General features: G+C 50.5%; 1 protein-coding gene across 3 annotated transcripts; it reads left to right on the top strand.

Moving 5' to 3' along the window:
* The first annotated feature begins 11664 nt into the window (after positions 1–11664).
* FPGT (fucose-1-phosphate guanylyltransferase) lies at positions 11665–106013 on the top strand. 3 transcript variants are annotated; one of them, XM_088470773.1, is made up of 4 exons: positions 11665–11821; positions 78609–78803; positions 87199–87291; positions 103833–106012. In XM_088470773.1, exons 1-4 carry the CDS (start codon positions 11749–11751, stop codon positions 105254–105256), a joined length of 1785 nt encoding a protein of 594 aa, XP_088326899.1. In that variant the 5' UTR covers positions 11665–11748; the 3' UTR covers positions 105257–106012. The 3 variants fall into 3 exon arrangements, with proteins under 3 accessions (XP_088326899.1, XP_088326900.1, XP_088326901.1); XM_088470774.1 differs by having other exon boundaries at positions 78636–78803; positions 103833–106011; XM_088470775.1 differs by lacking the exons at positions 11665–11821; positions 78609–78803 and adding an exon at positions 99511–99610 and having other exon boundaries at positions 87203–87291; positions 103833–106013.
* The last annotated feature ends 9198 nt before the right edge of the window (positions 106014–115211 follow it).

The following is a 115211-nucleotide window of genomic DNA, read 5'->3' as shown; positions in this document are numbered from 1 at the left end:
ATCGCAGCTGCGAATTCGCACGGAATGCAGCTGCAAAAATATGCCAATGTTTGCCAAAGCTGAGCCGCCATAAAGACGCCCTCTGTTGTCTTTCCATATCCAGGGCCGCCAAGAGCAGCACCGGGCCCAGATGACTGGGGACGTGACCTAATCGTGGGAGGTGTGGCCACGCCCCCTTAGGGGGAAAAAACTGAATTTTTTTGATTTTTAGCAGCGCCGCTTGTGCGCTGGGAGGGGGGCTCTGTGAGCACAGCCAATGGGGGCGCTATCAGCGTGACCGCTCCCCACTTAGGCATAGGAGACTGCTCCGGCTGCTGCTTTAGCAACCGCGAGCAGTCTCCCACTGCAGCCCAGCACACAGCAGCGTGTGCAGGGCTGCTGTGATTTAGAAGGGAGGGGGGACGGTGCAGGACCTGGGCCCCCGCTGGGCCCCTCCAGCAAGCCATGGCCCGGGTAATATGTACCCGATCCCCCCCTCTCAGCGCCGCTGCTCATATCCGTCCAATGTCACTTTTCTGCGCAAAAAAACTTTTCGAGAAGCATCCCATGTGTAATATTTTTGTAGCTCACAATACAGCAGGGTCCTTGCAAACTTATCATTTTGACACAGTTGGAAGAAAGAAGTAAATGTTGTTGTGTAATTTGGTATACTCAGAGAGCTGAGAATGCTGGGAAAGCCTGCTAAAGGTCTCTTCGATGATAAACATTAACATTGACAAAACAAAACGCTCGCTCCGAGGCCCTACCCATATGCTGTGAGGCCCCACAATGAGCGTCCAGCAAAAATTGAGGTTTTTAATTAATTAAAAATTAACAGTAATCAATTTCAATTAAATTTTTTTTTACTTGCCTAGGCCATGTTTTAATACGCGTACGGAAAATTTCACGATCTTGGCTTGTAAACTGTGGATTTGTATAGACAGACAGAAGGACAAATTTTCTTTTTTATATAGTAGAGATAGAGGCCCTCATTCAGACCCAGTCGCAAGCGCTGAGCGCTCACAACCGGGTCGATGTTTAGGCCCTGCGCACGTGCAGCGGCCGCACTGCGCGTGCGCAAGCCCTGGAGCGAGAGAGAAATTCTCTTGCTCCGAAGCTCACTACAAAAGGGGCGACTGTCGATGTTGATCGACAGCTCGCCCCGTTTAGTAGGCGTTGAGGGGGGTGGTTTCACAATCGGAGGTGTTCCTTAAGGCCATCGCGACCATCAACCTGGTCAGCCGCTAAAGCTGTGGGTGGTAACCCACAGCTTGGCCTAGCGACCAGGAGGCCGCACTTCAAACCCCAAGCAGCCGCCCTCATTCAGAGCGACCACTCGCATTTTGCGACCGCCTCTGAATGAGGGCCAGATTGTCTCCGTCTACTTCTTAGGTATAAGCAGATTTAGCAGGATGCAGAAGGGTCGGCCTCTGCCCCTTACTAGCTTATGCCACTGTGGGAGTCTGCCCAGGGGCTGGCTGGCAACTTTTAGCCTGGGGGCAAATGCATGCAGGTGGCCCTGGCAGAGGAGTAGCGTGTAGCCAGGGTGCCCGAAGAACGTGTGTGCTACGGTGCCCCCCCCCTCAAGTGTTCCATGGAGTAGGCGGGTCCATATGGGATTAATGTAAAGTAAAAATAAAGATTAAGGACAGCCCCGTCGTGGTGCCCATATGCAGTGCCCCCCTGTGCCCCAGGAGAGGACCCCCTTATGCAGACCTCCAGTAGTGCCCCCAGTAGTGATCCCCCCTATGCAGTGCCCCTTATACAGTGCCCCCAGTAGTGGTCCCCCCTGTGCAGTGCCCCTTGTGCCCCCAGTAGTAAGCCCCTTATATAGTGCCCCCAGTAATGGTACCCCCTATGCAGTGCGCCATATATAGTGCACCCAGTAGCAGTCCACACCCCATGCAGTGCCCCCAATAGTGGTAACCCATATGCAGTGCCCCTTAAATAGTGTCCCCAGTTGTAGTCTCCCCAATATGCAGTACCCCCAGTATTGCCCTTTTTATAGAGCCCCCAGCAGTGGTCCCTCGATGCAGTGCCCCCAGTGGTAGTCCCCTCCCCCCATGTAGTGCCCCTAGTAGTAGTGCCCTCCCCCCTATGCAGTGCCCCTAGTAGTTGTCCCCTCCCCTTGTAGTGCCCATAGTAGTAGTAGTCCCCCCTTGTAGTGCCCCAGTAGTGATCTCCCCCTTGTAGTACCCTCAGTAGTGGTCTCCCTCTTCTAGTGCCCCCAGTAGCAGTCCCTCCCTCTTGTAGTGCCCCCAGTAGTGGTTCCGCCTTTGTAGTGCCCCCAGTAGTAGTCCCTCCCTCTTGTAGTGCCCCCAGTAGTGGTTCCCCCTTTGTGGTGCCCCAGTAGTCCCCCCCTTGTAGTGCCCCCAGTAGTAGTAGTCCCCCCCTTGCAGTGCCTCCAGTAGAGGTTCCCCCTTGTGGTGCCCCCAGTAGTGGTCTCCCCCTTGTAATGCCAGGCCCCCCCCAGTAGACACACGAAGTAAAAGAAAACAAAAAAGACTTACCTGAATCCCCGCTCCCGCCATCACCGTCCGCTCCTGCATCTGTCCTTCCCGGGCCAGGCCGCTCTGCATTATGGGAGAGAAGTCATATGACGTTATGACGCCTCTCCCATTGCCGACTGCGGGAGCCGGAAGATGGAGTGGCTCCTGCAGTGGGCGCAGCAGCAGTCAGTGAGAGTCTATCAGACTCTCATTGGCTGCTGCTTACAACAAACACACAGCTGCCGGAGCCGGCGGCTGTGTGTTTGTCACTTGTGTAGCACTGACCGAACTCCATATGGTCCGCACTACACACACAGTGCAGTCTGTGTCACAGTGACACAGACTGCCCGCGGCCCGCATGACGCTGCGACCAGGGGGGCTCATGCAGAGCCGTAACTAGACTTTTTGGTGCCCTGTGCCAGAATGAGCATTGGCGCACCCCTCATTTTTCAAAGGGACATAATGCACCCAAAAAAGGGCCATGGGGAAGGGCCAGGGAAGAGATAGGAGAGGCCAGGAGATGCTGGGGATAAATAAGGACATAATATAGTGCACCAGAGAGAGGGCCATGGCCTCATGGGGAAGGGCCAGGGAAGAGATAGGGGAGGCCGGGAGCAGCTGGGGATAAATAGGGACATAATATAGTGCACCTGAGAGAGGGCCATGGCCTCATGGGGAAGGGCCAGGGAAGAGATAGGGGAGGCCAGGAGATGCTGGGGATAAATAGGGACATAATATATTGCAACTGAGAGAGGGACATGGCCTCATGGGGAAGGGCCAGGGAAGAGATAGGGGAGGCCAGGAGATGCTGGGGATAAATAGGGACATAATATAGTGCACCTGAGAGAGGACCATGGCCTCATGGGGAAGGGTCAGGGAAGAGATAGGAGAGGCCAGGAGATGCTGGGGATAAATAGGGACATAATATAGTGCGCATGAGAGATGGCCATGGCCTCATGGGGAAGGGCCAGGTAAGAGATAGGGGAGGCCAGGAGATGCTGGGGATAAATAGGGACATAATATAGTGCACCTGAGAGAGGGCCATGGCCTCATGGGGAAGGGCCAGGGAAGAGATAGGGGAGACCAGGAGATGCTGGGGATAAATAAGGACATAATATAGTGCACCTGAGAGAGGGCCATGGCCTCATGGGGAAGGGCCAGGGAAGAGATAGGGGAGGCCAGGAGATGCTGGGGATAAATAGGGACATAATATAGTGCACCTGAGAGAGGGCCATGGCCTCATGGGGAAGGGCCAGGGAAGAGATAGGGGAGGCCAGGAGATGCTGGGGATAAATAGGGACATAATATAGTGCACCTGAGAGAGGGCCATGGCCTCATGGGGAAGGGCCAGGGAAGAGCTAGGGGAGGCCAGGAGATGCTGGGGATAAATAGGGACATAATATAGTGCACCTGAGAGAGGGCCATGGCCTCATGGGGAAGGGCCAGGGAAGAGATAGGGGAGGCCAGGAGATGCTGGGGATAAATAGGGACATAATATAGTGCACCTGAGAGAGGGCCATGGCTTCATGGGGAAGGGCCAGGGAAGAGATAGGAGAAGCCAGGAGATGCTGGGGATAAATAGGGACATAATATAGTGCACCTGAGAGAGGGCCATGGCCTCATGGGGAAAGGCCAGGGAAGAGATAGGGGAGGCCAGGAGATGCTGGGGATAAATAGGGACATAATAAAGTGCAACTGAGAGAGGGCCATGGCCACATGTGGAAGTGCCAGGGAAGAGATAAGGGAGGCCAGGAGATGCTGGGGATAAATAGGGACATAATATAGTGCACCTGAGAGAGGGCCATGGCCTCATGTGGAAAGGCCAGGGAAGAGATAGGGGAGGCCAGGAGATGCTGGGGAAAAATAGGGACATAATATAGTGCACCTGAGAGAGGGCCATGGCCTCATGTGGAAGGGCCTGGGAAGAGATAGGGGAGGCCAGGAGATGCTGGGGATAAATAAGGACATAATATAGTGCACCTGAGAGAGGACCATGGCCTCATGAGGAAGGGCCAGGGAAGAGATAGGGGAGGCCAGGAGATGCTGGGGATAAATAGGGACATAATATAGTGCACCTGAGAGAGGGCCATGGCCTCATCAGGAAGGGCCAGGGAAGAGATAGGGGAGGCCAGGAGATGCTGGGGATAAATAGGGACATAATAGTGCACCTGAGAGAGGGCCATGGCCTCATGGGGAAGGGCCAGGGAAGAGATAGGAGAGGCCAGGAGATGCTGGGGATAAATAGGGACATAATATAGTGCACCTGAGGGAGGGCTATGGCCTCATGGGGAAGGGCCAGGGAAGAGATAGGGGAGGCCAGGAGATGCTGGGGATAAATAGGGACATAATATAGTGCACCTGAGAGAGGGCCATGGCCTCATGGGGAAGGGCCAGGGAAGAGATAGGGGAGACCAGGAGATGCTGGGGATAAATAAGGACATAATATGGTGCACCTGAGAGAGGGCCATTGCCTCATGGGGAAGGGCCAGGGAAGAGATAGGGGAGGCCAGGAGATGCTGGGGATAAATAGGAACATAATATAGTGCACCTGAGAGAGGACCTTGGCCTCATGGGGAAGAGCCAGGGAAGAGATAGGGGAGGCCAGGAGATGCTGGGGATAAATAGGGACATAATATAGTGCACTTGAGAGAGGGCCATGACCTCATGGGGAAGGGCCAGGGAAGAGATAGGGGAGGCCAGGAGATGCTGGGGATAAATAGGGACATCATATAGTGCACCTGAGAGAGGGCCATGGCCTCATGGGGAAGGGCCAGGGAAGAGATAGGGGAGGCCAGGAGATGCTGGGGATGAAATAAGAGGAACTACAAGCAAGAATGTTAATAAACAAAAATTTTACAGGCCCAAACAGCGCCCCCTGACTTGTGGTGCTCTGTGCGATGGCACCGGCCGCACTACCATAGCTACGGCCCTGTGCCCATGTATGACCAACATCCACGTGTTTGCATGTAGAAGGCCACCACACCCACTGTTTTGCCATCTGCAGCCGTCACCAGTAGTATTTGACCAGCCTTCCCATCTACGTCTGCACGCTACTGATGTTGACTTACGGGCTCATGACACTCCAATAGCATTCAATCTAGACCAGTGGTTCTCAAACTCAGTCCTCAGGACCCCATACAGGTCACGTTTTGCAGGTCACCCAGCTGGTGCACAGGTGTATTCATTACTCAATGACACATTTTAAAAGATCCACAGGTGGAGCTAATGATTTCACGTGTGATTCTGTGAGGAGAGATGGAAAACATGCACTGTGTGGAGTCCAGAGGACCGAGTTTGAGAACCTGTGATCTAGACTGAAACTGTTCTGTGCCCAGTTAGCGCACAACTGTGGACATTATGGGTCGTATTCAATTGCCGACAAAAAAACGAGATCGGCGAAAAGTTCTTGCTGGTGACATTATTTCGCCAGGCGAGAACTTTTCCCATATTCAATTGCAAAGACTTTCCGCCGCTGCAAAAAGTCTGCACCTTGTAACCACCCCTGCAGTCTTGGTACAGTCCCCCGAAGGTAAACTACGACAAAAAAAGTTTAAAAATTACTTTAGATCACCCCAAAAAAGTACTTTCGAATTGGGGATGAAAAAAAAACAATGTCAGGGGACAAACTTAAAAACTAGTGAAATCGACTCCAGGGGGTCCCCCAAGTATGCCCATGCAATTTTTTGGATTGCAGGTGGTTGCTGAATGTGCGTTTTTTAATGTTTTATAAAACGCAATTTAGCGATTTTTAACCATGCTTACACCCATTTCATGTACCCCAAATTTGCTGGGACTACTTATTTTTGTAAAAAAAAAATCTCCACTTCACCACTTGTGCAAAGATGCTAAATATCACCAATTGAAAGCATTTAAGCACCCCAAATACCTCCAGCAGGGCTATTTGGGGGTATCCATAGTGATCCCCCATGTCAGTGTATCTTTTGGGGGGTGTCAGACTGATTTCCCCAAATCTGACAGCACTTTTCGCCTGTTTAAGTTTCGCCGGGACGCGTTTTTGTGTCTTTTGCAATTGAGTAGGGCGAGTAGTGGTTATGGATAGCAGATACAGTGTAACCGCGCTAAATGAAAAGCAGCTCTATATGAAATAAATAACTTGATAAAAAATGATAAGAGCGCTACTGATGTAATAAAACCAATAAAATAAACCAAGCAAGGAAAAAAGGAGAGAGAAGAAAAGAAAAAAAGGAAAAAAGTTTGACAAACACCATAGATGATTTATAGCTCTTTTGAGATAATTCAATGGAGACCTACTAGGATAAGTTCCAAAAGGTGTACAAGGGATCACATACTGACTTTCCCTACCTCTATCCTGGAATGGAAGTGGCAGTAAAGTCCCGTTGGTTTTGTCCCGGTGATGATGCGATCCCTGCCGATGGTCAGTAGTGGTGACGAGTGCAATACTTTTCCGGAGCCAAAACTGGCGATGACGGCGAAAACTCCAGCATGCGAAAAGTCCGGGACTTTTTCGCCGGCAATTGCATACGGGACTATGTGTATGAGGGGCATTACTACTGTGGGCATTATGTGTATAAGACTAACTTCTGGGAGGGAGCTGAATGTCTGCTTACAGTGGGGGTGTGCTGGGCAATGATGAAGTATTGGGGCAATGTGAAGCAGGGGGCATGGCCACTATGACGCAATTCAGCGCGAATCGCATCACCGGCCCTCCCGCTGTGGGGGGTTTCTATGTTTACTCTGGGGAGGGGGGGCGGTAGAGTCTGCGACCGCCAGGAGGCTTGCCTGCCGCTCCGGGGGGGGGGGGGGGGCGGGAGCAGCACCCCGATATTTGGGAGGCTCCCGGCCAAATCGGGAGGGTAGGCAAGCTTGGCATTATGTGAAAGGTGCATTACTGTGGGCATTATGTATAAGGGGCACTAGTACTGTGTGTCATTATGTGTATAAGGGACACTACTGTGTGGCGTATAGTGAATAAGGGGCACTACTGTGTGACGTAACGTGAATAAGGGGCACTACTGTGTGACGCAACGTGAATAAGGGACACTACTATGAGGTATAATGTGAATAAGGGGCACTACTGTGTGACGCAACGAGAATAAGGGACACTACTGTGTGGTATAATGTGAATAAGGGGCACTACTGTGTGACGCAGCGTGAATAAGGGACACTACTATGTGGTATAATGTGAATAAGGGGCACTACTGTGTGGCATAACGTGAATAAGGGGCACTACTATGTGGTGTAATGTGAATCAGATACACTAAGTGCAGTGTAATGTGAATTAGATCGTGCTATTGTGTGGTACTATTGTGTGACCATGCGCCTTTATTGCGAGACCACACCCCTTCAGCCCACGCTGTCCCTTTGAAAAGTATGGGAGGGAGGGCGTACATTTATAGTTTGCAGTAGGGCGCTAAAGACCGCTAGTACCAGCCCTGACTGTATAGTTTGGAAATAGACAGATTTGTTTCAGGATAAAATGAAAGGAGCAATTAATTATGGACCTGATTCAGACCCGTTCGCTAGGATGCATTCGCTCGTAGCTGGCCGTTTTTTGCATTGTGCGCATGCGTATGTATCGCCGTGCGCGTGCCGAACCAGTGCGAGAGATCGGGAAGCGAACGCACGCTGCACATAGACAGCCCAGCAGAGTGAGTGACAGGAGAGGCCGGTTGTAGGTGGTGACAGGGGCTGGACATTATAAACGGGTGAGTGGAGGTGCGGACGCAGGCGTGCCTGAGCGTCCCAACGCCGTTTCAGAGGCGTGCATAATTAAGAGGCAGCGTCATAGTACACGTCAACTGGTTGGATTTTACACTGAAGTGCTCACAGTGTTTGCCGCAGGGCATGGTCAGCCACAAGCGCTGCGGTCGCTTCCGATGGTAACTGATGTACCGATGGTTACATACACTTCCTGGAAATGACGTGCACGAGTGGGCGTCTTAAGATAGGCTGGTGGGCGTCTGCATACACAGAACGATTGCACGCCAAGACATAGTGGGCGTGCTAATGCCTTGCCGTGCGATCGCCTTCCTTCACATATTTGCATACGCTGGGTGCGAGTGAACGCATCTAGCGAGCGGGTCTGAATGAGCTCCTATGCTCTTTCTACACATAAAATAGATAAGCTGCTGTAATTACCACTACCAGACAAACTAGGGACCTCATTCAGAGCCGGATGCTATTAGCGCTCGCTCGTTCAGAAAAAAGGGGTGGCTATTCAAATGAACTGTTTGCTCTTTGCGGTCTGTTCACGCCTCTAGGTCTGAACGAGCGAACAAAACATGTGTCGTTTTTTGGAAAACTACGCCCCCTGGCCGCTCGCATCCTACGTCAAGTCCGCTATTTATTAGATTAATCGAGAACATCGACCAGCGCTCGCTATTCTTGTGGTTGGTTTTTCCTACCACTATTTTGCGAGCAGTTCTGACTATAAAATAACCCAGTGACGTGGTCAATGACGCTGCTGTATTAATTATGCATACCCATAAAACGCCCGTTTAGACCTTTAAGCACGCCTGCATTCTGATCTCCACTCCCCGTTTTCAAGCACCTTCTCCTGTTACCACCCACATACGCCTCCTCCTGTCACTCAAAATAGCAGGCACTCGCTATTTAGCGAACAAACGATTTTCGGCCGCACTGACTGGTTCACGCATGCGTATTACGATCCGTACGCATGCACAGTTGGGCAAACATCGCTCGGAACGAACGAACGGCCACTTACGAGCGGCTCTGAATCAGGCCCTAGGTCTGCGTTAGATGTTCATGTTGTTATCAAAAATTTAACCAGTAAAACCTGAAAGTATCTTTTTTAAACTGGTTCAGCTTGTTCTTTATGGTCTGTGGGTGGAGGCCTCAAAATTCCAAAAGCAAAACAACTGCACACAGACCTGGGGATCTTTCCAATTGCAAAGTACACGGGGCCTTTAATAGTTTCGATAAATTGTAAATGATAAAATTGCATTTAAAGACTCAGGCCCTGATTCAGAGCCGGACGCTCTGACAGAGCGCTCGCTCTGAATCAGGGCCGTCATTCTTAATTTTAGAGCGGCTTCCTGGCCGCTGTTATAGCTGTAGGTGACCACCCACAGCTATAGCGAGCGGCCAGGAAGATGGTCGCGATGGTCAAGACAATCGCGACCATCGGACTTGCGACGAGACCCTTGCGGTAGGGTCTCGCCGCCGCAAGCCCTGGAGTGCTTTTAGCTCTATCAGAGCCAAAGCACTCCCACTGACATCACTAGTGATGTCAGTGGGGCCGGCCCCAGACGGTAGACGTTCCCATGGGAACGCCTCCGTCTGGGCAGCCACGCCCCGGCACGCCCACCAAAGGGGGCGTGTTGTCAATCACCATCGACAGCACGCCCCATTTGGTGCGAGACCCATAACGGCGGCTTGGCCGTCGTTATTCGGGTCTCGTGCATGCGCACGACGGAGCCGCCTCCATCTTGCGCATGCGCACTTCGGCAACATCGACCCGCTTGTGAGCGCTCAGCGCTCGCGAGCGGGTCTGAATTAGGCCCTGAGAACCTCATTCAGAGTCGGTCGTAAGCGGCCGCTCGGTCGTACGCATCCGATGTTTCCAAACCACGCATGCGTACGGTTAGTTGTGCGCATGTGTGTACGAGACCTTGCGATCCAAAATGCTGTCGATCGTTCGGCTTATGAGCAGGAAGTGGCTTCCGAGAGTTGATTGACATGAAAGGCCGTTTGTGGGTGTTGACGGGGTTGGTGGTCTAAAAACGCAGACGTTCCTCAACATTTTCAGGGTGTTTTAGGGGCGTACATAAATTTCCTGCTACACCGACATAGAAGGCCGGAAGTAGTAAAACGTCACTCTGCGAGCAGGTTAGAGGCCTGGCTGATCGTACAGCTTGAGGTTGGGTACGTGCTCTCTCAAGCACCAGAGTACAATCGATACTATCGAATGTGACTGATGTTATGTCTGATGTTTCTATTTTGTGGAACACAATGCAAGCAGCTAATAATCGTTTGTTGTTGCTAATAACACTGCTAATTGGCATGTAATTGATTCAGTTGCGTTTGCATTAGAGAATAATAAGAATAAATATATTTCATGGGGATGGCTTATTCTGTGTGTTTTTTTGTTAATTTTTTATGTCATTTGCACACAACACAAGCGGCCGCAACCATAAGAGAATTAACATACAGCGACTGACAGCGACTGACAACGATTGACTCGAACGCTAGCTGCTATCACTCGCTAGCTAGAGGAGGTGCTTTGTTCATGTATGGGCGTCACTGTGGTTGCGATCGCCCGGCCGTGCGATTGTTTTTTTTCTGATTCTCGAGCGTTAGGCGTACGACCAAGCGGCCGCTTACGACCGCCTCTAAATGAGGGCCTGATTCTGTGTCCAACACACGGGCGGACGATTTTGCATAAGACCGATAATGCAATGATCCACACCCACCTACAGTATGCCGAATATCTGTCTGTCTTCCTGCAAAAGGCTGCGCCGTCCAGTTTTCCCATCAGCAGCCAACATCATTATTATAAAGGATTTATTTTACACCCACTCCTTGCTGGTTGTTAAAGTACCGTCTGGAACAGGCATCCCAGTTCTATATGCGTGCAACTTTCGCTTTCTACAGCGCGTGTGCAGTCTGCGATGGCTTTCTACAGCGCGTTTGCGGTCTGCGATGGCTTTCTACAGCGCGTGTGCGGTCTGCGATGGCTTTCTACAGAGCGTGTGCGGTCTGCGATGGCTTTCTACAGCGCGTGTGCGGTCTGCGATGGCTTTCTACAGCGCGTGTGTGGTCTGCGATGGCTTTCTACAGCGCGTGTGCGGTCTGCGATGGCTTTCTACAGCGCGTGTGCGGTCTGCGATGGCTTTCTACAGCGCGTGAGCGGTCTGCGATGGCTTTCTACAGCGCGTGTGCGGTCTGCGATGGCTTTCTACAGCGCCTGTGCGGTCTGCATTTATATAAAATAATTTTGTTACATTTCTGAATCCTGTGTGCAGAATATATCACTATTGCCAATAACCTTGGCACTTCATATGGGGGTGTCTGTGTGCATTATACATTACAATCGCTGTTGTGCAGCCTATTACACTCTCTCCCTAATCTCATTCTAGTCTACTCTACAGTATATTGTATCAGCAAGAGGCCACGCCTCCTGCTTAGTGACGTCATCCATTCCTAGCTCTTCTACTGCCGCTCCTTTGGGCATTGCCCATAACCAATATGGCCGTTGCAGGAACATGGGAGGGGCTGTGACAGCCGCAGGGTCAGAGGTTGCATAGTCTGAGTGTCAGGCTATCAGCAAGAACTCAGGATGTGTGATCCGGGAGCTGCCAGGCTGCAGAGAGAAACCCACCGCAGGCTGGCAAAGTACAGCTCCCTCAGAGGTACATACATGTCCTCACACACCTACAGTACAGCTCCCTCAGAGGTACATACATGTCCTCACACACCTACAGTACAGCTCCCTCAGAGGTACATACATGTCCTCACACACCTACAGTACAGCTCCCTCAGAGGTACATACATGTCCTCACACACCTACAGTACAGCTCCCTCAGAGGTACATACATGTCCTCACACACCTACAGTACAGCTGCCTCAGAGGTACATACATGTCCTCACACACCTACAGTACAGCTCCCTCAGAGGTACATACATGTCCTCACACACCTACAGTACAGCTCCCTCAGAGGTACATACATGTGCACACACACCTACAGTACAGCTCCCTCAGAGGTACATACATGTGCACACACCTACAGTACAGCTCCCTCAGAGGTACATACATGTCCTCACACACCTACAGTACAGCTCCCTCAGAGGTACATACATGTGCACACACCTACAGTACAGCTCCCTCAGAGGTACATACATGTGCACACACACCTACAGTACAGCTCCCTCAGAGGTACATACATGTCCTCACACACCTACAGTACAGCTCCCTCAGAGGTACATACATGTCCTCACACACCTACAGTACAGCTCCCTCAGAGGTACATACATGTCCTCACACACCTACAGTACAGCTCCCTCAGAGGTACATACATGTCCTCACACACCTACAGTACAGCTCCCTCAGAGGTACATATATGTCCTCACACACCTACAGTACAGCTCCCTCAGAGGTACATACATGTGCACACACCTACAGTACAGCTCCCTCAGAGGTACATACATGTCCTCACACACCTACAGTACAGCTCCCTCAGAGGTACATACATGTGCACACACCTACAGTACAGCTCCCTCAGAGGTACATACATGTGCACACACACCTACAGTACAGCTCCCTCAGAGGTACATACATGTCCTCACACACCTACAGTACAGCTCCCTCAGAGGTACATACATGTCCTCACACACCTACAGTACAGCGCCCTCAGAGGTAAATACATGTGCACACATCCACAGTACAGCTCCCTCAGAGGTACATACATGTGCACACACCTACAGTACAGCTCCCTCAGAGGTACATACATGTCCTCACACACCTACAGTACAGCTCCCTCAGAGGTACATACATGTGCACACACACTTACAGTACAGCTCCCTCAGAGGTACATACATGTGCACACACCTACAGTACAGCTCCCTCAGAGGTACATACATGTCCTCACACACCTACAGTACAGCTCCCTCAGAGGTACATACATGTGCACACACACTTACAGTACAGCTCCCTCAGAGGTACATACATGTGCACACACATCTACAGTACAGCTCCCTCAGAGGTACATACATGTCCTCACACACCTACAGTACAGCTCCCTCAGAGGTACATACATGTGCACACACACCTACAGTACAGCTCCCTCAGAGGTACATACATGTGCACACACACCTACAGTACAGCTCCCTCAGAGGTACATACATGTCCTCACACACCTACAGTACAGCTCCCTCAGAGGTACATACATGTCCTCACACACCTACAGTACAGCTCCCTCAGAGGTACATACATGTCCTCACACACCTACAGTACAGCTCCCTCAGAGGTACATACATGTCCTCACACACCTACAGTACAGCTCCCTCAGAGGTACATATATGTCCTCACACACCTACAGTACAGCTCCCTCAGAGGTACATACATGTGCACACACCTACAGTACAGCTCCCTCAGAGGTACATACATGTCCTCACACACCTACAGTACAGCTCCCTCAGAGGTACATACATGTGCACACACCTACAGTACAGCTCCCTCAGAGGTACATACATGTGCACACACACCTACAGTACAGCTCCCTCAGAGGTACATACATGTCCTCACACACCTACAGTACAGCTCCCTCAGAGGTACATACATGTCCTCACACACCTACAGTACAGCGCCCTCAGAGGTAAATACATGTGCACACATCCACAGTACAGCTCCCTCAGAGGTACATACATGTGCACACACCTACAGTACAGCTCCCTCAGAGGTACATACATGTCCTCACACACCTACAGTACAGCTCCCTCAGAGGTACATACATGTGCACACACACTTACAGTACAGCTCCCTCAGAGGTACATACATGTGCACACACCTACAGTACAGCTCCCTCAGAGGTACATACATGTCCTCACACACCTACAGTACAGCTCCCTCAGAGGTACATACATGTGCACACACACTTACAGTACAGCTCCCTCAGAGGTACATACATGTGCACACACATCTACAGTACAGCTCCCTCAGAGGTACATACATGTCCTCACACACCTACAGTACAGCTCCCTCAGAGGTACATACATGTGCACACACACCTACAGTACAGCTCCCTCAGAGGTACATACATGTGCACACACACCTACAGTACAGCTCCCTCAGAGGTACATACATGTCCTCACACACCTACAGTACAGCTCCCTCAGAGGTACATACATGTCCTCACACACCTACAGTACAGCTCCCTCAGAGGTACATACATGTGCACACACACTTACAGTACAGCTCCCTCAGAGGTACATACATGTGAACACACATCTACAGTACAGCTCCCTCAGAGGTACATACATGTCCTCACACACCTACAGTACAGCTCCCTCAGAGGTACATTCATGTGCACACACACCTACAGTACAGCTCCCTCAGAGGTACATACATGTGCACACACACCTACAGTACAGCTCCCTCAGAGGTACATACATGTGCACACACCTACAGTACAGCTCCCTCAGAGGTACATACATGTCCTCACACACCTACAGTACAGCTCCCTCAGAGGTACATACATGTCCTCACACACCTACAGTACAGCTCCCTCAGAGGTACATACATGTGCACACACACCTACAGTACAGCTCCCTCAGAGGTACATACATGTGCAACACACTACACGCATACGTACAGTACAGCTCCCCCAGAGGTACATACATGTGCAACACACTACACGCATACGTACAGTACAGCTCCCTCAGAGGTACATACATGTGCAACACACTACACTCACACCTACAGTACAGCTCCCTCAGAGGTACATACATGTGCAACACACTACACTCACACCTACAGTACAGCTCCCTCAGAGGTACATACATGTCCTCACACACCTACAGTACAGCTCCCTCAGAGGTACATACATGTGCACACACACCTACAGTGCAGCTCCCTCTGAGGTACATACATGTCCTCACACACCTACAGTACAGCTCCCTCAGAGGTACATTCATGTGCACACACACCTACAGTACAGCTCCCTCAGAGGTACATACATGTGCACACACACCTACAGTACAGCTCCCTCAGAGGTACATACATGTGCACACACCTACAGTACAGCTCCCTCAGAGGTACATACATGTCCTCACACACCTACAGTACAGCTCCCTCAGAGGTACATACATGTCCTCACACACCTACAGTACAGCTCCCTCAGAGGTACATACATGTGCACACACACCTACAGTACAGCTCCCTCAGAGGTACATACATGTGCAACACACTACACGCATACGTACAGTACAGCTCCCCCAGAGGTACATACATGTGCAACACACTACACGCATACGTACAGTACAGCTCCCTCAGAGGTACATACATGTGCAACACACTACACTCACACCTACAGTACAGCTCCCTCAGAGGTACATACATGTGCAACACACTACACTCACACCTACAGTACAGCTCCCTCAGAGGTACATACATGTCCTCACACACCTACAGTACAGCTCCCTCAGAGGTACATACATGTGCACACACACCTACAGTGCAGCTCCCTCTGAGGTACATACATGTGCAACACACTACACGCATATGTACAGTACAGCTCCCTCATAGGTACATACATGTGCAACACACTACACGCATACGTACAGTACAGCTCCCTCAGAGGTACATACATGTGCACGCACAACTACAGTACAGCTCCCTCAGAGGTACATACATGTGCAACACACTACACTCACACCTACAGTACAGCTCCCTCAGAGGTACATACATGTGCAACACACTACACTCACACCTACAGTACAGCTCCCCCAGAGGTACATACATGTGCACACACACCTACAGTACAGCTCCCTCAGAGGTACATACATGTCCTCACACACCTACAGTACAGCTCCCTCAGAGGTACATACATGTGCACACACACCTACAGTACAGCTCCCTCAGAGGTACATACATGTGCACACACACCTACAGTACAGCTCCCTCAGAGGTACATACATGTGCACACACACCTACAGTACAGCTCCCTCAGAGGTACATACATGTGCACACACACCTACAGTACAGCTCCCTCAGAGGTGCATACATGTCCTCACACACCTACAGTACAGCTCCCTCTGAGGTACATACATGTCCTCACACACCTACAGTACAGCTCCCTCAGAGGTACATACATGTGCACACACCTACAGTACAGCTCCCTCAGGTACATACATGTCCTCACACACCTACAGTACAGCTCCCTCAGAGGTACATACATGTGCACACACACCTACAGTACAGCTCCCTCAGAGGTACATACATGTCCTCACACACCTACAGTACAGCTCCCTCAGAGGTACATACATGTCCTCACACACCTACAGTACAGCTCCCTCAGAGGTACATACATGTGCACACACCTACAGTACAGCTCCCTCAGAGGTACATACACGTGCACACACCTACAGTACAGCTCCCTCAGAGGTACATACATGTGCAGACACACCTACAGTACAGCTCCCTCAGAGGTACATACATGTCCTCACACACCTACAGTACAGCTCCCTCAGAGGTACATACATGTGCACACACACTTACAGTACAGCTCCCTCAGAGGTACATACATGTGCACACACCTACAGTACAGCTCCCTCAGAGGTACATACATGTCCTCACACACCTACAGTACAGCTCCCTCAGAGGTACATACATGTGCGCACACACTTACAGTACAGCTCCCTCAGAGGTACATACATGTGCACACACATCTACAGTACAGCTCCCTCAGAGGTACATACATGTCCTCACACACCTACAGTACAGCTCCCTCAGAGGTACATACATGTGCACACACACCTACAGTACAGCTCCCTCAGAGGTACATACATGTGCACACACACCTACAGTACAGCTCCCTCAGAGGTACATACATGTCCTCACACACCTACAGTACAGCTCCCTCAGAGGTACATACATGTCCTCACACACCTACAGTACAGCTCCCTCAGAGGTACATACATGTGCAACACACTACACGCATACGTACAGTACAGCTCCCCCAGAGGTACATACATGTGCAACACACTACACGCATACGTACAGTACAGCTCCCTCAGAGGTACATACATGTGCAACACACTACACTCACACCTACAGTACAGCTCCCTCAGAGGTACATACATGTGCAACACACTACACTCACACCTACAGTACAGCTCCCTCAGAGGTACATACATGTCCTCACACACCTACAGTACAGCTCCCTCAGAGGTACATACATGTGCACACACAACTACAGTGCAGCTCCCTCTGAGGTACATACATGTGCAACACACTACACGCATATGTACAGTACAGCTCCCTCATAGGTACATACATGTGCAACACACTACACGCATACGTACAGTACAGCTCCCTCAGAGGTACATACATGTGCACGCACACCTACAGTACAGCTCCCTCAGAGGTACATACATGTGCAACACACTACACTCACACCTACAGTACAGCTCCCTCAGAGGTACATACATGTGCAACACACAACACTCACACCTACAGTACAGCTCCCCCAGAGGTACATACATGTGCACACACACCTACAGTACAGCTCCCTCAGAGGTACATACATGTCCTCACACACCTACAGTACAGCTCCCTCAGAGGTACATACATGTGCACACACACCTACAGTACAGCTCCCTCAGAGGTACATACATGTGCACACACACCTACAGTACAGCTCCCTCAGAGGTACATACATGTGCACACACACCTACAGTACAGCTCCCTCAGAGGTACATACATGTGCACACACACCTACAGTACAGCTCCCTCAGAGGTGCATACATGTCCTCACACACCTACAGTACAGCTCCCTCAGAGGTGCATACATGTCCTCACACACCTACAGTACAGCTCCCTCTGAGGTACATACATGTGCACACACCTACAGTACAGCTCCCTCAGGTACATACATGTCCTCACACACCTACAGTACAGCTCCCTCAGAGGTACATACATGTGCACACACACCTACAGTACAGCTCCCTCAGAGGTACATACATGTCCTCACACACCTACAGTACAGCTCCCTCAGAGGTACATACATGTCCTCACACACCTACAGTACAGCTCCCTCAGAGGTACATACATGTGCACACACCTACAGTACAGCTCCCTCAGAGGTACATACATGTGCAGACACACCTACAGTACAGCTCCCTCAGAGGTACATACATGTCCTCACACACCTACAGTACAGCTCCCTCAGAGGTACATACATGTGCACACACACTTACAGTACAGCTCCCTCAGAGGTACATACATGTGCACACACCTACAGTACAGCTCCCTCAGAGGTACATACATGTCCTCACACACCTACAGTACAGCTCCCTCAGAGGTACATACATGTGCGCACACACTTACAGTACAGCTCCCTCAGAGGTACATACATGTGCACACACATCTACAGTACAGCTCCCTCAGAGGTACATACATGTCCTCACACACCTACAGTACAGCTCCCTCAGAGGTACATACATGTCCTCACACACCTACAGTACAGCTCCCTCAGAGGTACATACATGTCCTCACACACATCTACAGTACAGCTCCCTCAGAGGTACATACATTTCTACTTCAGGGTCCATAGGGGGTCCACAGGGTTGACCTTGGGTTGGGAACCAAATCCGGGCACCACGCAGTTAAAGCTTTTAGCTCCCAGGATGCACTGGGTCCACTCTCCCTATAACCCCACCCCCAAGCCAGAGGCACCTCAGTTTAAGTTGGTGCCCGGCCGGAGTCGGGTCACCGTTAGCGCAGGGGGAGCTGATTAGCAGCCCCTAAGCTTATTTTATTTTTTTAGGGACAAAGTTTTTTCCATGGACTTTGGACTCTTCAGAGCGGCAGCGTCGGACTGTCCATAGGACGTCTAAGCTGCCGCTCCGTCACCCCGCTGGCGCTGAGACGCCAGTACAGATCTGGGGATCTCAGCGGGACCCCAGAGTCTGTACTAGCCGGACTCTGTGGGCGCCCAGGACTGCTGCCGGATCCACGGGGAGCAGGTAAGGTCGCGGATCACCGCTTGCGGTGATCCGCGCATTTCAAATGCAGTCCTGTGCCTCCGGTCTCAGGGGACAGACCGGAGGCGCCGGCAGTGGCGGCGGGCCCCCCATACCCCGTGTGTCCACTAGACCACCAGGGACTTAACGATCGGTGCAGGGAGCCGGCGTCCCGGGGGTTAATAGCCGGCCAGGGGAGGCAGCCTTCCCTGTTACAGCGGCTCCTCCCCTCAGCTCAGCGCGCCTTTCAGTATCCATAGTCTGGCGTCGCTGAGCTGCTTCCTCCCTTGGGCCACGCTTCCTCTGAGGTCTCCAGCGGCCATTTTATCTCTGTGGTGCAGCAGAAATCTCTCAGGATGGCAGTTGGTCCAGTCCCCCTGCGTACCTCACCATCAGGTCAGTGTACACAGCGCTGTAGCCTTCCCAGACACTGAATCTGGGCAGTTGAATGCAGTGTAATAGTGCAGTATATTATATGACATGTTTATGTATATATGTATATATCTGCATTGTATGTGACTTATGCTAGTGCTGACTGTCTGTACTTTATTCTCTCACCTGTCAGTGTATATCTATCCCTTTTCTTTATCTGCCCTAATACAGCTGTACTTAGGGTGGTTCTGAGACCTCACATTTATATACTTGTTAATATTTGTGTGGTTTGTCACATACTGTTGCGTGCTGCACGTTGCCATATTTTAGATGGAACTGTGTGTTGCATACGCTGAAAATGGGTCCCTGCAGCTAATTTCTGGCATCAGTCAGGACCAGTATAGTGCTGCTTAATATTTCCGCCAAGATTGGTCAGATATGTCTGACCAGGAGATAGAGCGTTATACTGCACCCATTTTTACTATCCTGCAAGTCATGTGCTGCAGGTGTTAGTGCGGAGGATTTGACTCATAAAGGGTTCTGTATGTGGCGTCATCTGGTGCTGGCCTCTTTCACGACCCCCTTGGGCGGTTTGTTTTCTCGGGATCCTCTCAATTGCGGATCGCCGGGCGGGCCCCATTGTTGTACCTCACTTGGGGTTACTTCACCATACTGCCCTTTTCATCTCAGGGTATCTCGCAGCTTCTTGCACTCTTCCCCTGTGACACAGACTACCGCTCCCTGCAGGGGTTTTTCGCAGTATATGAATTCCCCCTGGTGCCACAATAGTCTGTCATTCCCCTTGCAGGGATTACCACAACAGCCACCCTGGGTGGATGTCGTTTTCTACGAAACGCTAATTGGCGTGGTTGACGCCCTGTGGTTACTTCCCAGTTGGCTCTGCCGTGAACTGGGTACTGTTTGGGGCTCTTTCCCTCTTACACGGGGGGAAGCCTATTTCAGGTATTATTATCCCTGCTTTAGGGCTGGTAGCAGGTCCATTCTGGTTAGAGTGAATGTTGACCTGCACCTGTATCATACACCCTCAGTATTGCGTGCCTTCGGGTTCCCTGTTGCTGACTAGCGGGTGGATCGCATAGCGGGACTCTGGCTGTTGCCAGATAGGAGGTGTTACAACAGTGTTTGGCCTCCTGTCCCAAATTCCCTGAGGGTCATCACGAGCCCCTCCTGGGGTGGATGGGCGTGTTACTCGTCTGATTACAGACGTTACTACGCCTCCCATTCCTGCGTGGTCGGATTCTTCGGATCCGTAGGTGGTAACTCTGCCTGAAATCAGTATACTTGCTTTCAGGAGTTGTTACCCATCCTACCATGGCTATAGCATGGTTGGTTAATACTATTGCATATTGGGTTGATGCATTTGTAACGTTTTTTCCCCTCCAACACGTCGGGGGTTCAAATGTATTTGGTCGCTCACGTAATATATGCTGTTGTCATAGGTGGAAATGCCTATATTGGATACCAGTCTCCTAACTTTCAGAGTTCCGGCTGCGACTGTATCCTCCGTAATACCCTATGGCTGCGCTCTGGGAATGCAGAGGTGCAGATACCATCTTTAGGGTTGATATTGTTTGGTCCTGACCTTGACAAGATTGTAGTAACATTGGCAGTATTACTAACGACAAGTTTACCGCTTTCAGCTATGCCCACTACAAGGCCTCAGACTAAGTCTGTTAAGTCTTTTTTGTCCTCTGGGTCAGCCTAAAGGTCTATTTCTTCGTAGACTGTCGGCATCTACAAGGGCCGACATATCCAGTACCGAGCAGGCCTGGACTGCCAGCCGATCCTGCTTCTGAACCTACGGATATCTCTTCAGCCTGACGGGACAGGCCTACAACTGGGAGATACCGATTTTCTCAGTTCGCCCGGTATTAGTGTCAACTTGCCACGGCTACGTGGGTAGGAGGGTACGCCCTCTTTACAAGGGCCTTACAGATCCAGAAAGCTATGCAGTTGTTGCGGTAAGCGGAGCTAATTAGGCCATCCCCACTATCTCAGTGAGGGACTGGTTGTTCTGTTTTCTTTCTGGTGCGGTGGCTGAATGGTCCTCTTTGGCCTATTCTCTGTCTCAATTCCCTGAACCAGTTCCTAAAGCTACCTGGGCTCAGGAGGAAATCCCTATGCTCCATCATACGATGTTTGGAACCTGGGGACTTTATGGTATCACTGGATATACAGGACGCGTGCCTACGGGTACTTACAGAGACCTTTCCTCAGCATGGGCTGAGGTTTGCTGTATCACAGCAACACTTACAATTTTTCGGGCTCTGCCTGTTGGGACTGTCCTCAGCCCCACAGGGGTTTACCAGCGTTTTGGATTTTCTGACAGTTCTTCTGTTCAGTATATCCCAATGCTCCTGTACCTGGACGGCCTCCTGCTCTTAGCGGGATCACCGGGGTACTTTACGGCCAGGTCAGGATGACTGTGGCTTCTTCAGGGTGCAGACGTTTAATCAACGGGGAAAAAGTCCTCCCTGCATCCCTCTCTGGGTATTCTTCATCTAGGATCCCTGCTGGATTCTCAGAATCTGAGAATTCTTCTGGCGTAAGACGGAATCTCCTCTCTTCCATTAGGAGTACATGGTTGTCTGCGCAGTCGACAGATGTCTTTACACTCTGGGATGCATGGTGGAATGGGCTCAGTTCCATTCCAGGCCTTTCCATAATTGGCTCATCTCCAGATGGAACGAGTTTTTTCTGTCGGATAACTGTTCAAACGATGATGCTCTCTCCGGAGGCAAGTCGGTCCCTGTCCGGGTGGCTATGGCCATCTCGTCCAGGGTTTTCTTTGCTATGGACAGTGTCTGGATCGAATCCTTTTCAGTGCAGTTGGACGTCTGTCGATTCCACCCTGTCAATTAACTTACTCTGGCATAACTCTTGTTTCCCGGTGAACCTGAAAAGGTTCAGTCCGACAGGGTCAGGACAGTGGCTTCCTTTTTAGCAACACTGTTCGTTGGGTGGCAATGACAGGTATGTCACATATTCGGACATAGTCCGAGGGTCTCCTCCCGACCATCTCGGCAGCGTTCATTTCAGGAGCTCTCCATTGGGAAGCGGGAGTCCTCAGCCGTCACGACGTGCATCCCGGGGACTAGTCTCTTCCCCAAGAGAGGTTTCATCTCCTGGTGAGCAGGGGGGGCCCCCCTGAGGTGACCCTCATGGCCTTCTGACTTTATCACACTATGGTGTTACAGTCCAGCTCTGGGGATTCTGAAGCAACCTTCAGCGACTCTTTGTCGGTGAAGTGGTCCTTCCACTTTGTGTACCTGTGTTCTCCGGTCTCCCTTCTTCCTCGAGGTCTTTGGAAGTGTTTTCAATCGAGACGGAGATGCTTTCCTGCTGGTGGCTCCTGATTGCCCCAGATGTCAGGGGTACTTGGATCTTCGGAGTCTCTACATCGATACTCCATCCCTGATGCTTCACTGCCCGGACCTGTTGTCTCAGGGTCCTTGGTTTTGCCTTGGACCTGGGTCGTTTGTCTTTGACTGTGTCCTTACAGTGGTCTTACGGCTTCCCTGGCTTTGTCATCGTTGGAATGATTAGAGCACATGGATCAGCTTTTGCTGGGACCTACCACAAACTGTGGCAGCCATAAATCTTATGGTATTGTACCTGTCGATACAATCCTCCGGTGTCCAGGATTTCCAGATATTCTGGCATTCCTTCCGGCTGGCTTGGGTTTCACACTTGGCCTGGTCTTCCTGACAGTGCGGATCTCTACACTGTCAGTATGGTTAAGATATGGAATTGCTCCACTCTGGTATCCAGTTCATCCTTTGGAGTGTTTTCTTGATTATGCCTCCATTTGTCCTCCCTAGGGACTCCTTGGGAGTAAGTAGTGGTTCTTCGTTACCTCCGGGGACAGTCAATGGAACCGCTGGTTGTGATAGCCATTACATGGTCTATTGCTTAGGCTCTCTTTCTCTCAGGGTGTTTATATCAACCAGGAGAGTGTCTGAATTGGGAGCGTTCTCATGTGGCTCCCTCTTCTGGAGGGCATCATGTCAGGGTGGGAGTTGCTCTCGCCCTGTGTTTCTTCTTAGTGGTTTTCAGGTTCCATATTATTCTGGAACTTATGGTACGGCCATTCTGTCCCCAGTCCTCTCGGCTGGTGTGGCCTCATTGACTGTGGTATGGCCTCTTTGGATTTATGTGATCCGTTCAGGTTCCTTACGGAAATCGGACTCCTTATTGGTGGTCTGAGATTTCTGGTTTTCACAGGAAAGGATGGCCGGCCTATAACCAAATGTTGGCTGGATGGCCTCGTAGGTCTTCCTCAGGGGCCTACCCATGGGTAGGCCTTCCTGTTGTTGATGCTTGTTTTTTCTCGGGCCATGTGACCCTCGTGTGCGGCTCGCTGTGGCGCCTCGGCTGTTTTGCCTTACTAGGTGGCCACGTGGTCTTCTGTCCACACCTTTTTAAGGTTCTAGGCATTGGTTTCCTTTGCCTCTCAGGATGCATCCTTTTTGGCGACGGATTCTCCTCTCAGCACAGGAGCGTCCCCACCCTTGGTTGAACTGCTTTGGGACATCCCCAAGGTCAACCCTGTGGACCCCCTATGGACCCTGAAGTAGAAAACAAGAGATATGGTAAGAACTTACCTTTGTTATCTCTGTTTCTACGAAGTCCATAGGGTCCACAGGGCGCCCGCCCTGACGCACCTGGCTTCATATGGGCTGTGTGGCTGGTCACCGGTTTTCCGTCTCCCATTTCGGTGAGTATGGTTATTGAGTGTTCCAGTTTTCTCTCTCTTTTTCTCTCCTCCTCCGGCCTTTGGCTACTTACAAACTGAGGTGCCTCTGGCTTGGGGGTGGGGTTATAGGGAGAGTGGACCCAGTGCATCCTGGGAGCTAAAAGCTTTAACTGCGTGGTGCCCGGATTTGGTTCCCAACCCAAGGTCAACCCTGTGGACCCTATGGACTTCGTAGAAACAGAGATAACAAAGGTAAGTTCTTACCATATCTCTTGTTGTCCTCACACACCTACAGTACAGCTCCCTCAGAGGTACATTCATGTGCACACACACCTACAGTACAGCTCCCTCAGAGGTACATACATGTGCACACACACCTACAGTACAGCTCCCTCAGAGGTACATACATGTGCACACACCTACAGTACAGCTCCCTCAGAGGTACATACATGTCCTCACACACCTACAGTACAGCTCCCTCAGAGGTACATACATGTCCTCACACACCTACAGTACAGCTCCCTCAGAGGTACATACATGTGCACACACACCTACAGTACAGCTCCCTCAGAGGTACATACATGTGCAACACACTACACGCATACGTACAGTACAGCTCCCCCAGAGGTACATACATGTGCAACACACTACACGCATACGTACAGTACAGCTCCCTCAGAGGTACATACATGTGCAACACACTACACTCACACCTACAGTACAGCTCCCTCAGAGGTACATACATGTGCAACACACTACACTCACACCTACAGTACAGCTCCCTCAGAGGTACATACATGTCCTCACACACCTACAGTGCAGCTCCCTCTGAGGTACATACATGTGCAACACACTACACGCATATGTACAGTACAGCTCCCTCATAGGTACATACATGTGCAACACACTACACGCATACGTACAGTACAGCTCCCTCAGAGGTACATACATGTGCACGCACACCTACAGTACAGCTCCCTCAGAGGTACATACATGTGCAACACACTACACTCACACCTACAGTACAGCTCCCTCAGAGGTACATACATGTGCAACACACTACACTCACACCTACAGTACAGCTCCCCCAGAGGTACATACATGTGCAACACACTACACGCATACGTACAGTACAGCTCCCCCAGAGGTACATACATGTGCACACACACCTACAGTACAGCTCCCCCAGAGGTACATACATGTGCACACACACCTACAGTACAGCTCCCTCAGAGGTACATACATGTCCTCACACACCTACAGTACAGCTCCCTCAGAGGTACATACATGTGCACACACACCTACAGTACAGCTCCCTCAGAGGTACATACATGTGCACACACACCTACAGTACAGCTCCCTCAGAGGTACATACATGTGCACACACACCTACAGTACAGCTCCCTCAGAGGTACATACATGTGCAACACAGTACACTCACACCTACAGTACAGCTCCCTCAGAGGTACATACATGTCCTCACACACCTACAGTACAGCTCCCTCAGAGGTACATACATGTGCGCACACACTTACAGTACAGCTCCCTCAGAGGTACATACATGTGCACACACATCTACAGTACAGCTCCCTCAGAGGTACATACATGTCCTCACACACCTACAGTACAGCTCCCTCAGAGGTACATACATGTGCACACACACCTACAGTACAGCTCCCTCAGAGGTACATACATGTGCACACACACCTACAGTACAGCTCCCTCAGAGGTACATACATGTCCTCACACACCTACAGTACAGCTCCCTCAGAGGTACATACATGTCCTCACACACCTACAGTACAGCTCCCTCAGAGGTACATACATGTGCAACACACTACACGCATACGTACAGTACAGCTCCCCCAGAGGTACATACATGTGCAACACACTACACGCATACGTACAGTACAGCTCCCTCAGAGGTACATACATGTGCAACACACTACACTCACACCTACAGTACAGCTCCCTCAGAGGTACATACATGTGCAACACACTACACTCACACCTACAGTACAGCTCCCTCAGAGGTACATACATGTCCTCACACACCTACAGTACAGCTCCCTCAGAGGTACATACATGTGCACACACACCTACAGTACAGCTCCCTCAGAGGTACATACATGTGCACACACACCTACAGTACAGCTCCCTCAGAGGTACATACATGTCCTCACACACCTACAATACAGCTCCCTCAGAGGTACATACATGTCCTCACACACCTACAGTACAGCTCCCTCAGAGGTACATACATGTGCAACACACTACACGCATACGTACAGTACAGCTCCCCCAGAGGTACATACATGTGCAACACACTACACGCATACGTACAGTACAGCTCCCTCAGAGGTACATACATGTGCAACACACTACACTCACACCTACAGTACAGCTCCCTCAGAGGTACATACATGTGCAACACACTACACTCACACCTACAGTACAGCTCCCTCAGAGGTACATACATGTCCTCACACACCTACAGTACAGCTCCCTCAGAGGTACATACATGTGCACACACACCTACAGTGCAGCTCCCTCTGAGGTACATACATGTGCAACACACTACACGCATATGTACAGTACAGCTCCCTCATAGGTACATACATGTGCAACACACTACACGCATACGTACAGTACAGCTCCCTCAGAGGTACATACATGTGCACGCACACCTACAGTACAGCTCCCTCAGAGGTACATACATGTGCAACACACTACACTCACACCTACAGTACAGCTCCCTCAGAGGTACATACATGTGCAACACACAACACTCACACCTACAGTACAGCTCCCCCAGAGGTACATACATGTGCACACACACCTACAGTACAGCTCCCTCAGAGGTACATACATGTCCTCACACACCTACAGTACAGCTCCCTCAGAGGTACATACATGTGCACACACACCTACAGTACAGCTCCCTCAGAGGTACATACATGTGCACACACACCTACAGTACAGCTCCCTCAGAGGTACATACATGTGCACACACACCTACAGTACAGCTCCCTCAGAGGTACATACATGTGCACACACACCTACAGTACAGCTCCCTCAGAGGTGCATACATGTCCTCACACACCTACAGTACAGCTCCCTCTGAGGTACATACATGTCCTCACACACCTACAGTACAGCTCCCTCAGAGGTACATACATGTGCACACACCTACAGTACAGCTCCCTCAGGTACATACATGTCCTCACACACCTACAGTACAGCTCCCTCAGAGGTACATACATGTGCACACACCTACAGTACAGCTCCCTCAGAGGTACATACATGTCCTCACACACCTACAGTACAGCTCCCTCAGAGGTACATACATGTCCTCACACACCTACAGTACAGCTCCCTCAGAGGTACATACATGTGCACACACCTACAGTACAGCTCCCTCAGAGGTACATACATGTGCACACACACTTACAGTACAGCTCCCTCAGAGGTACATACATGTGCAGACACACCTACAGTACAGCTCCCTCAGAGGTACATACATGTCCTCACACACCTACAGTACAGCTCCCTCAGAGGTACATATATGTTCACACACACTTACAGTACAGCTCCCTCAGAGGTACATACATGTGCACACACCTACAGTACAGCTCCCTCAGAGGTACATACATGTCCTCACACACCTACAGTACAGCTCCCTCAGAGGTACATACATGTCCTCACACACCTACAGTACAGCTCCCTCAGAGGTACATACATGTGCACACACATCTACAGTACAGCTCCCTCAGAGGTACATACATGTCCTCACACACCTACAGTACAGCTCCCTCAGAGGTACATACATGTCCTCACACACCTACAGTACAGCTCCCTCAGAGGTACATACATGTGCACACACACCTACAGTACAGCTCCCTCAGAGGTACATACATGTGCACACACACCTACAGTACAGCTCCCTCAGAGGTACATACATGTCCTCACACACCTACAGTACAGCTCCCTCAGAGGTACATACATGTCCTCACACACCTACAGTACAGCTCCCTCAGAGGTACATACATGTCCTCACACACCTACAGTACAGCTCCCTCAGAGGTACATACATGTGCACACACACCTACAGTACAGCTCCCTCAGAGGTACATACATGTGCAACACACTACACGCATACGTACAGTACAGCTCCCCCAGAGGTACATACATGTGCAACACACTACACGCATACGTACAGTACAGCTCCCTCAGAGGTACATACATGTGCAACACACTACACTCACACCTACAGTACAGCTCCCTCAGAGGTACATACATGTGCAACACACTACACTCACACCTACAGTACAGCTCCCTCAGAGGTACATACATGTCCTCACACACCTACAGTGCAGCTCCCTCTGAGGTACATACATGTGCAACACACTACACGCATATGTACAGTACAGCTCCCTCATAGGTACATACATGTGCAACACACTACACGCATACGTACAGTACAGCTCCCTCAGAGGTACATACATGTGCACGCACACCTACAGTACAGCTCCCTCAGAGGTACATACATGTGCAACACACTACACTCACACCTACAGTACAGCTCCCTCAGAGGTACATACATGTGCAACACACTACACTCACACCTACAGTACAGCTCCCCCAGAGGTACATACATGTGCACACACACCTACAGTACAGCTCCCTCAGAGGTACATACATGTCCTCACACACCTACAGTACAGCTCCCTCAGAGGTACATACATGTGCACACACACCTACAGTACAGCTCCCTCAGAGGTACATACATGTGCACACACACCTACAGTACAGCTCCCTCAGAGGTACATACATGTGCACACACACCTACAGTACAGCTCCCTCAGAGGTGCATACATGTCCTCACACACCTACAGTACAGCTCCCTCAGAGGTACATACATGTCCTCACACACCTACAGTACAGCTCCCTCAGAGGTACATACATGTCCTCACACACCTACAGTACAGCTCCCTCAGAGGTACATACATGTCCTCACACACCTACAGTACAGCTCCCTCAGAGGTACATACATGTCCTCACACACCTACAGTACAGCTCCCTCAGAGGTACATACATGTCCTCACACACCTACAGTACAGCTCCCTCAGAGGTACATACATGTCCTCACACACCTACAGTACAGCTCCCTCAGAGGTACATACATGTGCACACACACCTACAGTACAGCTCCCTCAGAGGTACATACATGTCCTCACACACCTACAGTACAGCTCCCTCAGAGGTACATACATGTGCACACACACCTACAGTACAGCTCCCTCAGAGGTACATACATGTGCACACACACCTACAGTACAGCTCCCTCAGAGGTACATACATGTGCACACACACCTACAGTACAGCTCCCTCAGAGGTACATACATGTGCAACACAGTACACTCACACCTACAGTACAGCTCCCTCAGAGGTACATACATGTGCAACACACTACACTCACACCTACAGTACAGCTCCCTCAGAGGTACATACATGTGCAACACACTACACTCACACCTACAGTACAGCTCCCCCAGAGGTACATACATGTGCACACACACCTACAGTACAGCTCCCTCAGAGGTACATACATGTCCTCACACACCTACAGTACAGCTCCCTCAGAGGTACATACATGTGCACACACACCTACAGTACAGCTCCCTCAGAGGTACATACATGTGCACACACACCTACAGTACAGCTCCCTCAGAGGTACATACATGTGCACACACACCTACAGTACAGCTCCCTCAGAGGTACATACATGTCCTCACACACCTACAGTACAGCTCCCTCAGAGGTACATACATGTCCTCACACACCTACAGTACAGCTCCCTCAGAGGTACATACATGTCCTCACACACCTACAGTACAGCTCCCTCAGAGGTACATACATGTCCTCACACACCTACAGTACAGCTCCCTCAGAGGTACATACATGTGCACACACACCTACAGTACAGCTCCCTCAGAGGTACATACATGTGCAACACACTACACGCATACGTACAGTACAGCTCCCCCAGAGGTACATACATGTGCAACACACTACACGCATACGTACAGTACAGCTCCCTCAGAGGTACATACATGTGCAACACACTACACTCACACCTACAGTACAGCTCCCTCAGAGGTACATACATGTGCAACACACTACACTCACACCTACAGTACAGCTCCCTCAGAGGTACATACATGTCCTCACACACCTACAGTGCAGCTCCCTCTGAGGTACATACATGTGCAACACACTACACGCATATGTACAGTACAGCTCCCTCATAGGTACATACATGTGCAACACACTACACGCATACGTACAGTACAGCTCCCTCAGAGGTACATACATGTGCACGCACACCTACAGTACAGCTCCCTCAGAGGTACATACATGTGCAACACACTACACTCACACCTACAGTACAGCTCCCTCAGAGGTACATACATGTGCAACACACTACACTCACACCTACAGTACAGCTCCCCCAGAGGTACATACATGTGCACACACACCTACAGTACAGCTCCCTCAGAGGTACATACATGTCCTCACACACCTACAGTACAGCTCCCTCAGAGGTACATACATGTGCACACACACCTACAGTACAGCTCCCTCAGAGGTACATACATGTGCACACACACCTACAGTACAGCTCCCTCAGAGGTACATACATGTGCACACACACCTACAGTACAGCTCCCTCAGAGGTGCATACATGTCCTCACACACCTACAGTACAGCTCCCTCAGAGGTACATACATGTCCTCACACACCTACAGTACAGCTCCCTCAGAGGTACATACATGTCCTCACACACCTACAGTACAGCTCCCTCAGAGGTACATACATGTCCTCACACACCTACAGTACAGCTCCCTCAGAGGTACATACATGTCCTCACACACCTACAGTACAGCTCCCTCAGAGGTACATACATGTCCTCACACACCTACAGTACAGCTCCCTCAGAGGTACATACATGTCCTCACACACCTACAGTACAGCTCCCTCAGAGGTACATACATGTGCACACACACCTACAGTACAGCTCCCTCAGAGGTACATACATGTCCTCACACACCTACAGTACAGCTCCCTCAGAGGTACATACATGTGCACACACACCTACAGTACAGCTCCCTCAGAGGTACATACATGTGCACACACACCTACAGTACAGCTCCCTCAGAGGTACATACATGTGCACACACACCTACAGTACAGCTCCCTCAGAGGTACATACATGTGCAACACAGTACACTCACACCTACAGTACAGCTCCCTCAGAGGTACATACATGTGCAACACACTACACTCACACCTACAGTACAGCTCCCTCAGAGGTACATACATGTGCAACACACTACACTCACACCTACAGTACAGCTCCCCCAGAGGTACATACATGTGCACACACACCTACAGTACAGCTCCCTCAGAGGTACATACATGTCCTCACACACCTACAGTACAGCTCCCTCAGAGGTACATACATGTGCACACACACCTACAGTACAGCTCCCTCAGAGGTACATACATGTGCACACACACCTACAGTACAGCTCCCTCAGAGGTACATACATGTGCACACACACCTACAGTACAGCTCCCTCAGAGGTACATACATGTCCTCACACACCTACAGTACAGCTCCCTCAGAGGTACATACATGTGCACACACACCTACAGTACAGCTCCCTCAGAGGTACATACATGTGCACACACAACTACAGTACAGCTCCCTCAGAGGTACATACATGTCCTCACACACCTACAGTACAGCTCCCTCAGAGGTACATACATGTCCTCACACACCTACAGTACAGCTCCCTCAGAGGTACATACATGTGCAACACACTACACGCATACGTACAGTACAGCTCCCCCAGAGGTACATACATGTGCAACACACTACACGCATACGTACAGTACAGCTCCCTCAGAGGTACATACATGTGCAACACACTACACTCACACCTACAGTACAGCTCCCTCAGAGGTACATACATGTGCAACACACTACACTCACACCTACAGTACAGCTCCCTCAGAGGTACATACATGTCCTCACACACCTACAGTACAGCTCCCTCAGAGGTACATACATGTGCACACACACCTACAGTACAGCTCCCTCAGAGGTACATACATGTGCACACACACCTGCAGTACAGCTCCCTCAGAGGTACATACATGTCCTCACACACCTACAGTACAGCTCCCTCAGAGGTACATACATGTCCTCACACACCTACAGTACAGCTCCCTCAGAGGTACATACATGTGCAACACACTACACGCATACGTACAGTACAGCTCCCCCAGAGGTACATACATGTGCAACACACTACACGCATACGTACAGTACAGCTCCCTCAGAGGTACATACATGTGCAACACACTACACTCACACCTACAGTACAGCTCCCTCAGAGGTACATACATGTGCAACACACTACACTCACACCTACAGTACAGCTCCCTCAGAGGTACATACATGTCCTCACACACCTACAGTACAGCTCCCTCAGAGGTACATACATGTGCACACACACCTACAGTGCAGCTCCCTCTGAGGTACATACATGTGCAACACACTACACGCATATGTACAGTACAGCTCCCTCATAGGTACATACATGTGCAACACACTACACGCATACGTACAGTACAGCTCCCTCAGAGGTACATACATGTGCACGCACACCTACAGTACAGCTCCCTCAGAGGTACATACATGTGCAACACACTACACTCACACCTACAGTACAGCTCCCTCAGAGGTACATACATGTGCAACACACTACACTCACACCTACAGTACAGCTCCCCCAGAGGTACATACATGTGCACACACACCTACAGTACAGCTCCCTCAGAGGTACATACATGTCCTCACACACCTACAGTACAGCTCCCTCAGAGGTACATACATGTCCTCACACACCTACAGTACAGCTCCCTCAGAGGTACATACATGTGCACACACACCTACAGTACAGCTCCCTCAGAGGTACATACATGTGCACACACACCTACAGTACAGCTCCCTCAGAGGTACATACATGTGCAACACAGTACACTCACACCTACAGTACAGCTCCCTCAGAGGTACATACATGTCCTCACACACCTACAGTACAGCTCCCTCAGAGGTACATACATGTGCGCACACACTTACAGTACAGCTCCCTCAGAGGTACATACATGTGCACACACATCTACAGTACAGCTCCCTCAGAGGTACATACATGTCCTCACACACCTACAGTACAGCTCCCTCAGAGGTACATACATGTGCACACACACCTACAGTACAGCTCCCTCAAAGGTACATACATGTGCACACACACCTACAGTACAGCTCCCTCAGAGGTACATACATGTCCTCACACACCTACAGTACAGCTCCCTCAGAGGTACATACATGTCCTCACACACCTACAGTACAGCTCCCTCAGAGGTACATACATGTGCAACACACTACACGCATACGTACAGTACAGCTCCCCCAGAGGTACATACATGTGCAACACACTACACGCATACGTACAGTACAGCTCCCTCAGAGGTACATACATGTGCAACACACTACACTCACACCTACAGTACAGCTCCCTCAGAGGTACATACATGTGCAACACACTACACTCACACCTACAGTACAGCTCCCTCAGAGGTACATACATGTCCTCACACACCTACAGTACAGCTCCCTCAGAGGTACATACATGTGCACACACACCTACAGTACAGCTCCCTCAGAGGTACATACATGTGCACACACACCTACAGTACAGCTCCCTCAGAGGTACATACATGTCCTCACACACCTACAGTACAGCTCCCTCAGAGGTACATACATGTCCTCACACACCTACAGTACAGCTCCCTCAGAGGTACATACATGTGCAACACACTACACGCATACGTACAGTACAGCTCCCCCAGAGGTACATACATGTGCAACACACTACACGCATACGTACAGTACAGCTCCCTCAGAGGTACATACATGTGCAACACACTACACTCACACCTACAGTACAGCTCCCTCAGAGGTACATACATGTGCAACACACTACACTCACACCTACAGTACAGCTCCCTCAGAGGTACATACATGTCCTCACACACCTACAGTACAGCTCCCTCAGAGGTACATACATGTGCACACACACCTACAGTGCAGCTCCCTCTGAGGTACATACATGTGCAACACACTACACGCATATGTACAGTACAGCTCCCTCATAGGTACATACATGTGCAACACACTACACGCATACGTACAGTACAGCTCCCTCAGAGGTACATACATGTGCACGCACACCTACAGTACAGCTCCCTCAGAGGTACATACATGTGCAACACACTACACTCACACCTACAGTACAGCTCCCTCAGAGGTACATACATGTGCAACACACTACACTCACACCTACAGTACAGCTCCCCCAGAGGTACATACATGTGCACACACACCTACAGTACAGCTCCCTCAGAGGTACATACATGTCCTCACACACCTACAGTACAGCTCCCTCAAAGGTACATACATGTGCACACACACCTACAGTACAGCTCCCTCAGAGGTACATACATGTGCACACACACCTACAGTACAGCTCCCTCAGAGGTACATACATGTGCACACACACCTACAGTACAGCTCCCTCAGAGGTACATACATGTGCAACACAGTACACTCACACCTACAGTACAGCTCCCTCAGAGGTACATACATGTCCTCACACACCTACAGTACAGCTCCCTCAGAGGTACATACATGTGCGCACACACTTACAGTACAGCTCCCTCAGAGGTACATACATGTGCACACACATCTACAGTACAGCTCCCTCAGAGGTACATACATGTCCTCACACACCTACAGTACAGCTCCCTCAGAGGTACATACATGTGCACACACACCTACAGTACAGCTCCCTCAGAGGTACATACATGTGCACACACACCTACAGTACAGCTCCCTCAGAGGTACATACATGTCCTCACACACCTACAGTACAGCTCCCTCAGAGGTACATACATGTCCTCACACACCTACAGTACAGCTCCCTCAGAGGTACATACATGTGCAACACACTACACGCATACGTACAGTACAGCTCCCCCAGAGGTACATACATGTGCAACACACTACACGCATACGTACAGTACAGCTCCCTCAGAGGTACATACATGTGCAACACACTACACTCACACCTACAGTACAGCTCCCTCAGAGGTACATACATGTGCAACACACTACACTCACACCTACAGTACAGCTCCCTCAGAGGTACATACATGTCCTCACACACCTACAGTACAGCTCCCTCAGAGGTACATACATGTGCACACACACCTACAGTACAGCTCCCTCAGAGGTACATACATGTGCACACACACCTACAGTACAGCTCCCTCAGAGGTACATACATGTCCTCACACACCTACAGTACAGCTCCCTCAGAGGTACATACATGTCCTCACACACCTACAGTACAGCTCCCTCAGAGGTACATACATGTGCAACACACTACACGCATACGTACAGTACAGCTCCCCCAGAGGTACATACATGTGCAACACACTACACGCATACGTACAGTACAGCTCCCTCAGAGGTACATACATGTGCAACACACTACACTCACACCTACAGTACAGCTCCCTCAGAGGTACATACATGTCCTCACACACCTACAGTACAGCTCCCTCAGAGGTACATACATGTGCAACACACTACACGCATATGTACAGTACAGCTCCCTCATAGGTACATACATGTGCAACACACTACACGCATACGTACAGTACAGCTCCCTCAGAGGTACATACATGTGCACGCACACCTACAGTACAGCTCCCTCAGAGGTACATACATGTGCAACACACTACACTCACACCTACAGTACAGCTCCCTCAGAGGTACATACATGTGCAACACCCAACACTCACACCTACAGTACAGCTCCCCCAGAGGTACATACATGTGCACACACACCTACAGTACAGCTCCCTCAGAGGTACATACATGTCCTCACACACCTACAGTACAGCTCCCTCAGAGGTACATACATGTGCACACACACCTACAGTACAGCTCCCTCAGAGGTACATACATGTGCACACACACCTACAGTACAGCTCCCTCAGAGGTACATACATGTGCACACACACCTACAGTACAGCTCCCTCAGAGGTACATACATGTGCACACACACCTACAGTACAGCTCCCTCAGAGGTGCATACATGTCCTCACACACCTACAGTACAGCTCCCTCTGAGGTACATACATGTCCTCACACACCTACAGTACAGCTCCCTCAGAGGTACATACATGTGCACACACCTACAGTACAGCTCCCTCAGGTACATACATGTCCTCACACACCTACAGTACAGCTCCCTCAGAGGTACATACATGTGCACACACCTACAGTACAGCTCCCTCAGAGGTACATACATGTGCACACACCTACAGTACAGCTCCCTCAGAGGTACATACATGTCCTCACACACCTACAGTACAGCTCCCTCAGAGGTACATACATGTCCTCACACACCTACAGTACAGCTCCCTCAGAGGTACATACATGTGCACACACCTACAGTACAGCTCCCTCAGAGGTACATACATGTGCACACACCTACAGTACAGCTCCCTCAGAGGTACATACATGTGCAGACACACCTACAGTACAGCTCCCTCAGAGGTACATACATGTCCTCACACACCTACAGTACAGCTCCCTCAGAGGTACATACATGTTCACACACACTTACAGTACAGCTCCCTCAGAGGTACATACATGTGCACACACCTACAGTACAGCTCCCTCAGAGGTACATACATGTCCTCACACACCTACAGTACAGCTCCCTCAGAGGTACATACATGTGCGCACACACTTACAGTACAGCTCCCTCAGAGGTACATACATGTGCACACACATCTACAGTACAGCTCCCTCAGAGGTACATACATGTCCTCACACACCTACAGTACAGCTCCCTCAGAGGTACATACATGTCCTCACACACCTACAGTACAGCTCCCTCAGAGGTACATACATGTGCACACACACCTACAGTACAGCTCCCTCAGAGGTACATACATGTGCACACACACCTACAGTACAGCTCCCTCAGAGGTACATACATGTCCTCACACACCTACAGTACAGCTCCCTCAGAGGTACATACATGTCCTCACACACCTACAGTACAGCTCCCTCAGAGGTACATACATGTCCTCACACACCTACAGTACAGCTCCCTCAGAGGTACATACATGTGCACACACACCTACAGTACAGCTCCCTCAGAGGTACATACATGTGCAACACACTACACGCATACGTACAGTACAGCTCCCCCAGAGGTACATACATGTGCAACACACTACACGCATACGTACAGTACAGCTCCCTCAGAGGTACATACATGTGCAACACACTACACTCACACCTACAGTACAGCTCCCTCAGAGGTACATACATGTGCAACACACTACACTCACACCTACAGTACAGCTCCCTCAGAGGTACATACATGTCCTCACACACCTACAGTGCAGCTCCCTCTGAGGTACATACATGTGCAACACACTACACGCATATGTACAGTACAGCTCCCTCATAGGTACATACATGTGCAACACACTACACGCATACGTACAGTACAGCTCCCTCAGAGGTACATACATGTGCACGCACACCTACAGTACAGCTCCCTCAGAGGTACATACATGTGCAACACACTACACTCACACCTACAGTACAGCTCCCTCAGAGGTACATACATGTGCAACACACTACACTCACACCTACAGTACAGCTCCCCCAGAGGTACATACATGTGCACACACACCTACAGTACAGCTCCCTCAGAGGTACATACATGTCCTCACACACCTACAGTACAGCTCCCTCAGAGATACATACATGTGCACACACACCTACAGTACAGCTCCCTCAGAGGTACATACATGTGCACACACACCTACAGTACAGCTCCCTCAGAGGTACATACATGTGCACACACACCTACAGTACAGCTCCCTCAGAGGTGCATACATGTCCTCACACACCTACAGTACAGCTCCCTCAGAGGTACATACATGTCCTCACACACCTACAGTACAGCTCCCTCAGAGGTACATACATGTCCTCACACACCTACAGTACAGCTCCCTCAGAGGTACATACATGTCCTCACACACCTACAGTACAGCTCCCTCAGAGGTACATACATGTCCTCACACACCTACAGTACAGCTCCCTCAGAGGTACATACATGTCCTCACACACCTACAGTACAGCTCCCTCAGAGGTACATACATGTCCTCACACACCTACAGTACAGCTCCCTCAGAGGTACATACATGTGCACACACACCTACAGTACAGCTCCCTCAGAGGTACATACATGTGCACACACACCTACAGTACAGCTCCCTCAGAGGTACATACATGTGCAACACACTACACGCATACTTACAGTACAGCTCCCTAAGAGGTACATACATGTGCAACACACTACACTCACACCTACAGTACAGCTCCCTCAGAGGTACATACATGTGCAACACACTACACTCACACCTACAGTACAGCTCCCTCAGAGGTACATACATGTCCTCACACACCTACAGTACAGCTCCCTCAGAGGTACATACATGTGCACACACACCTACAGTGCAGCTCCCTCTGAGGTACATACATGTGCACACACACCTACAGTGCAGCTCCCTCTGAGGTACATACATGTGCAACACACTACACGCATATGTACAGTACAGCTCCCTCAGAGGTACATACATGTGCAACACACTACACGCATACGTACAGTACAGCTCCCTCAGAGGTACATACATGTGCACGCACACCTACAGTACAGCTCCCTCAGAAGCACATACATGTGCAACACACTACACTCACACCTACAGTACAGCTCCCTCAGAGGTACATACATGTGCAACACACTACACTCACACCTACAGTACAGCTCCCCCAGAGGTATATACATGTGCACACACATCTACAGTACAGCTCCCTCAGAGGTACATACATGTGCAACACACTACACTCACACCTACAGTACAGCTCCCTCAGAGGTACATACATGTGCAACACACTACACTCACACCTACAGTACAGCTCCCTCAGAGGTACATACAGGTGCAACACACACGTACAATGCAGCTCCCTCAGAGGTACATACATGTGCACACACATCTACAGTACAGCTCAGTCAGAGGTACATACATGTGCAACACACTACACTCACACCTACAGTACAGCTCCCCCAGAGGTACATACATGTGCAACACGCTACACACACCTACAGTACAGCTCCCCCAGAGGTACATACATGTCCTCACACACCTACAGTACAGCTCCCTCAGAGCTACATACAGGTGCAACACACACGTATAGTACAGCTCCCTCAGAGGTACATACATGTCCTCACACACCTACAGTACAGCTCCCTCAAAGGTACATACATGTGCAACGCACTACACTCACACCTACAGTACAGCTCCCTCAGAGGTACATATATGTGCAACACACTACACACATACGTACAGTACAGCTCCCCCAGAGGTACATACATGTGCACACACACCTACAGTACAGCTCCCTCAGAGGTACTTATATGTGCAACACACTACACTCACACCTGCAGTACAGCTCCCTCAGAGGTACATACTTGTGCAACACACTACACACATACGTACAGTACAGCTCCCCCAGATGTACATACATGTGCACACACACCTACAGTACAGCTCCCTCAGAGGTACATACTTGTGCAACACACTACACACACGTACAGTGCAGCTCCCTCAGAGGTACATACATGTCATCACACACCTACAGTACAGCTCCCTCAGAGGTACATACATGTGCACACACACCTACAGTACAGCTCCCTCAGAGGTACATACATGTCCTCACACACCTACAGTACAGCTCCCTCAGAGGTACATACATGTGCACACACACCTACAGTACAGCTCCCTCAGAGGTACATACATGTGCACACACACCTACAGTACAGCTCCCTCAGAGGTACATACATGTCCTCACACACCTACAGTACAGCTCCCTCAGAGGTACATACATGTCCTCACACACCTACAGTACAGCTCCCTCAGAGGTATATACATGTCCTCACACATCTACAGTACAGCTCCCTCAGAGGTACATACATGTGCACACACATCTACAGTACAGCTCCCTCAGAGGTACAGACATGTGCACACACATCTACAGTACAGCTCCCTCAGAGGTACATACATGTGCACACACATCTACAGTACAGCTCCCTCAGTGGTACATACATGTGCAACACACTACACGCATACGTACAGTACAGCTCCCCCAGAGGTACATACATGTGCAACACACTACACGCATACTTACAGTACAGCTCCCTAAGAGGTACATACATGTGCAACACACTACACTCACACCTACAGTACAGCTCCCCCAGAGGTACATACATGTGCAACACACTACACACACCTACAATACAGCTCCCCCAGAGGTACATACATGTCCTCACACACCTACAGTACAGCTCCCTCAGAGCTACATACAGGTGCAACACACACGTATAGTACAGCTCCCTCAGAGGTACATACATGTCCTCACACACCTACAGTACAGCTCCCTCAAAGGTACATACATGTGCAACACACTACACTCACACCTACAGTACAGCTCCCTCAGAGGTACATATATGTGCAACACACTACACACATACGTACAGTACAGCTCCCCCAGAGGTACATACATGTGCACACACACCTACAGTACAGCTCCCTCAGAGGTACTTATATGTGCAACACACTACACTCACACCTGCAGTACAGCTCCCTCAGAGGTACATACTTGTGCAACACACTACACACACGTACAGTGCAGCTCCTTCAGAGGTACATACATGTCCTCACACACCTACAGTACAGCTCCCTCAGAGGTACATACATGTGCACACACACCTACAGTACAGCTCCCTCAGAGGTACATACATGTCCTCACACACCTACAGTACAGCTCCCTCAGAGGTACATACATGTGCACACACACCTACAGTACAGCTCCCTCAGAGGTACATACATGTGCACACACACCTACAGTACAGCTCCCTCAGAGGTACATACATGTCCTCACTCACCTACAGTACAGCTCCCTCAGAGGTACATACATGTCCTCACACACCTACAGTACAGCTCCCTCAGAGGTATATACATGTCCTCACACACCTACAGTACAGCTCCCTCAGAGGTACATACATGTGCACACACATCTACAGTACAGCTCCCTCAGAGGTACATACATGTGCAACACACTACACTCACACCTACAGTACAGCTCCCCCAGAGGTACATACATGTGCACACACATCTACAGTACAGCTCCCTCAGAGGTACATACATGTGCAACACACTACACTCACACCTACAGTACAGCTCCCTCAGAGGTACATACATGTGCAACACACTACACTCACACCTACAGTACAGCTCCCTCAGAGGTACATACAGGTGCAACACACACGTACAATGCAGCTCCCTCAGAGGTACATACATGTGCACACACATCTACAGTACAGCTCAGTCAGAGGTACATACATGTGCAACACACTACACTCACACCTACAGTACAGCTCCCCCAGAGGTACATACATGTGCAACACACTACACACACCTACAGTACAGCTCCCCCAGAGGTACATACATGTCCTCACACACCTACAGTACAGCTCCCTCAGAGCTACATACAGGTGCAACACACACGTATAGTACAGCTCCCTCAGAGGTACATACATGTCCTCACACACCTACAGTACAGCTCCCTCAAAGGTACATACATGTGCAACACACTACACTCACACCTACAGTACAGCTCCCTCAGAGGTACATATATGTGCAACACACTACACACATACGTACAGTACAGCTCCCCCAGAGGTACATACATGTGCACACACACCTACAGTACAGCTCCCTCAGAGGTACATACATGTGCACACACACCTACAGTACAGCTCCCTCAGAGGTACATACATGTGCACACACACCTACAGTACAGCTCCCTCAGAGGTACATACATGTCCTCACTCACCTACAGTACAGCTCCCTCAGAGGTACATACATGTCCTCACACACCTATAGTACAGCTCCCTCAGAGGTATATACATGTCCTCACACACCTACAGTTCATCTCCCTCAGAGGTACATACATGTGCACACACATCTACAGTACAGCTCCCTCAGAAGTACATACATGTGCACACACATCTACAGTACAGCTCCCTCAGAGGTACATACATGTGCACACACATCTACAGTACAGCTCCCTCAGTGGTACATACATGTGCAACACACTAAACTCACACCTACAGTACAGCTCCCTCAGAGGTACATACATGTGCAACACACTACACACACCTACAGTACAGCTCCCTCAGAGGTACATACATGTGCAACACACTACACTTACACCTACAGTACAGCTCCCTCAGAGGTACATACATGTGCACACACATCTACAGTACAGCTCCCTCAGAGGTACATACATGTGCAACACACTACACTCACACCTACAGTACAGCTCCCTCAGAGGTACATACATGTGCAACACACTACACTCACACCTACAGTACAGCTCCCTCAGAGGTACATACAGGTGCAACACACACGTACAATGCAGCTCCCTCAGAGGTACATACATGTGCACACACATCTACAGTACAGCTCAGTCAGAGGTACATACATGTGCAACACACTACACTCACACCTACAGTACAGCTCCCCCAGAGGTACATACATGTGCAACACACTACACACACCTACAGTACAGCTCCCCCAGAGGTACATACATGTCCTCACACACCTACAGTACAGCTCCCTCAGAGCTACATACAGGTGCAACACACACGTATAGTACAGCTCCCTCAGAGGTACATACATGTCCTCACACACCTACAGTACAGCTCCCTCAAAGGTACATACATGTGCAACACACTACACTCACACCTACAGTACAGCTCCCTCAGAGGTACATATATGTGCAACACACTACACACATACGTACAGTACAGCTCCCCCAGAGGTACATACATGTGCACACACACCTACAGTACAGCTCCCTCAGAGGTACATACATGTGCACACACACCTACAGTACAGCTCCCTCAGAGGTACATACATGTGCACACACACCTACAGTACAGCTCCCTCAGAGGTACATACATGTCCTCACTCACCTACAGTACAGCTCCCTCAGAGGTACATACATGTCCTCACACACCTATAGTACAGCTCCCTCAGAGGTATATACATGTCCTCACACACCTACAGTTCATCTCCCTCAGAGGTACATACATGTGCACACACATCTACAGTACAGCTCCCTCAGAAGTACATACATGTGCACACACATCTACAGTACAGCTCCCTCAGAGGTACATACATGTGCACACACATCTACAGTACAGCTCCCTCAGTGGTACATACATGTGCAACACACTAAACTCACACCTACAGTACAGCTCCCTCAGAGGTACATACATGTGCAACACACTACACACACCTACAGTACAGCTCCCTCAGAGGTACATACATGTGCAACACACTACACTTACACCTACAGTACAGCTCCCTCAGAGGTACATACATGTGCACACACATCTACAGTACAGCTCCCTCAGAGGTACATACATGTGCAACACACTACACTCACACCTACAGTACAGCTCCCCCAGAGGTACATACATGAGCAACACACTACACACACCTACAGTACAGCTCCCCCCGAGGTACATACATGTCCTCACACACCTACAGTACAGCTCCCTCAGATTTACATACAGGTGCAACACACACGTACAGTACAGCTCCCTCAGAGGTACATACATGTCCTCACACAGTTACAGTACAGCTCCCTCAGAGGTACATACATGTGCAACACACTACACTCACACCTACAGTACAGCTCCCTCAGAGGTACATACATGTGCAACACACTACACACATACGTACAGTTCAGCTCCCCCAGAGATACATACATGTGCACACACACCTACAGTACAGCTCCCTCAGAGGTACATACATGTGCAACACACTACACTCACACCTGCAGTGCAGCTCCCTCAGAGGTACATACATGTGCAACACACTACACTCACACCTACAGTACAGCTCCCTCAGAGGTACATACAGGTGCAACACACACATACAATGCAGCTCCCTCAGAGGTACATACATGTGCACACACATCTACAGTACAGCTCCCTCAGAGGTACATACATGTGCAACACACTACACTCACACCTACAGTACAGCTCCCCCAGAGGTACATACATGTGCAACACACTACACACACCTACAGTACAGCTCCCCCAGAGGTACATACATGTCCTCACACACCTACAGTACAGCTCCCTCAGAGTTACATACAGGTGCAACACACACGTACAGTACAGCTCCCTCAGAGGTACATACATGTCCTCACACACCTACAGTACAGCTCCCTCAGAGGTACATACATGTGCACACACACCTACAGTGCAGCTCCCTCTGAGGTACATACATGTGCACACACACCTACAGTGCAGCTCCCTCTGAGGTACATACATGTGCAACACACTACACGCATATGTACAGTACAGCTCCCTCAGAGGTACATACATGTGCAACACACTACACGCATACGTACAGTACAGCTCCCTCAGAGGTACATACATGTGCACGCACACCTACAGTACAGCTCCCTCAGAAGCACATACATGTGCAACACACTACACTCACACCTACAGTACAGCTCCCTCAGAGGTACATACATGTGCAACACACTACACTCACACCTACAGTACAGCTCCCCCAGAGGTATATACATGTGCACACACATCTACAGTACAGCTCCCTCAGAGGTACATACATGTGCAACACACTACACTCACACCTACAGTACAGCTCCCTCAGAGGTACATACATGTGCAACACACTACACTCACACCTACAGTACAGCTCCCTCAGAGGTACATACAGGTGCAACACACACGTACAATGCAGCTCCCTCAGAGGTACATACATGTGCACACACATCTACAGTACAGCTCAGTCAGAGGTACATACATGTGCAACACACTACACTCACACCTACAGTACAGCTCCCCCAGAGGTACATACATGTGCAACACGCTACACACACCTACAGTACAGCTCCCCCAGAGGTACATACATGTCCTCACACACCTACAGTACAGCTCCCTCAGAGCTACATACAGGTGCAACACACACGTATAGTACAGCTCCCTCAGAGGTACATACATGTCCTCACACACCTACAGTACAGCTCCCTCAAAGGTACATACATGTGCAACGCACTACACTCACACCTACAGTACAGCTCCCTCAGAGGTACATATATGTGCAACACACTACACACATACGTACAGTACAGCTCCCCCAGAGGTACATACATGTGCACACACACCTACAGTACAGCTCCCTCAGAGGTACTTATATGTGCAACACACTACACTCACACCTGCAGTACAGCTCCCTCAGAGGTACATACTTGTGCAACACACTACACACATACGTACAGTACAGCTCCCCCAGATGTACATACATGTGCACACACACCTACAGTACAGCTCCCTCAGAGGTACATACTTGTGCAACACACTACACACACGTACAGTGCAGCTCCCTCAGAGGTACATACATGTCATCACACACCTACAGTACAGCTCCCTCAGAGGTACATACATGTGCACACACACCTACAGTACAGCTCCCTCAGAGGTACATACATGTCCTCACACACCTACAGTACAGCTCCCTCAGAGGTACATACATGTGCACACACACCTACAGTACAGCTCCCTCAGAGGTACATACATGTGCACACACACCTACAGTACAGCTCCCTCAGAGGTACATACATGTCCTCACACACCTACAGTACAGCTCCCTCAGAGGTACATACATGTCCTCACACACCTACAGTACAGCTCCCTCAGAGGTATATACATGTCCTCACACATCTACAGTACAGCTCCCTCAGAGGTACAGACATGTGCACACACATCTACAGTACAGCTCCCTCAGAGGTACAGACATGTGCACACACATCTACAGTACAGCTCCCTCAGAGGTACATACATGTGCACACACATCTACAGTACAGCTCCCTCAGTGGTACATACATGTGCAACACACTACACGCATACGTACAGTACAGCTCCCCCAGAGGTACATACATGTGCAACACACTACACGCATACTTACAGTACAGCTCCCTAAGAGGTACATACATGTGCAACACACTACACTCACACCTACAGTACAGCTCCCCCAGAGGTACATACATGTGCAACACACTACACACACCTACAGTACAGCTCCCCCAGAGGTACATACATGTCCTCACACACCTACAGTACAGCTCCCTCAGAGCTACATACAGGTGCAACACACACGTATAGTACAGCTCCCTCAGAGGTACATACATGTCCTCACACACCTACAGTACAGCTCCCTCAAAGGTACATACATGTGCAACACACTACACTCACACCTACAGTACAGCTCCCTCAGAGGTACATATATGTGCAACACACTACACACATACGTACAGTACAGCTCCCCCAGAGGTACATACATGTGCACACACACCTACAGTACAGCTCCCTCAGAGGTACTTATATGTGCAACACACTACACTCACACCTGCAGTACAGCTCCCTCAGAGGTACATACTTGTGCAACACACTACACACACGTACAGTGCAGCTCCTTCAGAGGTACATACATGTCCTCACACACCTACAGTACAGCTCCCTCAGAGGTACATACATGTGCACACACACCTACAGTACAGCTCCCTCAGAGGTACATACATGTCCTCACACACCTACAGTACAGCTCCCTCAGAGGTACATACATGTGCACACACACCTACAGTACAGCTCCCTCAGAGGTACATACATGTGCACACACACCTACAGTACAGCTCCCTCAGAGGTACATACATGTCCTCACTCACCTACAGTACAGCTCCCTCAGAGGTACATACATGTCCTCACACACCTACAGTACAGCTCCCTCAGAGGTATATACATGTCCTCACACACCTACAGTACAGCTCCCTCAGAGGTACATACATGTGCACACACATCTACAGTACAGCTCCCTCAGAGGTACATACATGTGCAACACACTACACTCACACCTACAGTACAGCTCCCCCAGAGGTACATACATGTGCACACACATCTACAGTACAGCTCCCTCAGAGGTACATACATGTGCAACACACTACACTCACACCTACAGTACAGCTCCCTCAGAGGTACATACATGTGCAACACACTACACTCACACCTACAGTACAGCTCCCTCAGAGGTACATACAGGTGCAACACACACGTACAATGCAGCTCCCTCAGAGGTACATACATGTGCACACACATCTACAGTACAGCTCAGTCAGAGGTACATACATGTGCAACACACTACACTCACACCTACAGTACAGCTCCGCCAGAGGTACATACATGTGCAACACACTACACACACCTACAGTACAGCTCCCCCAGAGGTACATACATGTCCTCACACACCTACAGTACAGCTCCCTCAGAGCTACATACAGGTGCAACACACACGTATAGTACAGCTCCCTCAGAGGTACATACATGTCCTCACACACCTACAGTACAGCTCCCTCAAAGGTACATACATGTGCAACACACTACACTCACACCTACAGTACAGCTCCCTCAGAGGTACATATATGTGCAACACACTACACACATACGTACAGTACAGCTCCCCCAGAGGTACATACATGTGCACACACACCTACAGTACAGCTCCCTCAGAGGTACATACATGTGCACACACACCTACAGTACAGCTCCCTCAGAGGTACATACATGTGCACACACACCTACAGTACAGCTCCCTCAGAGGTACATACATGTCCTCACTCACCTACAGTACAGCTCCCTCAGAGGTACATACATGTCCTCACACACCTATAGTACAGCTCCCTCAGAGGTATATACATGTCCTCACACACCTACAGTTCATCTCCCTCAGAGGTACATACATGTGCACACACATCTACAGTACAGCTCCCTCAGAAGTACATACATGTGCACACACATCTACAGTACAGCTCCCTCAGAGGTACATACATGTGCACACACATCTACAGTACAGCTCCCTCAGTGGTACATACATGTGCAACACACTAAACTCACACCTACAGTACAGCTCCCTCAGAGGTACATACATGTGCAACACACTACACACACCTACAGTACAGCTCCCTCAGAGGTACATACATGTGCAACACACTACACTTACACCTACAGTACAGCTCCCTCAGAGGTACATACATGTGCACACACATCTACAGTACAGCTCCCTCAGAGGTACATACATGTGCAACACACTACACTCACACCTACAGTACAGCTCCCTCAGAGGTACATACATGTGCAACACACTACACTCACACCTACAGTACAGCTCCCTCAGAGGTACATACAGGTGCAACACACACGTACAATGCAGCTCCCTCAGAGGTACATACATGTGCACACACATCTACAGTACAGCTCAGTCAGAGGTACATACATGTGCAACACACTACACTCACACCTACAGTACAGCTCCCCCAGAGGTACATACATGTGCAACACACTACACACACCTACAGTACAGCTCCCCCAGAGGTACATACATGTCCTCACACACCTACAGTACAGCTCCCTCAGAGCTACATACAGGTGCAACACACACGTATAGTACAGCTCCCTCAGAGGTACATACATGTCCTCACACACCTACAGTACAGCTCCCTCAAAGGTACATACATGTGCAACACACTACACTCACACCTACAGTACAGCTCCCTCAGAGGTACATATATGTGCAACACACTACACACATACGTACAGTACAGCTCCCCCAGAGGTACATACATGTGCACACACACCTACAGTACAGCTCCCTCAGAGGTACATACATGTGCACACACACCTACAGTACAGCTCCCTCAGAGGTACATACATGTGCACACACACCTATAGTACAGCTCCCTCAGAGGTATATACATGTCCTCACACACCTACAGTTCATCTCCCTCAGAGGTACATACATGTGCACACACATCTACAGTACAGCTCCCTCAGAAGTACATACATGTGCACACACATCTACAGTACAGCTCCCTCAGAGGTACATACATGTGCACACACATCTACAGTACAGCTCCCTCAGTGGTACATACATGTGCAACACACTAAACTCACACCTACAGTACAGCTCCCTCAGAGGTACATACATGTGCAACACACTACACACACCTACAGTACAGCTCCCTCAGAGGTACATACATGTGCAACACACTACACTTACACCTACAGTACAGCTCCCTCAGAGGTTCATACATGTGCACACACATCTACAGTACAGCTCCCTCAGAGGTACATACATGTGCAACACACTACACTCACACCTACAGTACATCTCCCTCAGAGGTACATACATGTGCAACACACTACACTCACACCTGCAGTGCAGCTCCCTCAGAGGTACATACATGTGCAACACACTACACTCACAACTACAGTACAGCTCCCTCAGAGGTACATTCAGGTGCAACACACACATACAATGCAGCTCCCTCAGAGGTACATACATGTGCACACACATCTACAGTACAGCTCCCTCAGAGGTACATACATGTGCAACACACTACACTCACACCTACAGTACAGCTCCCCCAGAGGTACATACATGAGCAACACACTACACACACCTACAGTACAGCTCCCCCCGAGGTACATACATGTCCTCACACACCTACAGTACAGCTCCCTCAGATTTACATACAGGTGCAACACACACGTACAGTACAGCTCCCTCAGAGGTACATACATGTCCTCACACAGTTACAGTACAGCTCCCTCAGAGGTACATACATGTGCAACACACTACACTCACACCTACAGTACAGCTCCCTCAGAGGTACATACATGTGCAACACACTACACACATACGTACAGTTCAGCTCCCCCAGAGATACATACATGTGCACACACACCTACAGTACAGCTCCCTCAGAGGTACATACATGTGCAACACACTACACTCACACCTGCAGTGCAGCTCCCTCAGAGGTACATACATGTGCAACACACTACACTCACACCTACAGTACAGCTCCCTCAGAGGTACATACAGGTGCAACACACACATACAATGCAGCTCCCTCAGAGGTACATACATGTGCACACACATCTACAGTACAGCTCCCTCAGAGGTACATACATGTGCAACACACTACACTCACACCTACAGTACAGCTCCCCCAGAGGTACATACATGTGCAACACACTACACACACCTACAGTACAGCTCCCCCAGAGGTACATACATGTCCTCACACACCTACAGTACAGCTCCCTCAGAGTTACATACAGGTGCAACACACACGTACAGTACAGCTCCCTCAGAGGTACATACATGTCCTCACACAGTTACAGTACAGCTCCCTCAGAGGTACATATATGTGCAACACACTACACTCACACCTACAGTACAGCTCCCTCAGAGGTACATACATGTGCTACACACATACGTACAGTACAGCTCCCCCAGAGGTACATACATGTCCTCACACACCTACAGTACAGCTCCCTCAGAGGTACATACATGTGCAACACACTACACTCACACCTACAGTACAGCTCCCTCAGAGGTACATACATGTGCAACACACTACACTCACACCTGCAGTACAGCTCCCTCAGAGGTACATACATGTGCAACACACGTACAGTACAGCTCCCTCATAGGTACATACATGTGTAACACACTACACACACACGTACAGTACAGCTCCCTCAGAGGTACATACATGTGAAACACACTACACTCACACCTACAGTACAGCTCCCTCAGAGGTACATACATGTGCAACACACTATACACATACGTACAGTACAGCTCCCCCAAAGGTCCATACATGTGCACACACACCTACAGTATAGCTCCCTCAGAGGTACATACATGTCCTCACACACCTACAGTACAGCTCCCTCAGAGGTACATACATGTCCTCACACACCTACAGTACAGCTCCCTCAGAGGTACATACATGTCCTCACACACCTACAGTACAGCTCCCTCAGAGGTACATACATGTGCACACACACCTACAGTACAGCTCCCTCAGAGGTACATACATGTGCACACACATCTACAGTACAGCTCCCTCAGAGGTACATACATGTGCACACACATCTACAGTACAGCTCCCTCAGAGGTACATACATGTGCACACACATCTACAGTACAGCTCCCTCAGTGGTACATACATGTGCACACACTACACTCACACCTACAGTACAGCTCCCTCAGAGGTACATACATGTGCAACACACTTCACACACCTACAGTACAGCTCCCTCAGAGGTACATACATGTGCAACACACTACACTCACACCTACAGTACAGCTCCCTCAGAGGTACATATATGTGCAACACACTACACACATACGTACAGTACAGCTCCCCCAGAGGTACATACATGTGCACACACACCTACAGTACAGCTCCCTCAGAGGTACATATATGTGCAACACACTACACTCACACCTGCAGTACAGCTCCCTCAGAGGTACATACTTGTGCAACACACTACACACACGTACAGTGCAGCTCCCTCAGAGGTACATACATGTCCTCACACACCTACAGTACAGCTCCCTCAGAGGTAAATACATGTGCACACACACCTACAGTACAGCTCCCTCAGAGGTACATACATGTGCACACACACCTACAGTACAGCTCCCTCAGAGGTATATACATGTCCTCACACACCTACAGTACAGCTCCCTCAGAGGTATATACATGTCCTCACACACCTACAGTACAGCTCCCTCAGAGGTACATACATGTGCACACACATCTACAGTACAGCTCCCTCAGAAGTACATACATGTGCACACACATCTACAGTACAGCTCCCTCAGAGGTACATACATGTGCACACACATCTACAGTACAGCTCCCTCAGTGGTACATACATGTGCAACACACTACACTCACACCTACAGTACAGCTCCCTCAGAGGTACATGCATGTGCAACACACTACACACACCTACAGTACAGCTCCCTCAGAGGTACATACATGTGCAACACACTACACTCACACCTACAGTACAGCTCTCTCAGAGGTACATACATGTGCACACACATCTACAGTACAGCTCCCTCAGAGGTACATACATGTGCAACACACTACACTCACACCTACAGTACAGCTCCCTCAGAGGTACATACATGTGCAACACACTACACTCACACCTGCAGTTTAGCTCCCTCAGAGTTACATACATGTGCAACACACTACACTCACACCTACAGTACAGCTCCCTCAGAGGTACATTCAGGTGCAACACACACATACAATGCAGCTCCCTCAGAGGTACATACATGTGCACACACATCTACAGTACAGCTCCCTCAGAGGTACATACATGTGCAACACACTACACTCACACCTACAGTACAGCTCCCCCAGAGGTACATACATGAGCAACACACTACACACACCTACAGTACAGCTCCCCCCGAGGTACATACATGTCCTCACACACCTACAGTACAGCTCCCTCAGAGTTACATACAGGTGCAACACACACGTACAGTACAGCTCCCTCAGAGGTACATACATGTCCTCACACAGTTACAGTACAGCTCCCTCAGAGGTACATACATGTGCAACACACTACACTCACACCTACAGTACAGCTCCCTCAGAGGTACATACATGTGCAACACACTACACACATACGTACAGTACAGCTCCCCCAGAGGTACATACATGTGCACACACACCTACAGTACAGCTCCCTCAGAGGTACATACATGTGCAACACACTACACTCACACCTGCAGTGCAGCTCCCTCAGAGGTACATACATGTGCAACACACTACACTCACACCTACAGTACAGCTCCCTCAGAGGTACATACAGGTGCAACACACACATACAATGCAGCTCCCTCAGAGGTACATACATGTGCACACACATCTACAGTACAGCTCCCTCAGAGGTACATACATGTGCAACACACTACACTCACACCTACAGTACAGCTCCCCCAGAGGTACATACATGTCCTCACACACCTACAGTACAGCTCCCTCAGAGTTACATACAGGTGCAACACACACGTACAGTACAGCTCCCTCAGAGGTACATACATGTCCTCACACAGTTACAGTACAGCTCCCTCAGAGGTACATACATGTGCAACACACTACACTCACACCTACAGTACAGCTCCCTCAGAGGTACATACATGTGCAACACACTACACACATACGTACAGTACAGCTCCCCCAGAGGTACATACATGTGCACACACACCTACAGTACAGCTCCCTCAGAGGTACATACATGTGCAACACACTACACTCACACGTACAGTACAGCTCCCTCATAGGTACATACATGTGCAACACACTACACACACACGTACAGTACAGCTCCCTCAGAGGTACATACATGTGCAACACACTATACACATACGTACAGTACAGCTCCCCCAAAGGTCCATACATGTGCACACACACCTACAGTACAGCTCCCTCAGAGGTACATACATGTCCTCACACACCTACAGTACAGCTCCCTCAGAGGTACATACATGTCCTCACACACCTACAGTACAGCTCCCTCAGAGGTACATACATGTCCTCACACACCTACAGTACAGCTCCCTCAGAGGTACATACATGTGCACACACATCTACAGTACAGCTCCCTCAGAGGTACATACATGTGCACACACATCTACAGTACAGCTCCCTCAAAGGTACATACATGTGCACACACATCTACAGTACAGCTCCCTCAGTGGTACATACATGTGCAACACACTTCACACACCTACAGTACAGCTCCCTCAGAGGTACATACATGTGCAACACACTACACTCACACCTACAGTACAGCTCCCTCAGAGGTACATACATGTGCAACACACTACACTCACACCTACAGTACAGCTCCCTCAGAGGTACATACATGTGCAACACACTACACTCACATCTACAGTACAGCTCCCTCAGAGGTACATACATGTGCAACACACTACACACACCTACAGTACAGCTCCCCCAGAGGTACATACATGTCCTCACACACCTACAGTACAGCTCCCTCAGAGTTACATACAGGTGCAACACACACATACAGTACAGCTCCCTCAGAGGTACATACATGTCCTCACACAGTTACAGTACAGCTCCCTCAGAGGTACATACATGTGCAACACACTACACTCACACCTACAGTACAGCTCCCTCAGAGGTACATACATGTGCAACACACTACACTCACACCTACAGTACAGCTCCCTCAGAGGTACATACATGTGCAACACACTACACTCACACCTACAGTACAGCTCCATCAGAGGTACATACAGGTGCAACACACACATACAATGCAGCTCCCTCAGAGGTACATACATGTGCACACACATCTACAGTACAGCTCCCTCAGAGGTACATACATGTGCAACACACTACTCTCACACCTACAGTACAGCTCCCCCAGAGGTACATACATGTGCAACACACTACACACACCTACAGTACAGCTCCCCCAGAGGTACATACATGTCCTCACACACCTACAGTACAGCTCCCTCAGAGTTACATACAGGTGCAACACACACATACAGTACAGTTCCCTCAGAGGTACATACATGTCCTCACACAGTTACAGTACAGCTCCCTCAGAGGTACATACATGTGCAACACACTACACTCACACCTACAGTACAGCTCCCTCAGAGGTACATACATGTGCAACACACTACACACATACGTACAGTACAGCTCCCCCAGAGGTACATACATGTGCACACACACCTACAGTACAGCTCCCTCAGAGGTACATACATGTGCAACACACTACACTCACACCTGCAGTGCAGCTCCCTCAGAGGTACATACATGTGCAACACACTACACTCACACCTACAGTACAGCTTCCTCAGAGGTACATACATGTGCAACACACTACACTCACACCTGCAGTACAGCACCCTCAGAGGCACATACATGTGCAACACACTACACACACACGTACAGTGCAGCTCCCTCAGAGGTACATGTGCAACACACGTACAGTACAGCTCCCTCATAGGTACATACATGTGCAACACACTACACACACACCTACAGTACAGCTCCCTCAGAGTTTCATACATGTGCAACACACCATACACATACGTACAGTACAGCTCCCCCAAAGGTCCATACATGTGCACACACACCTAGAGTACAGCTCCCTCAGAGGTACATACATGTGCAACACACTACACTCACACCTACAGTACAGCTCCCTCAGAGGTACATACATGTGCAACACACTATACACATATGTACAGTACAGCTCCCCCAAAGGTACATACATGTGCACACACACCTACAGTACAGCTCCCTCAGAGGTACATACATGTGCAACACACTACACTCACACCTACAGTACAGCTCCCTCAGATGTACATACATGTGCAACACACTACACGCACACCTACAGTACAGCTCCCTCAGAGGTACATAGATGTGCAACACACTACACTCACACCTACAGTACAGCTCCCTCAGAGGTACATACATGTGCAACACGCATACGTACAGTACAGCTCCCCCAGAGGTACATACATGTGCAACACACTACACGCATACGTACAGTACAGCTCCCTCAGAGGTACATACATGTGCACGCACACCTACAGTACAGCTCCCTCAGAGGTACATACATGTGCAACACACTACACTCACACCTGCAGTACAGCACCCTCAGAGGCACATACATGTGCAACACACTACACACACACGTACAGTGCAGCTCCCTCAGAGGTACATGTGCAACACACGTACAGTACAGCTCCCTCATAGGTACATACATGTGCAACACACTACACTCCCACCTATAGTACAGCTCCCCCAGAGGTACATACATGTGCACACACACCTACAGTACAGCTCCCTCAGAGGTACATACATGTGCAACACAGTACACTCACACCTACAGTACAGCTCCCTCAGAGGTACATACATGTGCAACACACTATACACATATGTACAGTACAGCTCCCCCAAAGGTCCATACATTTGCACACACACCTACAGTACAGCTCCCTCAGAGGTACATACATATGCAACACACTACACTCACACCTACAGTACAGCTCCCTCAGAGGTACATACATGTCTTCACACACCTACAGTACAGCTCCCTCAGAGGTACATACATGTGCACACACACCTACAGTGCAGCTCCCTCTGAGGTACATACATGTGCAACACACTACACGCATATGTACAGTACAGCTCCCTCAGAGGTACATACATGTGCACCACACTACACGCATACGTACAGTACAGCTCTCTCAGAGGTACATACATGTGCACGCACACCTACAGTACAGCTCCCTCAGAGGTACATACATGTGCAACACACTACACTCACACCTACAGTACAGCTCCCTCAGAGGTACATACATGTGCAACACACTACACTCACACCTACAGTACAGCTCCCCCAGAGGTACATACATGTGCACACACATCTACAGTACAGCTCCCTCAGAGGTACATACATGTGCAACACACTACACTCACACCTACAGTACAGCTCCCTCAGAGGTACATACATGTGCAACACACTACACTCACACCTACAGTACAGCTCCCTCAGAGGTACATACAGGTGCAACACACACGTACAATGCAGCTCCCTCAGAGGTACATACATGTGCACACACATCTACAGTACAGCTCCCTCAGAGGTACATACATGTGCAACACACTACTCTCACACCTACAGTACAGCTCCCCCAGAGGTACATACATGTGCAACACACTACACACACCTACAGTACAGCTCCCCCAGAGGTACATACATGTCCTCACACACCTACAGTACAGCTCCCTCAGAGTTACATACAGGTGCAACACACACATACAGTACAGTTCCCTCAGAGGTACATACATGTCCTCACACAGTTACAGTACAGCTCCCTCAGAGGTACATACATGTGCAACACACTACACTCACACCTACAGTACAGCTCCCTCAGAGGTACATACATGTGCAACACACTACACACATACGTACAGTACAGCTCCCCCAGAGGTACATACATGTGCACACACACCTACAGTACAGCTCCCTCAGAGGTACATACATGTGCAACACACTACACTCACACCTGCAGTGCAGCTCCCTCAGAGGTACATACATGTGCAACACACTACACTCACACCTACAGTACAGCTTCCTCAGAGGTACATACATGTGCAACACACTACACTCACACCTGCAGTACAGCACCCTCAGAGGCACATACATGTGCAACACACTACACACACACGTACAGTGCAGCTCCCTCAGAGGTACATGTGCAACACACGTACAGTACAGCTCCCTCATAGGTACATACATGTGCAACACACTACACACACACCTACAGTACAGCTCCCTCAGAGTTTCATACATGTGCAACACACCATACACATACGTACAGTACAGCTCCCCCAAAGGTCCATACATGTGCACACACACCTAGAGTACAGCTCCCTCAGAGGTACATACATGTGCAACACACTACACTCACACCTACAGTACAGCTCCCTCAGAGGTACATACATGTGCAACACACTATACACATATGTACAGTACAGCTCCCCCAAAGGTACATACATGTGCACACACACCTACAGTACAGCTCCCTCAGAGGTACATACATGTGCAACACACTACACTCACACCTACAGTACAGCTCCCTCAGATGTACATACATGTGCAACACACTACACGCACACCTACAGTACAGCTCCCTCAGAGGTACATAGATGTGCAACACACTACACTCACACCTACAGTACAGCTCCCTCAGAGGTACATACATGTGCAACACGCATACGTACAGTACAGCTCCCCCAGAGGTACATACATGTGCAACACACTACACGCATACGTACAGTACAGCTCCCTCAGAGGTACATACATGTGCACGCACACCTACAGTACAGCTCCCTCAGAGGTACATACATGTGCAACACACTACACTCACACCTGCAGTACAGCACCCTCAGAGGCACATACATGTGCAACACACTACACACACACGTACAGTGCAGCTCCCTCAGAGGTACATGTGCAACACACGTACAGTACAGCTCCCTCATAGGTACATACATGTGCAACACACTACACTCCCACCTATAGTACAGCTCCCCCAGAGGTACATACATGTGCACACACACCTACAGTACAGCTCCCTCAGAGGTACATACATGTGCAACACAGTACACTCACACCTACAGTACAGCTCCCTCAGAGGTACATACATGTGCAACACACTATACACATATGTACAGTACAGCTCCCCCAAAGGTCCATACATTTGCACACACACCTACAGTACAGCTCCCTCAGAGGTACATACATATGCAACACACTACACTCACACCTACAGTACAGCTCCCTCAGAGGTACATACATGTCTTCACACACCTACAGTACAGCTCCCTCAGAGGTACATACATGTGCACACACACCTACAGTGCAGCTCCCTCTGAGGTACATACATGTGCAACACACTACACGCATATGTACAGTACAGCTCCCTCAGAGGTACATACATGTGCACCACACTACACGCATACGTACAGTACAGCTCTCTCAGAGGTACATACATGTGCACGCACACCTACAGTACAGCTCCCTCAGAGGTACATACATGTGCAACACACTACACTCACACCTACAGTACAGCTCCCTCAGAGGTACATACATGTGCAACACACTACACTCACACCTACAGTACAGCTCCCCCAGAGGTACATACATGTGCACACACATCTACAGTACAGCTCCCTCAGAGGTACATACATGTGCAACACACTACACTCACACCTACAGTACAGCTCCCTCAGAGGTACATACATGTGCAACACACTACACTCACACCTACAGTACAGCTCCCTCAGAGGTACATACAGGTGCAACACACACGTACAATGCAGCTCCCTCAGAGGTACATACATGTGCACACACATCTTCAGTACAGCTCAGTCAGAGGTACATACATGTGCAACACACTACACTCACACCTACAGTACAGCTCCCCCAGAGGTACATACATGTGCAACACACTACACACACCTACAGTACAGCTCCCCCAGAGGTACATACATGTCCTCACACACCTACAGTACAGCTCCCTCAGAGCTACATACAGGTGCAACACACACGTATAGTACAGCTCCCTCAGAGGTACATACATGTCCTCACACACCTACAGTACAGCTCCCTCAAAGGTACATACATGTGCAACACACTACACTCACACCTACAGTACAGCTCCCTCAGAGGTACATACATGTGCAACACACTACACACATACGTACAGTACAGCTCCCCCAGAGGTACATACATGTGCACACACACCTACAGTACAGCTCCCTCAGAGGTACATATATGTGCAACACACTACACTCACACCTGCAGTACAGCTCCCTCAGAGGTACATACTTGTGCAACACACTACACACACGTACAGTGCAGCTCCCTCAGAGGTACATACATGTCCTCACACACCTACAGTACAGCTCCCTCAGAGGTACATACATGTGCACACACACCTACAGTACAGCTCCCTCAGAGGTACATACATGTGCACACACACCTACAGTACAGCTCCCTCAGAGGTACATACATGTCCTCACACACCTACAGTACAGCTCCCTCAGAGGTACATACATGTGCACACACACCTACAGTACAGCTCCCTCAGAGGTACATACATGTGCACACACACCTACAGTACAGCTCCCTCAGAGGTACATACATGTCCTCACACACCTACAGTACAGCTCCCTCAGAGGTACATACATGTCCTCACACACCTACAGTACAGCTCCCTCAGAGGTATATACATGTCCTCACACACCTACAGTACAGCTCCCTCAGAGGTACATACATGTGCAACACACTACACTCACACCTACAGTACAGCTCCCTCAGAGGTACATACATGTGCAACACACTACACACACCTACAGTACAGCTCCCTCAGAGGTACATACATGTGCAACACACTACACTCACACCTACAGTACAGCTCCCTCAGAGGTACATACATGTGCACACACATCTACAGTACAGCTCCCTCAGAGGTACATACATGTGCAACACACTACACACACTTACAGTACAGCTCCCCCAGAGGTACATACATGTCCTCACACACCTACAGTACAGCTCCCTCAGAGTTACATACAGGTGCAACACACACGTACAGTACAGCTCCCTCAGAGGTACATACATGTCCTCACACAGTTACAGTACAGCTCCCTCAGAGGTACATACATGTGCAACACACTACACTCACACCTACAGTACAGCTCCCTCAGAGGTACATACATGTGCAACACACTACACACATACGTACAGTACAGCTCCCCCAGAGGTACATACATGTGCACACACACCTACAGTACAGCTCCCTCAGAGGTACATACATGTGCAACACACTACACTCACACCTGCAGTGTATCTCCCTCAGAGGTACATACATGTGCAACACACTACACTCACACCTACAGTACAGCTCCCTCAGAGGTACATACAGGTGCAACACACACATACAATGCAGCTCCCTCAGAGGTACATACATGTGCACACACATCTACAGTACAGCTCCCTCAGAGGTACATACATGTGCAACACCCTACACTCACACCTACAGTACAGCTCCCCCAGAGGTACATACATGTGCAACACACTACACACACCTACAGTAAAGCTCCCCCAGAGGTACATACATGTCCTCACACACCTACAGTACATCTCCTTCAGAGTTACATACAGGTGCAACACACACGTACAGTACAGCTCCCTCAGAGGTACATACATGTCCTCACACAGTTACAGTGCAGCTCCCTCAGAGTACATACATGTGCAACACACTACACTCACACCTACAGTACAGCTCCCTCAGAGGTACATACATGTGCAACACACTACACACATACGTACAGTACAGCTCCCCCAGAGGTACATACATGTGCACACACACCTACAGTACAGCTCCCTCATAGGTACATACATGTGCAACACACTACACTCACACCTACAGTACAGCTCCCTCTGAGGTACATACATGTGCAACACACTACACTCACACCTGCACTACAGCACCCTCAGAGGCACATACATGTGCAACACACTACACACACACGTACAGTGCAGCTCCCTCAGAGGTACATACATGTGCAACACACGTACAGTACATCTCCCTCATAGGTACATACATGTGCAACACACTACACACACACGTACAGTACAGCTCCCTCAGAGGTACATACATGTGCAATACACTATACACATACGTACAGTACAGCTTCCCCAAAGGTCCATACATGTGCACACACACCTACAGTACAGCTCCCTCAGAGGTACATACATGTCCTCACACACCTACAGTACAGCTCCCTCAGAGGTACATACATGTGCACACACACCTACAGTACAGCTCCCTCAGAGGTACATACATGTGCACACACATCTACAGTACAGCTCCCTCAGAGGTACATACATGTGCACACACATCTACAGTACAGCTCCCTCAGAGGTACATACATGTGCACACACATCTACAGTACAGCTCCCTCAGAGGTACATACATGTGCAACACACTTCACACACCTACAGTACAGCTCCCTCAGAGGTACATACATGTGCAACACACTACACTCACACCTACAATACAGCTCCCTCAGAGGTACATACATGTGCAACACACTACACTCACACCTACAGTACAGCTCCCTCAGAGGTACATACATGTGCACACACATCTACAGTACAGCTCCCTCAGAGGTACATACATGTGCAACACACTACACTCACACCTACAGTACAGCTCCCTCAGAGGTACATACAGGTGCAACACACACATACAATGCAGCTCCCTCAGAGGTACATACATGTGCACACACATCTACAGTACAGCTCCCTCAGAGGTACATACATGTGCAACACACTACACACACCTACAGTACAGCTCCCCGAGAGGTACATACATGTCCTCACACACCTACAGTACAGCTCCCTCAGAGTTACATACAGGTGCAACACACACATACAGTACAGCTCCCTCAGAGGTACATACATGTCCTCACACAGTTACAGTACAGCTCCCTCAGAGGTACATACATGTGCAACACACTACACTCACACCTACAGTACAGCTCCCTCAGAGGTACATACATGTGCAACACACTACACTCACACCTGCAGTGCAGCTCCCTCAGAGGTACATACATGGCAACACACTACACTCACACCTACAGTACAGCTCCCTCAGAGGTACATACATGTGCAACACACTACACTCACACCTGCAGTACAGCACCCTCAGAGGCACATACATGTGCAACAGACTACACACACACGTACAGTGCAGCTCCCTCAGAGGTACATGTGCAACACACGTACAGTACAGCTCCCTCATAGGAACATACATGTGCAACACACTACACACACACCTACAGTACAGCTCCCTCAGAGTTTCATACATGTGCAACACACACGTACAGTACAGCTCCCTCAGAGGTACATTCTTGTGCAACACACTACACTCACACCTACAGTACAGCTCCCTCAGAGGTACATACATGTGCAACACACTATACACATACGTACAGTACAGCTCCCCCAAAGGTCCATACATGTGCGCACACACCTACAGTACAGCTCCCTCAGAGGTACATACATGTGCAATACACTACACTCACACCTACAGTACAGCTCCCTCAGAGGTACATACATGTGCAACACACTATACACATATGTACAGTACAGCTCCCCCAAAGGTACATACATGTGCACACACACCTACAGTACAGCTCCCTCAGAGGTACATACATGTGCAACACACTACACTCACACCTACAGTACAGCTCCCTCAGAGGTACATACATGTGCAACACACTATACACATACGTACAGTACAGCTCCCCCAAAGGTACGTACATGTGCACACACACCTACAGTACAGCTCCCTCAGAGGTACATACATGTGCAACACACTACACTCACACCTACAGTACAGCTCCCTCAGATGTACATACATGTGCAACACACTACACGCACACCTACAGTACAGCTCCCTCAGAGGTACATAGATGTGCAACACACTACACTCACACCTACAGTACAGCTCCCTCAGAGGTACATACATGTGCAACACGCATACGTACAGTACAGCTCCCCCAGAGGTACATACATGTACAACACACTACACGCATACGTACAGTACAGCTCCCTCAGAGGTACATACATGTGCACGCACACCTACAGTACAGCTCCCTCAGAGGTACATACATGTGCAACACACTACACTCACACCTACAGTGCAGCTCCCTCAGAGGTACATACATGTGCAACACACTACACTCCCACCTACAGTACAGCTCCCCCAGAGGTACATACATGTGCACACACACCTACAGTACAGCTCCCTCAGAGGTACATACATGTGCAACACAGTACACTCACACCTACAGTACAGCTCCCTTAGAGGTACATACATGTGCAACACACTATACACATACGTACAGTACAGCTCCCCCAAAGGTCCATACATGTGCACACACACCTACAGTACAGCTCCCTCAGAGGTACATACATGTGCAACACACTACACGCACACCTACAGTACAGCTCCCTCAGAGGTACATACATGTGTAACACACTACACGCATACGTACAGTACTGCTCCCCCAGAGGTACATACATGTGCAACACACTACACGCATACGTACAGTTCAGCTCCCTCAGAGGTACATACATGTGCACGCACACCTACAGTACAGCTCCCTCAGAGGTACATACATGTGCACACACACCTACAGTACAGCTCCCTCAGAGGTACATACATGTGCACACACACCTACAGTACAGCTCCCTCAGATGTACATACATGTGCACACACACCTACAGTACAGCTCCCTCAGAGGTACATACATGTGCACACACCTACAGTACAGCTCCCTCAGAGGTACATACATGTGCAACACACTACACTCACACCTACAGTACAGCTCCCTCAGAGGTACATACATGTGTAACACACTACACGCATACGTACAGTACTGCTCCCCCAGAGGTACATACATGTGCAACACACTACACGCATACGTACAGTTCAGCTCCCTCAGAGGTACATACATGTGCACGCACACCTACAGTACAGCTCCCTCAGAGGTACATACATGTGCAACACACTACACTCACACCTACAGTACAGCTCCCTCAGAGGTACATACATGTGCAACACACTACACTCACACCTACAGTACAGCTCCCCCAGAGGTACATACATGTGCACACACACCTACAGTACAGCTCCCTCAGAGGTACATACATGTGCACACACACCTACAGTACAGCTCCCTCAGATGTACATACATGTGCACACACACCTACAGTACAGCTCCCTCAGAGGTACATACATGTGCAGCACACTACACTCACACCTACAGTACAGCTCCCTCAGAGGTACATACATGTGCAACACACTACACGCATACGTACAGTACAGCTCCCCCAGAGGTACATACATGTGCAACACACTACACGCATACGTACAGTACAGCTCCCTCAGGGGTACATACATGTGCAACACACTACACTCACACCTACAGTACAGCTCCCTCAGAGGTACATACATGTGCAACACACTACACGCATACATACTGTACAGCTCCCCCAGAGGTACATACATGTGCAACACACTACACGCATACGTACAGTACAGCTCCCTCAGAGGTACATACATGTGCACACACACCTACAGTACAGCTCCCTCAGAGGTACATACATGTGCAACACACTACACTCACACCTACAGTACAGCTCCCTCAGAGGTACATACATGTGCAACACACTACACGCATACATACTGTACAGCTCCCCCAGAGGTACATACATGTGCAACACACTACACGCATACGTACAGTACAGCTCCCTCAGAGGTACATACATGTGCACACACACCTACAGTACAGCTCCCTCAGAGGTACATACATGTGCACACACACCTACAGCACAGCTCCCTCAGAGGTACATACATGTGCACACACACCTACAGTACAGCTCCCTCAGAGGTACATACATGTGCACACACACCTACAGTACAGCTCCCTCAGATGTACATACATGTGCAGACACACCTACAGTACAGCTCCCTCAGAGGTACATACATGTGCACACACCTACAGTACAGCTCCCTCAGAGGTACATACATGTGCAACACACTACACTCACACCTACAGTACAGCTCCCTCAGAGGTACATACATGTGTAACACACTACACGCATATGTACAGTACTGCTCCCCCAGAGGTACATACATGTGCAACACACTACACGCATACGTACAGTTCAGCTCCCTCAGAGGTACATACATGTGCACGCACACCTACAGTACAGCTCCCTCAGAGGTACATACATGTGCAACACACTACACTCACACCTACAGTACAGCTCCCTCAGAGGTACATACATGTGCAACACACTACACTCACACCTACAGTACAGCTCCCCCAGAGGTACATACATGTGCACACACACCTACAGTACAGCTCCCTCAGAGGTACATACATGTGCACACACACCTACAGTACAGCTCCCTCAGATGTACATACATGTGCACACACACCTACAGTACAGCTCCCTCAGAGGTACATACATGTGCAGCACACTACACTCACACTTACAGTACAGCTCCCTCAGAGGTACATACATGTGCAACACACTACACGCATACGTACAGTACAGCTCCCCCAGAGGTACATACATGTGCAACACACTACACGCATACGTACAGTACAGCTCCCTCAGGGGTACATACATGTGCAACACACTACACTCACACCTACAGTACAGCTCCCTCAGAGGTACATACATGTGCAACACACTACACGCATACGTACAGTACAGCTCCCCCAGAGGTACATACATGTGCAACACACTACACACATACGTACAGTACAGCTCCCTCAGAGGTACATACATGTGCACACACACCTACAGTACAGCTCCCTCAGAGGTACATACATGTGCAACACACTACACTCACACCTACAGTACAGCTCCCTCATAGGTACATACATGTGCAACACACTACACTCACACCTACAGTACATCTCCCCCAGAGGTACATACATGTGCACACACACCTACAGTACAGCTCCCTCAGAGGTACATACATGTGCACACACACCTACAGCATAGCTCCCTCAGATGTACATACATGTGCACACACACCTACAGTACAGCTCCCTCAGAGGTACATACATGTGCACACACCTACAGTACAGCTCCCTCAGAGGTACATACATGTGCAACACACTACACTCACACCTACAGTACAGCTCCCTCAGAGGTACATACATGTGTAACACACTACACGCATACGTACAGTACAGCTTCCCCAGAGGTACATACATGTGCAACACACTACACGCATACGTATAGTACAGCTCCCTCAGAGGTACATACATGTGCACGCACACCTACAGTACAGCTCACTCAGAGGTACATACATGTGCAACACACTACACTCACACCTACAGTACAGCTCCCTCAGAGGTACATACATGTGCAACACACTACACTCACACCTACAGTACAGCTCCCCCAGAGGTACATACATGTGCACACACACCTACAGTACAGCTCCCTCAGAGGTACATACATGTGCACACACACCTACAGTACAGCTCCCTCTGAGGTACATACATGTCCTCACACACCTACAGTACAGCTCCCTCAGAGGTACATACATGTCCTCACACACCTACAGTACAGCTCCCTCAGAGGTACATACATGTCAGTAAGCATTGGTGGCTGTCAATAAGAAGTTGATAAAGGACTCTGAGATGGGCTTTTCGTGTTGTGCTAATTCACCTATTTGACTTAAGGACCCAACCCCTCATTAATATCAACCTATCCATTGCTCTCCTCATATCCAGCTCCTCATTTATATGGTATGAGAGGGAGCGGACATGGGGTATGTGCAGGCCCCTGGGCAATGCAATGCACTGGGACCAGTATTAACCAATCCTCTGCCGGGGATGGGATGCGAACGGCGGAGGCTGTTCTCCAGGTTGCTGGCTATCGGCAGAGGAACGAAGTCACGGTCTGAACATGTACAGTGCAACAAATTTCCTATGCACTGCCCCCTATGCAGTGCCCCCAGTAGTAGTCCCCCTCCCCTATGCAGTGTTCCCAGTAGTAGTCCCCCCCAGCTGTGTAGTGCCAACAGTAGTAATCCCCCTATGCATTGCCCCCAGTAGTGGTCACCTCTATGCATTGCACCCAGTAGAGGTCCCCTCTATACATTGCCCCCAGTAGTGGTCCCCTCTATACATTGCCCCCAGTAGTAGTCCCCCCTATGCATTGCCCCCAGTAGTAGTGCCCCTATGCATTGCCCCCTGTTGTAGTGCCCCTATGCATTGCCCCCTGTTGTAGTCCCCACTATGCATTGCCCCCAGTAGTAATCCCCCCTATGCATTGCCCCCAGTAGTAGTCCCCCCTATGCATTGCCCCCAGTAGTAGTCCCCTCTATGCATTGCCCCCAGTAGTAGTCCCCTCTATGCATTGCCCCCTGTAGTAGTCCCTTCTATGCATTGCCCCCAGTAGTAGTCCCCTCTATGCATTGCCCCCAGTAGTAGTCCCCTCTATGCATTGCCCCCAGTAGTAATCCCCCCTATGCATTGCCCCCAGTAGTAATCCCCCCTATGCATTGCCCCCAGTAGTAGTGCCCCTATGCATTGCCCCCAGTAGTAGTTCCCCTATGCATTGTCCCCTGTTGTAGTCCCCACTATGGATTGCCCCCTGTAGTATTCCCCCCTTTATAGTTACCCTAGGAGTAATCCCCCCTATGCATTGCCACAGTAGTAATCCCCCCTATGTATTGCTCCCAGTAGTAGCCCCCCCCCCCCATACAGTGCCTCCAGTAGCGGCCACCCTCCCCTTACAGTGCCCCTAGTAGCGCCTCCCCCTACACAATGCCCCCAGTAGCGGCCACCATCCCCATACAGTGCCCACAGTAACCGCCCCCCTTTATAGTGCCCCCACTACCACACTATCAAAGAGCGGTATTCAATTAGTTTTGCATCTGCGATAAAGTTTTGCCTGCTCGACTTTCTGCCTACTGTACATGTTTTGAACGCGGAAACTTATCGTGCACACCCCCGCTCTTCGCCCCATTCAATTCCAAACTGGGCAAAAACTGTAAGCCATGAAGTCGAAACAGGCGGAAAGTGCTGTCAGAAATGGGGAAATCAGCCTGAACCCCCCAAAAAGATGCACTAAAAGTGGGGATCAATGTAGATGTCCCCGAATATCCCTAATAAAGCTCTTTGGGGTACTTGTTCCAATAGCTTCTTATTAGAGTCTATGTGAAAGTGGTGAAGAATGGTATTATGCTGTATTTTTGGGTGAAAATAAGTAGTCCTGTCAAATTTGGGGTATATGAAAATGGGTGCTAGCGTATATTAAATTCTCTAATGTGAAGTTAAAGAAAACACCTGACCCATCCTTGCAGACCCCCAAAAAGTCTATTTCGCTACTTTTTATGCTTGTCCCACCACTTTTAACTTTTTCGCCCCCAAAATGAAAGTACTTATTTTGGGGTGTTCTTAACTTTTTTTTTTAAATAATTTTTTGACACAGTTGTCCTTTGGGGGGCTGTCCCAAGGGTTCTGAGTCGTTTCCCCACCTTTTGCACCCCAAAATAAATAGTTTGCACTTCCTTTTTCTCCTGCTATTCAGAGGCGAATCTTTTTCGCCTAATTACATTGCATTGACTTTCCGCGGACGCAAAAAGCGGATGGAATTGAATACGGAGATAAGTTTCCGCCACTTGAAAAAGCCGAGATCGGCGATACGTTTTCGCGGATCTCGGCTTTTCGCTTCTAATTGAATACGGCCCAATATCTGTTATAGGTCAAAAGGCTGAAACTGCACCCAATGAGTAACTGTCACACCTCTGTATGCATACACCACACCCCAACAAAAGTTACCAGGCTGTCAGTCATTCCGTGTCTGCTAAGAGAAAGAAGCCCCTCCCTACTAACATGGCAGCCTGCTGCAGAGGAGTGAAAGTTCGACAGTCAGTAGGTCGACACCAGATGGTTGACATGCAATAGGTCAACAGGGACAAAAGAGCGACAGATAGAAATAGTCGACTGTGCAAAAGGTTGATAGGTTTAAATGGTCGACGCATGTTTTTATGGTTCTTCAACATTTTTAAGGTATGGGTTAGGCATGGGGGGGGTAGGGTTAGGCACCAGGAGGAGGGTTAGGCAATAGGGGGGAGGGTTAGGTTTGGGATTAGGCACCAATGGGAGGATTAGGGTTAAGCACCAGAGGGAGGGTTAGCGTTAGAAACCACGGGGTGGGTTAGGGTTAGGCACCACGGGGAGGGTTAGGTTGGGTGTAGGCACCAATGGGAGGATTAGGGTTAAGCACCAGGGGGAGGGTTAGAGTTAGGCACCACGGGGTGGGTTGGGGTTAGGCACCACGGGGATTGTTAGGTTGGGTTTAGGCACCAATGGGAGGATTAGGGTTAAGCACCATGGGGAGGGTTAGAGTTAGGCACCACGGGGTGGGTTAGGGTTAGGCACCACGGGGAGGGTTAGGTTGGGTGTAGGCACCAATGGGAGGATTAGGGTTAAGCACCATGGGGAGGGTTAGAGTTAGGCACCATGGGGTGGGTTAGGGTTAGGCACCAGGGGGAGGGTTAGGCAAATAGGGGGGAGGGTTAGGTTGGGTTTAGGCAACAGGGGGAGGGTTAGGGTTAGGCACTAGAAGAAAGATTAGAGTGAGGATTGGGGTTAAAATTAGAGAAAAAAAAGTGTCGACCATTTGAACATGTCAATTTCTACTTCAGGGTCCATAGGGTATTCACAGGATACCTTGGGGGTATAGGTGTGACGTCAGTCATCGGGCACCATAGAGTTAAGCTTTCAGCCTCCCAGGATGCACTAGGGTCCCCCTCCTATACCCTACCCCCGAGCCAAGGCACCTCAGTTTCGTTTGGTGCCCGGCCAGAGTCGGGTGCCCCTGTTGGAGTGGGGGCTAGAAGAGCCCCTGAAGCTTTTTCTTCATACAGCTGTGGCTGCACATCTGGATGTACAGCATGGACAGTCAGTCCTGACGTCCATGCTGTCTTCTCTACACCCCCGCCGGTACCAGAACGCCGGTACCGATCCGGGGATGCTGGTGAGCATCTGGGGTCACAGCTAGCGGTGACCCGAGATGTTCCGGACCATGGCCGGATTCAAGGGGGACAGCAGGGGGACAGTGGGTGCCCGCTGTTACATGGTCCAGAGTCCCCAGGCAGGGGGCTCCCTGGGGACTGGCCGCAGCGTGGAGCCAGGTAAGAACCTGCGCTTACACTACCCCCCTGGGACAGCGGACCGCAGCAGAGCGGTAGCGCTGCGGCGTCCCGGGGGTTAAATGCATGCCAGGGGAGCGCGCCTTCCCTGTCTCACAGCCGGCGCCTCCCCCGCTGCACACAGCCCTCTCTGCACTCTGCCGACTGGCCCTGTGGCAGTGCTCCTCCCCCAGGCCAGCCTCCTCTCTGCTCCTCGGCGGCCATCTTTCCAACGCATGGTGAACGCTGCTGGAAGCACTGGACGGAAGCATCGTGGTCTGGGTCCCCCCGCAAACCTCTCCTCCGATTTGGGTCAGGTCTGTGTATGCTGCGCTGTGTCCTACCAGGCCCTGTGTCTGCGTAGTTGAGTGATCAGCGCTGTTAGTGCAGGAATTGATTTTTCTTTGCATTGTATGTGACTGTGCTAGCGCTGCTGCCTGTAACTTTTCTTCTAACTGTCAGCTTTATTACTGTCCCTGTCCTTTCTGCTAAGCCCTTGCGGTGCGGTGCTGCAGGGTGGTCTCTCGCCTAGTTAATATATAATTGGTGAGAGGGGTCACATACTTGGTGCCATCATGTCTGAAAGTGATTTTCCTCTCCGGCTACAGTGTACTACGTGTAAAGTACCGTTAGCGGAGGGGGAGGGTAGCGCGGAGGGCCTCTGCCGGCAGCGTTTGTCTATGGCGCGGCCTATTACGGTTACAGCACCGGTACAGGAGCCGCCCTGGGCTTGTTTCGCTCAGGCGCTTACAACCTTAGTGGGCCAGTTAGCTCCGCAGCCCGCGTTTATGCCGTTGGGTTTGTCCCAGCAGTCAGTGGTGTCGTCACCCATGCAGGGTTTCCCACGACAATTGGTGGTACCCCACAGTCTCCCTATTTCCCCGCTTCCGGTTTCTCAGGAGCCGGCGTGGGTTAACTCCCTGACGAGTTCTGTACAGCACTTGTCGGATGTGTTGCAATGGGAGTCTGTGATGCGGCCACATAAACGGCCGGTGGCGTCTCTGTCGGCTCCTTATGAGGATGACGAGGGGACGTCTGATGATGGGGAGATTCTGGATCCTTACGATCAGGAACCTCTCCATACTAAGGACGCTGACGCTAAGTCCAAGGTATATATTCCTGGACTTATTCGGGCAGTCCGCACAGCCTTGGTGATTGAGGACGAAGTTCCCCCAGCGGCTAAATCCAAGTATGCCTTTTTTAAAGATGTGAAGGGCGATGCCACAGTCTTTCCTCTTTCGGGTCAATTAGTGGACCATTTAGAGGAGGCGTGGAAACAGCCTGGCAAAAGATACCAGCCACAGAGGCGCCTGGCAGTGGCTTATCCGTTCGCGGATAATTATTTAGCAAAGTGGGAATCCCCTCCACAGGTGGATTCTCACGTGACCCGTCTTGTCCGTAGTGCCACATTGCCGATGCCATCCATGTCCTCCCTTAAGGATGCTACGGACTGCAAGGAGGAGTTCTGCCTGAAGTCCGCTTATTCCCTTGCGGGGGGGCAGCACGGCCGGCTATGGCCATTTGCTGGGTTGCCAGAGTTGCCATTAGAGGCGTCTTTTGATTCCGACTGTCCGGCCGAACAGGCGGAGTTGATTGGTAATCTCCGTGATTCGGCCACTTATATCAACGAGGCGGCCTCAGACATTAGTACTCTGGTGTCTAGAATTTCTTCAGTAGCGGCCGCTGCTCCTTCTGGTTCTGGACCATCGTCCTTTCGGTCTTATAGGGCCCAGGGCAGGCCCAAACCACAGTCTTTTCCTCGACAGGCTGGCCCTAAGAAATCGGCCAAGCCCCAGAAGCAGGCATGGAGTACCAGACGTCCGGCCCCTAAGCCAGATGACAAGCATGAGGCCTGACGGTGCGGACCTCCCTTTGGGGGATCCCAAAGTGGGAGGCCGCCTGCTGCAGTTCGCCCAGTGTTGGTCGGTCACTACGACAGACACTTGGGTTCTCGAGGTGGTCTCCCACGGGTACGCCCTCTCTTTCCGGCACAGACCCCCGACTCGATTCTTCACCACGGGTCTACCATCAGACCGGAACAAGGCTACGGAGCTGCGGAAGGTATTGCACACTATGCTCCAGGCTGGAGTTATAGTGCCTGTTCCATTCTCCCAGAGGGGCCAGGGTTTCTATTCAAATCTTTTTTTGGTACAGAAACCCAATGGGTCGTATCATCCGATTCTCAACCTCAAAGCTCTCAACAAGTCTTTGCGGGTACCGAAGTTTCGGATGGAGACCCTACGGTCCATCATTCTGGCGCTGGAACCTGGCGACTACATGGTGTCATTGGACATACAGGACTCTTAACCTGCATGTCCCTATTCTTTTGCGCCATCAACAGTTCCTCAGGTTTGCAATCCGCAGCGACCACTTCCAGTTTCGGGCGTTACCTTTTGGCCTGGCGACAGCACCACGTGTGTTCACCAAGGTGATGGCGGTCATGGCGGCTTCTTTGCGGCTGCAGGGAGTCCGCATGTTGCCGTACTCGGACGACCTTTTATTGGTGGCGGGATCTCCAGAGCTCCTTCTACGCCACTTGGACCTGACCATTGCGCTACTGCAACGGCACGGCTGGCTAATAAACTGGCAGAAGTCCACTCTAATCCCGTCTCAGCGGATTCTGCTCCTCGGAGCCTTATTGGACTCGGAACAGCAAAGGATCTTTGTGATGGGGGAAAAGATCTCTGCTTTACAGTCGAGGGTGCGCAGTTGTCTGCACAGCCGCCGGGTGTCTCTACACTCGGCGATGAGGTTACTGGGTTCCATGGTGTCGGTGTTCGACATGGTGGAATATGCCCAGTTTCACTCCAGACCTCTGCAGCACCTGATCCTGTCCAAGAGGAACGTGCTGCCTCAGTCTCTGAAGTCCCAGACGATTGTGCTCACCCCGGAGGTTCGCCTGTCCCTTGCCTGGTGGTTACAGACGACCCATCTCACCAAGGGACGTCCGTTCTGGGTTCCAAATTGGGTCCTGTTGACAACGGACGCCAGTCTTCGGGGCTGGGGAGCAGTTTCGGGTCCACACTTGTTCCAGGGCAGGTGGACGCCGACAGAAGCGGAGCTTCCAATCAATATCTTGGAACTCCGTGCGGTCTTCAATGCTTCCAGCAGGCACATCGGGTTCTCCAGGGTCGTCCGGTACAGGTCCAGTCGGACAACGCTACCACCGTGGCCTACATAAACAGGCAAGGAGGAACCCGAAGTCGGGCGGCTCTCGTGGAGGTCTCTCGGATCCTGGTATGGGCGGAGCGCAGTCTTCCGGCCATATCAGCGGTCTTCATTCCGGGAGTGCTAAATTGGGAGGCGGACTTTCTAAGTCGCCAGGACGTTCATCCGGGGGAATGGTCCCTGCACCCGGACGTTTTTCAACTGCTGGTGGACAGATGGGGTCTTCCAGAGATCGACCTCATGGCGTCCCGGCACAACAACAAGTTGCCGGTGTACGGGTCTCGCACAAGAGACGAAGAGGCGTCTCTGGTGGATGCTCTGTCCGTCCGGTGGACGTTCCGGTTCGCATACCTGTTCCCTCCGGTCTCCCTTCTTCCACGGGTGATCCGGAAATTCAAACAGGAAGGAGGGACGCTCCTGTTGATAGCTCCCGCGTGGCCCAGGCGGCACTTGTTCTCAGACCTTCAGGGTCTGTCCGTGGACAGTCCTCTGCGGTTGCCGCTACGACCGGACCTTCTGTCACAGGGTCCTTGTCTTCACCCGGACCTGACTCGGCTGTCTTTGACGGCGTGGCTGTTGAGACAGCCATGCTGAGGTCCAAGGGGTTTTCCAGTTCTGTAGTGCGTACCATGTTACGAGCTCGGAAACCGTCTTCCGCGAGGATATACGATCGTGTGTGGCATACGTTCTTCCAGTGGTGTCGACCGAGAGGTTATGCACCGCGGGAGTTTAGTCTGTCTCGGATACTCGCCTTCCTACAAGCGGGACTAGATCATGGGCTTCGCCTTGCTTCTTTGAAGGTACAGGTTTCGGCCCTGTCTGTCTGGTTTCACCGTAGGATTGCTACAATCCCGGATGTGCGTACCTTTATGCAAGGTGTTCTCCGCATTCAGCCGCCCTTTGTTCCATCTGTGGAGCCTTGGGATTTGGCTGTGGTCCTGAGGGCTCTCCAGGGACCGCCGTTTGAACCACTGGGCTCAGTGGATCTTAAATGGCTAACAGCTAAGACTGTTTTCCTTCTGGCTATTGCTTCGGCCAGACGTGTTTTTGATTTAGGGGCTCTTTCTTGTAGACCCCCTTTCTTGGTTTTTCATGGGAACAGGGCAGTGCTCCGCACTCGGCCCGAGTTTCTTCCCAAAGTCGTTTCCCAGTTTCATGTTAACGAGGAAATCGTTGTTCCGGCTTTTAACTCACCTGGTCTTTCCGTGGGTGAGGCCTCTTTGGATGTTGTGCGGGCCTTAAGGACTTATGTTGACCGCACTTCTTCGTTTGTCCTCTATGGCTTCCGTAAAAAGGGTTGGCCTGCTTCAAAGCAAACTTTGGCGGCCTGGATCCGTATGGCTATTTCTGAAGCTTATCTTCATGAAGGCCTGCCGGTTCCTCCTTCTGTGAAGGCTCATTCCACTAGGTCTGTGGGTCCTTCGTGGGCAGCTCGATGTGGTGCCTCTGCAGTCCAGATCTGCAAGGCTGCTACGTGGTCCTCTGTCCATACCTTCATGAGGTATTACAGGTTTGACACCTTCGCCTCTCAGGATGCTTCCTTCGGGTGGCGGATTCTCCTTTCTGCACAGGAGCGTCCCCACCCTTAAAGGATACTGCTTTGGGACATCCCCAAGGTATCCTGTGGATACCCCATGGACCCTGAAGTAGAAAATATGAGATATGGTAAGAACTTACCCTTGTTATCTCTATTTCTACGAAGTCCATAGGGTTCCACAGGACTCCCGCCCTGTCGCACCTGTGCTGCAGATGGGCTTTGCTCTGGTCACCGGTTTTCCCGTCTCCCTCTGGTGAGAATGTGATTCTTGTATGTGTCCAGATCTTTTTTCTCTCTCTTCCTTCTCCTCCTCCGGCCTATGACTTGGTAACTAACTGAGGTGCCTTGGCTCGGGGGCGGGGTATAGGAGGGGGACCTAGTGCATCCTGGGAGGCTGAAAGCTTAACTCTTTGGTGCCCGATGACTGACGTCACACCTATATCCTGTGGAACCCTATGGACTTCGTAGAAATAGAGATAACAAGAGTAAGTTCTTACCATATCTCATATTTTTTTTGCACTGTTGACCTATTGACTGTCAGCCTTTACCTTGTCGATCTTTTATTCCACACCCGAGTGAAAGATGGCTGTTTAGAATACACCTCCCCATGATTTCATGGTTATTGCCCAGCTCAGGCGCCGCGTTTGACATGCACTGATGTGAAATTGTGATTTTAAAGTTTTCATTGCAGTGAAGGGGTTAAAGCCGGATCCTAGACGTCGCAGCGTAGTTGGGTAACAGCGGCGCTAACTGCGTTGCAAAACTAGTATCTGACATCTACTCATACACCCAGCAATTACATCCACCTATACGCCACAGGGAGAACGGTGTGAGAATAGGTCGTAATTAAGTTTCGTTTGAATGCACTTTAAATATTCAGTGACAGCTACTTCCGTCAATTAAATGTAGAGGTTTAGTCTGGCAACGTGAGGATTTCCTGACAGGCTCGGACACGGCGCTGCAGTAGCTGTAGAATCCGCCAGTTCCCAAAATTTTAATGAATCTGTGTCTGCGCTTTCTCTTACATAGCACGTGGCGTGCCGGGTCTCCTGGGAGCTGTGTTACTTTGTCAAAATGAATTCTCCCAGCAAACTGTGTTACTGCACGTAAAGGGGAACTAAGCCGGCTCCTTGCAATATGCTACAGAGATCAAATGACAGGGAAAGGAACCTGTTTGTTTGTTTTGTTTTAAACTGCTGGTGGCGTAAAAATAATCGCACGGCAGCTCAGCACTAGCGATTCCGAGGGAAGTGGGGGGGGGGGCTGTTATCTGGGAATGTCAGATGGCCGTCCTTCCGGTTCGTTGACTGATCTATGTTATTGTGGCCGGGACTCGCAAAGTAAACGTCCAGTGGTGATGATTACGCCTCATCATCCGATCAATCTACAGTACTTAGGGCCTGATTCAGACCCGCTCGCAAGCGGGTCGATGTTGGCCCAGTGCGCATGCGCAAGACCCGGATAGCGACGGACAAACCGTTGCTCCGGGTCTCGCACCAAAGGGGGCGTGCTGTCGATGTTGAGTGACAGCACGCCCCCTTTGGTGGGCTTGCCGGGGGCGTGGCTGCCCAGACGGAGGTGTTCCCATGGGAACGCCTGCCGTCTGGGGCCGGCCCCACTGACATCACAAGTGATGTCAGTGGGTGGACTTCTTGCTTTGTAAGAGCAGGAAGCCCACTGGGACTTGCGGCAACGAGACCCTACCACAAGGGTCTCGTTGCAAGTCCGATGGTCGCGATGGTCTTGACCATCGCGACCATCATCCTGGCTGCTCGCACTAGCTGTGGGTGGTCACCCACAGCTATGCGAGCGGCCAGGAGGCCGCTCTAAAAATACAATAGGCGGGCACTGATTTAGAGCGAGCGCTCTGAAAGAGCATCAGGTTCTGAATCAGGCCCTTAATCTACTTGAGTTCCATATGTTGCACCCAATGGACACGTACGTGTAAATTGCTCTGTGATCTTATGGAACAGATGAAAGATAGTCCTGCTATATAGAGTATTTTACCAAAGAAAATGGTGATGTGCCAGAAATAAATGTATTACAGGGTCCGGATGCCTTACATAGAAGATCTAACTGCGCCACAAAACACCGCCCCCCAATCTGCGTTGACTAAATTGTGTACATAAGCAAAGCTTCACTTTTGCTAATTACCTGCATCCTGTGACCATATGCGCCTGGTTTGCGCTAGCCATGCGTCGCATTCGCTTACGCCCGTGGTTATAGTTATTTGTTTTGTTTGTAAAATATGCGATGGCTATTGGGTATCAATAAAACTTTCGATTTTTCTGTAATACATCAGAAATGACTCCCCTCTGGCGGTGTGAGAAAAAAATACATTTGCATAGGCACGCACAGAAATGCATAATTAGGGAATGGGTATTTAATGCCGGCTGTCGGGATGCCTCCTGTCAGAATACCGACTGCGGCATCCCGATGGTTAGTATCCTTACCGTTCCTCCCCCCTAACCCTCCCTTCTTGTAGCCTAACCCTCCCCGTTAGTTCCTAAACCTAAGTGTCTCCCCCCCTTCCTGCCCAACCCTAACCCTCCACCATAGTGCCTAAACCTAACCGCCCCCCGTAAAACCTAATGCTAACTGACCTGGACCTAAGCCCCTCCCCCGCGGGCACGGGTCTTCCTGGATTTCGGGATTAAGATAGGCGTCGGTTTTTGGAAGCCTATCATAACTCCCTTGTCGGAATTCCTTGCTTCCCCCAATCTCTTAACTACATTCCCATAATTAGATGTCCAAGTAACAAAGAAAGCACCAATCAGTGTTAGCAGTGTATTTGCGAACAAACCAATCAGATTCTACTTAACATTTATCTAGCAACTACTAGAAGATAGTAGCTAGAATCTGATTGGTAGCTATGGGCAACACCTCTGCTTCTAAAAACCCGCACTTTAGTAAATATCCCCCTTAGATCTCTTCTCTCTAATGTACTTTTATCATGTAACTTTAATGATATAAGTGTTTTTTTTTCCTCTGTCGATATCGCTTTTACAATAAAACCGTAACCGTCTGTGCGCAGTGTGCTTCTGGCTCTTCCCATTTCCAGGTAAAGAAGTACAATCTGGGGACTTCTGGGACGTGGTTGTCATTACAGCAGCTGACAAGCAACAAGAGCTAGCCTATCAGCAGCAGATAGCGGACAAGCTCACAAGGCAAGAACTTCCTCTCGGAGTCCGTTATCATGTTTTCTCTGATCCGCCAGGACCCAAAATAGGTGAGCCCTCCAGCCGGTGTTATAATTGGAAACCTTTAGGCCCGGAGCAGAGATTCCACCTGTGGCTTTGTGTCTGCCGCTGTGCACCCGGCTCGCCAATCAGTGCATGATCCCAGCCTATAAATATCCAGCCGTTCCTAAAGTGTGATGCTGGCTGGAGATACAAGCCGGCGTCCTCCGTAATCTGCGCCCTGCAACACTTGTCTCTCCAATAGCTGTCTGACGTATTGTCACTGAGTGATGTCTCACCGACTCTCCAGACTGTCAGATGCTGTGTATATCCCCAGCGGACGCTCACCCCACTCCCCATATCTATCTATATATATATATATATATCAAAGGATACAAGAGCTGGCATAGAGCGCCTACTGTGCTTATATAACTTATTAAAAAATAAAACTAATACCAACCATGTTTGTAAAAGTGATTTTGTGCAATTAAAGTGCTAATACAGGAGTGGCAGTATTTAAACTACCATCATCATTATATATATTTCTACTTCAGGGTCCATAGGGGGTCCACAGGGTTGACCTTGGGGTATAGCTGGATCTGGATCCACGGGCACCACGCAGTTAAAGCTTTGCTGCTCCCAGGATGCACTTGGGTCCGTCCTCCTCTATACCCCGCCCCGGCCACAGGCACCTCAGTTTTAGTTGGTGCCCGGCCGGAGTCGGGTCACCCTGTCGCAGTGGGGCTGCAGGAGCAGCCCCTAAGCTTTATTTTAAAAGAGAAATTTTTTATTTTTTTCTTCTTTTTTTACACTTTTAGAGCGGCAGCATCAGACTGTCCTTTAGGACGTCCACGCTGCCGCTCCTTCTCCCCGCTGGCGCCGCGACGCCAGTACAGCTCTGGGGATCGTGGCGGGACCCCAGAGCCTGTACTAGCCGGGCTCTGGGGACTCCCTTGACTGCTGCCGGACGCAACGGGGATCAGGTAAGCCGCGGGTCGCCGCGTGCGGCGGCCCGCGGATACTTCAATGCAGTCAGGAGCCTCCGGTCTCTGGGGACAGACCGGAGGCGCTAGCGGCGGCGGCGGGCTCCCCCTCAATTGAGGAATACCCCGCGTGTCCGCTAGACCACCAGGGTATCAGGCTGGTAGCGGGACCGGCAACCCGGGGGTTGCTAGCCAGGGGAGGCAGCCTTCCCTGTCTAGCGGCTCCTCCCCTCAGCTCAGCGCGCCTTTCAACTAGGAGTCTGGCGTCGCTGAGCTGCTCTTATCTCTCGGCCACTCCTCCTCTGAGGTCTCCGGCGGCCATCTTTACTGGCACATCGCAGACTCCCAGGCGGTATCAAGTGGACCGGTCCCCCTGTGTACCTCTCCCCTGCTAAAGGACAGTGTACACAGCGCTATAGCCCTCCCAGACACTGAATCTGGGCGGTTGATTGTAGCGGAAGGTGCAGTGAGTATAACTTTTCTGCATTGTATGTGACTATTGCTAGTGCTGCCTGTCTGTGACTTATTCTCCTTACTGTCAGCTTATAACTATCCCTTTCCTTCTCCTACGGCCCGGCAGGTGTGTGGGGGAAGGGCGTTTTTCTGAGACCCTCACATATATAAAACACGTATTTGTGGGGTCAGTCACATACTGTTGTGTGCTACACAGTACCATATCTGGGCTGTTGTTTCGCATACTGGTGAGTGCGCGGGTGTTAAAACCGTAATTCCTGTGGTGATACCTATTTCTTGTGTATTTACGGTATCATGTCGGATGAGGAGACTGAGCGCTCTGTGGCTCCTGTGCTATTTTCCTGCAGACGCTGTGCTGCTGGAGTTGATGGGGAGGACTTATCTCAGGATGGTCTGTGCGGGCGGTGCCAGCTGGTACCGGGCCCCTCCAACCCCCCTGTATCACAGGACCCTCCTTGGGCGATGTTTTCACAGGTGCTGGCGTCTATTGCGGACCGGTTATCGGTCCCATCAGCGGTCCCTTCTAGGGCGTTACCGCAGCCCACCATCCCCCATTCCCCGAGGGTTCCACAAATGTTGCGGTCTTCCCCCGGGGCCCAGACTGTGGGTCCTTACTCGGGACTGCCTGTGTATGTGCAGTCTTCCCCAGGGACGTGTCAGTCTGTAGTGCCTTTGCAGAGTGTTGCTCCGACGGCTCCTCCGCCTTGGGTGGATGTTCTATCCAGCTCCGTACAGAGTCTGGCGGCTTCATCCTCGGCGTTTCAGTCTATGTTGCAAGGTGATGTGCCACCAAGGGTGTCTAAACGTCCGGTTGTGAGTTCACTAGCTGCGCAGTTGTCGGACTCGGAAGTGTCCTCAGATGATGGAGAAATCCATGAGGACTCTGACTCTGATGTCATGGGGCAGGAGGTGGAAGCTAAGTCCTCCATTAATGTTCCAGCCTTAGTTAGGGCGGTGCGGGCTATCCTACATGTTGAGGATGATGCGCCGGCTCCTAAGTCGAAGTTTCCTAATTTTAAAAAGGCCAAGGTGACCTCAACTGTGTTCCCCCTGTCTGATCAATTATCGGATCATATGGCGGCGGCCTGGCAATTACCTAGTAAGAGGTTCCATCCACAGAAGAGGTTGGCGGCGAACTATCCTTTTCCTGAAGCTCATTGCAGGAAATGGGAAACTCCGCCGGCGGTGGATTCCCACGTTACCCGCTTGATCAAAAGCGCGACGTTGCCATTGCCGTCTATCTCCTCTTTGAAGGTTCCCACGGACAGGAAGGTGGAGACTTGTTTAAAGTCCATTTATTCTCTTTCCGGGGCGGTGGCTCGCCCGTCCATGGCTATCTCCTGGGTGGCTAAAGCCATTGAGGCATGGGCCAATGCCTTGGAGGATACCTTTCCTGATGAGGCTCCGGATATCCAGAGAGCGTTAGTGGGACAGATGCGGGATGCAGCTTCCTATATTGGGGAAGCGTCTTTGGATGCCAGCCTGCTCACTTCTAGGGTGTCGGCTGCAGCGGTATCTGCTCGGCGCTCCCTGTGGCTGAGGTCCTGGAGGGCTGATGCAGATTCAAAAAAGGGTCTGGAGGCCTTGCCTTTTAATGGTGATTTACTATTTGGTCCGGATTTGGACAGAATAGTGGATACTTTGGCTAAGTCCAAGTCGGCTTTTCTCCCTTCGGCCTCTGCGCCGGCTAAAGTGAGGAGCTCTGCCTTTCGGTCCTTTCGGGTTCAGGGTAAGGCCAAGGGCCAGTCCTTCCCGAGACATTCGGCGACCAAGGCCGCACCCAAGCCCAAGAAGCAGGCATGGAGTGCTCGGCGCCCTTCTTCCAAGCAGGAGGATAAGCCTGCTGCCTGATGGGACGGGCCTCTCTCTGGGGGACCCCAGAGTGGGAGGCCGACTTCTCCAATTCGCCCAGTGTTGGCACAATACCACCACGGATGCCTGGGTTCGAGAAGTAGTCTCTCAGGGGTACGCCCTGTCTTTTCGGTTCAGGCCGCCCCACCAGTTTTTTTGTACGAGTCCTTCTCTGGACAAGACCAAAGCTGGTCAGATTCAGGTAGCTATAGAATCCTTGCTACAAGCAGGGGTCATTGTTCCCGTTCCGCAGTCTCAGCGCGGGACGGGGTACTATTCTACTCTGTTTCTGGTACAGAAACCCAATGGTTCTCATCGCCCTATCCTGAATTTGAAGTCTCTGAACAGATACCTCAGAGTTCCCAGGTTCAGGATGGAAACGTTACGTTCCATCATTCTGGCGATGGAACCCGGGGATTATATGGTCTCCCTCGATATCCAGGACGCCTATCTCCATGTGCCCATAGCACCGGCACATCAGCGGTATCTGAGGTTTGCTATCCTGAACCATCACTACCAATTTCGGGCGTTGCCTTTTGGCCTTTCCACGGCTCCGAGGGTGTTCACCAAGGTGATGGCGGTTATGGCTGCCCACCTTCGGGGTCAGGGTCTACGTCTGTTGCCGTACCTGGACGATCTTCTGCTGCTGGCGAGCTCCCCGGAGGTGCTTCTTCGACATCTCCACCTGACCATTGCTTGTCTTCAAGCACACGGGTGGTTGATAAACTGGAAGAAGTCCTCCCTGATTCCATCACAGCGGATGGTTCATTTGGGAGCCCTGCTGGATTCTCGTCAGCAGCGGATTTTCCTGACTCCAGAGAAGGTCTCCTCCCTGCAGCTGCGGATACACAGTTGCCTGAGCAGTTGCCGCCTGTCGGTCCATTCAGCTATGAGAGTTCTGGGGTCCATGGTGTCGACATTCGACATGGTGGAATTTGCCCAGTTCCATTCCCGGCCCCTGCAGGGGCTGATTCTATCGGAATGGAACGGGTTACCTCACCGGATCCGCTCTCAGATGCTGGTGTTGTCCGCGGAGGTTCGGCAGTCTTTGGCTTGGTGGCTTCAGACGGTGCATCTGGTCGAGGGGCGCCCCTTTTGGATCCCGGACTGGGTCCTGCTCACGACGGATGCCAGTCTTCGGGGTTGGGGGGCAGTGACCGGCTCATTATCGCTTCAGGGTCGTTGGTCCGCGGAAGAAGCACTTCTCCCCATCAACATCCTGGAACTGCGGGCTGTGTACAGGGCCCTGCAGTCGTCCGGCCCCGCTCTTCACGGAAGGGCGGTTCAGGTGCAGTCCGACAACGCCACCACGGTGGCGTACATCAACCACCAAGGGGGAACTCGCAGTCGGGCAGCAATGTCGGAGGTGTCTCGCATTCTTGCTTGGGCGGAGTGTCACGTTCCAGCGATCTCGGCAGTCTTCATTCCCGGAGTCCTCAATTGGGAGGCGGACTTCCTCAGCCGTCACGATGTGCATCCCGGGGAATGGTCGCTTCACCCAGAGGTGTTTCAGCTACTCGTGGACAGGTGGGGGCTGCCGGAGCTGGACTTGATGGCCTCCCGTCACAATCACAAGTTGCCCGTTTACGGGTCAAGGACAAGAGACGCAGGCGCCTGTCTGGTAGACGCTCTGTCGGTGAAATGGACGTTTCACCTGGCGTATCTGTTTCCTCCGATATCCTTACTTCCTCGGGTTCTGCGGAAATTCAAGCAGGACGGCGGCACGCTCGTGCTGGTGGCTCCGGCGTGGCCCAGACGTCCTTGGTACTCCGATCTGAGGTGCCTCTCCATCGACGCTCCGTACCTTCTTCCTCAGCGTCGGGACCTGTTGTCTCAGGGGCCCTGCCTTTACCCGGATCTGGGTCGGCTGTCTTTGACGGCGTGGCTCTTGAGACAGCCGTCTTGAGGTCTAGGGGTTTCTCCAGTTCAGTGATTGGTACCATGCTTAGGGCACGCAAGCCTGCCTCCGCGCGGATTTACCACAGGGTGTGGCGCACTTATTTTCAGTGGTGTGAATCCAGAAACTATGATCCGCAGGTGTTCCGGGTTTCCAGAATCTTGGAATTTCTTCAATCGGGTTTGGACCTCGGCTTACGCCTGGCCTCTCTGAAGGTTCATGTGTCTGCTTTGTCCGTATGGTTTCAGCGACGGATTGCTACACTGCCAGATGTTTACACCTTTTTCCAAGGTGTTCTCAGGATCCAGCCTCCCTTCGTGCCTCCGGTGGCTCCGTGGGACTTGACGGTGGTACTGAGGGTCTTGCAGGGTCCTCCTTTTGAGCCGCTTGAGTCGGTGGAGCTCAAGTGGCTGACGTTTAAGACCATTTTTCTCCTGGCAATTGCTTCGGCCAGGAGGGTTTCAGAATTGGGGGCGCTTTCCTGTCGCCCTCCTTTTCTGATTTTTCACCAGGACAGGGCAGTGCTCCGCACGCGTCCTGAGTTTTTGCCCAAAGTGGTTTCAAAGTTCCACATTAATCAGGAACTTGTTGTGCCAGCTTTTCAGTCACCTGATCTTTCGGCTGGTGAGGCTTCCTTGGATGTGGTCCGGGCACTTAGAATCTATGTGGACCGGACTGCTTCGGTTAGGAAGTCGGATTCTTTGTTTGTCCTCTTTGGTTTTCACAAGAGGGGTTGGCCTGCCAACAAGCAAACGATAGCCCGTTGGCTTCGTTCAGTTATTTGTGAGGCTTATGCGCAGGAGGGTTTACCTGTGCCAGCCTCTGTTAAGGCTCATTCCACTCGTTCTGTGGGTCCCTCTTGGGCTGCTAGACGTGGCGCCTCCGCTGTTCAGCTGTGTAAGGCGGCTACTTGGTCTTCAATTCAGACGTTTTTGAGGTTTTATGCGTTTGACACCTTCGCCTCTCAGGATGCATCCTTTGGGCGCCGGGTACTCCTTTCAGCACAGGAGCGTCCCCGCCCTTAGTTGAACTGCTTTGGGACATCCCCAAGGTCAACCCTGTGGACCCCCTATGGACCCTGAAGTAGAAAACAAGAGATATGGTAAGAACTTACCTTTGTTATCTCTGTTTCTACGAAGTCCATAGGGTCCACAGGGCGCCCGCCCTGACGCACCTGGCTTCAAATGGGCTGTGTGGCTGGTCACCGGTTTTCCGTCTCCCATTTCTGTGAGTATGGTTTCTTGTGTGTTCCAGTCTTCCTTCTCTCTGTTTAGTCTCCTCCTCCGGCCTTAGCTGCTTACCAACTGAGGTGCCTGTGGCCGGGGCGGGGTATAGAGGAGGACGGACCCAAGTGCATCCTGGGAGCAGCAAAGCTTTAACTGCGTGGTGCCCGTGGATCCAGATCCAGCTATACCCCAAGGTCAACCCTGTGGACCCTATGGACTTCGTAGAAACAGAGATAACAAAGGTAAGTTCTTACCATATCTCTTGTTGTAAACTTATTAGTATGTGATCTTTAGAATAAAAACAATCAGTACAACTAAAGTGCCAATGCAAAGATCCTTGAAGAAGTCCAGGATACGGACGAAACGCGTTGGTGGTGGCTCCTATTCTCTTCCCATTTATGAACTTGCCGTTTTTATCAGATAAGAGACGATTTTTTATCCTTATTTATTCTGATAAATTCATAACTATCTTTCTATATATATATACATATCTTTATTCATATTTTTATGTGTTTTATGTATTTTATCCTTCATGTAGGAGTATATTATATTTGTGTCTGATTAAAAATCATTTATGCATTTTAAAAAAAATGAACTTTTTTCACTTTTATTAATTTACACGTATTTTACGTATTATTGTCATTAATTAATTACGGATTCTTCAAGGATCTTTGCATTGGCACTTTAGTTGTACTGATTGTTTTTATTCTAAAGATCACATACTTATAAGTTTACATATATTTAATGATGATGGTAGTTTAAATACTGCCACTCCTGTATTAGCACTTTAATTGCACAAAATCACTTTTACAAACATGGTTGGTATTAGTTTTATTTTTTAATAAGTTATATAAGCACAGTAGGCGCTCTATGCCAGCTCTTGTATCCTTTGATTGTTTGTATATGTAACAGATCACCACTGTTACATTTTTCTGCTGGTTGAGCTGACACTCATATGTTATTTGGGGTGCACGATAACGGTTTCACAAAAAACTTTTTAGTTTGAGATAAAGGGACTCGTACACAATTGGCGCTGCAGTCTTCTGATATATATGTCAGTCAGTGCTTATTGTTGAGAGGAATGAACGTTACATGGTATTAGGCTCCATTAAAACAAAATGCACAAAAACCACAATAATATTACAAGTTTTTGTTTTTGGCTTTACCTTGTAATAACTTTCTTTTAAAAGGGAGGGGGGTGCTAGCACCTTCAGGCGACTTTAGTCCATTGGCACACACCCAATATTGGAAGGTACGCTATTGGTTCTCGCAGGTCATGCTGCAACTTTCACTAAGAACATGGCTGTCTGTCTCCAACATGCTCTTATATCTAAATGGCATTGTTTATGCGTGGTCAGATATACCCGTGTATATATATATGTATACAGAAAACTCAGCACTCACCATTGTTAAATCACTCACGATAGTACATAGATAATGGGGTTTGGGTTTTATGGATTGATCAATGCACTCTATGATAGCAGCTACCTGGTTTCCATAAGTATGACAGATAGTGTAGGACCTGCAGAGAAGTGGGGTCCCGTGATGTGGGCTGCAGGCTTAGATGCATTGATCAATCCATGAACCAAAACCCCATTATTTATGTATTATTGTGAGTGATTTAACAATGGTGAGTGCTGAGTTTTCTGTTTTTATTTAAGCAAGGTGGTCACAAGCCACTTTGCACCCCAGGCCTGGGAATGGCGAATGCAGGTCTGCACTCCAAATCTGGGAGTGGCGAGTGCAGTGGATTTCTGACTAATATATATATACACACATATATATATACATATACATTATATAGAGTGTTAATTCTAGCACCCTGGACCTGATGCAACCCGTGCAGTACCTCTCTCCTGCCTGGGGTGTCGCTCTCTGCTCTGATGTGTGTGTGTGTGTGTGTGTGTGTGTGTGTGTGTGTGTGTGTGTGTGTGTGTGTGTGTGTGTGTACATCTGCGCATTGATAGTCTATGTACAGTATTTTTTTTTTTACTGTGGATATTTTTCTTTTAAGGAAACGGGGGATCGACTCTATACTCCCTGCACTGTTTGCAGCAGCTATATCCCAATGCATTGGACTCCTTTACCGTAATGCTAATCCATGCTGGTATGTTTGTGCATTTACCCTTCGCAGTATTTCCGTGATCATTTTCTCGTTATATAGGGTATAATTGGCCAGTACAGGATCCTTATTTTTTTTTTTTTTAAAGTCAATAACATAAGATCGCTGGAGATTATCTAACTTAACTAATTAAACATAATCGATGTGCTTAAATTTAATAGGTCCTGTAATGATTTTCAATTATCCAAGTATCCTCCGCTATGCTAAGTACTTGTTGTCTCTTTATCTCGGTTTGGGTCTATTTCTAATAAGCAATATGTTTTCAAACTTTAAAATAGTGCCCTAAGTATGGCGTGTTATTTTTATATAAAAATTTTTTTTATTTATAATTAAGGATATGCCGTCTTTTTAATAGTCTCTTTGTTTTTTGCTTAATAAGAAATCCTTAGCTTGTGGTCTTTGTTTGAGCGGCAAAGTATACAAATGCTGTACAGTATGCATTCTTCATGAAATATATGGTTCCAGGTTGTCCTATACGCCAAGTTATAATAGGACGCAGTTGGGATTCCGGCGCGTGGGATGCCAGCTATCAGAATCCCGGCGCCGGCATCTGGACGGTAAACAGTGTGGTTAAGATTAGGCACTGGGGGGGGGGGTAGGGTTAGGCACTGGGGGGGGGTAGGGTTAGGCACTGGGGGAGAGGGTTAGGTTTAGGCACTGAGGGGTTAGGCACTAGGGGGGACGGTTAGGGTTAGGCACTGAGGGGGAGGGTTAGGGCTAGGCACCAGGGGGGAGGGTTAGGATTAGGCACTGAGGGGGACGGTTAGGGTTAGGCACTAGGGGGGAGGGTTAGGACACTGAGGGGAAGGGTTAGGCACTGGGGGGAGAGGGTTAGGATTAGGCACTGAGGGGAGGGTTAGGGTTAGGCACTAGGGGGGAGGGTTAGGCACTAAGGGGGGGGTTAGGGTTAGGGCACTGAGGGGGAGCGTTAGGGTTAGGCACTGAGGGGAGGGTTAGGCTCTATGGGGAGGGTTAGGGTTAGGCACTAGGGGGAGGGTTAGGCACTGGGGGGGAGGGTTAGGGTTAGGCACTGAGGGGGAGCGTTAGGGTTAGGCACTAGGGGGAGGATTAGGCACTGGGGGGGAGGGTTAGGGTTAGGCACTAGGGGGAGGGTTAGGCACTGAGGGGGAGCGTTAGGCACTAGGGGTAGAGTTAGGCACTGAGGGGGAGCGTTAGGGTTAGGCACTAGGGGGAGGATTAGGCGCTGGGGGGGAGGGTTAGGGTTAGGCACTAGGGGTAGGGGTAGGGTTAGGCACCAGGGGTAGGGTTAGGCACCAGGGGTAGGGTTAGGCACCAGGGGTAGGGTTAGGCACCAGGGGGAGGATTAGGCACTAGGGGTAGGGTTAGGCACCAGGGGGAGGGTTAGGCACTGAGGGGGAGCGTTAGGGTTAGGCACTAGGGGGAGGGTTAGGGTTAGGCACTAGTGGGGAGGGTTAGGCCCTAGGGGGAGGGTTAGGGTTAGGCACTAGGGGGAGGGTAAGGCACTGATGGGGAGCGTTAGGGTTAGGCACTAGGGGGGAGCGTTTGGCACTGAGGGGGAGCGTTAGGGTTAGACACTGAGGGGGAGAGTTAGGGTTAGGCACTGAGGGGGAGGGTTAGGGTTAGGCACTGAGGGGGAGGGTTAGGGTTAGGCACTGAGGGGGAGGGTTAGGGTTAGGCACTGAGGGGGAGGGTTAGGGTTAGGCACTGAGGGGGAGGGTTAGGGTTAGGCACTGAGGGGGAGGGTTAGGGTTAGGCACTGAGGGGGAGGGTTAGGGTTAGGCACTGAGGGGGAGGGTTAGGCACTAGGGGGGAGGGTTAGGCACTGAGGGTTAGGGTTAGGCACTGAGGGGGAGGGTTAGGGTTAGGCACTGAGGGGGGAGGGTTAGGCACTGAGGGGGGGGTTAGGCACTAGGGGGGAGGGTTAGGGCACTGAGGGGGAGGGTTAGGCACTGGGGGGGGAGGGTTAGGATTAGGCACTGAGGGAGGGTTAGGGTTAGGCACTAGGGGGGGTTAGGGTTAGGGCACTGAGGGGGAGCGTTAGGGTTAGGCACTGAGGGGAGGGTTAGGCTCTATGGGGAGGTTTAGGGTTAGGCACTAGGGGGAGGGTTAGGCACTGAGGGGGAGCGTTAGGGTTAGGCACTAGGGGGAGGATTAGGCACTGGGGGGGAGGGTTAGGGTTAGCCACTGAGGGGGAGCGTTAGGGTTAGGCACTAGGGGGAGGATTAGGCACTGGGGGGGAGGGTTAGGCACCAGGGGGAGGGTTAGGCACTAGAGGTAGGGTTAGGCACTGAGGGGAAGCGTTAAGGTTAGGCACTAAGGGGAGGATTTGGCGCTGGGGGGGGAGGGCTGGGGGGTTAGGGTTAGGTACTAGGGGTAGGGTTAGGCACCAGGGGTAGGGTTAGGAACCAGGGGTAGCGTTAGGCACTAGGGGGAGGATTAGGCACTAGAGGTAGGGTTAGGCATCAGGGGGAGGGTTAGGCACTGAGGGGGAGCGTTAGGGTTAGGCACTAGGGGTAGGGTTAGGGTTAGGCACTAGGGGGGAGGGTTAGGCACTAGGGGGAGGGTAAGGCACTGAGGGGGAGCGTTAGGGTTAGGCACTAGGGGGGAGCGTTTGGCACTGAGGGGGAGCGTTAGGGTTAGACACTGAGGGGGAGCGTTAGGGTTAGGCACTGAGGGGGAGGGTTAGGCACTGAGGGGGAGGGTTAGGGTTAGGCACTGAGGGGGAGGGTTAGGCACTGAGGGGGAGGATTAGGGTTAGGCACTGAGGGGGAGCGTTAGGGTTAGGCACTAGGGGAGAGGGTTAGGCACTGAGGGGGAGGGTTAGGGTTAGGCACTGAGGGGGAGGGTTAGGCACTAGGGGGGAGGGTTAGGCACTGAGGGGGAGGGTTAGGGTTAGGCACTGATGGGGAGCGTTAGGGTTAGGCACTGAGGGGGAGCGTTAGGGTTTGGCACTGAGGGGGAGGGTTAGGCACTGAGGGGGAGGGTTAGGCACTGAGGGGGAGGGTTAAGCACTGAGGGGGAGGGTTAAGCACTGAGGGGGAGGGTTAGGGTTAGGCACTAGGGGGGAGGGTTAGGGTTAGGCACTGAGGGAGAGGTTTAGGGTTAGGCACTAGGGGGGAGGGTTAGGCACTGAGGGGGAGGGTTAGGCACTGAGGGGGAGCGTTAGGGTTAGGCTTTAGGGGGGAGGGTTAGGCACTGAGGGGGAGGGTTAGGGTTAGGCACTAGGGGGGAGGGTTAGGCACTAAGGGGGAGGGTTAGGCACTGAGGGGGAGGGTTAGGGTTAGGCACTGAGGGGGAAGGTTAGGGTTAGGCACTGAGGGGGAGCGTTAGGGTTAGGCATTAGGGGGGAGGGTTAGGCACTGAGGGGGAGCGTTAGGGTTAGGCACTAGGGGGAGGATTAGGCACTGGGGGGGAGGGTTAGGGTTAGGCACCAGGGGGAGGGTTATGCACTGAGGGGGGGAGGGTTAGGGTTAGGCACTAGGGGTAGGGTTAGGCACCAGCGGTAGGGTTAGGCACTAGGGGTAGGGTTAGGCACCAGGGGGAGCGTTAGGCACTGAGGGGGAGCGTTAGGGTTAGGCACTAGGGGGAGGGTTAGGCACTAGGGGGAGGGTTAGGGTTAGGCACTAGGGGGAGGGTAAGGCACTGAGGGGGAGCGTTAGGGTTAGGCACTGAGGGGGAGCGTTTGGCACTGAGGGGGAGCGTTTGGCACTGAGGGGGAGCGTTAGGGTTAGACACTGAGGGGGAGCGTTAGGGTTAGGCACTGAGTGGGAGGGTTAGCGTTAGGCACTGAGGGGGAGGGTTAGGGTTAGGCACTGAGGGGGAGGGTTAGGGTTAGGCACTGAGGGGGAGGGTTAGGGTTAGCCACTGAGCGGGAGCGTTAGGGTTAGGCACTGAGGGGGAGCGTGAGGGTTAGGCACTGAGGGGGAGGGTTAGGCACTAGGGGGGAGGGTTAGGCGCTGAGGGGGAGGGTTAGGGTTAGGCACTGAGGGGGAGGGTTAGGGTTAGGCACTAGGGGGGAGGGTTAGGCACTGAGGGGGAGGGTTAGGGTTAGGCACTGAGGGGGAAGGTTAGGGTTAGGCACTGAGGGGGAGCGTTAGGGTTAGGCATTAGGGGGGAGGGTTAGGGTTAGGCACTAGGGTGGAGGGTTAGGCACTGAGGGGGAAGGTTAGGGTTAGGCACTGAGGGGGAAGGTTAGGGTTAGGCACTGAGGGGGAGCGTTAGGGTTAGGCATTAGGGGGGAGGGTTAGGCACTGAGGGTTAGGGTTAGGCACCAGGGGGGAGGTTTAGGGCACTGAGGGGAAGGGTTAGGGCACTGAGGGGGAGGGTTAGGCACTGGGGGGGAGGGTTAGGATTAGGCACTGAGGGAGGGTTAGGGTTAGGCACTAGGGAGGAGGGTTAGGCACTTGGGGAGCGTTAGGGTTAGGCACTGAGGGGAGGGTTAGGCTCTATGGGGAGGGTTAGGCACTAGGGGGAGGGTTAGGCACTGAGGGGGAGCGTGAGGGTTAGGCACTAGGGGGAGGATTAGGCACTAGGGGGAGGGTTAGGGTTAGGCACTAGGGGGAGGATTAGGCACTGGGCGGGGGGTTAGGGTTGGGTACCAGGGGGAGGGTTAGGCACTATAGGTAGGGTTAGGCACTGAGGGGAGCGTTAGGGTTAGGCACTAAGGGGAGGATTAGGCGCTGGGGGGGGAGGGTTAGGGTTAGGCACTAGGGGTAGGGTTAGGCACCAGGGGTAGGGTTAGGCACTAGGGGGAGGATTAGGCACTAGAGGTAGGGTTAGGCACCAGGGGGAGGGTTAGGCACTGAGGGGGTGCGTTAGGGTTAGGCACTAGGGGGAGGGTTAGGGTTAGGCACTAGGGGGGAGGGTTAGGCACTAGGGGGGAGGGTTAGGCACTAGGGGGAGGGTTAGGCACTAGGGGGAGGATTAGGCACTAGAGGTAGGGTTAGGCACCAGGGGGAGGGTTAGGCACTGAGGGGGTGCGTTAGGGTTAGGCACTAGGGGGAGGGTTAGGGTTAGGCACTAGGGGGGAGGGTTAGGGTTAGGCACTAGGGGGGAGGGTTAGGCACTAGGGGGGAGGGTTAGGCACTAGGGGGAGGGTTAGGCACTAGGGGGAAGGTAAGGCACTGAGGGGGAGCGTTAGGGTTAGGCACTAGGGGGGAGCGTTTGGCACTGAGGGGGAGCATTAGGGTTAGACACTGAGGGGGAGAGTTAGGGTTAGGCACTGAGGGGGAGGGTTAGGGTTAGGCACTGAGGGGGAGGATTATGGGTTAGGCACTGAGGGGGAGGGTTAGGGTTAGGCACTGAGGGGGAGCGTTAGGGTTAGGCACTGAGGGGGAGCGTTAGGGTTAGGCACTAGGGGGGAGGGTTAGGCACTGAGGGGGAGGGTTAGGGGTAGGCACTGAGGGGGAGGGTTAGGGTTAGGCACTAGGGGGGAGGGTTAGGCACTGAGGGGGAGGGTTAGGGTTAGGCTCTGAGGGGGAAGGTTAGGGTTAGGCACTGAGGGGGAGCGTTAGGGTTAGGCATTAGGGGGGAGGGTTAGGCACTGAGGGGGAGGGTTAGGCACTGAGGGGGAGGGTTAGGCACTAGGGGGGAGGGTTAGGCACTGAGGGTTAGGGTTAGGCACTGAGGGGGAGGGTTTTGCACTGAGGGGGAGGGTTAGGGTTAGGCACTGAGGGGGAAGGTTAGGGTTAGGCACTGAGGGGGAGCGTTAGGGTTAGGCTTTAGGGGGGAGGGTTAGGCACTGAGGGGGAGGGTTAGGGTTAGGCACTAGGGGGGAGGGTTAGGCACTAGGGGGGAGGGTTAGGCACTGAGGGGGAGGGTTAGGGTTAGGCACTGAGGGGGAAGGTTAGGGTTAGGCACTGAGGGGGAGCGTTAGGGTTAGGCGTTAGGGGGGAGGGTTAGGCACTGAGGGGGAGCGTTAGGGTTAGGCACTAGGGGGAGGATTAGGCACTGCGGGGGAGGGTTAGGGTTATGCACCAGGGGGAGGGTTAGGCACTGAGGGGGAGCGTTAGGGTTAGGCACCAGGGGGAGGGTTAGGCACTGAGGGGGAGCGTTAGGGTTAGGCACTAGGGGAGGGTTAGGCACTGAGGGGGAGGGTTAGGGTTCGGCGTTAGGGGGGAGGGTTAGGCACTGAGGGGGAGCGTTAGGGTTAGGCACTAGGGGGAGGATTAGGCACTGCGGGGGATGGTTAGGGTTATGCACCAGGGGGAGGGTTAGGCACTGAGGGGGAGCGTTAGGGTTAGGCACCAGTGGGAGGGTTAGGCACTGAGGGGGAGCGTTAGGGTTAGGCACTAGGGGAGGGTTAGGCACTGAGGGGGAGGGTTAGGGTTGGGCACTAGGGGGAGGATTAGGCACTGAGGGGGAGTGTTAGGGTTAGGCACTAGGGGGAGGATTAGGCACTGGGGGGGAGGGTTTGGGTTAGGCACTAGGTGTAGGGTTAGGGTTAGGCACCAGGGGTAGGGTTAGGCACCAGGGGTAGGGTTAGGCACCAGGGGTAGGGTTAGGCACTAGGGGTAGGGTTAGGCACTGAGGGGGAGCGTTAGGGTTAGGCACTAGGGGGAGGGTTAGGGTTAGGCACTAGGGAGGAGGGTTAGGCACTAGGGGGAGGGTAAGGCACTGAGGGGGAGCATTAGGGTTAGGCACTAGGGGGGAGCGTTTGGCACTGAGGGGGAGCGTTACGGTTAGACACTGAGGGGGAGAGTTAGGGTTAGGCACAGAGTGGGAGGGTTAGGCACTGAGGGGGAGGGTTAGGCACTGAGGGGGAGCGTTAGGGTTAGGCACTGAGGGGGAGCGTTAGGGTTAGGCACTGAGGGGTTGCGTGAGGGTTAGGCACTGAGGGGGAGGGTTAGGGTTAGGCACTGAGGGGGAGGGTTAGGGTTAGGCACTAGGGGGGAGGGTTAGGCACTGAGGGGGAGGGTTAGGGTTAGGCACTGAGGGGGAAGGTTAGGGTTAGGCACTGAGGGGGAGCATTAGGGTTAGGCATTAGGGGGGAGGGTTAGGCACTAGGGGGGAGGGTTAGGCACTGAGGGGGAGGGTTAGGGTTAGGCACTGAGGGGGAAGGTTAGGGTTAGGCATTAGGGGGGAGGGTTAGGCACTGAGGGGGAGCATTAGGGTTAGGCACTAGGGGGAGGATTAGGCACTGGGAGGGTTAGGGTTAGGCACCAGGGGGAGGGTTAGGCCCTGAGTGGGAGTGTTAGGGTTAGGCACTAGGGGTAGGGTTAGGCACTGAGGGGGAGCGTTATAGTTGGGCACTAGGGGGAGGATTAGGCACTGAGGAGGAGCGTTAGGGTTAGGCACTAGGGGGAGGATTAGGCACTGGGGGGGGTGTTAGGGTTAGGCACTAGGGGTAGGGTTAGGGTTAGGCACCAGGGGTAGGGTTAGGCACCAGGGGTAGGGTTAGGCACTAGGGGGAGGATTAGGCACTAGTTGTAGGGTTAGGCACTGAGGGGGAGCGTTAGGGTTAGGCACTAGGGCGGAGCTTTTGGCACTGAGGGTGAGCGTTAGGGTTAGACACTGAGGGGGAGAGTTAGGGTTAGGCACTGAGTGGGAGGGTTAGGGTTAGGCACTGTAGGGGAAGGTTAGGGTTAGGCACTGAGGGGGAGCGTTAGGGTTAGGCATTAGGGGGGAGGGTTAGGCACTGATGGGGAGGGTTAGGCACTGAGGGGGAGGGTTAGGCACTGAGGGGGAGGGTTAGGCACTAGGGGGGAGGGTTAGGCACTGAGGGGGAGGGTTAGGGTTAGGCACTGTAGGGGAAGGTTAGGGTTAGGCACTGAGGGGGAGCGTTAGGGTTAGGCATTAGGGGGGAGGGTTAGGCACTGATGGGGAGGGTTAGGCACTGAGGGGGAGGGTTAGGCACTGAGGGGGAGGGTTAGGCACTAGGGGGGAGGGTTAGGCACTGAGGGTTAGGGTTAGGCACTGAGGGGGAGGGTTAGGGCTAGGCACTAGGGGGGAGGGTTAGGCACTGAGGGGGAGGGTTAGGGTTAGGCACTGAGGGGGAAGGTTAGGGTTAGGCACTGAGGGGGAGCGTTAGGGTTAGGCTTTAGGGGGGAGGGTTAGCCACTGAGGGGGAGGGTTAGGGTTAGGCACTAGGGGGGAGGGTTAGGCACTGATGGGGAGGGTTAGGCACTGAGGGGGAAGGTTAGGGTTAGGCACTGAGGGGGAGCGTTAGGGTTAGGCGTTAGGGGGGAGGGTTAGGCACTGAGGGGGAGCGTTAGGGTTAGGCACTAGGGGGAGGATTAGGCACTGCGGGGGAGGGTTAGGGTTATGCACCAGGGGGAGGGTTAGGCACTGTGGGGGAGCGTTAGGGTTAGGCACCAGGGGGAGGGTTAGGCACTGAGGGGGAGCGTTAGGGTTAGGCACTAGGGGAGGGTTAGGCACTGAGGGGGAGGGTTAGGGTTAGGCACTAGGGGTAGGGTTAGGGTTAGGCACCAGGGGTAGGGTTAGGCACCAGGGGTAGGGTTAGGCACCTGGGGTAGGGTTAGGCACCTGGGGTAGGGTTAGGCACTAGGGGGAGGATTAGGCACTAGGGGAAGGGTTAGGCACTGAGGGGGAGCGTTTGGGTTAGGCACTAGGGGGAGGGTTAGGGTTAGGCACTAGGGAGGAGGGTTAGGCACTGAGGGGGAGCGATAGGGTTAGGCACTAGGGGGGAGCGTTTGGCACTGAGGGGGAGCGTTTGGCACTGAGGGGGAGCGTTACGGTTAGACACTGAGGGGGAGAGTTAGGGTTAGGCACTGATTGGGAGGGTTAGGCACTGAGGGGGAGGGTTAGGGTTAGGCACTGAGGGGGAGCGTTAGGGTTAGGCACTGAGGGGGAGCGTTAGGGTTAGACACTGAAGGGGTGCGTGAGGGTTAGGCACTGAGGGGGAGGGTTAGGCACTGAGGGGGAGGGTTAGGGTTAGGCACTGAGGGGGAGGGTTAGGGTTAGGCCCTAGGGGGGAGGGTTAGGCACTGAGGGGGAGGGTTAGGGTTAGGCACTGAGGGGGAAGGTTAGGGTTAGGCACTGAGGGGGAGCATTAGGGTTAGGCACTAGGGGGGAGGGTTAGGCACTAGGGGGGAGGGTTAGGCACTGAGGGGGAGGGTTAGGGTTAGGCACTGAGGGGGAAGGTTAGGGTTAGGCATTAGGGGGGAGGGTTAGGCACTGAGGGGGAGCATTAGGGTTAGGCACCAGGGCGGAGCTTTTGGCACTGAGGGGGAGCGTTAGGGTTAGACACTGAGGGGGAGAGTTAGGGTTAGGCACTGAGTGGGAGGGTTAGGGTTAGGCACTGAGGGGGAGGGTTATGGTTAGGCACTAGGGTGGAGGGTTAGGCACTGAGGGGGAGGGTTAGGGTTAGGCACTGAGGGGGAAGGTTAGGGTTAGGCACTGAGGGGGAGCGTTAGGGTTAGGCACTAGGGGGGAGGGTTAGGCACTGCGGGGGAGGGTTAGGCACTGAGGGGGAGGGTTAGGCACTGAGGGGGAGGGTTAGGCACTAGGGGGGAGGGTTAGGCACTGAGGGTTAGGGTTAGGCACTGAGGGGGAGGGTTAGGGCTAGGCACTAGGGGGGAGGGTTAGGCACTGAGGGGGAGGGTTAGGCACTGAGGGGGAAGGTTAGGGTTAGGCACTGAGGGGGAGCGTTAGGGTTAGGCACTGAGGGGGAGGGTTAGGGTTAGGCACTAGGGGGGAGGGTTAGGCACTAGGGGGGAGAGTTAGGCACTGAGGGGGAGGGTTAGGCACTGAGGGGGAAGGTTAGGGTTAGGCACTGAGGGGGAGCGTTAGGGTTAGGGGGGAGGGTTAGGCACTGAGGGGGAGCGTTAGGGTTAGGCACTAGGGGGACGATTAGGCACTGCGGGGGAGGGTTAGGGTTATGCACCAGGGGGAGGGTTAGGCACTGAGGGGGAGCGTTAGGGTTAGGCACCAGGGGGAGGGTTAGGCACTGAGGGGGAGCGTTAGGGTTAGGCACTAGGGGAGGGTTAGGCACTGAGGGGGAGGGTTAGGGTTGGGCACTAGGGGGAGGATTAGGCACTGAGGGGGAGTGTTAGGGTTAGGCACTAGGGGGAGGATTAGGCACTGGGGGGGGAGGGTTTGGGTTAGGCACTAGGGGTAGGGTTAGGGTTAGGCACCAGCGGTAGGGTTAGGCACCAGGGGTAGGGTTAGGCACTAGGGGGAGGATTAGGCACTAGGGGTAGGGTTAGGCACTGAGGGGGAGCGTTAGGGTTAGGCACTAGGGGGAGTGTTAGGGTTAGGCACTAGGGAGGAGGGTTAGGCACTAGGGGGAGGGTTAGGGTTAGGCATTAGGGGGGAGGGTTAGGCACTGAGGGGGAGCGTTAGGGTTAGGCACTAGGGGGAGTGTTAGGGTTAGGCACTAGGGAGGAGGGTTAGGCACTAGGGGGAGGGTTAGGGTTAGGCACTAGGGGGAGGGTAAGGCACTGAGGGGGAGCGTTAGGGTTAGGCACTAGGGGGGAGCGTTTGGCACTGAGGGGGAGCGTTACGGTTAGACACTGGGGGGGAGAGTTAGGGTTAGGCACTGAGTGGGAGGGTTAGGCACTGAGGGGGTGCGTGAGGGTTAGGCACTGAGGGGGAGCGTTAGGGTTAGGCACTGAGGGGGTGCGTGAGGGTTAGGCACTGAGGGGGAGGGTTAGGCACTGAGAGGGAGGGTTAGGGTTAGGCACTGAGGGGGAGGGTTAGGGTTAGGCACTAGGGGGGAGGGTTAGGGTTAGGCACTGAGGGGGAAGGTTAGGGTTAGGCACTGAGGGGGAGCATTAGGGTTAGGCATTAGGGGGAAGGGTTAGGCACTAGGGGGGAGGGTTAGGCACTGAGGGGAAGGGTTAGGGTTAGGCACTGAGGGGGAAGGTTAGGGTTAGGCATTAGGGGGGAGGGTTAGGCACTGAGGGGGAGCATTAGGGTTAGGCACCAGGGGGAGGATTAGGCACTGGGGGGGAGGGTTAGGCACCAGGGGTAGGGTTAGGCCCTGAGGGGGAGTGTTAGGGTTAGGCACTAGGGGTAGGGTTAGGCACTGAGGGGGAGCGTTATCGTTGGGCACTAGGGGGAGGATTAGGCACTGAGGAGGAGCGTTAGGGTTAGGCACTAGGGGGAGGATTAGGCACTGGGTGGGGGGTTAGGGTTAGGCACTAGGGGTAGGGTTAGGGTTAGGTACCAGGGGTAGGGTTAGGCACCAGGGGTAGGGTTAGGCACCAGGGGTAGGGTTAGGCACTAGGGGGAGGATTAGGCACTAGTTGTAGGGTTAGGCACTGAGGGGAAGCGTTAGGGTTAGGCACTAGGGGGGAGGGTTAGGCACTAGGGGGAGGGTAAGGCACTGAGGGGGAGAGTTAGGGTTAGGCACTGAGTAGGAGGGTTAGGGTTAGGCACTGAGGGGGAGGGTTAGGGTTAGGCACTGAGGGGGAGGTTTAGGGTTAGGCACTGAGGGGGAGGGTTAGGCACTGAGGGGGAGGGTTAGGGTTAGGCACTAGGGGTGACGGTTAGGCACTGAGGGGGAGGGTTAGGGTTAGGCACTGAGGTGGAGGGTTAGGGTTAGGCACTAGTGGGGAGGGTTAGGCACTGAGGGGGAGGGTTAGGGTTAGGCACTGAGGGGGAAGGTTAGGGTTAGGCACTGAGGGGGAGCGTTAGGGTTAGGCATTAGGGGGAGGGTTAGGCACTGAGGGGGAGGGTTAGGCATCCCCAACTCCGGCGATTAGTTCAACCCACACAATGGCTGCGCACTATGTGCGAGTGCGACTGGTACATAGGTCCAACCAATATAGTCAATGGCTTCATTGGTTCTTAATGTTTCATATTAAATTTAAAAAAATACAGCTTTAGATGTATATTATGTTACTGGTCGTTGCATCTCACCCAGGAATCTGCAGACCAAGCGGCAGATTGGTAAGCCACTACGCACTTACCAATGTGTCTGTGCTGACATCACAACTGGGCAGACATTTAAATTTGTCCGTCCGGCTGAGATGTCAGTCACCAGTGGTCCCTGCAGCAAGTGTACGGGCGGTCGGCTGGTCGCCCATGCATACAAACAGATGTGCCGATATATCTGTAAGATATCTCGGCATTGGCTTTGCAGCAGAGCAGATGCGATATATCTTGGCGTTAAGTAGTGGAATAAGAACCATCGGGCATCCCTGCGAGCGGTTATTCAGGGTTGCCCAGGCACAAATGCATGTTTCACCTTAACAAATAAGAAAACTGAACCGACTGCTGTTAAAATGGGTAAAAAACAATAAGTATTTTATTCACTAGCGCTGAGAGCGGCGAGTCTGAAGCGGAATCAGTATGATTTACTGCACGGCCGGCGGTTCACATCCCGACAGCGGAAGCCCGGCTGTAAAGATCCCGACAGGTAAGTATTTTTTCTATTTCCTAACGTAACCTCCCCCCCTAACCCTAAACTCTCCCTTTCCCGCAGCCTAACACAGTCTCCCGGGGTGGTGCCGAACCCTAACTTCCCCCAAGGGGTGCATAACCCTAACCCCCCCCCCTTCCCCTAGCCTAACTCTAACCTCCAAAGGGGGTGCCTAAATCTAAGCCCCCGGGAGGCCCTAACCTACATCCCCCCCCCCCCCTCCCCCCCCACCGCGTGGCTGACCTTCGATCGGTAAGCTGTGTGTCGGGCTCCCGGCGTGGGTCTAGTGACTGGCGTCGGGATTTCGACACCTGTCATTAGACACCTGCCGGGATTAGACAGTCGGGATGCAGACGGTCGGCATTTAGACAGTCTGCATCCCGACTGCATACCGTCTGAAGCAAAGGTTGGAACATTTTACATTGGTAAAACAACATTCTACACATTTTAGCTCATATGAAGCAAAAGTAAGCTACATAATCAGAATTTTTATTATAATGGGATTAATATACACTTGCTGTAACTTATTAGGATTTCTAGTAAATATATTCGAAATCACCAAGGGTTCTTCTAACAGATGATACTAATGTATGTACTAACTCCTGTAAATAATTTTTGTATAAATGTTGAATTCTGATGTCATCGCTTTAGTGTTTACTAGGAAAATTTCAATATTATAGGGAGTGACGCAAATTGTTTCGGATAATAGACATCACCTCCAATATCATTTACCCGTATAAAAGCTAAAGGGCGCCAGTCCCATGCGCACAAAGGGCACAAGTCCACTGCCCATGTACTGTCATACTGACCTCAAGACTCCAAAGTGAGTGCAGTTTGTTTTTGTTTTTTTTTAATTCTGCAATGGAGTTACATAAAGTGACATCACTTCTATCCAATTATGAGTGATGACATCAATACTCACCAAATAGAAGAATGTATGAGTAGTGGACAATAAATGGAAATATATGGGTAAATTGTGGGCACCAAGAATGTCGGAAGCAGGTGCTTCCACACAGGGGCGCATGTCCACATTGCCTAATATGGCCGCAAGAGAGAAGACGCCATTGACTCAGGAAGAGGGTCAATTGTTGGTGGAGCTCAGTAACCAAGAGAACTCCACTTCCTAATGTTCTAAGAAAGAAAAACCTCGTCAGTGCTCTTAAATAGATACAACAGTGTTGTGATAGCCGTGCATCAATTTGAAGTGAAGAGGTAAATTAGGCGACTGTCTGTGGTCCAATTGAGAGCAAATTTCAACATGTGGTGCTAGCAGCCCTCTCGGTCAGGAATTGGGAACTCCATAGTGGATATTGGCAGTCACTTTGCAGAACATAAACTGCCCACCTTATCTGGCTATGTATGTTTGTTGGCCGAGATTCTAGGTAATAGTCTACCGAGCATTGGCGGAAGGTGATGAGGTCACTCAAATCATCTTCACCATGTTCCTGACAAGTCTGTAAGTGCACATGTGGTTCCAAATTACAGATCTCCACAGCTCTAAGTGCTTGTTTCCAGTAGTGACGAATTCTGGAGCTTCTGATCACCTTTCTTAGTTTGGGTGTAGTCTTTCTCTTAGAAGACAAGGTCAGTGTTAATCATTAAAGGGTGCTGAGTGGCCAACTCCATCCCATGTTTCAGAATTTCTCCCTTGATGGGAGGAGTGTCTTCCAGGATGACTATGGCCCTATCCATAGACCATCATGGTCATCTAGTGATTTGATGGGCATAACTAATGTTATCCATATGTCAGGAACAGGTCTGAACCCACATGAGCATTTAAACCTAGGAGCTAGGATGAAAGTGTAGGAGCCAGACCCCCCTTCCCCCGGGGCATTACTGAGCACCTACGCCCCAGGCAACCAACCCCCATGGCCACACCACTAACTGGGTACCCCAGGTAAACCACCCTCCCACAGCCACATTATTGAGCAGCTAACCCGCTTTGCCAGGCTACCAACCCCCAGAAAGACCACCCCTCCGCAGCCAAAAAAAGCCCGGGCAAGCAAAACCACCGCCGGCAGTGGCCGAACTAGAGAATGCAAGAATATGCTAAGTGCACCCCTATGCAGGTCCCCCTATCCAGTGCCCCCAGTAGTAGTCCCCACTATGCATTGCCCTTAGTAGCGCCCCCCTACACAGTGCCCTAGTAACACCCCCACCTTATACAGTGCCCAAGTAGCGGCCACACACCCCCGTACAGTGCCCCCAGTAGCGGCCACCCACCCTATCCAGTGCCCCCAGTAGTGGCCACCCACCCTATCCAGTGCCCCCAGCAGTGGTCCCCCTATGTGGTGCCCCCAGAAGTGGTCCCCCTTATGAATTGCCCCCAGTAGTGGTCCTCCCTATACAGTGCCCCCAATAGCAACCAAATCTGGTCGCCATGGCGACCTGGCCCCCGGGTTCTGTTGAGACCTGATTTAAAGTATATTCTGGAACTGTGCCTGAGACAGATTCCTACCACCATCAACCGGCGCCCGTGAGTGACTTCTCGTGGTGCATAGACCTGCATAGACCTCTTGCAGAATTAAAGACGTTGGTAGACTCCGTACCACACATTATATACAGGCCGTACTGACCACATGTGGTCACCCATCATCCAATTAAGGACTTTAAATTTATGTTTCCATTTTGTTGTTTACCAACTGTGTTATCTTTACCGGCTTTTTAAATGAAATTTATGGCACTTGTGTAGTCATTTGATAGTTAAATAAGCTCATGAGCACAGAACCATCTTTGGTCACATTGTGCGATTAGATAATCGCCAGAGCGCATCGGTCTGTGGCGCGAGATGGTGCTGGTGCCATGTGTGCAGTGTATAGCTTACGTTCGTTGGGGCATCTAGCTTTGTATAGCAATGTCAGAACCCTCTGCACCCATTTCATATAGTTTTTTACTAAGTTCTTGGAATTCTTGGCTAAGCAATTGGGTCCAGACCATTGTCCAGCCTGAAAAGGGGGACTCATCAGCCCCCATATAGGTGGCGATCTTTGTCTATCTCTCTCTTATTAATGCTCCACAATGATATGATCCATCTTCCACGCACCAGATTCACCCTTATAGTAACAGCTGAGCTAATCAGTGAGCCCAGCATTCCATTTACAGTGTGTAGTGAATGTTCTAATGTACTGGTGGCACACTTAATATGGTATAATCTGAACCGAGAGCACTGTAATGTGGCACAATATGAACTGGGGCACAATTGTGTGGCAAAATATGAAAATAGGCCACTGTAATGTGACATGAACTGTTTTCACTGTATTGTGGCATACTATGATCTGGGAGCACTGTATTGTGGCATACTATGATCTGGGAGCACTGTATTGTGGCAAAATATGAATTGGGGCATTATGGTGTGACTGAATGAATTGGCATAATATAAACTTACTTCATTATGGTGTGGCATAATATGAACTTGGGGCCCTATAATGTGGCATAATATGAACTGGGGCACTGTGTGTTATAACATGAACTAGGCCACCACTATGTGGCATAAAATGACCTAGAGCGCTACTAGTGTTCACTCTAGCTCCGGTGGCAGGCAGGGCGCCGGCGCTAGAGAGGACAACTTTGTGCGCGCGACGCAGGCGTGTGCACGCCTGAAAAGGGGGCGTGGCCATGAAAAGGGGCCGTGTCTATAAGATGCGTCTCCTTTTCGTCATAATTGGGGGCGTGCCCGGCACTTACGGACACGCCGGGCAGCCCCCAAGCGCTGCAGACAGAGAATAGATGCCGGGCGCATGCACCCCGGCGTCTATTCTCCAGCGGTGACTGGGTCACCGCACATTTCTCCACCCGCGGGACACTGCGACCTGCGGGTGAAGACGGTTGAGGGCGCTTTTTGCCCTCCTTCTGGAGGATAGGGTGCTTTTTGCCCTCCAGAAGGAGGGCAGGGTGCCGCGCCCCGCTAAAACAGCCTAGCGGGAACGCTACACTACTATGGGGCATAACATTAACTAGGGCACTATGGTGGGTATAAAATGAACTACACTACCATGGTGCATAAAATTACCTAGGTCACGTCTATGGGGAATAAAATGAACAACTGTTTGTGTTTTATCTAGAAACATTGGGTAAAATCTCCTTTAAAATGTTGCTATGAGCCCCACAAAGTTCCGGCTATGCCACTGTGTCCACCGTAAACAAGGCCAAAACATTATTTCAACTCTGTGATTGAAGTATCTTTATAGCAGTAATATTTTGTTTTTTTTACTTTTTGCAGGTGGCTACAGTCAACGATTGCCAAACGCAAGTGCCTTAGGAAAGATTTTTACAGCTTTACCTTTCGGAGACCCCTTTTATCAAATGCTAGACCTAAAATTGGCTATTTATATAGACTTCCCCGTCAATATGAATCCTGGAGTGCTGGTTACTTGTGCCGATGACATAGAACTTTACTGCAGTGGTGATTTGCGGGTGACTTTTGATAGACCAGGAATTATCGCCTTAGCGCACCCATCCACTCTTGAAATAGGCACCACACATGGGGTGTTCGTGTTAGAGAAATGTGATTCCGAATATAGCGAACTGCAATACAGATCATGCAAATCTTACCTTCATAAACCCACCCCCGAGAAAATGCGCCAAACGGGGGCCGTAACGATTGACCCCAAGAAATCTAGCCCCGCGGGAAACCAGGGAGACACCCCGAGTTCCGAAGTAGTCTATACAGATAGTCTATTTTACATGTCTCACAGTACAGCCAGAGTGTTGCTGGGATTTTATCAAGAATTAGGGGTTATTAAGTGTGAAATAGACGCGTACAGGGACTTTTTGCAAGCTCTGGGCCCCGATGCAACTCCAGACTACACAGAGAACACAAACGTTACAAAAATAGAATCACAGCTAAGTGAAGTAAGGAAAGATATCTACTTTCTCCTCAGAGGAACAGATTTCACTGTAATAGTTTTAAATAACTCAAAATTCTATCACATCGGAACCTTGCAGGAATACTTGTATCATTTTACGTCTGATATTCGCCTCCAGGCAGAACTCGGATTACAGAGCAAAGTTTTTAGCATCGTTCCAGATCAAGATGAAAATTTGAATAAAAACACGTGTGTCATTCAAAGCATATTAGATGCAAAATGCAAAGTCTCACCTCATACCGTGATCGAATATTCCAAAGTGGGTCCTGATGTATCTGTGGGGGAATACTGTATTATTAGCGGCTCATGCATAAATATTAGATCCGTCATCCCAGACAAATCTTTTGTGAGTTCATTAAGTCTGATGATTGATGGGCGCGTAATGTATGCAACCATCCTATTTGGGATTGAGGACGACTTAAAAAGAAATGTGGGTTCCTCGTCGGATCTCAGCTCTCTTCAGATATTTGGCAGAAGCCTTCTTCAGTGTCTGGATCGCTGGGGAATTGAAGTTTCGCAGGAACTTTTCTCTGGCAACCAAAAGAATCTGTGGAGTGCGCGCATTTTCCCGAGTTACGCAACTCTGCAAGAATCCGTCGTGACGTCCGTGAAGATGTTAAATGCTGTGCACAGCAGTTGTGAGATGGAACTCGGGGGCGTTAAGATGCTGTCAATCGAGGAGATGTTGTCGCACAAAAACGTGGAAGAAATGTTGAATTTCCGGCATCAAATTTATAAAGAAATCCTGACTCAGAGACAATTGGAAGCATCCTATTAATAATTAAGGAGAGATCCAATTTTTATTTTATTATTTAGAATATAGCGTCCAGGCACAGATTGCACTTCTGCAGAACCTGAAAGTGTCACTGCACAATACTGTAAGCACTTGTAATTCTGTCCTTCTCTGTACAGAACTCGAGCGCAGCGAGTTCCAGGTAAAGGATTTAATGATAATACTCATTAATTACTATTAAGTCTCAGGAATAGGAAATATAGAAGGGCATTTCCGGCTGTGATAATGAATAAGATTATTTTACAATGTGATTGTGGCGCTAATTAAACCACTGTTTATTGCATAACACAGGAAACAAAAGATAAGTTAATAATAGTATTTAACTTCAAGAAAATGTTGTTTGTTATTTGTGTTAGATCAGGGATAGGTGTCCTATAGCTCTTTCGAGGGATTGGAATTACATTTGCCCTTATGTCCTCCTAGCCTCTTGCCGAAGTATGATTTGAATTGAATAAACCAATTAGAAATGTGAAATATTTTTTTTTAAACACGTTAGAACAATATGTACTTAGTTTTATATTAATGCAAAATAGTTTTTAGAGATTCAAGGGGAGATGTACTAGAGCACTGGAGAGTGATAAAGCGGATGGAGGTAAAGTACCAACCAATCAGCTCCTAATTGTCATTTTGCAAACACAGCCTGTAAAGTGACAGTTAGGAACTGATTGGTTGGTACTTTATCCCTATCCAAAGCTCAGTACATCTACCCCTCAAACCCCTCTACCTTGAAGGTTTTTTTTTTTTTTTTATGGAGCTAAGTATTAAAAAACTAATTGCAAATATCATTCCTCATGGATCCAGTTTCTCCTGAGAGCTGAGGTACTGTACACACTGTACTGACTTTAAGGAGATGTACGAAGCCTTGAAATGAGATGAAGTGGAGAAGTTACCCAAAGCAAGTAACCAGCGTCTAACGGGGCGTATACACTAGATGATAAAAGTGAACGATAATGATATAGTTCAACGATATATCGTCCAGTGTGTAGGCACTCGTGCAAACATACAGGCCAATCTGACGATATTGGCAGTAAGTGCCTGTTCAGGGATTATTGATGTTGTTATATTTTATTTATTGGGCGCTACAAGTGGTCCGCAGCGCCGTACATACAGTACAGGCTACACAGAGCATTAAATTACCATACAGTAATTCAAATATAAACAAGTAACAATTAGCAGCACAATTCTCCATACACAGTACAGCTGGGAAGGTGAAGGCTCCTAGCAGCTTACAATCTAGGGGAGACAGACAGATGACATGAGGGGGACCTGAGTACAGGAAGTATGCGAGGTAGAGATGGCTGAGGCAGGAGGGAGAGTGACCTGGTAACATGGTTATGTGGTGGACGGGTACGCTTTGGTGAACAGGTGGGTTTTCAGTGCACGTTTATAGCTCTGCAAGGTCGGGGAGAGCCTGATCGAGCGAGGGAGCTCATTCCAGTGAAGGGGGGCTGCACGGGCAAAATCTTGAATACGAGCATGAGATGAAATAACCAGGGTAGAGGAGAGGTAACAGTCATTGGCCGACCGGAGAGGACGGGAGGGAATATTTAAGGAGGAGATGAGGTTGGAGATGTAGGGAGCAGTAGAGTTAGAGATGGCCTTGTATGTGAAGGTGAGGAGTTTGAAGAGGATCCTGTAGGGGAATGGGAGCCAGTGAAGGTTTTGGCGGAGGGGAGCGGGAGAAGTAGAACGGCGGGAGAGGAAGATAAGTCTAGCTGCAGGATTGAGAACAGACTGGAGGGGAGCAAGATGGCAACGTGGGAGGACGGTGAGGAGAAGGTTGCAGTAGTCGAGACAAGAAATGATTAGTGAATGAATTATCAGTTTGGTAGCATTCTGGGAGAGGAAAGGCCTAATGCGAGCGATGTTGCGTAGCTGGAACCGACAGGATTGAGCCAGAGATTGAATGTGGGGTGTGAAGAAGAGGGTGGAGTCAAGGGTGACACCCAAGCAGCGAAGTTGGGGGAGAGGGGAGATGATGGTGTTGTCAACAGTGATGGCGAGATTGGTTGGAGTGGAGACTCTATTAGGGGTAAATGATGATGAGTTCGGTTTTGTCCATGTGAAGCTTCAGAGAGCGCTCGGACATCCAGTAAGAGCAGGCGGAGAGGCAGCTGGATACCTGAGAGAGGACAGAAGGGGAGAGTTCAGGAGAAGAGAGAGGTATAGTTGTGTGTCATCGGCATAGAGGGGGTATTGGAGGCCGAAGGACCTGATGAGTTCTCCTAGTGTAGAGGTGTACAGGAAGAAGCACAGTCTGCTGGTGTGTCCTAGTCGCAAAATCAAAAGACCATCAGAACTGTTTATTAGTAGACGAGAGAAGCGGGAGACAAATACGAAGAGGTATATTGTTCCAGGTCCTGTGAGCTCTGCTAGTTCTGGCGTCTTTTTTGCCGAAAATGTGCCTAAGTTTTAATGCGATGCGACATGCCAGCAGAATGTGCTGATTAATTTGATATGCGACACTTGTATATCTGTGTGCGACAAAGTCCCTGAATCTGTATACAAAGTGCTATAATGTAGCACTTTTTCATTCCGAGTTCCGTTGTGCTTCATATACAGACTCAGGAGCACACAGATATACAAGTGTCACATATCACATTACTCAGCGCAGTCTCCCATATACAGACTCAGGAGCACACAGATATACAAATGTCACATATCACATTACTCAGCGCAGTCTCCCATATACAGACTCAGGAGCACACAGATATACAGGTGTCACATATCACATTACTCAGTGCAGTCTCCCATATACAGACTCAGGAGCACACAGATATACAGGTGTCACATATCACATTACTCAGCGCAGTCTCCCATATACAGACTCAGGAGCACACAGATATACAGGTGTCACATATCACATTACTCAGCGCAGTCTCCCATATACAGACTCAGGAGCACACAGATATACAGGTGTCACATATCACATTACTCAGCGCAGTCTCCTATATACAGACTCAGGAGCACACAGATATACAGATGTCACATATCACATTACTCAGCGCAGTCTCCCATATACAGACTCAGGAGCACACAGATATACAGGTGTCACATATCACATTACTCAGCGCAGTCTCCCATATACAGACTCAGGAGCACACAGATATACAGGTGTCACATATCACATTACTCAGCACAGTCTCCCATATACAGACTCAGGAGCACACAGATATACAGGTGTCACATCATATTACTCAGCGCAGTCTCCCATATACAGACTCAGGAGCACACAGATATACAGGTGTCACATATCACATTACTCAGCGCAGTCTCCCATATACAGACTCAGGAGCACACAGATATACAGGTGTCACATATCACATTACTCAGCGCAGTCTCCCATATACAGACTCAGGAGCACACAGATATACAGGTGTCACATCACATTACTCAGCGCAGTCTCCCATATACAGACTCAGGAGCACACAGATATACAGGTGTCACATATCACATTACTCAGCGCAGTCTCCCATATACAGACTCAGGAGCACACAGATATACAGGTGTCACATATCACATTACTCAGCGCAGTCTCCCATATACAGACTCAGGAGCACACAGATATACAAGTGTCACATATCACATTACTCAGCGCAGTCTCCCATATACAGACTCAGGAGCACACAGATATACAGATGTCACATATCACATTACTCAGCGCAGTCTCCCATATACAGACTCAGGAGCACACAGATATACAGGTGTCACATATCACATTACTCAGCGCAGTCTCCCATATACAGACTCAGGAGCACACAGATATACAGGTGTCACATCACATTACTCAGCGCAGTCTCCCATATACAGACTCAGGAGCACACAGATATACAGGTGTCACATATCACATTACTCAGCACAGTCTCCCATATACAGACTCAGGAGCACACAGATATACAGGTGTCACATCACATTACTCAGCGCAGTCTCCCATATACAGACTCAGGAGCACACAGATATACAGGTGTCACATATCACATTACTCAGCACAGTCTCCCATATACAGACTCAGGAGCACACAGATATACAGGTGTCACATATCACATTACTCAGCGCAGTCTCCCATATACAGACTCAGGAGCACACAGATATACAAGTGTCACATATCACATTACTCAGCGCAGTCTCCCATATACAGACTCAGGAGCACACAGATATACAGGTGTCACATATCACATTACTCAGCGCAGTCTCCCATATACAGACTCAGGAGCACACAGATATACAGGTGTCACATATCACATTACTCAGCGCAGTCTCCCATATACAGACTCAGGAGCACACAGATATACAGGTGTCACATATCACATTACTCAGCGCAGTCTCCCATATACAGACTCAGGTGCACACAGATATACAGGTGTCACATATCACATTACTCAGCGCAGTCTCCCATATACAGACTCAGGAGCACACAGATATGCAGGTGTCACATATCACATTACTCAGCGCAGTCTCCCATATACAGACTCAGGAGCACACAGATATGCAGGTGTCACATATTACATTACTCAGCGCAGTCTCCCATATACAGACTCAGGAGCACACAGATATACAAGTGTCACATATCACATTACTCAGCGCAGTCTCCCATATACAGACTCAGGAGCACACAGATATGCAGGTGTCCCATATCACATTACTCAGCGCAGTCTCCCATATACAGACTCAGGAGCACACAGATATGCAGGTGTCACATATCACATTACTCAGCGCAGTCTCCCATATACAGACTCAGGAGCACACAGATATACAGGTGTCACATATCACAGTACTCAGCGCAGTCTCCCATATACAGACTCAGGAGCACACAGATATACAGGTGTCACATATCACATTACTCAGCGCAGTCTCCCATATACAGACTCAGGAGCACACAGATATACAGGTGTCACACATTACATTACTCAGCGCAGTCTCCCATATACAGACTCAGGAGCTCACAGATATACAGGTGTCACATATCACAGTACTCAGCGCAGTCTCCCATATACAGACTCAGGAGCACACAGATATACAGGTGTCACATATCACATTACTCAGCGCAGTCTCCCATATACAGACTCAGGAGCACACAGATATACAGGTGTCACATATCACATTACTCAGCGCAGTCTCCTATATACAGACTCAGGAGCACATAGATATACAGGTGTCACATATCACATTACTCAGCGCAGTCTCCCATATACAGACTCAGGAGCACACAGATATTCAGGTGTCACATATCACATTACTCAGCGCAGTCTCCCATATACAGACTCAGGAGTACACAGATATACAGGTGTCACATATCACATTACTCAGCGCAGTCTCCCATATACAGACTCAGGAGCACACAGATATACAGGGGTCACATATTACATTACTCAGCACAGTCTCCCATATACAGACTAAGGAGCACACAGATATACAGGTGTCACATATCACATTACTCAGCGCAGTCTCCCATATACAGACTCAGGAGCACACAGATATACAGGGGTCACATATCACATCATTTTCGCCGATTTAATTTATCACCGTATTCAATTTCCCCGACTTTTTGCCAGTGCGCAAAGTTTGCGCATTGTAACCAGCGGAAAAGTATCGACAATAGGTGCCCGGCATAAAAAAGTGCAGAATGGGGTTTTGGGGTGCAAACTTGCGGGGACCACCCTAAACCCTTTTTAAACCCCCCTTGACGCTAAGTGCGTCAAAAAACGAAAAAAAAATGACACAATGGACACCCCAAAAACAAATCACTTTGAAAAAATGGCCGAAAAAAATAAAAGTTGGGGTACAAATTAAAAAACTAGCGAAATAGCCTTTGGGGGGGTCTGGAAGTATGGGGGATGGTGTTTTTGGATTGCAGGTGCTTGCTGAAGGTGCGGTTTTTTTGTGCACTTTAAAGCTCTATTTTAGTGACTTTGAACTATGACCCTGATTCAAAGACGGACGCTCTGAATCAGGGCGTCTTTTTTTTTTTTTTTGTGCGGCCTCCTGGACGCTCGCATAGCTGTGGGTGACCACCCACAGCTATAGCAAGCGGCCAGGATGATGGTCTAGACCATCGGGCTTGCGACGAGACCCTTGTGGTAGGGTCTCGTGGCCGCAAGCCCCAGAGAGCTTCTGGCTCTAATAGTTCGCTTGGGAACGCCTCCGTTTGTGAAGCCACCCCCCGGCCACGCCTACAAAATGGGGCGAGCTGTCGATCAACATCGACAGCTGCCCCTTTTGTAGTGAGCCACGGAGCGAGAGATTTTCTCGTTCGCTCCGGGGCTTGTGCACGTGCAGTGCGGCCGCTGCGCATGCGCAGAGCACACCATCGAACTGCTCGCGAGCGCTCAAGTGCTTGCGAGCGGGTCTGAATCAGGCCCTAGGCTTGCACCCATTTTCATGTGCCCCAAATTTGATGGGACTACTAATTTTCCCCCCCAAAAATAGCAAAAATGTATTCTTCTTCAATGATGCAAAATAGCGCCTATTAGACCATTAGAAAACCACAAATACCTTTAGCAGGGCTATTCTGGGGTAACCATAGTGATCCCCCATGTCAGAGCATCTGTAGGGGGGTGTCAAACTGATTTCCCCCAAACTGCCAGAACTTTTCGCCGATTTCTAATTCGTCGGGTCCCGTTTTCGCACATTTGCAATTGAATACGGGGATATGCGGGGACGCGTGCGATACTTTTTCGCCGGCGAAAAGTCTGGACTCGGACTTATCACTCCAAATTGAATATGGGCCTTAATCGGCACATACTTGAAAGTCATACTATTAATCTAGGGGTCCTCAATTCCAGTCCTCAAGTCAGTGACAGATCCACGGGGGACAGGGCGGGTGATCAGGATCACCTCCCCCATAACACACACCCCTTTTCCCGGTGAAGTAGTGCAGAGCCACTCCCCTTCCCCCGGAATTGTCACTGCCTCAAGTACCACCAACAGGTCATGTTTTCTGGATTTCATTACGTGAATGTTGAGGTTTAAAAACCTCGGCTTTAAATGACATCTACTGTACAATACTCGTATTCATCATTAACCAATCATGTATTTGCTTTCATCTGTCTAAACTGCCCTCAGCTGATCAAAACTGGTATCTCACAGACGTCTACAAATGACTGCGCACTTCCGGTAGTTATACCATTATTAAACGAGGCCTATAATTGTGCAGTCTGGTAAATATTATTTGAAGTGCAGAGATCTGAAGAAAGTGACTGTTCTAAAAAAGAAAATGAATCTCGCCTCTCGGCCCGATTGCGCCAGGCTGAACTTACTTCTGTAATGGATTTTGTGAAGTTCTAATTGGTATAGAATTGTCTGCACTGTCATGTCAGTTTAATATTAGGTGATGGATTACCTGGAGAATGGCATACAGGCTTTTATTAGAAAGGTGTTTGTGCAGATTAGTCGTCTGGGGAAGTAGAGCACTGATAATTGTAATAGCCAGCGGCAGGTAATTAATTTTTTTTTAATCAAATTAATGGCAGGATTGTAAGAAACGGGGCAGCCTGTTACAGTCTTTCACATCAATACAGCCTCTATAAAAGGAGCGTTCCCTAGCACGGTCTTCCTCTTTCATCACACGCCATTAATTATTGGAGTTAAAATAGATTATTTAGAGGGAGGGGACACTGATCATTAACAAAGAATTATACCTGCAGAGGCTGCATCCAGTTATACTATTTAAAAAAAAGATTCATTATTACAGCATTGCTTTGTTTAATGTCTTTACAAAAAGTACAAATGCATCATTTTGGGGAGCTTGGTGCACCCTCCTCCTCTCTGGGTAGGAAACAAACCTGTCAACCTGTGCAAGCAGCTTCAACATTGGGCTGAAGTTTCATAAAGAGGGTCCGCAGTCTATCATTGCCATTGCGCTGTCCAACAGCGGCACAATTTCAAGTGTTTCAAAACCCGCCGGACGGTCCCATCCCTGCAAATTTCTATGGAACCTATTGCAAAGTTCAGTTATGGGGGCCCATTTATCAGCGAGTGTTATCAAACGCACAGAGTTTTAAAACTCGCTGCGTATGATAATGGTGCTTCAGCCAATCAGTTCCCAACTGTCATCTGTTTGAAAAATGACAGTTGGGAGCTGATTGGCTGGAGCACCATTTATCATATTCAACGAAATTTAAAACTTGTTGCGTATGATAACTCTTTGATAAATGAGCCCCATAGCCGTATATATTTTGTCCTGAACACTATTCGTTGTCATACAGTACATTGTAGTCGCCCTGATTTTAGTGGGACAGTAGCAATTCACGAACCTTGAAAGAGGAGGAACTTATACAGAAGTGGGGACGTTTTAGGCAGAATGGGGGTGGGCTTTCTTGTCCAGATTTTTGCCTGTGTAAATGATGGGGGGTATGTTTACTTGAAATATGGCGATTGCTTACGCACCGTTGAAGCAGCTGAACCGATACTCATGGGAATGGAGCTTATCAATTCTCAGGGACTCTATTAACGTTCTGAAACATTTGTGTTTAGAGAGTGTCAGGGAAATTAGGAAGACTATTTAAGAAGTTTATTTGAAAGACTAGAGGTCCTTTTATTAAAGCCAGGTATCAATGTTCTCATGTAGAGCGCAGTCTTACACAACGGGGCACCACGGTCGCCTGCATGTGGATGGGATCTGGTCAGAATGGTGACCGTGCATGTTTTGTGTTATTTTTAGAATTAGGATTAGGCTGAAACATGCTAAAAAAAACCCTGTACATATCTCATTGTCCTCCCATCAGATCTGCCCCCTTTGCTTTTTCTCCCATTGGCTCCCACAACCTTCTCACCCTTCAGGACTTCCTTTCCTCCTATTCTGCTCAGAGGCCCTTATTCAGAGGCGGTCGCAAGAAGTGATCACTCTCTCTGAATGAGGGTGGCTGCTTAATTTTTGAAGTGCGGCCTCCTGGTCGCTAACTAAGCTGTGGGTTACCACCTACAGCTTAACAAACGACCAGGTTGATGGTCGCGATGGTGAACACCATCGCGACCATCGGGGCTTGCGACGAGACCCTAAGGTTGGGTCTAGGCAGTCGCAAGCCCCAAGGAGCTTCCTGCTCTGATCGAGCAGAAAGCTCCCCACTGACATCACTGATAATGTCATTGCGGCCTCCCACAAAACGGTAGGCGTTCCTCCATTTTGGAAACCACCCCCCAGCCCGCCTACAAAACGGAGCGAGCTGTCGATCAACATCGACAGCCGCCCCTTTTATAGAGAGCGTGCGCAGGGCTAACTATCGACCCGGTTGCGAGCACGTCGGTGCTTGCGACCGGGTCTAAATGAGACCCAGTGTCTGTTGATCAGAAGCGATGTGGTAAACAGAACCGCAACTCAACCCAGGACGGGCAGGTAAGCACGTTTATTTGATTGAAATGGGACACTTTTGCTAAGGCAACATGAATTGAGAATTTTTGGAAATCACTTTCTTAGGGGTTGTGGTATAAAACATCGACAATAAAAAGATTGACAGTCAATAGGTCAACACCAAATGCAATATGTCGACAAGGACAAAATGTTGACAGGGTAAAAAGGTCAACACAAAAATGGTCAACACCTTTTTTCGTTATTGAACTTTTTTTTTTTGTTATTTAACCCTCCCCCTGGTGCCTTACCCTCTCCCTAGTGCCTAACCCTAACTGTCCCCTCTGGCAGCCTAACTCTAACCCTCCCCCAAGTGACTCACCCTCTCTCCAGTGCCTAACCCTAACTGTCCCCTCTGGCAGCCTAACTCTATTTAGAAAAAAATCTTAAAAAAAAAACATGTCAACAAGTTTTGTGTCAACCATTTGAACCTAGAATATATGGACAAAAGTATTCGGACGCCTGACCATTGCACCAACAGGGACTGTAATGACGTATTAAAATACATATACTTTAATATGGAGTTGGTCCCCCTTTTGCAGCTACAACAGCTTCCACTCTTCTTGGAAGGCTTTCCACAAGATGTTGGAGGGTTTC

Source organism: Taudactylus pleione, unplaced genomic scaffold, assembly GCF_031769625.1.
Source record: "Taudactylus pleione unplaced genomic scaffold, aTauple2 ptg000103l, whole genome shotgun sequence".
In the NCBI taxonomy this organism is placed as follows: Eukaryota; Metazoa; Chordata; class Amphibia; order Anura; family Myobatrachidae; genus Taudactylus; species Taudactylus pleione.
The sequence above is the reverse complement of the archived record's forward strand: the minus strand, read 5'-3'. Positions and strand labels throughout refer to the sequence as shown.

What these genes read in the sequence shown, in the direction of transcription:
- FPGT (XM_088470773.1), top strand. Translation starts at nt 11,749, where the DNA reads ATGTGTGATCCGGGAGCTGCCAGGCTGCAGAGAGAAACCCACCGCAGG. An exon ending in AAAGTACAGCTCCCTCAGAG is followed by an intron (nt 11,822 to 78,608) that starts GTACATACATGT and finishes GTCTGTGCGCAG; the next exon opens with TGTGCTTCTGGCTCTTCCCA. An exon ending in TCCGCCAGGACCCAAAATAG is followed by an intron (nt 78,804 to 87,198) that starts GTGAGCCCTCCA and finishes TTTTCTTTTAAG; the next exon opens with GAAACGGGGGATCGACTCTA.